A 112,500-nucleotide genomic window follows, 5' to 3' on the forward strand; every position below is an offset into this window, starting at 1 on the left:
CCGAGGCGGTCGAATAGGTACCGGCCCCGGCTCTCCCGGTCGCTCCTAGCCCGAGTTAAGGCATTTTATGTGAGCTGCAGTGGAGGGGGTCCTCCACTGGGGGCGCCACCACTTTTGCATCCGTTCTGGAGCACCAGGAGTCGGTGGTCCCCGGGAATTCCCCGTGAGCAGCCCTGTTGGGGTGGTCATTTGGTCATTTTTGCACATTTGGTCATTTTTTACACGTGGGGGTCCCTGGAGCTCCGGGGCAACGGTTGCGGAGATATGAGCAGAGCAAAAGTGTGACGTGTGACGAGTGACGTGACGGACAGACGGAGGGACAGACGGAGGGACAGACGGCCGGCCGGTGGAGGTTTGGATAGTATAGGAGTGCAAGTAACTGCGACCTACGGTCGCAATAAGGGAATATCAGTGAATAATAATACTTTAAAATTTATATTTTTACAATTATTTTGAATTATTATTTTTCAAAATTTAGATAAAATAATTTATTTTCTTAACATCATTAATTTTCAAGCCTAATATGTGTAATCTTTGAGTACAGTTTGGATATTGCACGTATGTATAGGAAATTCATAGAGAGACAAGAGAGAGAGCTGATCACTTAACATTCCAATCAATCAACTCAATTGTCGCCAGCTGGTCTCTGTGTGAAATCTATTGACTCCAGTGAGCAGTTGGTCAATTCTTTATAAAATCATAACTTTTGACAGGAATGGGCTAGAGACTAACTTTTTTTTCTAAATGCTCAGAATAATGAGCCCAGCAGGGGGCCCCCTCTGCCTAGGGGCTCTACGCAGTTGCGTAGTCTGCGTAGAGCAAATGCCCGCCCCTGGGCGCCCGAGTCGGCGACCTTCGGGGTCACCACAGCTCCAGAAAACACCCACAAAACTCTGAAAAGTGATGACTCATCACTTTTCATCACTAAACCATCGTTGAACCAACTTGATTTGGCCGCTGTGGCGACCCCGAATGTCGCAGACTCGGGCGCCCTAGCTAAATCATTAGAGCATGCCCTGAGCTACATCTGTGCAAAATGTTGCACTTTTAGACTGATTAGCACGAGAAAAAAAAACCCTAAGGCCTCTGACTAACATGAATGCTCACCCATACATGCATCGTTTTCTGAGGCCATTTCTAGCCCAAGGAATGTTTTTTGTGCAAAACAAATGCCTGAAATGGATTCAGCATCATGACAAACCCCTAGTTAGACCCCTCAGATCCTACTTAAATACCCAGAAAAAAAATGTTTTTCTGGGTATTTTCCTCCTGTATAGAAAGTCAAAGGGAGCCTAGCCTCGGAAACCCAGGCATTTTATTTTGGCGAATGGGAGCCCAACTTGATTTGGCCGCTGTGGCTCTAGCTAAATCACTAGAGCAAGCCCTGGGCTACATCTGTGCAAAATCTTGCGCTTTTAAGACAAATTTGCACAAAATTTGCATTTTCTCCCCTTAAATCCCCATACTATCTCTCTCTCCAGACTCTGTGAAGTTGGTAAATGGGACTAGTTCATGTTCAGGCAGAGTGGAGGTGAAGTCTGATCAGTCGTGGGTCTCAGTGTGTGAAGGTGACTTTGACCAGCAGGATGCAGAGGTGGTCTGTAGGGAGCTTGGCTGCGGGGCTCCTTCAGTCCTCCAGGGGGCGCTCTATGGAGACGTGAACGCTCCAATGTGGATAAAAGAGTTCCAGTGTGAAGGCAGTGAGTCTGTTCTCCTGGACTGTAGAACCTCAGACTCTACTAGAAACACCTGCTCACCTGACAAGGCTGTTGGACTCACCTGCTCTGGTAAAATATAAACTCTACTTTTAGTTTGAATTATTATTTTTGTATTGACATTCTTATATATGTTTTATTGCTTGTTTCTGTCTCTGTACAGAGCCTGATGATATCAGGTTGGTGGGAGGGACCAGTAAGTGTACTGGTAGACTGGAGATGAAACACCAGAGAGAGTGGAGACCAGTGGATGTTGAGTCTGACTGGAACCTGAAGTCATCAGCTGTAGTGTGTAGACAGCTGGACTGTGGCTCTGTTGTTTCAACAGTAAGGAGTTATGGTTCTACAGATCAACCTTCATGGGGGATTACAACTTCCTGTGTCGGGACTGAGTCTTTACTGAGGGAGTGTGGAACAAAACAGTCTTGGGATTACCATGACAGACTGGAGGTGATCTGTTCAGGTAGTGTGTGTGTGAGTGTGCGACTGTGCGCACACGTGTGTTTTTGTGTGATTTGTGTGTGACACTGAGGACTCTTGCTTTAGTCTTACCTATATAGAAATCCTACTATTAAAAAGAGAGGCTTCATGGATTCATTACCTCCATTTGTCACAGTCAGACTTTGCTTGTTTTTTCTAGGTCTCTTGTCTAACCCAGCTGTATCTCATGTGTAATCGGTCCTCATGTATATTCATTCGTCTTGTTCCTCAAACCTGAAAAGTTTGGAAATCACTGGTGTAAAATGTCTAAATACATCTGCTCAAGAACTGTACCTTAAAACATACATTTATTCTCTGTTTACTTATCTGATGTAATATGTTTCAGCAAATCACCTCTGTCTGACTCTTGTTACAGATATTCTGTTCAAGCCAGACATCAGGGTTTCTGGGGAGCAGCAGGTGTTAGAGTGTTATGACTTCACCATCACCTGCTCTATCCAGCCACAGTACCCAGGAGGCTCCTTCTACCTCACCGACACTGAATACATCATAACCCAACCCCAGACAGCTGTCAATCACTCTGCCAACTTCACATTTCTTGCTGCAAACCACATCCACCAACGGAACTATACATGTGTTTATCATATTAATATTTTCTCTCATGGATTCTCCTCTGAGAGCAAGCTCCTCTATATCACTGTCAGAGGTAACGTGAGTTTCAGTTTTGGCAACTTGTACAAATACATGAAGAATAGCCTAGTTTTCTTTTTTCACCCGTTCTTCAGCTGTTTACAAAAATAGTTTTAGACAAAGGTATTATGATTGTACCGGTACTTGGATTATACATTTTTATACAATATGCTTTTATGTGGCCACACAACCTCATGTTTATTAAGTATACATGGTTTTCAGGTGGGTGGTGACCCAGCTGAAGTTAGCCACACCCACATATGTTGTTGGTAAAAAAGGGGAGGGGATGTTTTTATGATGTCATTAAAGTGGTGTATTTTGATTGTGCCTTTTGGCTTAGAGGCTTTCAGCTTTCAGGAAGAAACCAGAAATACATAGGGAAGACATATTTGCATATTATAACCACACTTGGGGGTCTATTAGAGTAATGTTAATTCCATAGACAGATACGACACTTTGGCACCACCTCTTTAAAGTCAATATGGAACTCGAATCAAACGGACAAGAGTGAAGAGATGTGAAAGTGGCATCAGAAATGAAGAAAAAGTTAATTAGAAATTAACCTTTTTAAATTGAGAGCTGTTACTTACACAATGTTTGGTTCTTATTCCAAAATATTTCTCTCACAGCCGCACCTGACATGGTCCGAATTATTGTCACAGTGCCGCCGCTGCTACTACTGCTGTGTATGCTGTTATCCAGATGCCTCTATCATCTCATTATGGTATTGTATACATCTGGATGAGATTCAGAAGATTTTTTATTGATTACTCACCCCATGGAGACTTTAATTAATGGATATTGTTTCGTTTTTTGTCATTAATTATCATTTCTAATTATCATTATTGGCTTAGGAATGCAACAAATATCCATTGGGTGAGTAATCAATAGAGAAAACAAAAGTCATTTTGGGGGAGAAGTATACCTTTAAGAGAGACTGATCTGATCCAGTAGGGGTTGCTGTGTTTTTTCAGGGTTCTAGAAGGCAGAATGTAGGAGAGGAGAGCATTGAGATGGAGTATTATGTTAGTGATGCTGAAGCTGGAACCAGTGAAGTTCAGGACACAGAAGAGGATGTCCAAGGAGCTCATCTCACATCCATCACAGTGTTAGTAATCTGAGTTCCCAGAAGCTCTCGCATACAGTATTTCTAATAGTGTATGCACTTTATGAAGCTGTTAAACTGCATTTACATTCTCCATTAACTTATGTCCTTATAAACTATGTAAATTGTCCTCAAATAGCTTAAAAAAGTATAAAACATAATGTGAAAAAAATCACACCAAGTGTGAAGTGAGCGATGCTTGCGAAGCTTGGTCAATGAGCCAAGTGTGGGGCATACGTACATAAGTACATACATACAAACAGACAAAGCCAGGTGTTGGAGGTTAGTACCGCTCAAAGAGTTAGTAATTAGTGAAATTAGTGAAAGGGGAATATATATTTTACCAACATTTGTGTAAACATCTATGTAAACAAACCCAAGCATTGGAGCAAATACCTACTGTATGTATAATATTGGCCTTGAGTAAGGCAGGTGTGGGTCCCCACACCGCACGTTGAGAACCAGTTTGTACAGATCCTTCAAGTAAGGCTTGATTGAAACACAATCAGTGTTAATAGCAGCTCTGTGTCACTAACTGTACGATCATGTTCCTCTGTCAGGTGGTACCGATCCAACATCACACGTGTGGAAGCAGAGTATCTCTTGTTGACTCATGGAGTGGATGGAAGCTTCTTGGTCAGGCCCAGTACGAGTACATCTGGGGTCTTTATTTTATCTGTACGGTGAGTGATAATAATGTGCTACTAATACTGTATGTTATTTCTCTGAATGATGATGATGATGATGATTTTATTGTGTTCTTTATTTTCTACAGTCACAATGGAGCAGTCAGACACTTTAAAATCAGAAGGAGAGGAGAGTACTATGATCTTGAGAGTGGGGAGAGGTTCTTCTCACTGCCTGTCCTGGTGGAGTATTATATGGAGGACCACGGGCAACTTAAAGATACAAATGGAGAGGTTATTGAGATCAAATATCCACTTCATTGTGCGGAAGCCCTGGCTGAACTACGTAAAAACCTTTCACGGTATATATTTTTTAACCTAATTGCAATTCTCTTAAAGGGATTTTATGTCAGTTCATCAGAGTATAATATGCCCATATACAGTAGTATATTTGAGAATAAAGCCGATAATTCCATTTCATTGTCATTCATATCAATGTAACCTATTAAAATATAATTTAAATGAAATGGAATAGAATGATGCCTCACAATGCTATATCCATGCTTACACTGGCATAAATATTACTATCCAGAAAATAATACACAATCTTATATTTCATCATGTGTCATGGCTACAACTCAAAAGTTGCTGGTTTATTTCAATCACTTACTAGATTACACTGAAATGAAAAGTAAAACTGTAATATGACATCCTTTTGAGATTTACTTTTGTCTCTGAGCCAACAAAACAAAGTTGTAATGAATGCACATTTTGAAATATCTTATACTTTTTTAAGTTGTATAAGCTAAATGTTATGCATCAGTATGTGTCCATTTGGTTCCTATCTATCCATCATTTAGCTGAGGACCCCCTCAAGGATCCCTGTAGCTGAGGACCCCCTCAAGGATCCCTGTGGGTCCTTGTATGTGTATGCTTACTTTATGTGCCCATAATAACACATAATATATTGTGACAGGATGTCTTACTAACTGTACCATCATGTTCCTCTGTCAGGTGGTACCGGTCCAACATCAGAGGCGTGGAAGCAGAGTATCTCTTGTTGACTCATGGAGTGGATGGAAGCTTCCTGGTCAGGCCCAGTAAGAGTACATCTGGGGTCTTTATTTTATCTGTACGGTGAGTGTTGATAATGTCACTAGCAATAATTGTTATTTCATGTAGCCTGTCTGACACATAATCTCTAATATGTAATTTCTCTGAATGATTATTATTTTATTGTACTTTTTTACAGCCATAATGGGGCAGTCAGACACATTAAGATCCAGAACACGGGAGAGTACTACGGTATTGAAGGAGGGAAGCCGTTCAACTCACTGCCTGTCCTAGTGGAGTATTATATGGAGAACCACGGACAACTTAAAGATACAAATGGAGAGGTTATTGAGCTCAGATGTCCACTAGATTGTGCGGACACCCTGGGTCAAAGACGTAAAAGCATGTCAAGGTATTAGAAAAAGGGGGGAAAATGCAATATCCTAAAAGGGGTTTTATGTTCTTTGGGTTGTATACAGTATACTATGCCAATATATTATTTGTTTTATTTGATAGGTGGTACCGTTCCAACATCACACGTGTGGAAGCAGAGTATCTCTTGTTGACTCATGGAGTGGATGGAAGTTTCCTGGTCAGGCCCAGTAAGAGTACATCTGGGTTCTTTATTTTATCTGTACGGTGAGTGTGAATGAATTATATCATAGCCTCTGCATATTGTTGTCCATTTATCACATCGAATTTGCTTCTAATATGGCATTTCTCTGAATGATGATGATTATACTATTGTATTTTTAACTTTTTTACAGCCATAATGGAGCAGTCAGTCACATTAAGATCCGTAAAACAGGAGAGTACTTTGATGTCGATGGGGAGAAGTTTGCCACACTGCCTGTCCTGGTGGAGTATTATATGGAGCGTCACAGGCAACTTAAAGATACAAATGGAGAAGTTATTGAGCTCAAATATCCACTCCATAGTGCAGACGCCCTGGGTCAACAACGTAAAAGCTTTTCAAGGTATCACAAATTTTTTTTATTGCAATTTCCTCAAAGGAATTTCGTGTTCATTGGAATATAAACAATGCCTGTATAGTATTAGAAAAAATATATTATTTTATATTGAATACCACATAATTTTATTTGTCATGGGTGCAACTCAGAAGCTGTTGGTTTGTCCCGAAAACATTTCACAAAAGGATAGAGCCTGCACACCGACGTGCAGTAGATACAAACATCTTTATTTGGCTCCTATTCCTCTATCAGGTGGTACCGTTCCAACATCACAGTTGTGGAAGCAGAGTATCTCTTGTTGACTCATGGAGTGGATGGAAGCTTCCTGGTCATGCCCAGTAAGCGTACACCTGGGGTCTTTACTTTATCTGTACGGTGAGTGTAGATAATGTCTCTTTCTGCCAGTAATCATTATTTCAAAGCCGGTGTAGGCCTATGTTGCCAGTCTGTCACTTAAGGCCTTCCCATACTGTCTCCGACCACAGGACTTTTGTCGGAAAGGTCTGGTTCAACTACAACATGACGTCACTTGCAACTTCTGAAAAGCATTACCCCGAATTAGAGTTCGTAAAGCTGCACGTCGGAAAGTCGGAACTCTCCGACAAAAAGTTTGGTGGTCGGAGACAGTATGGACAGCCCTTAAAGGGGCCCACCATTAATTTCACATCTCTTCCACGTCTCTTCCAGCCTAAAAAAAAAAAAAAAAAACATTAACTCTAAGCCTTGCCTTTCATTTCAGTGATTGTCTGAACGGTACTCTTTTGAAATCCTTGTCACAAAGGGTCTCATTTCCTATTGGGCCCCCTCGAGAAGGGGGCGGTACTTTTTGGGAGGCTATATTCTATTGAGACTATATATATATATATAGCCAGAAATACATAGAGGTAAAGTGGTACTAAAATTGGCTTGAATTGGATTGACTCAACATGGTTCTCATCGTATGTGGTACCATGCTAATCTTATCTGTATCGCTCCAATTTTAGCCCATAGACAGTGCCCAGTTGCCAACAAAGGGCATTTTGGTATTGCATCTGAAATGGCTTGGAATTAGAGACAGACAGATCATGAAATTTAAATATCCGAGTGTTTGTTTAGGCTAAAACCTGTATAAAACCGTATTATGGACCAATATTTATATAAAATATATATTTTGAAAAGCATGGTGGGGCCCCTTTAAGGTGCCTTTTCCACCGCGGTTGAACCGGTTTAGTTATTTTCTGCCTACTAATATCGAACAAGTTCAGAGTGTTTCATCTGAAAATTAATTGGTTCAGAAAAGTTGTTTCAGATCGGGAACCAAAAACAAAATGCCGGTTCTGTGAAAGCACAAAGGTTCCAAGAAACTAGAACGGAACCAGTTCTAGAAGAACCAACGTTCTTTTGCTGGAAAAAGGACTTTTAGAACCAGCTTGTCATTATCATTTCTCTGAATGGATGTTTTGTTGCTCTTTTTTTAAGTCTAATTTCTTTTACAGCCATAATGGGGCAGTCAGACACATTAAGATCCAGAACACAGGAGAGTACTACGGTGTTGATGGAGGGGAGCTGTTCAACTCTCTGCCTGACCTGGTGGAGTATTATATGGAGGACTATGGGCAACTTAAAGATACAAATGGAGAGGTCATTGAGCTCGGATGTCCACTAGATTGTGCTGACGCCCTGGCTGAAGAACGTAAAGATTTCTCAAGGTATGATTATATATGATTATTTAATTGCTATTTCCTAAAAGGAGTGGAGTATAAACTATGCCGATATAGTATTTCTTTCTGAGAATAAAGACAATAACATTTTATTGTTATCGATATCAATGTAACCTAAAATGTCATTCGGTTAATTTAAAAGTGATTAATTAAATATAAAGTAGAATGATGCAGACTTTTCACAATCACAATGCTAAACATCCATGATTAGACTGGCAGAAATGTTACTTTCCAGAAAAATTACATAATTACATATTTAATGTCACTTATTTTGTGTCACGGGTACAACTCAAAAGTTTTTGGTTTGTTCCAAAATCTTAGGAACTAGATTGCCCTGAAATGAGAAGTAAAAACCGATGAAAAATCTTCCTTTGAGGTTAGCTTTTGTTTCGACAAAACAAAGTTGCATTGTATGCACATTTTAATTGTGCGAATTAAAAAGTACCTCAAATGAAACATGGTAAGCATTATTGTTATTGCTGAAGGAATCACATTGAATTAATATTGTGGGCTGTGGTGGTATGAGTCATTCATAAAAATAAATCTCTCTGGGCCCCCTGCTCCCCATTTAACTTAGAGTACATTATGGATTACACACCAGTAAGGGTCAATTTTGTTCCTAACTTAGTTTAGCTGAGGACCCCTGGAACCCCCTCAAGGACCCTGTGGGTCCTCACACCACATGTTGAGAACCAGTGTTATAGTGTACTGATCCTTCAAGTGAGGCTCGATTGAGACACCATCAGCGTTAATGTGTCATTAACATGCTGTATGCTTACTGTATGTGCCACTAATAACACGTCCTACTAACTGTAACACGATGTTCCTCTGTCAGGTGGTACCGATCCAAAATCACACGTGTGGAAGCAGAGTATCTCTTGTTGACTCATGGAGTGGATGGAAGCTTCCTGGTCAGGCCCATTAAGAGTAAATCTGAGGTCTTTACCTTATCTGTACGGTGAGTGTTGATAATGTCAATCAGTAATCTTTATTTCAAAGCCTGTTCATGTTGCCTGTCACATATATAATCTGCTACTAATGTGTAATTTCTCAATGGATATTTTGTTTTATTTAATTGTTTACAGGCATAATGGAGCGGTCAGACACATTAAGATCCAGAAAACAGGGGAGTCCTACGATGTTGCTGGGGAGAAGTTCGACTCACTGCCTGTCCTGGTGGAGTATTATATGGAGCATCATGGGCAACTCAAAAGGAAAAATGGAGAAGTTATCGATCTCAAATATCCACTGCATTGTTCCTACCCGCTATAAACGTTGTTGCTTGTTTCTTTTGCTCGAATAGATTGAATTGCATCAGTTTTTCTGATCAATCAAAAAACTCTGGCGATGTTTTGTCATTCAACATGACAGTGCCATAGTTTTGGTACCTATAGAAACATTTCACACCATTCAGACAAAGAACGAGATGATTTAGGTGTTCTCAGACTACTCTTGAGAGATCAGAGGTTATATCATTATGACAATGCAACAGTCCACAGTTTTTGTACAATAAATGTAACATTTTATGTGCCTTGTCGAATGTATCGTTAAAATCAATAGGTGTTATGGCCAGCCGTAATTGTTGTTATTATTTGTATTTGATACTTAGTAGGCTATTGTATTATTTGTATTATTGTATTATGTTGTAGAAAAAAGAAGCTGAGATCCGAGCAGGGCAAGAACAGTTCTTGCCCTGATGAAGACCGTAATATCGAAACATGTTGTTTTTTAGATAAATAAACGTTGTTTTATTTTAATCTCCTCGAGTGCTCGGATTTTTTTTTTCTTCTCCCTTGAGCACCCGGTTGTTCTCTATTTTTCTGTATTATGTTGTGTTTGCGTTTGTAATTCATTCAGAGAGTTGGAGTGCTGTGCAGAATGGGCGTAGGTTTGATTGCCTGATGAGTTTTCATTTGTTCGTCACGGGTGAGTGACAGGCTGACAGCCCACTAGTCTACACGTGGGGAATTGATCAACCCTTGGATTGGTCATTTCCCTCTGTATCCATGGCAACGACAGGTTGGCAGTAGGGATGGGACGATATGAACATTTTATGTCACGATTATTGTGACCAACGAAATTGCGACTTAAGATATATTGCGATAATCAAAATCTCCCCAGCATCCATTATCCTGGGGTGGAGAATTTGCCTAATTTGCCTAATTAGATCTACAAGCTCTGCAAATTAGTCAAACTGTAGATTGTCAATTATTTGGCAAAGAGATTTGGTAGAGATTGAAAAAAAAGACTGTATCAAGTATGTTATTTCCAGGTCTTAAATGGTCTTAAATTTAAATGGTACTGGATATGCAGCTTGGCAAATAAAAGGTGAATCGATCGCAGGACATGACGGAGGAGAGATTCACGATAAACTTTAATCGATACAAGTTTTTTATCACGATAAACGATGATAACGATTATTGTCCCATCCCTATTTGGCAGGCCGCAGCTCATCACTATAAAGATCTGAAACGGACTGCCGTCTGGGAAGTCCTCCTCCTCCCAAACAACCAACTTCTAATCCCAAACAGTGACTGTTTGAATTATTATGAGTTAAAGATCTTTTTAGGGAATCTTCTGTTTGTCTAATTAGTTTGATTTCTGTTAGTTCCAATTCCAATTCTTCGGGTTAGGGTTAGGGTAAATATAATAATTTTTGGTTAATATATGTCCTTATTTGTGCAAAAGCTGTTGTCCTCCTTTGATTATGCTATGATCCTATAGTACAATCGAACAATAGTAACAATAGGGGTTAGAGTTATTTCCATGTTTGTCTTCTAAAGAAAATCTGAAACATGGTCTTCATTTCTGCATTGTCAGATTTCAGTGTTTCAGTAACCAACAGGCTGAACAACAGCACAGGGGCAGAGGTCAAGATCAGGGGTGCTTGGCCTGAAAAACACTCCTGTAATCTATTGTACTTATATATGTACAGCTGCAGTTTCCAAACTTTTTAGCTGGGAAATTAGACATTTGTCTGGGTCCCAAACAAGGAAAATTGCAGATAAGCCCACAATGCTTCGCTTCGCACCCCGTTTGTGAGCTTGTAAATTGGCTATTTTCACAACTTCTTTAAACATTTGTGTTCTAATTAATGGAATTTCTTAGATTTTTCTTTGATTTCTTCATATTACTGAAAAAAATCATTTAATTATTTTTTATTCATGAAATGTTTTTGGGGAATGTTTTTTGAAAATATTTACAATAATTTTAAAATAAAATCTAGGAAAGCAAAAACCCATAAAAATCTGTCTGCGACCCAAATGTGTCCCGACACAATGTTTGGGAACCAGTGATGTAGGCTACAGTATCCTATTCCAACAACCCATTTTCCAGACAAGGTGAGGTGGGGGGGGGGGATCAAAAGGCAATACCGGTAGGTTACATTTCAGGTTGGAATGATATAAGCTTTTTGTTTAATTAATTAGCTTAAGGCGGCGCCTGCTGGCCTACTGGTCCGGGCGCATACCACTTAGGCACTGCCACATAGGCATGGATGCCTGGCGCCGTCGATTCCCGATCCAGCCGACCATTTCCGCATGTACCCCCTCTTTAGTCTCGCGTGGCCAGACTGTTGACTCCCACATTTTGCAAATGCTCCTGTCATACATTCTGGAAGATGGAAGTTCTAATCATGAGTATACAATAAAGCGGATGTGATGCACCCCGCTCCCTTGGTGCATTTAGTGGTAACAAGTCCTAAGCGTTATGTCTTCTTTCAAATTTTTTGCGGGTGTTATTTCATTCCTCTCGTGTTGTTGGTGTTACTTTCATGGTGTTTTAATTTTTTTTCTTAAACTGTATACGCAAAACAAGAATATGCTGCTTGAATGACTCTGTCTATGCTAGTGTGCTTCTGTTGTTTCCAATGGGTCTTGCAGTTCCATGAGAACCACGTCTTGATTGGTCAGCAGCACTCTGGTTTTGGGAGGTGTAGTTCCAGACTCTATAGGCTATAGCATTCAGAGATTGTGGAGTAGTTGTCTGGCTACGCGAGACTATCCGCTCTTAAATGTGGCATTGTGTATGGTGTGTAGCAAACATGAAACATAGCCTATAAATGTTCTTTATTATTAAGTACAGGCAAGTTAGATAGAGACCCAGACTATGAAAAACAAAGTAAAAGAAAATTGCACAAAACTATTTGTTATGTGTAATCATCTAATACATATATTTGTGTGTGTGTGTGTGTGTGTGTGTGTGTGTGTGTGTGTGTGTGTGTGTGTGTGTGTGTGTGTGTGTGTGTGTGTGTGTGTGTGTTTTCTTGGGAAAATGTTACGAAAATTCAATTATTTCTAACAAAATCTTCAATTAGGCCTATAGAAGATATACTACCATATAGGATACTGCAAATGCATTAGGCTTATATGGTCTATTAATATGAATCTTTAAGATAAAAGTCAGTTTCAGTATCCATGCAACTCATGCTCTTATCATCAATCATCCATACAGTGAAGTTACTGAATCTAATTATTTCATTTTCGTTTATATTAGTTGTAATTTCAACTATTCTGAAATACTTTAACAATGAATAAGAAGAATATCAATCCAGTATTAGGCTTATGTCAAACTACAATACCTGCAATCACTCAGCATTCCATCCCAACTCTGTAGCTGTTTCCAATACTCTTCTGCTTGATTAAATGGACTGAGAGTGATGTAAAGAGAGAGAGCAACAATGGCCCAAAATGCTTGATAGTAGAGGATCTGTCTATATGTATGCACTCTATTTAGGAGAGAATATCTCAACTGTTCTTGGCTAATATGACCCCAAGGAACAACATAAGAACTGTGAAAAAAAATCTATCTATCTATATCAGATATATATATCATATATGCCCTGATGAAGACCCAGAGAGGTCGAAACAAGTTGGCTTTTATTATTTGATAATGAAATAAAGTACCCAGTTTTTACGTCCGCTCCCTTCCTTTTTAACTTTTTTAGTGCTCGGATTGCTCCTCTCTTTTCTACATCTATCTATTAATTAACGTGTGTGTGTGTGTGTGTGTGTGTGTGTGTGTGTGTGTGTGTGTGTGTGTGTGTGTGTGTGTGTGTGTGTGTGTGTGTGTTTGTGTCTGTCTGTCTGTCTGTCTGTCTGTCTGTCTGTCTGTCTGTCTGTCTGTCTGTCTGTCAGTCAGTACCGATCATAACTCGGGCACTGCCCAACCAAACAGCCTCAAACATGGCATGTGTATTGTGTAACCCATATGTGTGAAAAGTCTGGTCTGCGTAGGACGCATCAAATCTTCCTGTCTTTGGGAGGTATGGGCACTGGCTTCTCTAATTGGCCAACCCGACCCGCCGGCTTTGTGTACTACAGACATATTTAGAAACAATTTGGTAACATTCGAATATTTCTGTGTTTTCTCTCGCTCTCTCTTTTTTGTTAAGTTGGAGTGGCCAATTATTGTTAACCCAATTTAGTTATTATGCCAATTAAGTTCTCCCCATACATTTCTCTGTTTCCATTGCTATTGTACAAACTTGCTAGTTCATGTTCCTCATTCGCCTGCGAAGATGACCAGGTGACTTCACATGTCTTGTGGATGGCTGATGATGAGGCTGACCCAAGGCCCTAAAGGAAGGACGTAGCACCTCCTACCTATTCCTCCAATTCAACGTTCCCTGTTGATGGGCCTTGTGCAGTGAAAAATATCACACTCCCGACCAACCTCCTCCCTGAGCGTCTTATTTTCTATTTTTTTTTAAGATGTATTTTTGGCATGCTTTATATAGTTAGAGTGAAGAGAGAGAGACAGGAAATAGTGGGTACTGACAGAGAGCAGAGGAAACGGACAACAACCATTTGGCTATTGGTCGCCTGATGATTGTTTTCTCTTGATTTCGATTTCCATGTGTTGTGAAAATAGGAGGGTAATATGATTTGATTTCTTAGTTTTTTTGTTTTCTAGAAACCAAACCAAACACAAGTCATGACCTTAAATCAATTCCTGTGCATCTGTTGAATACATCTATGGATTCAATGAAAACCTTGGTCTGAACCTTGTTTTTTTCCTGATAGTGGTGAAAGCCAATAGCCTAACAAGAACACTAGAATGTCAGCTTTAATTTAATGTACTTAGGGTTATAACTATGATATGAAAGTTTTGTAAAAGTCCATGAGTGAGGGTATTGAAAGACAAGTTAAAGATATGGTTTCTTAGTATTCGTTTGACTTCAACAATGCTTAAAAAAAAGGGGGGGGGGGGAAACATATATACATGTAATATCATTAACAAATTCGCTAATTATCTTCTGCCACTAGAAACAGATCTTACAACCCAGTCAGAGTCATACCAGAGATGAATCGTTCTCTACCTAAGACTGGGATGCTTCGCAGTGTGATACAGATTAATACGTTTGCCACTGCCACTGTGCTAGGGTTGTTCGATGTGGCCTAAAAATAAAATCTCGATTTATTTCTCAGAAAAGTCGATTTTCGATTCCGATTTCGATTTTTTGGTAAAAGAATAATACATTGTGTCAACTATGTTGTTTTCATTTAAAAAATGCAAGGACATGATTTTTTTTAATTATTGTTTTATTTAAAAAAATATATAAATAGCAAAATCTAATGTGGTGAGCCCTGCCCAGTCTGACGTGCGCTGCACGACACGTGCATCAAAGAAATTACACATCAGAGATAAAGTAGTATTATTTTGGTGTCGGACCTTGTTGTCCTGCTTTAGGAGGACCGGGCTGTGCACTTTTTGCCCCGTGCAAGGCTCCAATGAGTAAGAATTACCCTAATTAAAGTGAAAACATTTTACGATTTCTTATTTTTTAAATCGTCCAAAGGAAAAAATCCCGATTTCGATTAAAAATCGATTAATCGGAAAACCCTACACTGTGCTATGTTTTATATACAGATTAATACGTTTTTGAAGCGGTGAAAACCGCTTCCAATGAGTGGCTTTGTGTGTCCCACGCCCATATATGGTCATTTCAGTCCAGAATGAACAGGTTTTTTCAAAAACAAAATGTGTGTAACATGTCCATATTTCAGTCCAGAATGAACAGGTTTTTTTCAAAAACAAAATGTGTGTAACATGTCCATATATGGTAATTTCAGTCCAGAATGAACAGGCTTTTTCGAAAACAAAATGTCTGTCACCTCATGCCCATATATGGTCATTTCAGTCCAGAATGAACAGGTTTTATCTGTCCCGTACGTCCAGAATATCAGTCCAGAATGAATAGGCTTTTTCATAAAGAAAAATGTGTGTCCCATGTCCATATATGGCCATTTCAGTTCAGAATGAACAGGTTTTATCTGTCCTGTACGTCCAGAATATGTGTGTAGTGTCCCTCCCGGTCTGATGATTGGATACTTTGAGGATTGGCCAAGCTTCACATGATAATTCGGCCCTCCAGATAAAATCATTCATTCATTCAGAATATATAAAGAATGTAGAATTCAGAATATATAAATAATGTATAGATCACAGAGTTCATAACTCTAGAACACATAGAATAAAAGTTCACCGCTTCACTTCGAACCGAGGTTTGATTTTTTTTAACTAACCACTGCCACTGTGTTATTTTTTATGTATACAGATTAATACGTTTTTATTTTTATTTTTTTTACGTGGGGAAGAAGGGGGCTGTGATTGGCTGGAGAATAGTGCACTAACTTCATGATAGCATCAAAGTTAAGCTTTTATCAGTTTTGAAGAAATGCTTTTTGCTGTCTAGCTTCTGCATAGACATTGCATTGAGACTTGAAGCTAGTCTCTAGCACTGAAGGTGTATGCATGAATGGGGCATTACAACTCTGTTACCTGGACTCCTGTCTCTTCACTGGGTCCAGCTTCAACAACACTTTTTTGATCTATTTCTTCATACTGGTGATATTCTTCCTCTTCACAGGGTCTGGCAACTTCTTGTATGTCTTCATATAGGTGGTATTCTGTCTCTTCACTTGGTCCAGCTTCCGCATCAGAACCAACACCATCATAATGAACTATCTCAACGTTCTCCCTTCTTACATTATAATGAACCCTTGCAATGATCCCCACTCCTGCATTCTGTCTTCTGATGGCCTGGAGAAACAAAAACACCCAACGTTAAGTCACTGAATCACATCTGGTTTTGTATACATGTAGAATATGTCCCTTTAAGAAGAACTAGGTAATCATAAATATAAGTGTTGCTGTCTAGCAGAAACCAGCAAACTCTAGGTGCCCTTCAGCAGCGAGGTGCCCGACGCCCAGTATGTAGGCCTACTGTGTCACTTACCTTCCGGAGACGATAGAGGGCATAGATTACCAACATCAGCACCAGCACCACTGTCACTATAACTCTGATGATGTTAGATGTCAGACGAGGAACTGTGAGAGAAATATGTTGGAATAGAAAACATCACGTAACATCAACAGTCTTTTTTTATATTATGTCCTTATAACTTTCATGTCTGGTTGAGTTTCATATTGTGAGTTGAAAAGTAATTTGTAAATGAGGTAAATGAGGTTACCTGTGACAGTGAGAGAGAGGATCTCGCTCTCAGAGGAGAAATGACGAGAAAACGCATTGGTGGGATTTATAACAACATTGATGTGATAAGCACAGCTGTAATTCCCTTGGTGGGTGTGGTCTGCTTCAGAAAACAAGAAGTTGGCAGAGTGATTGACAGCTGGCTGGGTGTGGTTGTGTGTTGTAGTGGATCCAGTGAAGGTGAGATGGAAGAAGCCTCCTGCATACTGTGGCTGAATGGAACAGCTAATAATAAAGTTGGAACCTTCCAACACCTGAAGCCCCTGCTGCTGCCCCTCAGAAACCTCATTCATAGTGGGGGATACAGTGATGTTTGGCTTACACAACATATCTGTAACAAGACGGTACAACAGATATTTAGAGTAGTCAATGAGATTGAACCAAAGTTAGAGATCCAACATATTGGAAAGTAGTAACAATATGTCAAATTAAATAAAGAACATCATTGGTCTTCAACGGTGTTCAATGACGGACTACCCCACCAAGAAATCCTTCACAACATAGAAACTCAATGAACATAGTCTGGACATAGAAACAGTCCTGAGACCAGCTGTCCAGAGAGAACAAACTGGGTTCAATAGAAACAGACCTGAGACCAGCTGTCCAGAGACGACAAACTGGGTTCAATAGAAACAGACCTGAGACCAGCTGTCCAGAGAGGACACACTGTGTTCGGGTGATGATGTATAGAGGGTATCTGCACATTTCTAAATTGACAATTTAAGGACTTTTAAGATCCTTTTAATACCTCTAAAATAAAATAAATAGCATTGGCCATATTGTCAAATATTAAAGGCAGAAATTGCAAAAAATAGCAGAACTATATGCTCACAACGCCTCGCAACGCGAGAGCATGTAGATCTGCTATTTTCACAATAGAACGTGTTATACAAAATGTAATGCCTCAAGTCTTACAACTCCAAGGGCTCGTCAGGATGGGGGGTTCCCAGTTAAAATATGATTATTTTGGGGGTCACAGCCTGAAAAGGTTGAGAACCACTGCTCTGACGGGAAAGGACCAGTAAGGATCCCTTAGGGACTGTGATGGCAGGCGTAAGGATCTAGTTTAAATTCATTCTGAAAAAGAAACATCTGCTGTTTCCATGCTGTAGGTTAAGTAGACAAGTAGGTACTTACAGACAGACAGACAGACAGACAGACAGACAGACAGACAGACAGACAGACAGACAGACAGACAGACAGACATACAGTACATACACCACTGTTTGTTTGTGTTACCTGAACAGATCACCTCCAATCTGACAGTGGAATTATGAGACATCTTTGTTACGCAATCCCTCAGTGAAGACTCAGATCCAACGCAGACAGTTGTAATCCACCATACAGGGTGAACAGTAGAACTAAAACTCCTTTGTGTTGAAACATCAGAGCCACAGTCCAGCTGTCTACACACTATAGTTGATGACTTAAGATTCCAGTCAGATTGACCATCCAATGGTCTCCAGTCTCCCTGATGTTTCATCTCCAGTATACCAGTACAGTTACTGCTTCCTCCCACCAACCTGACATCATCAGGCTCTGTAAAGAGGCAAGAGAGTAACAGACCATTTACACCAAACATGTCTTGTGAGCTCAAAGCGTTCAGTTCTGCCTCCATGTTAATGGATGGTGGTGTTCTGTTAACTGATGATGGGGAGCTATTCCCTGCACCTGCTCTGTGTCTAACAACTGGTGAGTCTAAAGCCATCCTTTATGCTTTGGTTGGAATGTTAACATGAATACACAGTAGATACTCAATATATGTCATATCAACACACATAATATAATATCTTTTAACAATATAATCTTTCTTTTTTTATATTGTTAATACACACTGTATGAATATATGCCCTGTTGTAAAAAAAAATTAAGTCAAGATTAAGTTAACATAATTTTCAGAAATTGTATTAATAACCTTTTTGTTTTGAAAATAGTTTGTATATTCCCATGTTTATAAACATAGGCATTAAAGGTGCTCTAAGTTATATTTGTCTTTCCCCTCTATAGACCAAATCCCTTTGCCGACAATTAAAGATCTACAAGCTCACAACGCGTCTTAATTGTCAGCTTGGAAAAAAGTGCAATAGAGATATAGTTTATTGTTGTTATTATCATCATCATCATCATCATCATCATCATCATCATCATCATCATTATTATAATCATTATTTGTATTAATATTATTATTATTACCTGAGCAGGTGAGTCCAACAGTCTTGTTAGGTGAGCTGGTGTTTCTAGTTGAGTCTGAGGTTTTACAGTCCAGGAGAACAGACTCACTGCCTTCACACTGGAACTCTTTGGCCCACATTGAAACAACTTCTTCATAGAGCGCCCCCTGGAGGACTGAAGGAGCCCCACAGCCAAGCTCCCTACAGACCACCTCTGCATCCTGCTGGTCAAAGTCACCATCACACACTGAGACCCATGACTGATCAGACTTCACCTCTAATCTGCCTGAACACAAACTAGTCCCATTCACCAACCTCACCGACTCTGGAGAGAGAGAGAGAGAGAGAGGGAGAGAGAGAGAGAGAGAATGTTCAACATTTATCTTATCAAAGGTAAATTCTTGCAACAGGTACAAGCACGCACGCACGCACGTACACACACACGTACACACAAACGTACGCGTGCGCGCACGCACAATCACACACACACAAACACGCACGCACGCACGCACGCACGCACGCACGCACGCACGCACGCACACACACACACACACACACACACACACACACACACACACACACACACACACACACACGGACTGTACAGATTATTGTCATTGTTGCAGTCATTGTTTTACCAGAACAGACCACCTCCAGCATCTCCCTGGAATTATGAGACGACTTTGCTCCACACTCCCTCAGTGAAGGAGATCTAAAACAGAAAGATGGAATATTCCATACAGGTTGATGTGTAGAACCAGAACTCCTTTGTGTAGAAACAGCAGAGCCACAGTCCAGCTGTCTACACACTACAGATGATGACTTCAGGTTCCAGTCATGAGTAAAACCCACTGGTCTCCACTCGTCCTGGTGTTTCACCTTCAGTATACCACTACAGTTACTGGTTCCTCCCTCAAACCTGACATCACCAGGCTCTGTACAGAGACAACACAAGACAAGAAGAAAATAAAAGTACTATTGCTTCCATTATTAAATGCTTCCATTATTATATAGGAATCCAAATGAAAAGTAAAGTTGGTCTTTTACCTTTTTATCTCTGGCTATAGTGGCTAGCAATGTAATTTTCTTTGTTTCAAAATAGAAAAGAATCGCATTTATCCATCCTATACCACTAGGAGCAGTGAGCAGCCATTCGCTCGGGGAGCAATTAGGGGTTAAGAGTCTTGCCAACTAATAACTTCAATGTCTTCCAATCTTAGCCAATCAAGATGGAATATGAAAAATCGGACAGAAAAATATGTAGTGAAAAAAAAAACATCACAAGGATGCAACTGGGACGTATCATCAGTGATGTAGCCTGGGGTCGACGGGTGTTTCGGGTCTCGCAACATCATACACCCTCGCCCAGGTGACCCAGCCGGGGTTGATCAAGTCCCGACTTACGTCCCAGTAGCTATCCACGATCAGTCCTATTAGGGAAAGACAGGGTCACTCAATGTGCTGCACCGGAACTACTCTGCCGGGATTGGGGGTACTATTCTGGCGCGTGGAAGAACTAGGCTCTATGGGTTGACTCCTGGCCGGGCTCCTCCTACGTCTCACCAGGTCCTCTCCTGCTCTCACCAGGTTCAGAACCTGTGCGTTGCACCAGACCCCAATCCAAACATTCCATTCAGCTGCTGCAGTTGAATGGCCCTCCTAAAGGCCTCACCGTGGATTTGGTGGGCTTCTTCCTCACGGAAGACACAGGCTGGGGCGCTAACCCAACCTGCTCCCGGGTGCCGTCTACATTCCGGCCGTCAACCGACTCTCCGGTGGTCACCAAACTATTCCTGGTTGTAGTTTGGTTTGCTGTCAGAGCTGTTCTAGAATAGACCATTCTATAAACAACTGGGCAGAGACATGGGCAGTCCTTTTATGAGGAGGGGGAGGGACTAGGACAGGTGGGTGGCTTGGTGCTGCCGAGATTTTGTGACTCCCCGAACCAAACCGAAATAAATTCGTTTTGGTCTAAAAGTGGAGTTGGAATCGGCCCTTACTGTACAACTTCTTACATATTCTTTACTCATCCTTATATAATAATACCTAATATGATCATGTCTTTGCGACCGTAGGTCGCATTTACTACCAAAACCTCCACCGGCTGTCCGTGGGTGAGTGAGTCAGTCAGTCAGTCAGTCCGTCACACTTTTGCCCTGCTCATATCTCCACAACCGTTGCCCCCATCCATGCCAAATTTTGCACACACACTCCTTGACTGCCAAACTACAACCTCCAAGGACCCCCGGAGCCCCAGGGACCCCCAGGTCCCTGGGGGACCCCCAGATGTAAAAAATGACCAAATGTGCTCACACGTCACACTTTTTCCCTGCTTATATCTCCGCACCCGTTGACCCGATCCATGCCACACTCCTTGCCTGCCAAACTACAACCTCCAAGGACCCCCGGAGCCCCAGGGACCCCCAGGTCCCTGGGGGACCCCCAGATGTAAAAAATGACCAAATGTGCAAAAATGACCAAATGACCACCCCAACGGGGCTGCTCACGGGGAATTCCCGGGGACCACCGACTCCTGGTGCTCCAGAACGGATGCAAAAGTGGTGGCGCCCCCAGTGGAGGACCCCCTGCCACTGCAGCGCACATAAAATGCCGTAACTCGGGTTAGGAGCGTCCGGGAGAGCCGGGGCCGGTACCTATTCGTCCGCCAAGGCAACGCGGAGACCCCACCCCTCATTTCTCACATGCCCCTATTCTAGCGCCACCTTCAGGCCGATTTTTAAAACACATTTTTGGACACTGCTCCTACAGTTTTTGCCCTAAAATCACGAATATCACTACACAGCATGTCTACACTCATGTCATCAACATGGATCAGGAAGATTTTGGAAAAACAAATTTTTGCCCTATTTGTGGAGATAAGCCACCTACGGTCGCTTATCTCCCGATTAGGGAGTCTTACTGGTGATCTTTATATTATTACCTGAGCAGGTGAGTCCAACAGTCTTGTCAGGTGAGCAGGTGTTTCTAGTTGAGTCTGAGGTTCTACAGTCCAGGAGAACAGACTCGTTGCCTTCACACTGGAACTCTTTGGACCACAGTGAAACGTTCACTTCTTCATAGAGCGCCCCCTGGATGACTGAAGGAGCCCCACAGCCAAGCTCCCTACAGACCACCTCTGCATCCTGCTGGTCAAAGTCACCATCACACACTGAGACCCACGACTGATCAGACTTCACCTCCAATCTGCCTGAACACAAACTAGTTCCATTCACCAACCTCACAGACTCTGGAGAGAGAGAGAGAGAGAGAGACAAAGTGTGTGTGTGTGTGTGTGTGTGTGTGTGTGTGTGTGTGTGTGTGTGTGTGTGTGTGTGTGTGTGTGTGTGTGTGTGTGTGTGTGTGTGCGTGCGTGCGTGCGTGCGTGTGTGTGTGTGTATGTGTGAAATTATGGCAGATATCTGATAAACGATATTTGACAGGCTCATATCTCTTGATACCTATTCCGATACCAATATGCATTACATTATTATATTATAATGCAATATATACGTTATCGGAAACGGTATCGACAGATAATGTCACTGAAAATAATAAGTTGTAAAGCTTTCCCAGAAAACCCTGATTGAATCTTCAGCCTTCATCAATACAAAGGGCTTTTTCAGCTTCACATTCAAATGTGAATATTATAAAACAAAATGTTGGCTAAACCAATCAGTTATTTTGATATCGGTTCGATACCGATAATGCATTTTTATGGCCGATATTGCTGATAGCGATATGATGGCCCGATTAATCGTGCATCTAATTAAAAGTACTTAATGCAAATAGTCAGTCAGTCAGTCAGTCAGTCAGTCAGTCAGTCAGTCACACTCACTGATAGACATAAATGGACAGACAGACAGACAGACAGACAGACAGACAGACAGACAGACAGACAGACAGACAGACAGATGGAACAATTGAATAACAGAATGTACAGATTACTGTTATCGTTGATGTCTTTTTTTTGTGTTACCTGAGCAGAACACCTCGAGGCTCCAATAGGAATTATCAGACGTCTTTGTTCCACACTCCCTAATTGAAGACTCTGATCCCACACAGGAAGATATAATCTTCCATACAGGTTGATGTGTAGAACCAGAACTCCTTTGTGTAGAAACAGCAGAGCCACAGTCCAGCTGTCTACACACTACAGATGATGACTTCAGGTTCCAGTCATGAGTAAAACCCACTGGTCTCCACTCTCCATGGTGTTTCATCTCCAGTCTACCACTACAGTTACTGGTTCCTCCCTCCAACCTGACATCATCAGACTCTTTTCAGAGACAAGGTAGTAAGTAGTAAAACAAAAAAAAGTACTATTACTTTAATTATAAAATAACAATCCTAACACATAGTGAAGATGCAAGATGTAACCTTGTTTGGGAAAGCGTTGTGCAGATATAGTTATTATTATTGCTAATATTACCTGAGCAGGTGAGTCCAACAGTGTTGTCAGGTGAGCAGGTGTTTATAGTTGAGTCTGAGGTTTTACAGTCCAGGAGAACAGACTCGTTGCCTTCACACTGGAACTCTTTGGTCCACATTGAAGCATTCACTTCTTCATAGAGCGCCACCTGGAGGACAGAAGGAGCTCCACAGCCAAGCTCCCTACAGACCACCTCTGCATCCTGCTGGTCAAAGTCACCTTCACACACTGAGACCCACGACTGATTAGACTTCACCTCCAATCTGCCTGAACACACACTAGTCCCATTCACCAACCTCACCGACTCTGGGGAGAGAGAGAAAGAGAGAGAGAGAGAGAGAGAGAGAGAGAGAGAGAGAGAGAGAGAGAGAGAGAGAGAGAGAGAGAGAGAGATAATTTAATTAGAAGAGAAGCTCTTGGTCTATAATCTATAATAATTTGTAACTTTTTAAGCTGTGCTTACCTGTTGTGTTGTGTGTTTGTTCAGCCTGGAGAGCTGAAGAGAAAAATAACAAAATAAATTAGCTTCACTTTAACAGAGAACATGGATCTTCTCTATCAATACATCTGCTTGCAAATGTGTGTGTGTGTGTGTGTGTGTGTGTGTGTGTGTGTGTGTGTGTGTGTGTGTGTGTGTGTGTGCGTGTGCGTGTGCGTGTGCGTGTGCGTGCGCTTGTGCGTGTGCGTGTGCGTGTGCGTGTGTGTGTGTGTGTGTGTGTCAGCTAATCTCTCGTTATATCTTTAATAATGCAGGTATCAGAAACTGTCAAAGGACATTGGAGTAAAGTAACAATAACAGTCACAGTAAAAAGCAATAATTTAATAAAGTATTGAGGTAATTTTTCAGTCTCTACTCACAGCAATCTTTGGGTTCGTCTGACCGGTCACCACAGTCATCTACTGTATCACACTTCCACCACAACGGAATGCACTTGTAGTTCTTACAAGCAAACTGATGGGAGAAACACAGACTTAACTTTAGAATCAGTAATGTATCAAAAGCAGACATGAGACATGTCATACAGCATGACACACGTGAACTGGAGGTGAATCACCTGGCTGGCAGTGCAGCTGGACATGCACTGCTTGTTGTCAGCTCCCAAGTAGAAGTAGGGGGCACAGGAACACTTGTAACCTCCTCCAGGTGAGAGCAGACACAGGTTACTGCAGCCTCCATTGTTGATCTGACACGGATGACCTAACATGTACACAAGTAATGAATATGAGAACCCAGAATACTACTACTATATGTTACAATATTACTTATACTATATTACACTACTACTATGTAATACTACTACCAGTAAGATGCTAAGGGCGAGAAGCAACCTCGCCCTAAAGGGCGAGGTCGCGCACATGGGCGTGTGCATGCATCCGCCTGGGTGACAGCAGACTACTGGGCGAGCACTGGCGCTTTGGCATGGGATCAACTTTCCCTCTGCGTCTTAAAATAAATATTGGCACTTTGGATACAGTGCATTAGTGCGGCCACTTCTTTGTCTTATACAGTGCCAGGCGACTTTTAGAGCAACTTTCTCACTATGGGCTTCCCTGCCAAGCGACTTTGGGCGACTTTTACTTAGAAAAAAAACAAAAAAAACATTTTTTTTCAAAAAAAAAATTTTTTCAAAAAAATTTTTTGGACCCCAAAAAATGTAGTAGGCATGATAGAAATCGCGAAATTGCATGTTTAACCCCCATAGCAACCCCATCTATCAAACATGGCAGCCATCTTTGTTTACATTTTAGGAAAACATAATGGCTATTATCTCAAGAATGCCTGAACGGAATTCCAATCTTTTTTTTTTGTTTGAAAGCTGTGAACAGCCTGCACAAACATGGTGCATGATCTGTGCATGGGTGTGCATGATCTGTGCACTACAAATTACATGGAAGTCTATGGAGAGGGCTGGCACTAATGCCACTCGAGGGCATTTTTAATTGGCATCAACTTTGACCAAAAACAATGCACAGACCTGGTTGGTTTCATGACTAATTTGCATACTGGCCATGACGTCATGGCCCGTACAAGGGCAACGGCCGTATAAGGAGATATGTGTCATGGGACGTGTCACGCCACACGTCTAACCCGGCCAATAAAATCGGACTCTTATGTGGAGCGACCCGACACATCCTACTAGGTGGTACAGTACAGACCCTGAGGTTGTTGGTAGGGGTGGTAGATGTGCATGTCATATGGTCTGTCCAGGTTGCTGATGAGTCTGGTCTTGTTGGTTCCCCGAGTCTTGTGGGCTCTGTAGATGGAGTTGGTCATCCATGGGTCTGTCCAGTAGATGTACTCCTCAAACAGAGTAATACCATAGACGTAGACCTGACTCAGAACTACAGACACACAAAACCAAGTGTCAGAATATTATAAAAGCAGTAATAAGAATATAATATATAGAATATAGAATATAAGAGATAAAATGTTTTAATAATGTTTACAAAAGTAAATCATGTTCTTAATGCTTGCATTGCCTTTTCTTCTGCTACTCATGGACAAAGTCAACAAAAGCTGTTCTTAAACACAGTAAGAGTTCATTTAACTCTGAGAGTGTAAAATGGACCTGTAACAGTGTAATTGCAGAGTGTCTTCTCAAAATGTTGCCCACGAGAAATATGTATTAGTGTGTGATGTTTGTGATTCTATGGACAAAGAATCTGTCGAGATAACGCTACATTTAGACAAAATTGTGTGTGTGTGTGTGTGTGTGTGTGTGTGTGTGTGTGTGTGTGTGTGTGTGTGTGTGTGTGTGTGTGTGTGTGCGTGCGTGCGTGTGTGTGTGTGTGTGTGTGCGTGCGTGCGTGTGTGCATGTGTGTATGTACGTGTAGATATGTGTTACCTGTGTGACGGTTAGTTCCATCCAAGTTGGCTAACTCAATGTGTCTCTCCTTGTAGTCGGTCCAGTAGATGAGATCATTGATGTAGTCTAACGTCAGGCCTCTGGGCCAGGTGATCTTATCCTTCACTATGATGCTCCTGTTGGTGCCGTCCAACCCTATCCTCCCTATGTGGGGGTTGTTGCTGCCAATGTCTGACCAGTACATGTAGCTGTCAGGGAGAGACTACTGTATGTCAGGGTCATTCACTACAAATCACACATACATTACTGTACAGTACAGTGAAAAACAATTAAATACAAATACAATTTTTCAAGGTGAGTTTTATCCTCCAGAAAACAAAGACAATCACAAGGACTTTTTCCGCACTGCTGTGACAACTTACATGATACCATTTAACCCAGTGGGTCCGTGTGTGTGTGCGTGTGTGTGTGTGTGTGTGCGCGTGTGTGTGTGATTACTGTACAACAGGAATAAAGGTCATTTCCCACTGCGGTGTGAAACAATAATAATAAAAAAATATATTTCTCCATTGAAGTGGATGAGAGTGGATGGTAGCGTCCACACCACAACGATAAGGCAGACATAATTGATGTCAACGGATGATGACCATATATATCTGCACATTCATAAAGTTAACATTTAATGACTTATAATACCTTTTTAATACCAAATAAATAAATACATAAATAAATAATATTGTGTAAGAAAGAGGCAAACATTGTGAAAATAGACAATCTACATTCTACAAGCTCACAATGCCTCACACTGCGATGCGTTGTGAGCTTGTAGTTCGGCTCTTTTCACAATAACATCTGCAAGGTACAGAATATGATGCAACGGCATCAGTTTTACTGACAGGTGTTTCAACCACCCTGTGGTTGATACATTCAGTGTGAGGTTCAAGATCACAACACAGTGCTCTTACCCGTAGCGTACATCCACAGCCAAGGAGACTGGCACCTCCAGGCCGGTGTTGACCAGGACTCTTCGGTACGCCCCATTTAGTTTGGACACCTCTATGGTGCCCAAACTACTAAATGTGTCACACCAGTAGAGGTTTCCTCCCACCCAATCAACAGCCAGACCTACTGGTCTACTGAGTGATGAGTGAAGGACCTGTCAATGAGACATACATTCACTCTGGATATACTCACTGTCTTGTCCCGGGTGCCCCCGTCACCCCATATCTTTTCTGAGCAGGAGTCACACCTCTCACACAAACGGACATGCTTTGAAAACCAATAATAGTGAAAATAACTGATCTACAAGCTCAGAATGTGTAGTGATGTGACACGTTGTGAGCTTGTAGATTGTGGTTGATTAATGTACCTTTTAACTTTCTAAAATATAGTGGAGTCATATAATATTGGTCTTTTTTGGAATGTAGTGGAGTGAAAATATCCATATTTTCTGATGTAGTGGAGTATAAAGCATAACGTATCAACAGATGGAAATACTCACAAAGTAAAAGTACTGTACCATGAGATTGTACTTGAAGTAAATATATTTATTTATTTTACACCAATGTCTAACAGTGATATTTAAACATATTTTTTGGTAAGTATAATACTTTTTCAAAAATATAGTTTCGCTTCCCTGTCATTGATCGTCATCTCTGTCATTGTCACACTCACCTGGACGTCACTACCATTGATGTTCATACGACTGATTGTCTTGTTGGGGAGAGCTGAGGTGAACCCTTCTGTCCAGTAGATCATCTGCTGCTGATAGTCAAAGTCCAGAGCCCCCCCGGCCCCTTCATCCAAGTCCTATCACAGCACAGCAGTAGTTTTACTCTCTGACATGAATACATTCCCACATGTCAAAAGACTGCGTAGAAGATTGTATAGGATCATTAGGATGTGTTGTTCTGTTCAATGGTTTTTACCTGTTTGAGCACTGTGACGTTGGAGCCGCTCAAGTTCATTTTCATCAGTTGGTTGTCTATGTTAAAGATGAGGAAGGGCTCAACATCTAGAGAAAACGAGACATCACATTTGACTATAGGTTTGAATAAATGCAATGCTTTATTTGTTTATTTGGGAGGGAGAGAACATATTCATGAACACAGCATTATTTTGAACAGCCAACCAATATGATATATAAAAATGACACACATGATTTCCTGGTTTGATGAATAAAGATAATGGTAAAGTGCTAACTAATTTACAGTATGTGTGCCAAGCTGTTAAAGAGTGATCACAGGTTTGATTATGTAACAGCCAATGTTTCAATTGATGCCTAAATGAAATGAAAGTTGGACATTCCTCAAAGCAGGAGATTCTCATTCAGCTCCCATTGTTTCTTACCAGACGTGGACCTGCAGCTGGTGGGGTCTTCAGGGCTGAGCTGGAAGCCCTCCACACAGAGACAGTGGAAGCTGCCATGTGTGTTGTTGCAGCGCTGGGTGCAGGGATAGGTGCTGCACTCATCTAGGTCCACACACGTCTTCCCATCGTCCTTCAGACGGAAGCCGGGGTGACATCCGCACTGCAAGGAGACATGGAACAGATTAGGTGAAGCTATGTGATGCTGACACTAATGCGTTTTCATTAGTGTCTTTGTGGAATCTAGTGTCAAATGGCTGTGTTGTTTCCATACCTTGAAGCCTATCTTGAGGTCTTTACAGAGCTGGGAGGAGCAGCCGCTCAGCTCGCTGTTCAGACACTCGTTAACAAAGCAATGGAGCTCATCAGAGCCGTCACCACAGTCGTCCTTGTTGTCACACAGCAATGTGTCCTGAACACACTTCCCGTTGTGACACACATAGCATGTCTTCTCAGTTGCAACGGAATCTTATAGAGGAGAAGGGAACAGTGTTGATTTTGACAGCAAATTCTGATTTAGTTTTAGTCATAGTCCTTTGAATAAAATTGGATTTAGTTTTAGTAACATTTCAGTTGTGTGAAATATTTTAGTTTTAGTCTAGTTTTTACATCTACAGTTGATTTTGTCGACTAAACTGTATGTTGGCGGGCCTTGATGGAGTCGTAATGGCTGAATTTACACTTGTGAACACTGCATGTCAGTTTAGTTCACTGCAGGTCAACTAAACTGTGTGTGTGTGTGTGTGTGTGTGTGTGTGTGTGTGTGTGTGTGTGTGTGTGTGTGTGTGCGCGTGCGTGCGTGCGTACGTGCGTGTGTGTGTGTGTCTTACCTGTGTTATTGCAGTGAGGATTCTTGGGAGCCTCATCTGAGTGGTCGCCACAATCAAATTCTCCGTCACACTGCCAGTCCTTGTGGATGCATTGTTTGTTTTGACACATGAACTGGTCGTTGCCACACATGTTTGCTGAGACACAGGAAGCAGTTATTAGGTCAGTAGCCTACATTATCATAGAATTAGACAAAACGGTTCTACTGGTACAGTATCTATAGTAATATGTCTACCGATGTTGCGTGAAGTTCTTTTATTAACATCTGTGTTCATTAATGTGTGATTCAATATCTGACACTGTAATATATAGTAATGTGTTCTCTATTGTATTGAGACTAGAGCCTGCATTTGTCTGCCTGACGTTTCTTCCAGTTAAGGGAAGTTTTACGTTGCCACTTTCAAAATTGCATGCTCAGGGTGGGACCTTCGGGTCTTTGTCCTACATATAAAGTGTCTTGAGACAACTTGTTGTGATTTGACTCTTTAATAAAATTGAATTGAATTGAACTTATATTATGTATGGGGAATGACCCCACCTCGCATAAGATACATACATATTAATTATTAACACATAGCATACAAACACGTCCAATTGTCCATGAGATTTCAAAATAAGGTCCATGAGCATCTGGTATCGGCTCCTATAGACAGCCTTTCCCTCCTTCCTCCCCTCCTACAGAGTGTTCTTTTTTTTTTAGAGAGAAAGTACACATGGGCTTCATGTCGTCTGTTTCTTGGACATCCGATTACTGGTTTGCGGGGAGCGATGGGAGCTTTTAGTCCGGAAGGATCTGCTTTCGCAGGCTCAAGGAGTTCTGTTTCACCCCTTTCCCATGGGCTTCGGCTTTTTTTATTATTATTGTACGTAACATCCAATTTTCAGCATAACCCAGCTGAGTGCTGCCCACAGAAGAAGAGCACAGAGGGGGGAGCAGTTAGGAGTTAAGTGTCTTGCTCAGGGACACTTTGACACATTGCTGAGAGCTGGAATCCTATCTGGGACCTCCGGAGTCCTCACTAACCATTCCGCTATGGCCTCCCCTGCAGGGAGCAAGAGCTCCATTTACGAGGGCGGCATCAAACGGTTTGATTCTGATCACCTTAAAGCTTGCAAAAAAAGTCTTCATTGCTAGAAAGCATAGTGTCAGCGTCCATGTGTGTGTGCATGTTTTTACTTGGGTCTTTGCAGCGAGGATTCTTGGGAGCTTCATCTGAGTGGTCGTGACAGTCAAGCTCTCCGTCACACTCCCACGCTCTCTGGATGAGACAGCGACCGTTGGCACAGCGGAAATGGTTGGAGCCACACGTTAGATACTCTGGAACATCAAGTAAAGGTTGAAGAGTCACAAATGGAGACAAGAGAATGTTCTTTACAGGCCAATATATAGGTTAAAGAATCACGTTTCCCAAACCTTTTAGCTCGCAACCCAAAAGAGAAATCTGGTGCCTTCCCAAGACCAAAATTTAAGAACTGCAAAATTCTTTTGAAATCTTTAAAATCATTTGTAACATTTATAGATATCATTTGAAACAATAAATACAAATAAGGAAAAGTGAAAAAGATACTTTTACTTAAAACCCATAAAAAGGGTCTGTGACCCTAACATTGGTTAACCAACCCATTGATTGGGAAACAGAGGCTGAAGGATAGATAAGACTGCAGGCTGTTCTTTTCAGGCTAATACTGTAGGTTAAATCAATGGTTCTCAATCTGGGGTCTGGGGACCCCGAGGGGTCCTTGAGGGGATTCCAAAGGGCTCCAAGAACATGTTAATATAGCTTCCAAATCAGTTTAACAACCTAAACTTATCAGCTATTTGAAAATAGCAGATCTACAAGCGCACGATGCAACCAAATTAATTCATATACCGTACAGTTTGAGAAGCACCGGGATAAAGAATGGCCCACTCACCACACTCCATGGACTCATCTGAGCCGTCACCACAGTCATTGTCATGGTCACACACAAAGCTCTTGGGGACACAGTGTTTGTTCTGACACATGAACTCTGTGCTGTCACACATGCTGTTGAACACTGAACGACACAGGAAGAAGTTGTTGGGTCAGAACATTATTACTCAATAAGAGCAAAAAGCAACAGTTCTAGATAGTTACAGTACGTATATGTCTACAGAATAGATGGTGTGTGAAGTTCCCTTGTCTGTGTTTATTATTGTATTTTAACCTGTTTTTATCAACATATTTCAACTTTTCCCCCCTTCTTTTTCCTAAATGAATGCCCTATTTAATTCTCAGTGTCACACCAAAGTAGGAGAAATTGGCAAAAGGCCAATAATAATAATACAAATAATAATAATTAGTGGCCAAGGCCACGAAGTGGCAATGCCTTGGCCACTCATTGTTATTGGACTTCATCACTATTATTATTATTATTCCGCCACTTTTTCTCTAGCGGCTAGACCGTGCAGTCGCTTTTTATGAAACTCGGCAGTATGGCAGAGGACTATGCCAAACGGCTAAAACGCGAAGCTCGCAACAATCGGCCAAAGGGTGGCGCTGTAGGAAGCCTTTGAAAAATGCCAACTTTGAACTGGTGTAGCTCATGCCCTGTTTCAGGTACAGCAATGAAACCTGTATACACTTATGCGTCTCCTCATGCCGAACAACTTTTACGCTCTGACTTTTGACCTCTGACCTTTACTTCTCCCACAATTTTGAATTATATGAAAAACAGTCAAAATCTATCTCCTCCTGGGATTTTCGCGTAACGTGCGCGAAACTTTTTTTTACATGAACTTTGGACCAATGCGGTCATCGCACAGCGGCCGGATTTCTTTTAAAGCGAAACATTATTTTTGTAATAATTCACTCAATGTTGCAGTTTTATGCAAATTATTCTTCTGCCTCTAAATCATACATGCAAAGTGACACGTTCATGGCATTTGGCAAATATGTCGAGGGTTAGTCCAAATATCACTGAAAGCAATCTTACTCCAATTGGCCAAAGGGGGGCGCTATACGAAGCGTTTGAAAACTCAAACTTTAAAGGGGCATAAGTCATGCCTCGTTTCGTTTGAAGACATGCAACTTGCTTACACGCGTGCCTTGACTCAAGCTGAAGACATCTGTGTCTTTGTTAAGTAAGCTCCGCCCTTAGATTTTCCGCCATTTGGAGCAGTTTGTAAAACACTTAAACCCGCTTTTATTCCGGAACGTTCGCGTCACGTGCACGGAACTTTTTTTACATGAACTTTGGACCAATATCTAAAGATCTGTCAGATCGGATTTTTTAAAAATGTAAACATGCTTTTTTAATAATTCAATGAATATTGCAAGTTTTATGCAAATTATTCTTCTGCCTCTAAAACATACATGCAAAGTAAAATTTTCATGATGAACTACTGTAGAGGGTTAGTCCAAATATCACTGAAACCAATCTTACCCCAATTGGCCAAAGGGGGGCGCTATATCATTTTGAAAGAAGGCGTCAAGTACATTACATGAAACTTTTTCTTTTTTCCTTTTCTTTTTTTTCAAAAATGACAGGTCCATTAAGTGTGACTGCCGTAGTGTAGTGTTCAGTGCCTGTGCCTGGTACACGGATGGTTGTCGGTTCAAACCCCACATCGGGTTGAGTTGATGTTAACATCCTGGATGCCCATGGCATGTGCATATGTCAAACTCTTTAATGTTGACACGTCTGATCTAACTCCAGATCACGTTCATGTTTAAAATGAGCCCCACAACTACTGTAGATTTACATGAAACTTTTTATTGAGCCCCACAACTACTGTAGATTTACATGAAACTTTTTCTTTTTTCTTTTCTTTTTTTAGAAAAATGACAGGTCCATTATGTGTGACTGCCGTAGTGTAGTGGTCAGTGCCTGTGCCTGGTACACGGATGGTTGTCAGTTCAAACCCCACATCGGGTTGAGTTGATGTTAACATCCTGGATGCCCATGGCATGTGCATATGTCAAACTCTTTAATGTTGACACGTCTCATCTAACTCCAGATCACGTTCATGTTTAAAATGAGCCCCACAACTACTGTAGATTTACATGAAACCTTTTCTTTTTTCTTTTCTTTTTTTAGAAAAATGGCAGGTCCATTATGTGTGACTGCCGTAGTGTAGTGGTCAGTGTAGTGGTCAGTGCCTGTGCCTGGTATACGGATGGTTGTCAGTTCAAACTCCACGTCGGGTTGAGTTGATGTTAACATCCTGGATGCCCATGGCATGTGCATATGTCAAACTCTTTAATGTTGACACGTCTGATCTAACTCCAGATCACGATCTAACTCCAGATCACGTTCATGTTTAAAATGAGCCCTTCTCTATCGTCCGTTTTTTTTCTGTTCTGAGTAAAAGAAAATATGATCACTCGAAAATGTCAGAAATACTCTGATTACATTTACTCAGATTGATTTCACCCCAAGCCTCCAAAATATAAAAAAGAAATCAATAAAATCAAGGCACTCATTCTACATAGACTTTCTTTTTTAAACAAACATGATTAACAGATACTGTGGCTGCCTAGTGTAGTGGTCAGGGCATATGCCTTTCATGCAGAAGGTCGTTGGATCGAATCTCGCCTGGGGTTTATAAAAGCATAAAACCATGACATTTGGTAGGCTTTACAGTTTGGTTCCTTGAACAATGTCTGATATGGAGCCTTCCTAAAAATGTCCCCCAACCCCCCTTGATGCGTATTTGAATATCCGCCATTACTAAATAATGTATAATGCATCATAAATCCTGAAACAAGCATTATAATACAAACTGTCATGTCTACACCTATGTTGTGATTTCCAAGGATTGCAATGATATCATGTACCAGCTCAGTGGCCTAGTGGTTTGAGTGTCGGCCCTAAGACTGGGAGATCCGGGTTCAAACCTGGGTTGCGTCATACCAAAGATTCTAAAAAATGGGACCCAGTGCCTCCCTGCTTGAAACTCAGCATCAAGGGTTGGATTGGGAGTAACTCCCTGCGACATACTAGCAAAATGCTTCAAATCCCGCATGCAGCGTCCGATTGCTGTGAAAGGCCCAAGAACACGTGGCACCCTTTTCACTTTGGCCTATTATAGTAGGCCAAAAAAAAACCTACCTGACCTGCCGGAGTCCTGTTCGGAAGAACACTGCTTCTAGTTTTTCTTTGATATTCTTCTTTGCTTTCCCTTGATGCCTTTTTGCTTTCCTGCTTTTTATGCCTTGGACACTTTATCGCTGCTTGCAGCTATATTTATTATTATTATTGTTGTTAATAATTTATTTTAGCTTTAAAACAGCACTAGGGCCTATGCAGTTTTGGGTATCAGTGGCCACTTTGGACACAAATAGCATGGCAGCTAACTAACGCTATAACAAAAAAAACATTGCATGGATGCACCTGGGACGCATCCTCAGTGATGTAGCCCAAACTCATCAGGGTTTTGGGTCTCGCAACATCATACCCCTCACTTGGGTGACCCGGCCAGGGTTGATCAAGTCCCGACTTACGTCCCAGTAGCTACCCACTGCCATGAAAATCAACCAATCAAAACACTGCACCACACTGTCAAACCCCGACTTCTGAGAAGGGTCGGTCAGTGCGTGCACTGAGCACACCCGGGGCGCAGCGCATTGGATTTTTGAATGACAACGCACTGAGTGCACCGTATGAACAGACGACAAGACAGCACACCAGTGCACTGAGTGCGCAGTTTCGAACGCACCCATGAGCTCATCTAGACCAGACCAGAGTTCTCAAATTCTTCCCAAACCCGACCATACCCGAACATAGCCTATAGGCAACCACACTCGCTATTTGCCTCGGGCCCGCCCAGTTAGGGCCCAGTTAGAGCTGGGCCTTCACTTTCAGGCCCATTGAGAACTCTACGACCCTGACAGATACAGACCTACATGTTCCAGTACCAATACTAACCTCTAAATGCCTTCATAAATGATAATGATTATGCTCATCATCATAACACAAATCAACAATACACTTCTTAAAATACAGTTATAACTTTTTTAAACAAATGTTGTCAGTGTGAGATGTGTCAGCTGCTGTGTGACATAATAACTAAATGTTCATCATGTTTTGTTAGTATAGACCAGTCCTTGATCACCTGAGACTTCTAAAGAATTCACAATGCAAAAGCAAGTCAGAGCCCTAAACCATTTGAGTGATCCAAAAGTGATCAGTTTTATAATCATTTAACACGTATGATTAAAACAGAGTCCTACCTGGGCTCCAGAAGAAGGTGAACAGCATCAATATTTGATATAAATCCATTTCGGTTTCTAGCTAGTTTCTAGTCAGAACAGATAAATGGACATTCAATTACACTTTAGTTGTAAATTGATCTTCACTCAACAAGATGCAGCACTGTTTGGTGCTTCTTTAATGTTGTCACGGCTCTATAGTGTTTTATCATGATCTCTTCATCAGGATGTGGTTTCTCTGAAACTGCTCTTATAGACATTCTGACAAGAAGTGCTTATTGACACGTCTTCTTGTGAACCTGAAATGGAAAAGCCACAGTGAACCCTACTATGATTATTTATGATGAATTTGCATTTTCACACATGCATACAGTACAACCAGGTCTACAGTAGAGTGAGAATACACATTTTCAGCATTAGTCTCTTTAAGCATCTATTCTACAGTAATGTGCACACAAACCACCTTTTATGAAGAATAAAACAACACAACAACAACTGCGGATCAAATGGCTCAGTTGGTAGTGTGTGCCTTTGTATACAAAACATGGCTGTGTAAATGAATGCATGTGCAATATTTAAAGATAGCATGAAACACTTTTTTTAAGTGTCACACTCACAGCCTGTCCAAAGGCCACAGGTTCGATCCCTGTCCCTGACAATGTGTTGAGGTGTTCATGAATGGCATTGTTATCTCCTAGTTGGAATTAGGGAGAGAAAATGGTCATTTTGCGCTAATCAGTCTAAAAGCGCCAAATTTTGACCAGATGTGGGCAGGGCATGCTCTAATGATTTAGCTAGGGCGCCCGAGCCGGCGACCTTCGGGGTCGCCACAGTGGCCAAATCCAGTATGGAAACCACCTATAAACAGTTTTGGCTGTAATGAACCAGATGATCTACAAATGCAAACTTGGTGTCTATTTGTTTTATGACCATTACAAACACTAGAAGTTAAGGCCGCTTCGCGGCCCTCACATCTAGAGTTCGAGCCGCTATATGTGGCCCTCACAGTTACATTGCACTGTGTAGTTGTGTGTATGTGTACATGTAGTGAGTAAGGAGGCCTGTTCGACCTACGGTTCAAGAGTTACAGTCCAAAAACGTGAAGGGCCTGTTTGTATCACAAGGCGTTGTGAGCTTGTAGATCTGCCATTTATGAAAGGAAATGTCCGGGAGACTCGGGACCCCCACTAATTCGAGGTGGTTGTCTGCGTCCACCGGAAGTGGGTGACACCAACATTTTAACATGCACGCACACAGACGAGGAGACAGGAGTAGAAGCTCAGAAGTCTGTCTCTGTCCCTCCCCATGCTTCTGTACTGCTTTAACAAATGGACACCAGTCACTCTTTTGATAATGTTTATCAATTTGTGAAAACATGATGTACAATATTACATTTATATTTTTAGCCCAACACACTCATGCAGAAGATATTGTTTTCAGCTGAGCTGTCACCACATACCTATGTATGTTTTCATTTTTTGGGCAACAAAATAATTGGATATACTTTCAAATAAATACATTAAAAAAATACATGTAAAAAAGGTGAAAGAATCCACAGAGCAGGTGAATTGGTGAAGTGGACAGCTCTACACTGAAACTAATATTGATGTGGGACTACACAACAGCTGAAACCAGGAACACACACATACCGGTACATGTTGCACGCACTCACGAATGCACTCACGAATGCACTCACGAATGCACTCACGAACGCACGAAACACGCGCGTGCACACACAGACACACATCAGGAGACACGGATAGAGCATTGAAGTGAGAGTAATATTAGTATTAGTAAATAACTAAAAAGTTATTTTGGAAAAAAGCATTGAAATGAAAACATGTAAACCACAGGATGTGGTGACAGTCGTGTCTCTGCTGTCTAGCATGTGGGTTTTCCAAATCGTAGCTCAGCTAAAAACATTATCTTCTGATCTAGCATGAGTGTGTTGGGCAAAAAAATAAATAATAATTTAATATGTTTTCACAAATTGACAAACAGTGTCAACAGTGGAACACGCCTATAAAGAGTGACTGTCCATTTGTTAAAGCAGTCCAGGTTTAGTCAGTGTCACTGCAGTGGCTTTCATGTCTCTGTGGTATCATGTGGTCTGTAGGCCAATAATAGCTACACACTTAGGGTTCATATAATGGTCATTTAAAAAAACCTATGTGAAATTAGGTTAAACTGCTTAAACTCGTTGTGATGCTATGTTAATACATGTTGCTGGGACCCCCTGGAAGCCCCTTCAAGGACCCCTGGGTCACACGTGCGCACTGTGTAATTTTATAGAGGTATCTCAGAAACATACCACGAGGATGTCAACTGTTTCCTGTCTGGCAACCAAATGAGTGGTGTGTCTGTCATGAACGAACGGTTCAAATGAACCAGTTCTTTATGGTGAACGAAATTAACCGGGTCACCATCCCAAAAAGATCTGTTCAACCGCTCACAGCGCTCACGCTCTGATGTGACGACTTGCTGTGTTGCCTGTGTTTTGATCAGTACATCAATTGACTAGCAGTGTCTTCCCAGCACACAGAGTGTACGCATCTTTCATTCATGTCAGAAGGCCTGCGAGTGGGTGTTGTTTTTGTTGCCTCTCCTGTAAGCTGCTATTTCTACAAGTAAAGAACGTCTACTCTTTCAAACAACGTGTCTTCTTGAATGAACCAACAAACATAAACGAATACATTGTCATCAGAAATGGACGTCGCTCAACACTGACACTTCAGAGGAATGTTCATCCTTTCCTCTCTCCTCTTACTTTCCTCAATGGGAGGACTAAGATACAAGGAAAGGATGCAAGTTTAGGAAATAGAATGTAATTTAAGGACCTGAGACGCAGCCTGAAGAGAAGCATTTTCAGCCATCTTGCAGTGTGTTTAGTGCAGTGTAGCAGCTTTTGAACTAGGGGGACAGACAGTCAGAAAGACTGTCAGAAAGACAGACAGAGGTGTCATGGTGTGCAGGACAGAAGAGAAGAGTTATTTAACAAGCACACACGCACATGAGGAGACAGGAGTAAAAGCTCAGAAGCAGAAGTCATCCTCCGGAAACCGGAGGTCCAACCCAACCCGGTAACCCACTCTTTAGTCTTGCGTTGCCAGACTGTTGACTCCCACAATTTGCAAATGCTCCCGACATACAGTCTGGGAGACGGAAGTTCTAATCATACGATAACGCGAATGTGACGCGCCCGCTCCCTTGATGCATCAGCGGTAACAAGTACACTGGAAGCGTTATCTTTCGTCTTTCTCTGGTGTTGTTGGTGTTACAGTACTTCCATGATGTTTTCAAATGTTTTCTTTAATTATGTAGCAAACATGAAACATAGCCTATTAAATGTTCTTTATTATTAAGTACAGGCAAGTTAGAGACCCAGACTATGATAAACAAAATAAAAGAAAATTGCACAAAACTATTTGTTTGTTGTGTGAAATCATCAAATAAATATATATTGTTGGGGTGTGTGTGTGTGTGTGTGTGTGTGTGTGTGTGTGTGTGTGTGTGTGTGTGTGTGTGTGTGTGTGTGTGCGCGCGCGTGCGTGCGTGCGTGCGTGCGTGCGTGTGTTTTCTTGGGAAAATGTTAAGAAAATTCAATTATGTCTAACAAAATCTTCCAATAGGCCTATAGAAGATAATACCATATAGGATACTGCAAATTCATTTTAGAATTAGGCTTATATTTTCTATAAATATGAAGCTTTAAGATAAAAGTCAGTTTCAGTGTGCATGCAACACATGCTCTTATCATCAATCATCCATACAGTGAAAGTTACTGACTCTATTATTTCATTGTTGTTTATATTGGTTGTAATTTCAACTATTCTGAAATACTTTAACAATGAATAAGAAGAATATCAATCCAGTATTAAGCCTATGTCAAACTACAATACCCGCAATCACTCTGCATTCCATCCCAACTCTGTAGCTGTTTCCAATAATCTTCTGCTTGATTAAATGGACTCAGAGTGATGTAAAGAGAGAGAGCAACAATGGTCCAAATTGCTTGATTGGATCGCCGTGATTCACGTAGAATTAAAAATTGTTCCAATTAATTAAAGTGGTTCCAATTACATCTATCTATATTAATTCACGAAACTTGCATTGTTCATGAACAAGCTTGATACCACTCTCTTTACACACCTCTTTTCTCACTCAAATTAGTCGGGGACCCACAGGCCCAAAAGCTCAAGGAATAGGGTTGAACCTGTGATGTCTTGCCATACTTTTTATTTCAGTTTTATCTATTAGTTAATAGTTTGGTCATTAAGGTCCACAGAATGAGAGGCCTGCTCTGCCGGAAACATTGCGAAAAAAAAAGTTATGTCCATTTGTATATTCTAGAAAAATATTTAAAAAAGAAAAGAATCTGCTTTAAGTAGCATGTGAGAGGTCAAACTAGGGGTTCCTCGTGATTCTGAATCCATTGCAAGCATTTGTTTTGCATGAAAAACATTCCTTGGACTAAATTTCGGCCCCCCAAAACTGTGAAAAGTGATGAGTTATAAACAAAGTGTGAAAAAAGTGATGACTCATCACTTTTCACAGTTTTGTGGGGCCATTCTTAGCCCAAGGATTGTTTTTTGTGCAAAACAAATGCTTGCAATGGATTCAGAATGATGAAAAACCCCTAGTTTGACCTCTCGCATGCTACTTAAAGTACGGCAAGACATCACAGGTCATCTCACATTTTGGGTGACTGGGTCCCCGGCTATATTCAATCACCACTCCACAGCAATGTGCTCCCTCTTGAGGATTCATGTGCATCTTAAATGATCCAAGATTTCTTGATTACTGCAGATATATTTAGAAACAATTTGGAAACATTTCCGTGTTTTCTCTCGCTCTCTCCTTTTTGTTAATTTGGAGTGGCCAATTATTATTACCCAAATTTAGTTATTATTATGCCAATAGAGGGTATGCACGTCCACTGGGACCCACCCCCCTAATCTAGACTGAGTGGCAAAACATTGAGCAGCATGGAGCATTGGAGTTTGGAAGTGCTAGTTGCAAATCACTCAACGGCCCTGCATACCACCTGTTTCTAATTTGCACATAATGCAGGAGGCAGCAGGATGTTGTGTTGTAGAAAACGAGTGCTTCCAAACTCTGACACTTTGAAAAATAAAAACCTGCACAGAATGTCTTGACAGAAAGTAGCTCATAACATGCCTATGGTGGCTTTTTATGAAACAAAAACTTTGCAGATAGAAAGAGGATAATTCAAGATTTCAGTACAGCCGCAATGTTGGTGAGTTAACTTTGTTTAATACAATCAGATAGGACTTTTCTGTTTGGATGTATGGGCTGTCAATGGCAGAAATGAGTGTTTTGCCACTCAGTAGGCGTGTTCCCACATAACTTCCAGCAACAGTGATGTCATGCGCATAACCTCTATTAAGTTCTCCCCACACGTTTCTCTGTTTCCACTGCTATACTTGCTAGTTGACGTTCGTCATTCGCCTGCGAAGATGACCAGGTGACTTCACATGGCTGATGAGGCCTATCAGATTGTGAGGGCTGAGGAGGCCATAAAGGGAGGACGTATAGCACCTCCATCCTGTTCCTCCAATCAGTGTTGTTTTTGACAGCAAATTTTGATTTAGTTTTAGTCATAGTCTTTTGAATGAAATGTAATTTAGTTTTAGTCATAATTTAGTCACCTGAAAAGTATTAGTTTTAGTCTTATTTTAGTCGACTAAATATCTTAAGATTTTAGGCGACTAAATCTACAGTTGATTTAGTCAACTGAAATGTATTTTGGCAGGCCTTGATGGCATCGTAATTACTGATTTTATACTTGGTTGTGTGCTGAAAATAGCAGATCTACAAGCTCACAACGCGTCGCAGCGCGACACGTTGTGGCTTGTAGGTCTGCTATTTTCAGCATGAGAGCAACAAAACATAAAATGACTCTCTTCTCCACTAGTCCCTCCCTAACGTTTTAGTCTAGTTTTTATTTTGTTGACGAAATTGTCAATATATTTAGTCTTAGTTTTAGTCACCACAGCTTAGTTTTTATTTCGTTTTTATTTAGTCTTTGTCAGTGAAAAAAACGCAGTCGACAAACATTTTTCGTCATAGTTTTAGTCAACGAAATCAACATTTCCTCCAATTCAACTTTCCCTGTTGATGGGTATACCACCCCAGCCTTGTGCAGTGAAAAATATCTCACTACCCGACCAGCTTCCCTCCCGAGCACCTATTTTCATTTTTTTTAAGATGTATTTTTGGCATGCTTTATATAGTTAGACAGAGTAAAGAGAGAGACAGGGAATGTGGGTACTGACAGAGAGCAGAGGAAACGGACATTCGGACAACAACCATTTGGCTATCGGACGCCTGATGATTGTTTTATCTTGATTTTGTTTTCCATGTGTTTTGTGAAAATAGGAGGGTAATATGGGATTTTTAGAAACCAAACCAAAACAAACACAAGTCATGACCTTAAATCAATTCCTGTGCATCTGATGAATACATCTATGGATTCAATGAAAACCTTGGTCTGAACATTGCTTTTTTCCTGATAGTGGTGAAAGCCAATAGCCTAACAAGAACACTAGAATGTCAGCTTTAATTTAATGTATGAAAGTTTTGTAAAAATCCATGAGTGAGCGTATTGAAAGACAATCTAAGTTAAAGATATGTTTTCCTAGTATTCGTTTGACTTCAACAATGCGTGTTGTAAATGTCTGTATTTAGCCTCAAGGTCTTTGTTTCCTTGTATGCTCTTTGCATAAGGTGATCTCCAGTCCCTCTCAAAAGCTGCCTTGATTTGCTCCAGTACCGTCACCTCCATCTCTTTCATGTTTGGCTTTATGTGGATAACCAGCCCAACTCCTGCATTAGTGGCAAAGTCGCTCCCCACCCAATTATGGTTTCCTGTGGGAAAACAAAAGCACGTTTTTAAATATTTATATGAATATTCCCAATGCTAAATTACTTGTAAACAAATAGCATTCACTTACCAATGTACAGAGCATTGTCGGTCACCACGTACTTGTTGTGGTTAAGTCCATATTGATTGTCATCTTTCTGCTCTTTGTGACCAAAAAACCTCTGCAAAAGTGAATTTGTATTTATGTTAAAAAGAACAATTCTTATTTTGTTCTGAACAATCACAAACTAGAATCAGTGCTCTTCCGAGCACAGTTCTCCGTCAGGTCAGGTTTGTTATTGTGGCCTCCTGGCCTCCTATAATAAATTGCCCAATGTGAAAAGGGTGCCATGTCTTCTTCGGCCTTTGATCGGATGCTTCATGCATGATTTATTAGGCATTTTGTGCCAAAAATGTGTTTAGCAAAGGTCGACCTGCTGGTGGCGCATGTCAATCACATGACTGTAGAGATACTGTCCAGTGTCCTACCGATTTGCGTGATCTTTGGACAAAATCTGTACTGTAAAGAATTGTTTTCTAGCCACCTCATGGTGGCGCTAGAACAGGCCCATGTGAAAAATGTGGGGCAGAGATTCTGAATTGGCATCCAGGGAGTTTGGCAGCAACTGGGCCAACGGTACCAGAGATTAGCTGGTAACAGACGGATGCACGGACGCAGATGCACGGACGGACACACAAACAGACATGGTGCAAAACATAGTTTCCCCATGCCTTCGGCCTGGTGGAGACAATAACCAAACTACTGTAGCTACAATATATGTTTGATCTAAAGGGTTAAAAGCCCAAAGGTTTTGTGTAAATCAGAAACTATATTGTCTAAAAAATAAAGCTTTTCACTCACCACTTCCAGTGAACAGTTGGCCAGCTTAATGCACAGAGACTTGAGGGAGGTCACAAAGTTAAGTGTGAGTGGGTGGGTTTGCTTCCAGATGCTTACAAGCAAACGAACCCTGACTCCTCTCAGTACCACAGCTTCTCTGATCGCTTCATCAATGGGGGACCAGTATCTGTAGACAGACCTCAGACACATTACACAGAGTAACTGATAACAGCTGAACGTGAGTGTAAAATGAAAGGCGAATGGACTACTAGACAGCTGACGATGAAACAACAAACTATTCTTAACCACTTTAACCCCAGCATCAATATTCTAGGGGGAATGTTAGCCGATCTACAAGCTCACTACGCGTACCAACCGTTACAATAAGAATAGAAGGTTAAAGTGGTTAAATGTCATGATGTTCTTGTTTGCTGGTTACAAGAGCCCTACCTTGTTACCAAGGTCCCCCGTAGGCTCCTGGTGACTAATGGGAGGTAGTCTGTGACAGATATGTAGACGAATGTCTTTGCACTCTGAATGACTTGATGGATGGCATCCACGTCTCTGGTACGATCTTTAGAGCAGAAGAGGTCAGGAGAGGTCTGCCAAGAAGATGCATCACTCTGAGCATTCAAATGTCATACTTTCATACATACTGTACTTTCAGTGTTTTTTATTTTTTACATTTTCTTTTTCAGGGACAACAAACCATACTTTACGATGCAAATAGGACATTCGTGTTTTTCAGTTTTATTCTCCGTCCATTATATTCTCCAAAATGTTCAAAAACAAGTCGTAAGATTTTGGATAAGGTTGAAAGCAAGTAATGAGGAGGAAAATCTCCATATTCACGTGGGGAGAACAAACAGGATATAAAGACAGACTTTGGGACATAAAACCGCTATTGCTATTGGCACAAAAAAAGAGAGAAAAAGATTGCCTTGATTGCATACTGTATGCTCGAATATATTCACAATATTATTTTATGATTGTCAGCACTTCTTAAGGACTAATATCAAGAAAGACTTCCTGGATTCAGTTTTTCTATTTGTTTTTCTCCATATCCATGTGTCATTGTCAGAGCTGTGGCACATGAGCAGGCGGGGGTTGCCCTCAGCCAATCACAGTATGGCTCCATTACTTCCCAGAGAATGATGAATGTTCCCTATCGTCACTGTTGGGCAGAAACCTTGTATCTCCAAGTTTAAAATTTGTATGTTTTTTCGCAAAGTAAAGCCCTGCTTCATCATACAAGGCCGTCGCACAAAGGTAGTGAAAACAGCCGATCTACAAGCATGTAGATCGTCTGTTTTCACTAGTTTAAATCATTTTTAAAATGATAATGCAACGGTTTTGGACATACAAGGTTTTCACCCGACAACGACGCTATGCAACCGATAAACATCTTGCTGCTGGGAGGGCAGTAAGATTTATTACTGTCAACTTAGAGATTTTCAAAGTCTAGACCTTTTACTCAGCACGACATAAGCACAGTTAATTGCCCGCCTGCGTTTTTATGAAATTGAAGCATCTTTGAAGTCATGAGTTGTGTGCTTTATGAGGAAAACGTCAGAAAACTGATGCCATAAGGAACATGAAGTGAAGTCTCTGGCTTTGGGAACTTTCTGTACAGGTCAATTTGGTTCCATTTGTACACTCTCAGTCAGAGTTACATACACGTAAGGGTCAATTTGGTTCCTAACAATCAATTTGGCTGGTTACCCCTGGAACCCCCTCAACAACCCTTGGGGACCCAACTTTGAGAACCAGTGTTCTAGCTAATAAACACAGACTATAGTAGTTGCATGTCAGTGGTGCTCAAACCTTTTCATGTGAAGGACCCCCAAAATGATATGTATTTGGCCATGCACGGACCCCATCTCAAAGCATTTAGTTCCAGGGATCCCCCAGAAGCAAAATCTGAAAAAAATCTGAATACAAATGCTTAAAAGATACATATATTCAAAGATTTGCGCACATTTGCAAGATTTTTTAAAAATAGCAGATCTACAAGCTCTCAGCGCGGCACCGTGCCGCTTGTATATCTGCTATTTTTCAATAGCTAAAGTATAACATAATTAAGGCCCCTCCACCTTGGGCCCTAGTAACTCAGTGCCACTCAGTCCCCCCCTTGTGACGCCCCTGGTCGGACATGCATTATTAGCATATTATACGGTACATACAGTAACAGGGCCATTCACTCACAGACACATACGCAGTGGCCTGCGTTGCATTGAGTCTCAGCTCCAGGGCCTCCTCTTTGCCATAGAGGGCTGTGACTCTCCTGGACCAGATGGAGGGGATGTAGTCTCTGTCGTGCAGCTGCCAGTAGAATGAGAAGACTCTGTGGAGGTCCAGAGCCAGGCAGCTGCAGTTGAACACCATCACCCCCAGCTCTTTCCTCTGGAGTGAAGAGGACGCAAAGAGCAGTGGTGGAAAAAGTACATACTGCAATGTAGAAATACTCTGTTACACTTACAAGTAAAAGTCCAGAATTCAAAAAGTAAAAGTATGTAAGTTTTGTCTTCAAAATGTACCATTTTACTTTTGTCTCCAAAAGTAAAAGTACAATTATTTTTTTGAAAATTGCAGATCTGCAAGCTCACAAGTTTTGAGCTTGTAGATCGGCTGTTTTCAAACAGCCTAGGTTTAAATATGGCTAAAGTGGTTCATTTATGTTTTATATATCTGCAAAGTAACCAGTTACTAAAGTTTTCAAATAAATGTAGTGGATTAAAAGTACAATATTTGGATGTAGTGGTCTAGTGGATCAAATAATTGGAAATACTCAAATAAAGTATAAATACCTCAAAATTGTACTTTAGTACAGTACTTAAGTAAGTGTACTTAGTTACTTTCCACCACTGGTAAAGAGGTCTGCATGAGCGAGTTCACGTGCATTTGCTGGATGAATGTTGTATGGCAATATGATGGGGAGCAATTTTACAAGCACAATTCTGACAGAATTTCAGGAGCAGGCGAGTAGACGAGACATTAAAACCTCCCCCCTCCCCCCTAGCCATTTGTTTGTGTTTATTACAATTTTGTCCATGACTGAGATTTATTTTTCAGCAGGAACACTATTTAATTTGATTTGTTTACTGTTGACTGGGATTTGTGTCAGATGGGCCTGCCTAGCTCTCTCTCTCTCTCTCTCTCTGTGTGTGTGTGTGTGTGTGTGTGTGTGTGTGTGTGTGTGTGTGTGTGTGTGTGTGTGTGTGTGTGTGTGTGTGTGTGTGTGTGTGCGCGCGTGTGTGTGTGCGCGTGTGTGTGTGCGTGTGTGTGTGTGTGTGTGTGTGTGTGTGTGTGTGTGTGTGTGTGTGTGTGTGTGCGTGTGCGTGCGTGCTTGCGTGCGTGTGCGTGTGTGTGAATATTCCCCTCGTGGCTCCTTTTGTTAATTACACTCAACAGTAAGTCTACCTCACTGAGGCATGAAAAGTGCCAGGTAATCACTTCAAAGTTCAAGCTATGGCTACACTCTCACTTGTCCTACATTCTCCGGTCTATTATAAATTAAATGCCGAATGGAAAGAGGGTCAACCTATTTATTATAACTCTATGGGGTCAACACAAGCCATCTTGTTCCTGGACCAACTGGATTTAATTCTAACAAGACTCAAACTCGGTATATGTGAAGTTTATAAGTAACTAGTCTGCAATGTCTGAAATAGTTTTTGCTGTGTGTATTGATACTCCTTAATACAGCTAGATGATAACATACTATACAGCAGTTCTTCCCAAATGGGGGTATGTGTACCCCTAGGGGTACGCAGGGGTGCTGCAGGGGATAAAGGAGAAAATGGGAATATTGTGTATTTCACTGTTATGGGTAATAAGAAAACATTGACAGTGTTTGTGTACACCTTCTCATCTATAATTTGTTAAACAAAGTACAACCGTTATTGAATAGAAAGCAATGTTTATTTACCATTATACTGTTTTATTTTGAACATATTGGTATTGGAACTGGACTTTTGATGTAAATGTTATAAGCAAAATGCTGTAGTCAGGGGAAGGTACTTATTGGCTTCAGAAATCAGTATCAGCCAAAGACGTTTGAGAACCAGTGACATACAGTATGTGCTTTTAGTTATGACAGTTCAGTTATATGCAGATGGTACCTTGGAGAAGGAGCGCCAATCCATGGTAGCACTGCCAATGTAAAGATGCTTCCGATCCACTATCCAAAATGAGGAATGCAGTCCGCCACTGGTCAGGACAGTCATATTCACAAAACGAACCTCTGCTCCTAAGCGAGAGAGAGAGAGAGAGAGAGAGAGTGTCGCACCAAATTCTGAGCCCTGGGTAAAAGGATTCCCTGCGGGCCCCCCATTAATGTTCTTCATAGGAGGAGGGGGTTTAACCCATTTAGACTGGGAACGCATTACACATTATTTTGTGCTTTAACTATTGAAAAATAGCAGATACAAGCTCACAGCGCGGCACTGAGTGCCGTGCTGCGAGCTTGTAGATCGAGCTTGAAGATTTTTGAATGGTGAACATTTTTGCAAGACTTTGAATATTTTTGTACCCGATTCTATAAATGTCTTCTAAATCCTTCTAAGGTTTTTTTTAAAAACCTATGTTTCTATGTCAGTGGTGCTCAAACGTTTTCATGTCAAGGACCCCCAAAATGATATGTATAATATGTATTTACAAATGTTCGCTTAAAAATACATATATTCAAAGATTTGCATACATTTTCACGTCTTTAAAAAAAATAGTAGACAGACAGGATAGAGGCTGGCGGCCTTCGAGGCATAGGCTTTGACAGGGAAGAACATTCATGCACATTCATGATGTTTGACCTTGGAGATGTTAGCGGTGTGGGAAGATGTTAAAGCTCATGCTGTGGGATGGAGGGATGGGGCAACTCTGCATCCGTTGGCCTTGGGACAAGTCAGATGACTGGAGAACGGAAAAACAACAACTACTGTACATATTGTGCTGGCCTGCATATCGTCATTGTCGGGTGGAAACCTTGTATGTTCAAGAACTTTCGTTTTGTATTTATCATTTTAAAACATTTTAAACTCGCGGTGCGAGGCGTTGTGTTCTTGTAGATCGGCTGTTTTCACTACTATTGTGCGACAGTCTTGTATGATGAAGCGGGGCTTTACATTTGAAACTTGGAGGTGCGAGGTTTCTGCCCGACAGTGACGATACGCTATTAATGACTGCATTATTATGTTAGTGTTTAGTAATCACGGCAACCTTTGGTTCGATCAATAGGCTACAATAGAAGCTGTGACAGGCTGCCCTTCTGAAGTCATGTAAATCTTAATACTCACCATGGTCTGCCAAGGTCCTCAGTTCAGCAGAATTAGTCAGGCTGGTGGCAATCTTGAGTCTAAGCCCACGAGAATTCAGGCTGAGCAGTCTCTGGAACAGGAGTTGGCCCTGAGGAAGAGAGTGATGTCTAGCTGCAGTATAATATTAGTGGGAAGTCACTCCTCCCACCCATCTAAATTCTCTACATTTAAAAAAAAAAAAAATTCTATGTCAGTGGTTCTCAAACTTTTTCATGTCAAGGACCCCCAAAATTATATGTATTTGGCCACGGACCCCAAATATTTAGTCCCAGGGACCCCCAGAAGCAAAATTTGCCTTACAAATGTTCGCTTTATACATATATTCAAAGATTTGCACACATTTTCAGAACTTTTCAAAAAGAGCAGATCAGCAAGATCGCAGCGTGGCAGAGCTTGTAGATCTGCTATTTGTCAATAGCTAAAGTATGAAATAATTACAGGTCTTAAAGGTTAATGCTACTGTATGTTTCTCTACACTTGCAGCGCTCATTCACACTTCATTCCACCATGGTGTCGCTCGCCGAAAAATAACAGATCTTCAACACTATGTGTGGCGATGAGGGCCTTCCAGCGAGCGAGTCCATCATGCCATGATGTATAAATTGGCCTTAAAGGAGTAGTTCACCCCCAAAATGACTTTTTTTCTATTGATTACTCATGCCATGGAGAGTAGAGTTCAATAATATTTTTTGGTTTTTGTCACATTCCTAAGAGTAAATTTACCCCCATTGATTCCGGATCCAGAACGAATGGGGTTAAATTTATTATTATCACATTTTTGTGAATGCGACAAAAAACTAAAAATATTATTGAACTCTAGTCTCCATAGTGTGACTAATCAATAGAAAAAAAGTCATTTTAAGAATCCTTTAAGAAAGTCCAGTCTCTGTTATGAGACACGTGGCTCTGACATCCAGTGTTGTAAACATTTACTTAAGTACTGTACTTACGGTAAGTACAGTTTTGAGGTATTTTTACTTTACTTGAGTATTTCCAATTTCCAATACTTTTATTTCTACTCCACTACATCTCGGATCCAAATATTGTACATTTACTATTTTATACCTACTGTACGCTGTTTAAAAATAGCCGATCTACACCGCGACGCGTTGTGAGCATGTAGATCTGCTTTCAAAACACTTTTGCTACTTTAAGTACATTTTCATGCAAACACTTTCATACTTTTACTCATTTTGAATTCCCGACTTTTACTTGTAAGGGTGCCCGCACACCAAAATACCTATGAGAGTGGAATCCGCGTTCCGCCAATGCATTTCAATGAGAGTGAAGCGGTTTCATGCCAGCAGAGGATTTCTGCAAAAAACGCTCCCATATCATTGAAATGCATTGGCTGAACGCGGATTCCACTCTCATAGGTATTTTGGTGTGAGGGCACCCTAACAGAGTACTTTACATTGCAGTGTTGATACTTTTACCTAAGTAAAGAATGTGAGTACTTTTTCCACCACTGCTGACATCCTACCTGTTTGGCAGTGTTAGGCCATGTTTCCTGGTCCCAGGAGTTGAGGTCCCAGACGGGTGACACCAGCTCGATGGAGTGCTTGACCAGGTCCAACAGCGTGTGGAAGCCCTCGGTGAGAGGGAGGTGGGACCCACCGTCCACAGGGAGGGAGAGGTCATCTGGAATGTTCTCTACGAGGACAATGCTGAGAATATGAAGATATGCTAAAGATTATGAGGTGAAAAGCAAGAGTTCCTTCCATTTGTTTGATCACTGTCTTCATGATAATGATAGTGGGACTGTTAGACAATCCAGTACAACATACTAACGTTATACTGTAAACCTATTTTTATAAGCAAGTCATACCGTAGCTGGTAGTGGCATTCACCACGCATTCACTATTAACTACTCACCCCATGGAGATATGAATTCATGGATATTTTTTTGTTTTTGTCACATTCCTAAGCCAATAACCAGCAGTGGTTCCTATATGGAGACACAAAGAGCCTGCTTTGTTCCCTATGGAGACACAAAGAGTCTCCTCAAATGATTGGCTAAAGCGACAAAAAATTTATAAAACAATCTATTAATTCAAGACTCCATGGGGTGAGTAATCGATAGAGAAAGGGTCATTTTGAGGGTGAACTATCCCTTTAAGTATAACTTAAAGGTGATACACCATGCATTTAAAAAGTATTTATGTCATATTGTTTATGTCCCAAAAACGTTTTTCAAAAGGTTTGAGGCTAAATTACCACTCCTGAATAGAGAGCCTCTCTCATTTTTGAATGGCTCTCAGAGCATTTTCAGCTGCAGTACCACCTTTGGCCTGAACTTTTTTTTTCTTCAAAAACGGTCGTCGCTGACGTCAGCGACGGCAGCAAATCTGGACAGCCTGTTTTGAGAACCCGTGGGATGCTTTTAACCTCTGCCTTCCCAAAACCAGAGAAAGACACAACGGTCAGAAATGGGACTTTGTGAGGATAGAAGGTGCTAGTGGGACCCCAAAAAAAGGTTTTAAAATAGGAAAAGTGAAATTTCATGGTGTATCACCTTTAACTTTCTAGTAATAGAATAGTACGCATGGATGGCGATCAGAGGCGGCCTGCAGGGGGGGCTAGCGGGGCACTCGCCCAGGGCGCCACTTTGAGGGGGCGCATGAAGAAGAAAAAAAAATTGGATTAACTGACTGACTTTCCTCTACAAAACACAGACCTCTATCAGCCAGGATATAGGAACTCTATAGTCTTGTCTCACTGTGCGTGACTGTGAAAGAACCATTTCTCCTGACCAGCCCAAGGTAAGACTAAGACAGTCAGATCATGCTTTTATAAACCCTATTATATTAAGCCCAAAATGGTTCTGCCGCCGTGTAGAACCGAACCGCTTTTAACTTTAAAAAAATTCATAATTCTTTTTTATTAAAAAAGAAAAAAAAAATCCGATAGGGCGGCGCTATACTACCTCGCCTAGGGCGCAATATAGGTACCAACCGCCACTGATGGCGATCAATGTAGTTGCTTGGGTGGATAGACTTCCAACTACAAAAGAAATCTGTAATTATTTCATTGGTTGCTGCCAGGTGATAATTTCCCTCCCTGATTATTTGCAAGAGCTGCAGGTCCAGTTCATCCTACCGACAGTCTGTGCTGCAGTTGTCCTCGGTGATGCCATCCTCCTCATCTCCCCACACATTCACCGCTGAGAAGATCAGCGCCAGCAGCACAGCAAGGCAACACAGCAGGGCAAAGATAGCGATGCACTTCTGTGGGGACTGGAAAGGTGAGTAATGATTAATGTATATGCCTACTTCATATGACGGGCCTACTGTACTTCTTTCTTCGTATGATGTGTCACACTCTCAAAATAGCTGATTTACAAGCTCACAGTAGATATTTTCAGGCAACTATCGTACAACTAGAAAGATGCAATTCTGGGAAATTGCAAGTGTGGTTGCTTATTTATAGACTGGATAGACAAAATGTCATTTGAAGCAATTGACCAATCCCAAACTTTTGGGGTTTACTCTATGAAGTCTCAGTCCTACTCTAAAGTTGGAAGAGAATAATAGTGTGATGCCCTATAGGCCAGTGGTTCTCAACCTGTGGGTCGGGACCCCCAGGGGGGTCCCCAAATTGATTAGCCTAATGTGCAACGTTGTTTTCTCACTCAACAGTAAACAAACCAATATAAACTGTGAGTGTATAGAGGGTACATGACATGTACATTTCTAAAGTGACAATTTAAGGACTTTTTAATACCTCTAAAGTGGCAAATTAAACCACATTTTCAAATATTAGAGGCAGAAATTGTGAAAATAGCCGATCTACATGCTCACAATATAACTGCGTTATACAAAATGTAATGCCACATCTCTTAGTGCTCGTCAGGGTTGGGGCATGTGCCCAGGGGCCCCTGGGCATCAAGGGCCCTCCAAGGTGGTAAAAAAAAAGAAGAAGAAGAAAAAATGTGTTTAATCAGAATGAAATAAATGATGTCCACCACCCCCTGAAACAAATGCTGTGAGAATGCTGCTGAACAGTGTACATTGTGTGTTAACACATCGACTGCCCACCAGGTGGCGCCAGTCATCCCCTCTGAGTGCCCCCATAGCACTTCCATAGAAGAATACGAGGCCCTGTTGCGTCAATGCATGCGTGATGACTTCACTTGGTCACATGAGCGCAGACAGGATGTTATTGTGTAACTTACTGTATGGGCTAGTGTTGATCATAGCTGTTCACTGCCGATCAAAATTTGGACATTTTGCCGCACGCGGCCACAGTTTTAGCCATAAAACAAACATCGGAGATAAAGGGCTTTAAAGATGGGGAAATGCATTGGAGTATACAGAGAAAAACGGCTGCGCGATGCTCTCAGCGTCGACTCGAAGCGACTAGCGGCTAATCTCTCTAGGTCGTCCTCAGACGAGCCTTCCATCGTCGCTTCCAGTCATCCCGGTTCTCCATACATCTGGCCAGCTCGTTGGTGCTTTGTGCTCCTACGTCTTTCTTGAGTACATCCACGTATGTTATTGTGGGACGTCCTCGTGACCGGTGCCCATGTGTTGGTTCCCACAGCACCAGTTTGCTGGCAGGAAGCTCCTGATGTCTTTGGCAGTGTCCTGCTAGTCTCATTCTTCTGGCAGCAATTTTCTCGCTAACCCTTGGTATTCCCTCATACAGGCTCTTGTTGGTAACATGTGCACTCTTGCTGATGTTAACTCATCTAGTGCCTTTCGCGTGATGTCACGCGATAAGTACTAGAGTACGTATAGTGCCGAATGCGTGATGTCGCGCGAAAAGTAATACATTACTGTAACGGCGAGTAAAAATACCTAGTACAATGGCCGACGCTCCGGAGACGAAATCCGCGCTGATTTGTCATCATCACGGCTCCACGAGCACACAATAGTCATCCCATAACATTGAGGTGGACGGCCGATCTCATCTTTAATGTCCATTATCTCAAAACAACACTTTAGAAGCGAAGATGGAGGCAGATGCTCGCTTATAAAACACATGTATAAACGCTCCTATGCAATCCAGCATGGCACCACGTAAACAATGATGGGTTCCGTCGCAGGATCCGATGACGTCAGACCGGAAGTACTTCCGGTCTAGACTTCTGGCCTTCAAAATAAGACAATGGCCGTTAATGGGGCCGGGAGGGGGCACTCTGGACCCCCTAATCCGTTAATGTCCTGGGCTCTGGATGAGTTAAGTACTGCACGCAACATTCTGGTGTAGCACCCATCTAGAGACTTCTGCAGGGTTGGCTTCAGGGTCCAGCATTCACTGCCATAGAGGAGAACAGACTCTACCGTTGCAAAGAAGAAGCTGAGTTTGATTTGTCGGGGGAGGTTGGAGTTCCATACACTGTTCATGCCGTTCAAGGCCCTCCATGCAAGTGCCTTCCTCACTTGAAGATCTTTCTCTGTTGAGTTGACCCATGCGCCCAGGTACTTGAAGTCCTTGACTTCCTTCAACACAGCGCCTCCTGTTGTTGTCAGAGGAGGGTGTTCCGGTAAGTTATATGTGATAACCTCAGTTTTCTTGGCATTTAGCCTAAGGCCAACCTTGGTACACTCTAACTCCACTCTGTTCAGGAGTTCCTGTGCTTGTGTCATGTTGTCGGAGAGCAGGCTGATGTCGTCCGCATAGTCCAGGTCCGTCAGGACTACTTTGGGATGTCGTCTTGACCTCCTTGGTGTTAATGTGAAGCCAAGATCCTGCTCTCGTCCACCGATGGCTTTCCTGAGCGCGTAATCTAGGACAATGATGAAGAGGAAGGGGGCTAGGGTGTCCCCCTGCATTACACCAGCTCGGATGTCAAACTCCTCACTGTTGCCGTCTGGAGTCACCACCTTGGCCCTTGTTCCTGCATACATGGTCTCAATAGCCCGGAGTATGTTAGGAGGGACATCGTAGGCCTCAAGGATCTTCACCATCTTGCCTCTGTGGATCGAATCAAATGCCTTTTTGAAGTCGATAAAGCACAGAACAGCTGTCAGGTTATCCTTTTTCACCTCCTCTATCAATCTCCTTAATGCCAAGATCTGGGCTACGGTAGTTCTCTCCTCTCGAAAACCATTTTGGTTCTCCCTCAGGTGAGGGTCGATGGCACGCCGTATCCTGTTCAGGATCATTCGGTTGAAGACCTTGGCAGTGATACATGTTAGGCTGATGCCTCGGTAGTTGTCTGGCATTGAGAGGTCTCCAGATTTTGGCACCGGGATGATGTTCGATAGAGACCATTTTTCAGGCTGCTTGTTGTGCAGTAGAGCAACGTTGCAAAACTCTAGGATGAGGTCATCGAGATCGCAGTTCTTCAAGACCTCTGGGGGTATGCCATCCGGCCCAGCACTTTTTCCCTCTCTCACTGTGGATTTTGCCCTGGCGAGCTCACTGGCTGTGAAGGGACCATCATCGATATTCAGGCCCTGGAGGAATGCTGGTATATTTTCCTCCTCTTCATCTTCTGCTGATGTGCCCAACAGGCTCTGGAAGTGACTGAACCAGGTCGCCACCCTCTCCTCAGGGCTGTGTCCCTCAACCTGGCCCTCCTTAGCCCTCTTCCGTCCAGTCATCTCATTGATTACCCTCCATGCCTCCCCATACTGTTTTTCACCCTGCGCTGCCTGCACTCTCCGCACCCTCTCCATCAGTTCCTCCCCTTTGATGGTGTCATAGGTGCTGAACAGAAGCTGTTTGGCTTCATTCAGTGACCTACGTCTCTCCACGTTTGGTTCACGCTCAAAGTTGAGTCGCGCTTCCTCCACCCTCCCCCGTGCTGCTACAACCTCCGGATGTCTAGACCGAAGTGAGGTTCTTGCTCTGTTCAGCACGGGCACGCACAATCTGGTTGCCTCCTCATTCGCAGCAACGAATCTCCCATATTTGCTGCTGGGCTCCTCTTCCTTGTCCAGCTGCCGAAAGCGTTTCCTGACCTCCTCCGCATACCTGGTTTGAAGGCCAGGATCGGCTGCAAATGCCTTCCAGTCATGCCGGATCTTGGGGCTTGGTTTGGGGACCCTGAGGCTCAGTCGCACCCTCATGGAAACCACTCGGTGATCAGAGCCCACAGAGCTGAACATGCTGTATGGCTCAGCGTTCAGGATGGAATTCCTCCACTTTTGCCTCACTAGGATATAGTCCAACTGGCGTTGCATACCCGAGGCTCGGTCCTGGAAGGTCCATCTCTTCCCTGTTCTTTTCCTGAACATGGTGTTTGCTGCCAGGAGCTGGTGTTCCATGAGAAGGGCAGTGAGGTATGTCCCGTTGCGGTTGGTAGAGTCGTGGTATGGGAAGGGGGCGTCCTCTGGTCCAATCCGTGCATTGAAGTCACCCAGGATTGCCAGGAAGTTGTGCGCTGGGACGCCTCGGACCGCTGTTGAGAGGTCCTCATAGAACCTTTCCACCTCCTCAGGTGGTGCCACGTTAGTGGGCGAGTACACGACCATGACTGTTGTTACTGGGTTGCTCGAGAACTCTGCGATAAGGATCCTATCGGTGTGATGGTAAACCCGCCGGAGAGCCTTGCGCACTCGAGAACCCAGCATTAGCCCTACGCCCCCTGTTGCAGCCTGGGCCTCGTTTCGCCACGCAGATGCAGTGATGAACGTGCATCTCTCCACTCTGCGGTAAACGATCCGGTCATCTGTGTGCACTCGTCTGTGTTCCTGGATTCCCAGGATCTCCACCCCCCGTTCCTCAGCACAGTGTGCTAGCTCCACCAATCTAGCTTCTTCTCTCACTGTACATGCGTTGAAGGTTCCCATTACGAATGGTCTCCGACAGCGCATGAGTGCATTGGATGTGGTGCTGTGATCGGACAGGACCCTCCCTCGCGGGTTTGGGGACCTGTCGTCATGATGTCCTCCGGGAGGAGGACCAGCACCACCATCCGCTGCGATGCTCCTGCGGACTCCCGCCGCTGGAAGTATAGGATTTGGGATGACTTTGTTCTCCATGGTTGGCTTTACAATGCTGGTTAAGGACTGTGGGGCGCAACTACTCACAGTCCTGGTTTTACTTCAGAGTGTCCTTCTCCTAGGTGGGTTGCCTACCATGGCTATGAGCCCCCCCCCGCCCCCCTGCTATTTACCCATAGCTGGGACAGTGGTTGGCAAGGCGCCAGGGCGTATCCACACACCGGTGGGCCTGCGCACCTCACCTATGGGGCCCACTGCTGCTCCCCGATCCCCTGCAGTTTGGTTTAGTGCCCGCAAGGACACGTATCCGTGTGTGGCCACGAGGAGGCACTGCAGGAGTCTTGGCGGTGGAGAGGCTGTGTACCGGCAGGAGGAGGCTTACGCACTCGGCTCCTCTTTTCACCCCCCGCGAGGAGGGCTAGCCGGTGGCAGTAGCTGAAAGCAGAGAGTAGCAAGCAGGAGCAGCATGCAACATGCACTAACTACAAGCACTTCTACACAGTACTACTGCACTGACGCATCACACACACCCTGTATGCAAGCATACACACACACAAATGGGCTACATCCAGGCGTAGCCCCGACCTAACGGTGAGATATAAAGTTATACTGTAATTACAGTAAACGCGTCCAACGCGTCGTGGGCCTCCAGCGACATCAAATAAATTGTCGCGTAGACACCTCGTGGGCACCCGCTGTGTTAAGTACAATGTACAATATTTTATGAAAGTCAAGTCAACTGATTAAAACTCTGCTGGGCCGCGCTGTGACAACTGCTGCTGCAGATGTTATATTGGACCTACATGCCTACATATGCCTACAAAACATTTTTCGTGCACACGGGGGCCCCTTGGTGCTTCAGTGCCCAGGGGCCCTCTGAGGTGATAATCCAGCCCTGATACTAAATACAGAGACCTTGTAATGAAATAACTACTATGCAGGTAGACATTGACAATGCAATTACTTTAAGGTAATGTACAAGGAGGAAATCATTGGCCATTACATTGTGATGCCTGCCGCCAATACCATTGATTACGTCCAGGATCACAATCAATACAGCAGCAGATCTCCATTCAATGGTAAAAACTCATTTGACAGCCAAACTGCTAAGGAATCCTCCCTGGCGGACCAAAGCACCATCCAGCCAGTAAATGACTGACAAGCCCTACTTTATGCCAAAGAGCAGAGGACAAGTGAAGTGGAACGCTCCCCAGCTCAACACAAATTGATTTGCAGCTTTGCCCCACCAAAATACAAAGTGGAGTGCCGTAATGTATGCTCTGTTTTTTACAGCCCACTGCTTTGCGCTCAGATGGATTTTGTAAACTACATGTCTGTACATGACAATACTCAATACCCTCCCTTGTGTGAGGTTGTGCATGTGTGTTATCAATATACGTTGCAAGTCAGATGTCCAAAAAATAAAGGCATTGTGGGTACGGTTATAATGCAGCACTGATAACTCTCCTAATCTAGCCTGAGGGGCGTCCATTTCTTAGGTTTTAAAAGTGCATGCTGGCGTTTTTGTTTTGCTTACGTTCACAGATTCCTATACCAATGCATTCTCTACGCTGTTTAGCTGTGTGTGTACGGCTGGACTGTGTTGAGCTGTCAACATCACATAGTCTCTTTTATTCTCTTTGCTAGATCATATCTCCACTCAGTGAAAAATGAAACTGAATGAAACTCTGTGAAAAATGAAACCCTGAGCTGTCACATATTCTGGCTGTGAAGCAAAGAAAGACATTAATTGGCACTAAATGTTGAAGAACGTAAGGTTCGGAGGAGGTTCGTCTAGGGTTAGTCTAGTGTCACACCTATTTCCCACTGTCTCAGGTGTTCAAGCTAAAAGCCAGATGCACTTTACACTCTAGGGCTGCAGGATTCATTTTTCATTCATTAAAGTGAAGTTCTATACTGTATACTGACTACTGTATATGGATGATTTTATTTCTTTCCTATTAGCATACCGTACATAGAAGGAACCAGAAAGGTAAGACAGATGAGTTTTGTATGGACTTTGTATGGCCAAACATAAAATATATTATTTTTTACAACAGTTGCAAAATAACTTGTACTTGGACTGCAAATATTTAGCCTATTCACACACACAACCTACAGGTAAACCTGTATGTAAACGGTTCCACGTTTGCATTGTCGTTAGATAATTGAAGAACCTACTGTATAGCTGTGACGTCCCATTTTGAGAAACATTTAAAAAGTTTGTAAAGCAGTTAAGCAGCTCAACACAGTAACATCCATTTGGTCACATTTGCACACTCTGAAACGTAAAGGATTTTCCTATGAATGAGCTAAATGTTGCACCAGAGACGCCTGCTACCTGCACCCAGGTGAAAACTAAATAGCGGGTGTGGTGCAGGAGATGTCTAATGTCTATGAAGTGAAGAGAGTAAAACAGATGAACTTGGTAAACTCACCCTCTGAGGCTCCTGAATGGCTGGCCCCGCCATGAGAGAAGCACTCCTCAAAACCCTCCTTTAAAGCACTGTGACATCCCTCTGTCTGTCTCTCTGTCTGTCAGTCTGTCAGTCTGTCTGTCTGCAAGTCAGTCTGTCTGTCTGTCTGTCTGCCTGCCTGCCTGTCTGTCTCTCCCAGCAACCCTGCCCCTCTATGCTGCTTCCACTCTTCCACTGTCTTCATTCCGCTGCTGTCCTACTATTCCACATGCCGTGGACCCCATTAGTTGTTGAGGCTGCAGCTCCAGGTATGTCCCGCGTTCTGACATGGTCTGTCCCGCCTCGGACTATGTGTGTGTGTGTGTGTGTGTGTGTGTGTGTGTGTGTGTTGTTGGTGCGCTCCTGGCTGGCTCGCCGCTTCTCCCCCCTCTGATAGTGGCAGTGGGATAGATGGATAAGCATCAGCCCCTCCTGCCTAAACATCCAATACAATGCTCCCGTTCGGAGCCCCTGCACCTCCTCCTTCTCCGCCTCCTCCTCCTCCTCCTCCTCTTTCCACTCCTCTTCCTCATTTCTCCATCTCTTCTTCTACCTGCCCTGTGAAAACTCCTCTGTGCAGTGAGCGGAGGAATTGGCTTGGCGTGAAGAGTTAGTCAGAGCCAGGATGGGGACCGACGCTGAGACACTGGCACTATAGGTGATGCAGACTCCCCCTTAGCAGCTGCACAACTCCCAGCAGCGCTGTTACTGTACTGTTACTGTATGTCTGCTAACCGATATACCAGTGTGAATGTGTCACTTTTAGATGTGCATGAAAGCATGTGTGTGTGTGTGTGCATGCATGCACACAAGTGCACACACACACACACACACACACACACACACACACACACACACACACACACACACGCGCACGCACACACACACACACACACACACACACACACACACACAGACAGACACACAGACACACAGACAGACACAAACACACACAGACACAAACACAAACACAAACACACACACACACACACACACACACACACACACACACACACACACACACACACACACACACACACACACACACACACACATGCGTCAGAAGTTAATCAGGAAATAGCTCTATGCAGCTCCCATTAATAGTTCCATTTGATGACATAACTGAACGTCAGCAATATGCTATTACAGTGCGTGTCCTTAATCCCCATTATGTTTGGAACTGGTTAAAGTATAAATACATGCTAAAATCCTCAGTCTCCATCCTCAGTATTAATTTGTGCATTTGTAACTCAGAATGTGTAACCAATTGCATATTCTTGCCTGTATACTGCAGGCAAAGGCACAAAAGGTACCTTAGCTGGGAAGAATCAGACATACTAAAGAGACCAAAACACCTTTCATCCTCCCCTTGTGTGCTTGCAGTAGGTAATTTAGAGCTTATTGTTGCTGTCAGTGACAGGCAGAATCCTTGTACTGTCTCCACACTTCAACTTTTTATGTTTACTGTATGTTGTAAATGAATGCCCTACTTCATCATACAAGAAGAGTGTCACACTAAAAACTAAAGCAGTGAAACCCTTAGCAGATCTATCTTGTAGATCGGCTATTTTCACTAGTTTCTTGTATTTAAAACAGTTATAAAAAAGGAACAGTTTTGGACATACAAGGTTTCAACCCGACAGCAACGATATGCTGCTGCTGAGGGCTGCTGCTCTCTCGTTTTTTAATAGCTCTATTAGAGAGAGAGAGAGAGAGAGAGAGAGAGAGAGAGAGAGAGAGAGAGAGAAAGAGAGATAGAAAGAGAGAGAGAGAGAGAGATCTGAGCATGTCCTTGTCTGTATTTGCGTGTGAGTTTCCTTGCTCTGTAACCATCTGCAAGAGTAAATAGGGACTGGAAAACTCAGCTTTGTTGTATTTCATTAGCAGTGGCAGCGTTACCTCAGATAACCCCCGGAGTCAATAGACAGTTGGCACTGCCTGCCTGTTGGGGCGCATTAGACACTTCACACCTGGGATGTTTTCAGGCAGTCTGCGTTCATTTACTTTCCATGTGTTGAGTGTCTAATGTGCTTCAATTGCACATAATAGTCAAACTAATCCACCCCCGAGGCGATGTCCCATCATGGGCTGTGAAAGAACGCTTATGGAGTGCTCTGTGTGCGTGCGTGCATGCATGCGTGCGTGCGTGCGTGCGTGTGTGCGCATGTGTGTGTGTGTGTGTGTGTGTGTGTGTGTGTGTGTGTGTGTGTGTGTGTGTGTGCAGACTGTGCACAGTGAGTTGAAGGATGGCGGTGGTACAGTAAAATGACACACTGAAGCTCTACATTCTGTCTCTCAGAGAGAGGGACGGTGCAGCAATGCTTGAATACAGCAAAGCCCCAAGAGAGGCGAACGTTGCCAAAGCTGTATGATAAGAAATAATAATACACATGTCCCCGGGCCCTTTGGTTGTAGCTGGGCTATTTGACACGCACATTTTCACAAACCTGAATTTGTCCTCTGCAATTAATCCATCCTAACTATTAGGCATCCTAACTATTTTTTAGGTATTTGTACTTTCCAATACTGTTACTTTTACTCCACTGCATCTTGGATCCAAATATTGCACTTTTACTCTATTTGAAAACTTTAGTTACTACTGACTTTATAGATTAATATGTAAATGGTAACAGCTTGTCCGTATATGTATGTACGGTATCTTTGTCACGCCTGACACTGCAGTTCTATGGATTTGTCGCTCTGACATCATGCTCTGATGTCACTGTGATTTCAGGGGAACCAACAGAATGGGTTTGCCGCTCTGACATCATGCATGCTCTGGCTTCACTGTGATGTCACACTACTAACAGAATCCCTTTTATGCCCATATATGGAGTTCCCTGATGTCATCAATATTAAGGCCATATCTAACAGGACTTCATATGGGAATGAAGTCCCATGATGACCCATGGTACCCATATGGAGATCCATGTACTGTATATGGAGATATGACATCTGACATCTTTATGCCCATACATGGAGATCCCCGTCTGTAGAACCAGCCACACAGATATGGGCTGTCTTGGCCTTCTGTCATGGCCATATAGGGATTCTGTTTGTGTGGTATGTGGCCGATGTGGTCTCCATATATGGGTAACTGGTCCGATATACATCACTGGCCAGATGGCCAAGAATTGTCTTACTAGTTATTACAAAACATATACATTAACCACTTCAGCCCTATTTCGGCCATTTGAAAATAGTCGATCTACAAGCTCACAATGCGTCACGATGAGACGCATTGAGAGCTTGTAGAGCTGCTACTTTCAAAAGATTTTTAAACATTTGAAAACTTGAGATGGGACATTCTGCGCATAATGAGTACATTTACCTTTGTTGCTTTAAGTACGTTTTGCAACCAATACCTTTGTACTTTCACTCAAGTAAATTCTGAATTCTGGACGTTTACTACATTGCAGTATTGATGCTTTTTCTTAAATAAAAAGTGAGAGTACTTTTCTATTAGGAGCAGTGGGTGGCTATTGAACAGCACCCGGGGAGCAGTTGGGGTTTAGTTTCTTGCTCAAGCACACTTTGACACTAAGCCAGGAGAAGCTGAGGATCGAACCAGGATACTTTCTGGTTCCCAGACGGCAGCTTGACCTCCTGAGCCACTGCTGCATGAGCAGCTCGCACACAGATCTCTATTACTTTGTCAAGTTTAGCTAGTGTCAACACTGAGTTCATTGCGCAGTTAGCATGACGGAACTGTTGACGTACAGTAGGCCTACTCCGTTTCTGTCGGTGTGTGTGTGTGTGTGTGTGTGTGTGTGTGTGTGTGTGTGTGTGTGTGTGTGTGTGTGTGGGTGTGGGTGTGTGTGTGTGTGTGTGTGTGTGTGTACGTGCGTGTGTGTTTGTGTCTGTGTTTGTGTCTCTGTCGGTGTCAGTGTTTTTCTTTTCAGATTGTTCAGAATATGCGAGTGGTCCAGAGCTCAAAAAAGGTTGAGAACCACTGGTAATCAAAAACATTAGTACGTGGCCATTTTTCTCTTGTCATGTGAATACAGTAAATTGCTGACTCTTCCTTTGAATTCATCGCTAGATAGACAATTCCCTCGTTTTTGGGCATTTCTTCCTAAGTTCTCTGCAGGAGTCCATTTCTGTCACCATGTCCTCCTTGGGTCCTCCCCCCCTCCTGATTCTCCGTTGGAGAGATCATTATCTCAGTGTACATGGTCCACCGCTCCCTCACAAGAGTCTGATTAAAACTGGCCCTCAGGGGCTACTGCAGTGGCTACAGTCAGACTGCCTAACCGACAGCCTTCAGTACACTATACTGTAGGAGCTGTGTGTGTGCGCGTGTGTTTGCGCGCACGCGAGCGTGTGTGTGTGTGTGTGTGTGTGTGTGTGTGTGTGTGTGTGTGTGTGTGTGTGTGTGTGTGTGTGTGTGTGTGTGTGTGTGTGTGTGTGTGTGTGTGTGTGTGTGTTATGGGGGGAAAGGGAGATTCTCTCACCTGTGAATGAAACTTAATCTATATTATTTCAACCATCCCTGCTTGTTTACTATAATGACTGATTCCTCAAATTCGTTGTTGTATAATTGCAGTAGCCCAGCCCCTGTGGCTCTGTGGTTACATGTGAAGGGTGTTGTTCTGTGGTAGGTGACCCGAACACCCAGTGTTTCACCTTCACACTCAACAGCAGGTTCCCAGGCATGTGTACACAGTCCAGTTGGATGCTGTTTTTATGTTGCTAACCTGCCATGGTGTCATGACCAAGGGTCAGGTTCAGGCACGTGCAGAGAATGTTAGAGCGGCAGGGGCTGAAATCTCTAAAAGGGCCTTTTGGTGAAAATATAGAAAACTAGAAGCAGTGCTCTTCCGAGCACAGGTCTCCACCAGGCCATGCGTCCTGGTGGTGCTACTGTATAATAGGCCAATGTAAAAAGGCTGGAATATGTTCTTCACCTTAGACCTTTCATGGCAATCGGACACTGCATGCATGATTTGAGGCATTGTGTTCCAAAAATGTGTTTTCCTAAAGTCTACCTGCTGGTGGCGCTATAAAAGGCCAACATGAAAAGGGTAGCATTTATTCCTTGACATAGTGGGAACATGTGTGGCAAATTCCACGGTAATCGCAAGCTGCGTTGATGTTTTGAAGCATTTTGTTCAAAAACTGAGCAATCCCGCAAACTTTGGAAGCCAATATTAGCCAATTAGTATGGAATATGAAATATCAGACGGGTCGGACTTGATCACATGACTATAGAGATACTGTGTACCGATTTGCATGATTTTTGGATAAAATCTCAAGGAATAATAGGAAAAATTGTGTTTTACATAAGCCGGCCTCCTGGTGGCGCTATAAAAGGCTGATGTGAAAAATGCAGGGAAAGGGTTTTTTCTTGGCCTCTAGGGAGTGCGCTTACAAAGTTTGAAACTGATCGGTGGAGTTATAGGTAAAACCACGAATCGGCCTGTTATAGCGCCACCATGAGGCTGATTTAAAAAATGTGAAGTGGCATTTCTTCCTCGACCTAGTGGGAACGTGTGTGCGCGATTTCATGATAATTGCACTTTGCGTTTGGGATTTGAGGCATTTTGTTCAAAACGGCTCAATTGACCGATCGGTATGCCCCTCCTAAAGCCGTCCTTGTCCAATGCCAAGTTAGCAACAGGTTACTAACGCAGCTGACTTGGCAAGCTGCCATGGCGGCGCGCATCGGTGTACCGAGTCTGGCTGCTAGATAGAGATGGGATTTATGGTTCTTTGAAGTGAGCCGGATCTCTGACTCTGAGATCCGTTCCTTTCAAAGAGCCATTCAAAAGACTGGCTCATTTTAGTTACTGGTTACTCTGTAGATTTTGATTATGATTGCAAATCACTTCCACCCAAATAGGCCTATACATTTTGGCCATTGGATACATTTCTGGCATTTGAAAATAGGTGATCTACAAGCTCACAATGTGTCACGTTGCGATGCATTGAATGAATTGTGAGCTTGTAGATCGGCTATTTGCAAATGATTTTTCTACATTTACTCATTGGAAAACCTGAAAAACAGGACATTCTGCATAATGAGTACGTTCTAATATTGGTACTTTAAGTACATTTTGATACCAATACTATTTTACTTTTACTCAAGTACATTAATAACATTCCAAACTTGATTGCAGTATTGATATGTTTACCTAAGTAAAGAAATTTAGTACTTTTCCCACCACTGTTCATTAGAAAGGAACGGCTCCCTACTGTGAACCGAATCATATCGTTCATTTCAAAGAGCCGTTCAAAAGACTCGATTCGTTCGCGAACGTCCCACCCACTCGCTCCGTGTCACAAACACTGAACAAAAACAGAACGGATTGCACTGACCTACAAACCCACGGGAATAATTTAGGAGCACTTCATGAGAAAATATAACTGGTAACACTTGTGTACTGTATGTTAATCTGACTTTAGTATAGGCTATTGTTTTCTTCCTGGACGTGCGTTTGTGTCAGGTTTAACATGGGATTTTGACAGCTGGCTTCTCCTCTGCAGTCTGCACGCCGCCATGGCAGCTTGCCAAGGCACCCGCCTTAGTAACCTGTCGCTAACGTGGCATTGGGCAAAGACGGCTTTAGGAGGGGCATAGCGATCGGTCAATCCTACAAACTTTGGAAGCCAATCATAGCCAATCAGGATGGAATATGCAAAATCGGACAGATCCGTGTCGATCACATGACTGTCGAGATACTGCCTACCGATTTGTAAGATTTTTGGACAAAATCTGTAAGAGTAGTGCACAGAAATGTGTTTTGCGAACATCGGCCACTAGGTGGCGCTAGAAAAGGCCCATTTGAAAAATGGGCAGCGACCGGGCCAACGGCGACTGAGATTAGCTGCACACAAACTGCGAGGACACACACACACACGGACGGACGCACGCACGGACGGACGGACGGACACACGGACGGACGGAGGGGAAAACATACTCTCCCCCATGCCTTCGGCTGGTGGAGACAATAACAGACCTCCAAGTTGTGAGCTTGGAGGTCGGCTATTCTACAGTAGGTGCTTGATACCACACTGAACTAAGCATAATCAAGTCAATACTGGAGATATGGCATTCAGCATGGATTTCCACACAGAGAGGGACATTCTTTCAACATAAGATGCTGCACTGAAGTTCAGGAGAGTTTGGACAAGGCAATTCTCTTGAATGCTGCCTTCGGGTATGGCATGGAAAGAGGGCATTTGCATTTCTTTCACCAGAGTAAAAACTGCATCCATGGTCTGGAGAGGGCACTTTTTACTGACGGATAAAAGGGCAGGGGCTCCATCCCCCTTTGATGTCTATGTGTGCACATGCCTGGTCAGGATTTGTGATAATGTGCTGATGAGGGTCCAACCAGGTACAACAACACAGGAGACGGTTCGGCCCTGTGCCAACTGTGAGAGGGCAAAGGATGCTACTACAGACAGACAGGGGGAAATGACCCAGTGGCTGCCTTGTCCACAATGCCTAGTCAATGAGTCTGTCCAGACCAGAGCAGTCCATCTATAGCTGCTGGCCTGTTCCATCATGGTGTCTATCATCACCATTTACTGTAGATGGATTCCGCCGAAATATTTATAGGTCAGTGTTAACATAGGCTACTTCCGACAATCACAAAATACAGAAAATCACTATTGGCTGCATAAAGGGCTTCCTCAAAATTGTCCTCATAGGGCAGAAAACACATTTTAAGCGGAATCAAATACAAAAATGTTGAAATATTAAAATGTGTATATAAAAAAGGGAGGCAGGAAGGTTTGTGTGTGTGTGTGTGTGTGTGTGTGTGTGTGTGTGTGTGTGTGTGTGTGTGTGTGTGTGTGTGTGTGTGTGTGTGTGTGTGTGTGTGTGTGTGTGTGTGCGCACGCGCGTGTGTGTGTGTTGAACAAAGTGACAATCAATTCTCATCGAAGGCAATGGAGCACACTTTGCTAGCAGCAATCCTCCAGTGGCTTGGCTGGCTTGGCTGGCTCGCCACAGGCATGCTAAATGAATTGGTGTCCATTCTGTCCAATGGATGAGGATATTGCCTTTGCCAAGCTTGCAGGACAGCAGCAGAGTCATATGCCATTATTGCTATTAGATATTACTGATTGCAAATGTACAGTATACTCCTTCCCATAGCTCCACTAAGGGCAGTGGTTCTCAAAGTGGGGTCCGGGGCCCCCCAGGGGCCCTTGAGGGAGTTCCAGGGGGTCCTTGACAACAGTTGTTAATATACTGTAGCATCAAAATAGGTTTAAACACTTTAACTCTGTATACATCAGCTATTTGAAAATCCGATCTAGCCTACAAGCTCACAGAATGAAGTGCGGTGAGCTTGTAGATCGGCTATTTAAAAATACATCTTGAAACATTTGGAAAACATTTTGAAACATTTTAAATATTCACAAATCTTGCATTGGGGTCCCTGGCACAACATCTTTTCAGATGGGGCCAAATGCATATAAATCCCAAGAAAAAGTTGAGAACCACTGCACTAGGGAGTCTGAAATGTTGTTTTCCCACATGAGTTACATGAGTACGTGAAGCCAGTGCTACAATTTTCATGTGGTAAAATGTCACTATCAGACTCCGAGGCGAGGCAAGGCATAGTCCCTGACTAAGATGACCGAATACCGCCAAATGCAAATCAAGTGTTCTCAGTCAGATACAAATCCATAATCTCAGCCCTTCTCTTCCACAAGACAAACACGTATTAATAGGGAACTTGAGATGAATTTTTAACTGTCTTGGACACTGTCGCCTTCTGTGTGACGACCCAAAGTCATGTTTTGTCTACTAAACCTAACAGCAGTCATTTGTCATCTGGTCAACATAATGTGTGTGTGCTGTTGCTGTGTGTCTGGGGTGTTTTCAGGACACTCACCTGATCCAGTTTGTCTCTGTGTCGGAGCCAGATGGACGCTGAATAGCCCTGCTGTTGGACAGTGCTGTATGCACTGCTTTCCATCCGGGGATGACAGTGGAGGGGTGCTGGGTGAGTCCCCTCTCGCCCCCTTAACCCCGGACCCCCTGGGGGTCCCATCGATGATGGCTAGCGCTCGGAGACGCACACACAAACGCAAACACAAACACACACACACTTGCAGGCACACAACAGACAGATGCTGTGAAGCACAAACCCATGCCTTTCCCTCTGTCCTGACCCATCTATCACCCCGAGGAAGCCACCATTTGTCTCTGTAGCCTGCAAGCTACAGTGTCCACCCTCTGTCTCTGGCTGGAGCACCAGTGGGCGTCCCACCCACGCACTAGGGAGGGTGGGTGTGCTCCGGGACTTGGCGGGAGGGCTGGACGGAGGGTGGGTGGGGTTCTGGCGGGGGCGTACAGCACATGCAACAGGAGCTGTAGCGGCCGGCGAGGCAGAGAGTGGCAGACAGAGTGGAAGGATAATTTGATTGAAAAAGGTGGGCCCGTATACAGTAGAGAGACTGTCTGGCATGAAGGCATGAGTACACACACACACACATGCGCACACGCGCACACGCGCACACACACACACACACACACACACACACACACACACACACACACACACACACACACACACACACACACACACACACACACACACACACCCACACACACACACACACACACACACACACACACACACAGTACTCTCTCTCTCTCTCTCTCTCTCTCTCTCTCTCTCTCTCTCTCTCTCACTCTCACTCACACAGCCAAATGGATCTAGGTCCATTTTAACATTCTCTTAGGGGAGTGTTAAAATGCATGTTTGTACACGCACGTGCAGACACACACACACACACACACACACACACACACACACACACACATACACGCACGCACACGCCCGCACGCACGCACACACACACACCACACACACACACACACACACACACACACACAATGATCTAATTTCTTCTCATTACATTATTTTGCACTTCATACACCAGTAGGCCTCTGCCATGCACCCTGCTACAGTATGTCTTCCACAGATCTGGGCCACCATTTCCTGTTGCATAGACCATGACACACATAATGTACATATACAGTGCGTATGTATTGTTTATTTTTAAATTGTTGTGTTTTAGTTTTGGTCTTTTTTAGAAGGTTTTTAGACACATGCACGCACATACAGTAGGCACATACGCAAATAAACATACAAACCACATAGTGTAAAACTGAATGCAAATGGGAAGTGGCTGTTGTGAAAGGAATGGATTTTACGCTGATCTCATTTACATTGTAGATTACTCTTCTGTCATTCTGTCAATACCACAGATAGTGGCTCTTTTAACGGCAAAGATTCTCATCTCACGGGAGTTCTGTTGGGCCAGCTTCAATATAAGGGTGCGGCCAAACCGAAGATTAATTCTACCTATGAGGGTGGATTCTGACAATGCTTTTAAATGGGAACGGAGTGGTATTGTGCTGCCATTTGTGGACTTCTGCAAAAAGAAAAAAAAAAAAAACGTTCTATTCCCATTGAAAAGTATTGGCAGAATCCGCTCTAACAGATAGAAGTAACATTTTGTTTGACTGCACCGGGTTTTCAATATATATTTTAGAGCTTTTCTGCCTTTATTTATAGAAATAGTGGAGACGGACAGGAAACAGGGAGAGAGATGGGGAGATACATGCAGTAAAGATCGTCGGGAATGGGACTCGAACTCACAATTAACTGGCTACATTGGAGCCCAGGTGCCCGGGCCGCCAGGCCAGCGGTCTGGGCCCCTATTAGGCCCCCATCACTCAGCCCTCTTGCGGCCTGCAGGAACTCAGCCTAATCAGATAATGTGATCTATAAGCCATTAGACAACATACTATATGAATTCCTCATCCCACCATAGCAACTTTGGTTTCCCAACGTGCTGAGAAAGCCTTTTCTTTCTTCTCCTTTGTATTCTATTTCTCTTCCAGTTCTGTTACTGGCTCCCCAATGGCCACAAGCAGCGATGGTCCATCAATGAGAGAGTATAGAATATGTAAATCCCCCCGGTCCCCAGCACACATTTTACCTTCATACATCTTATTTATTGCAAGGCCGTGAAGGTGCTAAATCATCTCTGGCAGCACAAATTACACCGGATAGTGTAAAGGGCATGCTGTGCTGCATGAGAAATATGTGATATGTATTCTATATTATTTTGGATCTACGTTAGACAACAATAAGTAAATACTTCACTGGAACCCATATCGTCACTGTCAGGCAGAAACCTCGTATCTCCAAGTTTCAAATTTGTATGTTTTTCGCAAAGTAAAGCCCTGCTTCATCATACAAGGCAGTTGCACAAAAGTAGTGAAAACAGCCGATCTACAAGCACACAACGCCTTTGACAAATTTAAATAATTCTTTAAATGAATGATAAATGCAAAACGAACAGTTTTGGAGATAAAAGGTTTCCACCCGACAGCGACGATATTTCCAGCCAGGAGGTGTCCAGTGTCAGCCATCTATGACACAAACATGACTCCATACAATATAGGTTTCAGCCAAATACAATCTCCATTGACTTCCAGTATAAAAGCAAAATTCTAAAGAGTAAAATGCGCTTCGCAATATGTGACTTTTAATTTGATGGAGTTGCCTCATTGGCCTACTGGCAGTGTGCACAAGACATTTGGCACTGGTTTGCAATATTTGCCTTGGATAAACAATCAAACACAGACACTTGTGAAAACATTAGCCTGGTAAACACTATGAAAACATTACGTCCCACTTTGCCTTTGACCTGGCATAGATGCACAGTAAAGATATAAGCCAAGACTACATGAATGAGTAGCAAGGTCAGACTAGATCTCTTTCCATATTTACTTCTCTCTAGTTTACAAACACACTGCTGTAATAAAGAAAATTACACCGTTATTAGGTATTATTAGCCTTTAAATGTAAGCCATTTCGATGGCATAACAAAACCTAGAGGGAATGTGAACTCAATTCAAGAGGCTAAATTGTCACCATTCCGTTGGATACCTCCAACAGAGCAGATGCACTCCAGTGGTCCCACTGAAAGAGCAAAACCCTGACACAGCTCTAAGGATTAAGGAAGTGGAGCAGAATGGCGAATTGAGACACACAATTACTATTACATTGGCTCTGGAAGTGTGGCCTCTAAAACTCAATTTGCCCTGTGTTAACCCCAGCAATGACTGACAGGGACCAGGCTCTGGTGATGGGTGGGGCCAAATGTCCTAATTTATGCTTTGTCGGATGACAGCGTCGTGCACCGAACATAGCCGATCTGCAAGCCCACGATGACACATTGTAGGCTTGTAGATCGGTTACGTATGGTGCATGACGCGATCGTATGACTAAGTATAAATTGGTCTTAAGAGAATAGGGAGGAGAGATGAGTGTCTGTAGCCAGTAGCCCACACTGGTCCCTGAAAGGAGGTGCAATGAGATGGTGGCTGAGAGTTTTTACTGGAATAATGGACTCTGCCAGGAGATAATTGTAAATGTGTTTTATCTAGTTTCTCGCTGTTTCACTTTTTCAAAATCCTATCTGCTATATATACAGTATATAAACAACATGGGATGATAGAATTAAGAGCTGCTGCCAGGGATCAATACCAAAACTACCTGCACACAAATAGATCTCGACTAGGAATATTACATTGCAGAAGAGTGAATATGATAAATTTACTACCACCAAACTGTTGATAAACCTATAACCCACTCCCTGTGATCTAACTATTCAAATAGTATGTATCACGTTCTCACTCTATTGTCATCATCCTTATTGACTTATTGACATCAGTGGATCTCAAACTCTCCTCACTGACAGATATGTCTGAATCACTTTCTTGTCGACTCAAATTCCTTACTTTCTGTAAATACTGTCACTTAATTGGGTGTCTGTGTCTGCCTTTACTGTACTTATTTATATACAGTATTTATTTATTTATTTATGTTATTATTTTTACTGATGTTGTAAACTGAAGGTTTTCAGGCACATATATTTGGCAAAACAGGAAAACGAGAACTGCAGAAGCAAAAATAGAATAATTTCTATGCAAGCTATGCAATTTCTTGCAAGCAGCAAGCTATGAAGTATGAATAAGGCTTAATTTAGCGGTGTGAAGGAAAAGGGGAAAAAAACACAGTTGGTAATTCAGTGAGGAGGGAAGCAATTAAGGGGGAGATGTGAGGATGCAAAAATATGAACTGGCTTGTGCTGTACACTGCAATAGAGACGGAAGCGATTATGAGGTGAACATTCTTTTCTGCTGTCGTTTACAGCCTGACAAAAAAGGAACAGTTAGTTAATCCAACACACAGAACATATAACAATTATCATATAAGTTACTTTCAGCATGTCATGACTTTTTCCAACACATACAGTTTCTGTACATCAAATTCAAACCTTCAAATACACTTTGCCTCTACAGACAGAAAAGCCAGAGTCAGCGACTTCTTAAAGCTGCTTCAACACAGGTCTGAATTATCTACTATTGGCCTGACAGTATAGCTACTACAAATGTATACTGCTACGCATTCAGGGAGGCACAGAGATACAATATTAGTCACACGATTCTTTCTCTCCTTGACCTTGCAACGGTGTCACTGTCACCATAGAACATTCCTCCATCCAACAGGGTTTGGTGGGATGGACTCGAAGAACTTGTTGTTACACATTTAGTTTATTAACACCTTATTTTCTAATCTATCTCCTCTCTAGCAGTGAAGTCTGAACCCCCCTTTATCAGAGCATATGTATGTCTTTATCATTGTGTTAACTTTCCCAAAGTGTCTACAGGAATTGTCTCAAACCATTACTTGGGCCACTGCGACTATCTTGCACCCAGTCTACAAAAAAAGAGTACACTATACAGTTGTACTTAATACTAATATTCAGCAACTATTTATACAGTGTATTACTATACCACGATTGATTTGATCTTATCAAGGCTATACGGCACTTCTCATCGATCCATTATTTGCAGTAAACACACATTGAAATCCTCAATCATTGAAATCTCATCCTAACTCAGTGACCTTGCACATCATATCCGTGTTCCTTGGCTATATGCCCAGACATCCCTATGGGCACTGCTGCTGCCTGTCCAGAGTGCATTGCTCATTAGAGACTCTTTTAGTTTTTAATCAAACATAAGCTATATCGTTTAACCAGAACCTTCCAATACTATTTATTGTCAACCAGTGTTGGGGGTAACTAGTTACAAAATAAATTATTTACTGTAATGTATTGCTTTTAGTAGTAACTAAGTAATATAGATATTACCAAAAATATATTTCTGTACTTTATTACAGAAATAGCCTCCATAGAGAGGGCCAGGAATATGGTGAATACAGTAAAGGGGATAAACAGGAGAGAGACGGATTGTGACATAAACAAAATAAATATATAAATATCATGCATTTTATTGGAAATTTTACATACAATACATAGATATTAAAATGAACAGTTACTGTAACTTAACATCCTTACTAAGAAAAACTTTATACAAAACATTCAAGCATAAACTCTCTGAGACTCGATCGGAAAACAAAGGACAAATTACAGTAGGTGCCGGGCACAAAATGCTATTATATCGATCTGTATATAAGTTGGTTTGGCAGAAATATTTTTACTAGTTAGGATCAGGTTACATTCATATGTAAACATTGGTATGAGGCAAGACATTGGCAGGTCGGGAAAAATGACATTGGTCACGGTTTATTTGACTGTACTTGTAATCTAAGGACTTGGAGGTACCAGCCCCTGTTTATGCTGGCTCAAAAACAATATTAGTTTATTTGTATAATTAGAAAAGGTAGTTGACAAACCAATCAAATCCAGGCAAATGTTTTGAACCCTGTTTTCTTTACAGTTGAGGACATGTTAATAGTTACTGAGGTCTGAGCTGGGGGCTCATCTTGACCTCAGTAGTGAATGATTGCATAATATCGTCGTTGTCGGGTGGAAACCTTGTATGTCCAAAACCGTTTGTTTTGTATTTATAATTTTAAAAATTATTTAAACAAGTGAAAACAGCAGATCTACAAGCACACAACGCCTCGCACTGTGCTTGTAGATCTGCTGTTTTCACTACTTTTGTGCGACAGCCTTGTACGATGAAGCAGGGCTTTACTTTTATACTTGGAGATACGAGGTTTCCACCCGACAACGACGATATATATTTTGTCATGTGCAAATCAACAAAGCCCCCCCCCCCCCCCCAAATCAACTGTTCTCCAAATGGTGCTGGGCACTTGTGACATTATACATCTGGAAGAGGAAAAACCTTTCTGGGGAGCTACATCTTTGTTAGTAGGTTTTACTACCACATATTGTCTACCTTGGATATTCTAGTTGTGCATGCCACCACCTCACAAGAAAAGGGCATGGATAGATTTCTATTTTAAACATTTACGTAAATACATACTGTACATAACTTATTTCCCAGTAAGAGGAAATGTAATATGTCTTTCCTTGAATTGAAAAATGTATATCTGAATCAATTCGATTGGGAAGTGCAAGTGTCACAGGCCAAAAATATATTCAATTTTTCAGAAGTACCACAGTGGACAAGAAATTTGGAAGAAAGCGTTTCAAACACACCTGCCGAAATCATTTATTTTAACACCATGGCACCGATCACGTTATGGTTTACATTTTTGGTTTGTGTCAAGGTGAGTCAGCTTGCTGACGATTGTATTAGTCTGGAAAAGACTTCATACCTTGCAGCACAATGGTAAAACTGACTTTCACTCCAAGAAAAACCCAGTCAGGAATTCTGATATGAACTAAAACATCATGTTTAGAGATTGCATTAGATAAAGTCAATTTGTTTTGGAGTGTGTTAATGATAATGCACCGCGCAATTCAGAAACAAATAGTTTGCTATATATTATTGTCATAGCTCATTCATTACTGAACAAAACTTTTATTTGGTTCAATATCATGACAATGACCACTTGATATAGTGTTGGAATATTTTGAATAAATTACCTGATGGTCTTTTATCGAATCCCAACATGATTCAGCATTAGTCTGATGAAGAGGGCTCGCACTTGACACTATTGCTCGCTCTTAGGATAATATACTGTATGTCACTGTCCATTCTTTACCTCCTTTATAATTCAAAGCTCCCTGTACAGGAAGTGATTTGTTTTTCTTCTGTCAATTACAGTATGGGGGGATATGAGCCCACCTTGATGGATGCCTAGAAGTTGCATGTCGTCATTGTCAGGTGGAAACCTTGTATATCCAAAACCATTTCTTTTGTATTTATCATTTTAAAAATGATTTAAACCAGTGAAAACAGGCGATCTACAAGCACACAACGCCTCGCGGCCCGAGGCGTTGTGTGCTTGTAGATCGCCTGTTTTCACTACTTTTGTGCAACGGTTGTATGGTGAAAGCAGGGCTTTACTCTGCGAAAAAATGTACACATTTGAAACTTGGGAGATACAAGGTTTCTGCCCGACAGTGATGCTGTTTAGCTCCATTCCATCTACCAAATAAAAAACCAAGCCCTGGATCTGCATCCGCTGGCTATACAGTAGGAAAGTTTCCTTTGATCACATTGGTTTGGCGGTTATCTAGTCCTCCCGTCTTATCAATTGTGAGGTCCAGAGCTCTGTTTCTCATTCTGGCCGAGATTGTTGTTGTTCACGTGAGATCCTGGGTCTCTCTCTGTTGTCGCTGAGCGGTCTGCAGCGCCACAGGATCCCACGGAGGTCCCGTCAGCTTTGGGGGCTGACTGAGTGCTGGAGGGAACCTCTGCCTCAGCGGCTGCAGCCTGAGCCCCGGAACTAATCTTCTGCTCAGGCCCCAGAGGGCTGGTCAGGCCAAGGGAGGTCAGGGCATCCAGAGTACCGTCTGGGTCCACCATCACGTCGATGACTGTCAGACGCAGAGGTGGAAAAAGTACTTACATGTTGTACTTAGGTAAAAGTATCAATACTGCACTATAGAGTGTACTCCGTTACAAGTGAAAGTCCAGAATTCAAAATGTACTTGAGTAAAAGTATGAAAGCATTGGCATCAAAATGTATTTAATGTACCAAAAGTAAAAGTTTGAACATTGCAGATCTACAAGCTCACAACGCGTCGCATGCTTACCAAGCAATTGCCTCTCGACTCTCTTAAGGTCTTGAAGGATGCTGGAGATTTCCTGTTGAGAAACATGAACGAATAGCAAGTGGAACTTGAGAGAAGCCTACAGCAGAAGAGATTAACACTCACAACAGCTGATCAATAATAAGAGCAAGCAACATTAACTTCTGTTCCCTTAGTCTTCGTTCCAACAGAGAAACTTTCAGTAATATAAACTGATTCTTTATGCCCACACGGCCTCTGCAGTGAATGATAGCTCTCTTCAGGGGTTACTTGAGGCCAGGCTGAAAGCTAAATGTTGGATTTACAGCCTTGTCCCAGAGAGAAGCCATATTTTTTAGGACCTCATATCTGCACCCGCCACAACAGCCCATAAGTCTTCACCCTCTGAGAACAAACATGCCGTTGCACTCTCCTTAATCCATAAATGAATATGAGTTGGGACAACCGGGACCTAAACTTTGTGCAACAGACAGCACAAAACAAAGAAAAATCCTTGAAAGTGCCACAAGGTCACAATGGTGTCATGTCAGCACTCACTGTGATTAAGTCAATAAATAAGTACGTCTTGACAGAGAGACTAGAGAGGGAGCAGTGAAGGGAGACAAAGAGAGAGAAGAAAGGGGTTGTATGGAGTCTAAAGCCTAATCGATCACAGAGTCACTAAAGGATCTTAAAGCCTGAGTTATACTTAGTTGCGCAGCTACCTGTAAGTATAAATCAGACATTAGCCAAATGATATCAGTAAAGCCGGGGAACTCTCATTTCCAAAGTGAGGAGTGTGTCTCCTTTATTTGTATTTATGTAAAGTTTGAGTGCCAACTTCCTTTCAACACACATTAGATGAATTCAAACTTCCCTAAGGGTCCTACCTCTGACATTTATGACAGAATGCTTTACAGTTGTCAAAAAAAGTGCATATCGTTTAAATAGTTTAAAATGTGGCTTCTATGTTTGACTATGGGGATTGGGGAGTTGGGGACCAATTCAATTGATAACCTTAGTTCATGTTTGGACTTTTCCCCATATTGGAGTTGCTTTCACTTACAGTGTAAGAAGATAACATTCCAACTAGCACAATGGAACTGCATGGGAGGCTACTCTGAAATTGCAAGTTAATTAAACGACCAATTCCTTGATTTATTACCTTGGTAATAGCTAAGCTACAGCAAAGCTACCATTGAGGTAGTCAGACTCGAACGAAAGCTACTTAACAACCTGAACCCTAGCATTCCTGTTCTGAGGTAACATTTGCAGAACATATCTGAGTGAGTGCAATTTTAGCACAGTAAACATATTTACAAAACCCTCTTTTTGCTGCTGTGCTGTGTGGTGTGATGAGCTTTGGTTCAAGCTACCCAGATTTTGATGGGAAAATTAAATACTCAAAAGCTAGTAGATTTGGAAAAGAGTTCAACTATCACACACTACTGGAAATTGTAGTTATGCCATCATTGGTCTCTGCACTGTTGTGCACTTTCTGGAGTTTACCACACAGCATCACTAACAGGCAGCCCTATGAAATGGAAAGGGCACCCTGATGGATAATATAACATTACAATTTAATGTCTAGATTATATAATTTTGAGACACCACTCTCAGAGTTAAATAAAAAAGGGTTTCAGATGAAACCTACTGTATTGGAACATAATGATTTATACATTGTGCTGAGAATGGATGTATTCTTGTCTTACATGGGAGAAAATACCCATCACACCCATAAATATTTTTACTGTGCTAACGTTTTCACCCTATAGCACCTCTCTCTTCTACGATAGCCCCCCCGGATTCCGCAGAGAGAAATCACAAATTCTTCTGCCAAAAAACCCTAATCCTCAGTTTAATTTATCCATTTGTAACTCAAATGTAAGCGGATTAAGAGTGAGGATTTTAATGTGTACATGGAGCTAAATGGCAACTCGAATAACGGTCTGGATTAACCAATCGCAACAGCACCCATTTCCAAAATCATGATGCAACTGTGTTCAGTGGTGGTTATTAAAGGTGCACAGCACACCGGTCCTTGCGAGGTGCCACACTAAATAATAAAGGAGTATAGCCGAGCCGCTCGCTCGTAGCTGCCGATACCAGTTTATTGTAGACACAGAGACAGAAAAATCACCAACGTTTCGGACAAACTAAGCTGCCTTCATCAACTGTGTTCAGATTCATCAAAGCCAGACAAATTGACTCATCGAGTCAAAGAGTGTCTGCCTCCGTCCTCCCCAATCCTACACAATCTGGCTTCATTTGAACTCTTTGTTTAATTAAAAAGTCCTTGCCCTAAACAGATGATGTGAAGTAAATAAAACGTCTTTGTCACCTTGTTTGAGGTGTTCAGTAGTAAGGAGTCATGCTCTGCCTGCAGTTTGCTTTCAATCTCCTCCCATTTTCGTTCTTTATCTTTGAACAGTATTCTGGAAGAAGGAGTATTTTGTTAAATTACATATCTATCTATCAATCAATCAATCAATCAATCAATCAATCAATCAATCAACCAACTTGTCACAACACAATTACAGATAAAAGTGATGTTTATGCAGGCTTTCACGATTGCAGTTCAAGGAGTAACACATGATTGGCAAAAAGAGAAAATAAAATTAGCCTGAAAATAGCAACATATTAAAATCAGAATCTAAATCACATTTATTCAACGTGTATTCAATATACCGGTATGTGCATGTCTGTATCATGTAGTTTAGAAAGTCCTAAATGGATTCCTAAATCACATACTATGTCCATCAGTATAGTGTAAATCAGGCTTTTTGGTTTTGTTCAGAATACATACATTTAAAAGTGATACCTACGGTGCCTGGTAGAATGGAGTTTGTGAAAGTGCATAACATATGGGTTTATGTGTGACAAACAGTGGCTTGTAACTTGACATGTGAATGAAACACATACAGTATATGTCAGGTTGTCCGCTTTACCTTATACAGCCTGTGTTTCTTAAACTAACAATAAGCTGTACAGATTAACATCTAAATGTACTCTTTTCTAGGCAATGCAGGTATGTGATTTAAAGCCAGAATGGGAAGAACACACACACACACACACACACACACACACACACACACGCGCGCACACGCACACGCACACACACACAGTTGTCTTTTTTATTGCCCACTTTCTTTGTCGTATGTCTGTGCCACTCAATGAAAGTAGAAGAGTTTTGGTCCAGTGAGGCACCAGGACGAATGTTCATGTATACATTGGGCATAACATGTCTTTGAATGCAGCGAGATGCTAACCTGATTTTGCTTGCTGTTTTGTCGACAGATTGGCGTATCCTGGCTGACAGTTGAGTGACAGATGTTAGTAGTAAGCTGTCCAGCACCGCCTGGGGGAAATTGTAAATAAAAGAAGAAATAAGCATTAAGTTTACTCACAGTGGTATTCTGTAATAACTGCAACATCCATTTTTGATTAAAATGGCAAAGCGGAGAGAACAATGTGTGATTCAACTCATTACTGGCCAGAGGAGGGCAAATTGATTTTACAGCTTAACGCTTTTTATTTATTTATTTATATGTTTATTTGACAGCGTATGCCTTCTAAATCAGTAGCTCTCAAACTTGTTCGTGCCAAGGAGGACCCCCAAATTGATATATATTTGGCCGCGGACCCCTATCTAAAAATGTTTTGTGCCAGGGACCCTCAGAAGAGAGAAAAATAGCAAATTTACAAGCTCACCGCATGCATGGCACTAAGTGTCGTGCTGTGAGCTTTTATATCTCTGATATTATTGAATATCCAACGGTAAAATCTAAATTGACACAGATAAGTTCCCGGTTATAAAAGATTAATAAACAATATGAATCACCAGTGAGGATTTTGCATCAGACTTGAAAAAACAACCTCGGACTGAATAAAATTACATTGCATTATCAACACAACCATCAACTATTATTCTCTTTTTGTGTGGATGTACTCATCACAAACGTTAAACTCCGCTGATGTTTGCTCAGATGGCCTAAAAATGAACCCACGGGGGCTGTTAGGGGTTAAGTGTCTTGCTAAGGGATCAGGGTCACTTCAACAAGTACTGGACAAGCCGAAGGGTTGAACTGGTGACCTTCCGATTCCCAGATGGCCTCGCAAGCCACTCAGCTAAGGCCGCCCTACTTACACACGAGCTGTATCTGACACATAGGAAGCTTTATTCAATGAAAGTGATTGCTGAGTGCTGACCCAAGCTGCATTCTGTGTTCTATGACATATTTACATATGTTCTGGAAATGCTCTCCACGGTGGCCAGACTGGGAAATGGTTGCCTCTAACCTTCTCTGAGATGTTTGATATTTCACTCATTTCAGTACCTGTGACACTCATTTTAACTACTTGAAACCTAGCATCCCTATGCTGGGGGAACATTTGAAGAGATTAAGCGTAGAGGGGGGGAAAAGAGGGGACCAAGAACAGAACAAACCCCGGTCAACTAAGTAGTAGTTTAGCAAGTAGAGAGATTTGAGTGCTTAAATAATCTCTCCAGCCTTGGCCTAACACTGACTAAAAAACAAAGTGATACTTGCCAGACTTGAAGGCAGCAGAAACATCGATTGCTGTGCCCTGAAAGTCACTCCACCCCCTTTCCTTTCAAACTTAGTAACAAATCCAGATACTGTGTACTTGGAACTATCGACAGCCTGTGTACATGTGGGACAGCTTTTTCTGGGATTTGTCTTTTTCTTTTGTTCCTCTTGTTTTTTTTCTTCTATTTTCTACCATTATTCTTTCTGTTCTCAGTGTTATTATTCATTTTAGGAATCACTTTCTGCGCTTGCATAGATGAATGTTATGAAACAAATGTCAATAAAGGAAAGAATTTATCACAAAATAATTATTTAAGCAGGGCTGAAACAATTATGTCTAGTTATTTTACGCCATTTTCAGATATTCATTATTGACAAACATTGTCATACTGTACTACACAAATACAACAGAAATCATAATTTGCCATTATTATACAACTCCGCATAGAAACAAAACCTTTAGTAAATGTCTACTTGCTTAGTGCTTACAGTTTGGGCATGTGGTGAAATTCATTAGATTTGATCTATGGTTATCGCCCTCTGGTGGCCAGCAGTCGCAAATCTAGTACTACTACTTTACTGACTACACTGTGGGGAATCTCAGACTTAACTGTAATGCCTATTGTCTGTGACAGGTGAACTTCCAGTTCACTTGTTCTGCTTGGCAGAATAGTAGAAAACTAGAAAAGAAAATTTCGAAGAAATTTTAAGTGTGCCTGCAGCTCGCTAAGTGTGTGCAACCTTGTATGTGTTAACATTAGCATCTTTGTTAGCATTAGCATTTGTTAGCATTAGCATGTGTTAGCATTAGCAATATGGTTTCTTGTTTTTAAGAAATAGGCTCCTCCCACAAGTTCCGCAAGGCGATTACGTTGTCCCGTCGCTCCCGAGATCGTTTGTGTTTCGTTTTGAGAGGGTCGTTCCCCCTGAAAAACACGTTTTGGCATGAAACGGTTACGTTTTGCGCGTTTGTGGTGCCCCCTATGGGTTGAAGTGGAAATGCTTTTGGGTATATGTTCAGTATAGCGCCCCCCACTTGTGGTTACAATTTGGTGTTGACTGGATGTTTCGTTTGTGATTTATGGCTACTTCTTACAAAACGGGCTCCTCCCGCTAACTTTGGAACCCTGTTACGGAAGAACGGTATGGACTATCAAAATATCGTTTAAATATGTTTATCGCATGAGTCCATAGATCGTGTGTATCGATTTTTGTGATATTTGGAGAAAATATGTAGGAAAAGGAGCAAAAAGTGTGTTTTGAAGAAAATTCAAAATGGCGGAAAATCTATCCTGACGCAAATGGGCGTGGCCTATATGAGGAAATGCGTCATGACCCAAGGAATCCAGGGAAAAGGGAATTTTAATTTTCCGACCCACGGTTCAAGAGTTACAGGCCGAAAGGTAAAGTGGACTGTTATAGCGCCACCATGAGGCCAACGGACGAAATTATTTTTTATTTAATCCTTGATATCATTATAAATCTCCTCTCCAAGTTTTGAAACTGTAGCCCCTATGGTTTGCGAGAAAAGAAATATTGAATGTGAGTTTTTGCGATTCCCATTATAAGTCAATGGGTAAAATTAATTCACTAATAAATTAATATCAATTAAACGATACAACTTTTCTCTTAGAAAAGTAATAGCACATCATTCCCGGCCGAGCCGCACGTTTTGATGTATATATTGCGGCGGTGGCGTAAATTGTGCGGCAGTTATTAGTGCACCAAATTTGTGGGATCATTATCATTAATTAATTAATTAAGTATGGCGGATTACAATAAGTGTTTTGCCATTGCATGGCAGGCACACTTAATAATGAGAAAAGCTCCCCACAGCCATAAAGACTTTTACAGATAAGACTTAAAAATACCGTAAGTTGGAAACATCTATCTACTGTATCTATTAATTAGTGTGTCTGTCTGTCCCAGGCATAACTCGGGCAGCGTCCGGCCGATGCATGGCGTATATATGTGTCCCAGGCCAGATGATTAACGATTTACTTGTGTTTTTGTCGTTGACAATTACATTTCTGTTTGGCTTTTAGACTTTGAAGTTGCACATGGCAGATATGACACATAACCTGAATATACAAAGAAATTACTGACATATTTGACAACTTTATACTTAAAGCTATACTGTGTAAGTTGCTCAACTAGTGGTCAGTAGCGTCCGCGTCTTTCGGCCGTTTTTCGCCGCGGACCGGGCCTCACACCCCCGCGTCACCCCCGCGTCTGCCTCCACCTCGCCGAGATCTATCTTTAGAGGGGTCCCTGGTTCCTGTGCGTTCAGGCATTCCGGAGAAACGGAGTGTTTCACCCGAGTATAGATAGAGACACACGGGCGCCTACAAATATGGCCGTCCTATTGTGATAGCTAGCGACCCCACTTCAAGATGCGCTGTGATTGGCCGGCAGTGTATAACCCTCGCTGTGATTGGCCGGTAGTGTATGATGACGTAATTTTTGCGCGAAAACCAGACCCCGGTCAGGATCATAGGAAACATATAAAGAGAAGGCTTCAGAAGCTGAAAATAACGGAGTGGGTGTTCTAAAACTTTAGCGATTTAAGAGTTAGGACAATTTTAAGATTTGTTTTATAAAAAAAGTTACATGGTACAACTTTAAAAAAGAACATTGATAGTGGAAATAGCCGATCTACAAGCTCACAACTTAAAAAAAATATATATGAACATTTTTCAACATGGAAACGATTAACACGATTATGTAATAATTGTGACAGCCCCAAGTGACAGACAGTGATTCCATGCTTTCATAGATAGATGATGTTGAACTCACGTCGTCTCTGTTCCAGGTCTGTCGGCGGATGGAGCGGGACGTCTGTCCATTAGAAGCGCAGGGACGAAGCTCCACAGGCCGTCCGTTGGGCTCTGCGGCGCGGCCGCCCGCCTCCAGGTTGTCATCAAACACTTGCTCATCCAACTGTAGGACAGTGTGTGCAATGCTATGTCATTATATACTGTATATGTTCCCTTCTTGTTCCCTGTTAAGAAAAAAAAAGTGAGTGATGCTATTTATGAGTTAATTTCATTAAGCCTCCCGCGAAGTTTGGCCAATGTGACCCTGGGGTGGACAACAAACTTTGGCCGCTTTGTGCAAAGTGTAGGCCAGATGTAGGCCAGATGAAGGTCAAGCGGGACACAAAGCTTAGCCTACATCTGGCCCAGAATGTGACCCTGGGCATACAACAAACTTTAGACAAAGACAGATGTTGGAGCTTAGCTCCCTCCAGGCGCACCGCTCAATTTACAATTTAGTCATTTAGCAGACGCTCTTAATCCAGAGCGACTTAAGCAAGGTAATACATCAATACAATAAGCAAGGTAATACATCAATACACCAACAATAATATATCAAATGCATAGAAATATCAATCTAGAAAAAATAACTAAGGTAGACCAAGCACCTAATCAGTAAAAAAAGTTATATAAAACCTAAATATGCTATCTTCTAGCTTTCATGTATGGTCATTGCGGGTAGGCAAGTGCAGGCTTAGGTGGAGTCTGAAGATGTGAGTCTTCAGGCCACGGCTTTCATGTATGGTAATTGAGGGTAAGCGAGTGTTACACTCAAAAACTACTGGAGCCAACACTCGAGAGATAATTGAAATATAAAGTGCTCTATTCTCTCTATATACATGTAAAGTACTCTGGTGTAGTCTTGTGTTGCCAGGCAATTGGACATCTCAGCCTACTGTACCAATAAACCTGGTGACGTCTAAATTCAATGGAGTTGAACAGTGGCGAAAATGGACGCAAACAAACCTGCAGCTAATGCTTGGTCACCAGACGTAACAAGACCTCTGTTGTGATGTACTGGGTTATCGTTTTCAGGTTTGTGTGGTGCATGTGTTTACAGTACCAGGACTCCAGGGTCGGTGGCAGCAGGGCTCACAGAGTCGATCTCTCCTGCCACATCGTGGATCTCTCTGGCCAGCATGGCCAGGTCTTTGGCTAGGTCCTGGCTAATTCTGACAAACACAACATCAACACAACTCATTCTCAATGGATTCTTTTTGCTTTTGTAATGTAATATTTCCATGAATGTTAAGGCAACCATATATCACAACTTTGCAAGGCCATTGTTAACAGTATCAATAATGCAATGTAAAAGTCCGGAATTCAAAATGTACTTGAGTGAAAGTACAAAGGTATTGTCATCAAAGTATCCTTAAAGTACCAAAAGTGGTAGGTGGATTTTCAGGGCAGCCTTGAAGGGGCCCAGCGAGCTGCATGTCTTAAGGGAAACAGTCAAGGAATTCCACACTTGAGTGGCAGTGTTGTAGAAGGAGAATTTACCCATATTTGTGCTATGTGTTTGTAATATCAGATCGTTTTGTGCGCTCCCTCTGGTGTTGCTGTGGGTATCACTAACGTTTTGGAGGTGTTTAGTCAGATAAGCAGGTACTGTGGGGGTTGATGGCCGAATTGCATTGACTAATTTGAATGTCAATCCCATTTTTGGTTGTTTAACCCTGTCGTCTACATTGAGCCTCCCTAGGCTAGCAAAGTAGAAATGTGGGTCATGGGCCCCAGGTTAAGAAGAAGTCTAAGCAGTTTATTTTGGGAGGTTTGGAGTTTAGTCTTTAATGGCATTTTGGTGTTGGAGTACCAGGAGGTGCAGGCGTAGTCATAGACATAGAGGGACTGAATGAGGGCCCCAGCAAGAGTCACAATGCTCACAACGCCTCCCAACGCAAGGCGTTGTGAGCATGTAGATCTGCTATTTTCACAATAGAACCGTGTTATACAAAATGTAGTGCCTCAACTCTTAGTGCTCGTCAGGGTGGGGGTCCCCAGTTTTTGGGGGTTGCGGCCTGAAAAGGTTGAGAACCACTGGTTTAGAACTCCCCCCACTTCCTTTACCTGGCGATCTCCTCACTATGCGCTGTCCAGTCCCTCATATAATCGTCCTGCTCCCTGGAGTGCTGCCTCAGGGCGCTCAGGCCCCCAGGGCAGGGCGTGGCCGGGGCCGAACCTCCTAGCTGGGCAACCCGAGTGGAGGGGAAGGGCCTATGCATGTGGCCCTGCTTGGACATGTGTCGGTTTGAGCCATACTCATCCTCTGAGGTGGACGCATACTCCACAGGCACACGACGCCACCGAGTGGTGGCTAGAGATAGGAAAAGTATTGTAATTAGGTAATGTATGGACTGGGAATTCTTTACCCACGATTTAATGTTGACTTCAAAGAGATAAGAATCATAAGGGGAAAAGAACAAACTTACTTCTATAATTTTTATCCCACGATTTTGTAACCCATTGTTCACCCAGTGCCAATTGCCTAAACCCTAAACTGTAATCCTGGGCGCTGCTCTCCCTCTGCCAACCTGGGGAGAGCCCCGAATATGAGCTTGTGCTTCCTTCAACGCATGAGGAGTGAGCAGGCCGCTTATTATCATCCTGACAGGGGGGAGTTTCCCCGGTTGGACATAGCGCGTGGAAGGAACACGTTATTCCAACTAGTTCCTTTCCCATCTATCAGGTGCCCCGGCTGGCCAGGGGGATGCATTACAAAGACCAGGATTACTGCATGTTTTTGTGAGAGTATCTACCCTAGGAGACATGCATTTAAAGTGCAAGTTTACTTTTACTTTTCATTTTGGACACTAGCTCACACTGGTGTGTGTGTGTGTGTGTCACGGGCCAGGTCTGTCTAGGGGTGTAACAGTTCATCAAACTAATACATTTAATCGGCAACTGACTTACATGCAGGTGTGACATGCCCATATGCGGCGGTGACTTTACTCTTGTCGGGCAACTTGGAGGCGCTGTTAGCCCGGGCTCTGGGTACCACCGCTGATGTCATACCTGACACTCTCATTCCATGTCTACTAGCATAGTCCCCTGCCACACTCCGAGCTCCCAGACCTCTACTCCTGGTCACAGTGGCTTCCGAATCACTCTGGGCTGATGGCGATCCCAGTCTAGGCCTCCTCGGCTGAGCCAGAGCCTCTATTCTAGACATCCCCCTTCGGGCTATCCCTGTCCTGGATGCAGAGCTGGCGGTGGAGGCCTCAGAAGCTACTGACATTCGATCAAAGTCTGCTGGCTCTGTGTCTGATGAGTCTCCAAGACGCGCTCGCCTGAGCAGGGACGCCCGCGTGGGTCTCGGCTTGGGGCCGGGGCTGGGTTTAGCAGGGGCTGCAGAGGAGCCTGGAGCGATCTTAGCCCGGCTTGATTTGGTGCTGGCTCCCACTGTGGTGCTCCCTGTCGGGGCTCTGGCCTGTGAGCCCCTGGACCCCTGGGTTGGGGCGGGTTGGGAATCTGAGAGCAGTGAGTTTGAGTTGACGTCATCGTCAGTAAGGTCTTGGGAAGTCCACTGTTGGCTGGGCTGCTGCTGGGCAGACATTCTTGCCTTTGTCCTCCTGTCTTGGGTCTCTCGGCTCCCAGTGGGGCCTTTAGCTGAGCTCACTACTGTCCTCTCCTTCTGTTGCGCTGCAAGCGTCCGTCGTCTATGGATTACTTTTCTTCCTCCCTCTGCCTGGCTGAGGGTGCTGGTCGTGTCCACGTCTGACTCTGGTGACATGGAACCCTCGATGGACTGGCTTGGTGGATCGCCTTGGTCTGACACGGTTGTCTCTAGGAAGGCTGCCACCGCCTCGGAGTCTTTCTGCAGGGTGGCACCGTCGATGCTAGCGTCCCTGGAAAGCATTCTGCTGCTTGTGTGCCCGTCAATGCGTGGTATGAGCTCAATGGGCACACTGGAGCTGGGCCTTTCCACTGTAAAACTCTCCTGCCTCAAAAATGGTTTTCCGCTGTTGTCCTTGGCTTTCTCCTCCTCTTTCTTTCTCCTCCGTGCCTCCTCTAGTCTCTTCTCCCCGCTGCTCAGCGGTCGAGGTGGGAGCTTGGTCACTACACCCGTTTGGCCCGGTCTCACTCCTCCACTGTCCTGGGACTTGGCAGGGGAGGAACGCTTGGGACTTCCGCCCTGGCCTCCTGCCCCATGGGCAGGTCTGTTCTTTTCCCTGTTCATCTTCACCTGGCTCTCTTTCTCCTGGAGCTCTGTATCTTGTTTCTCCCCCATGCCAGTGCACAGGCTGGAGCCTGTGGCCCTCCTTCCCATGGCTAGCTCATCGGCAGGTAGCTGTGGCAAGGTCCTTCTCTTGCGATCGGTGTAGCCAGATGAGGCAGAGTAACTGGACTCACTGATCTCAGCTGAAATGGATAGAAGATGAGTCTTAATGTGATTCTCTTAGATCAGGGGGATTCCCAAATTGACTTTTAATAACCCCCATTTCCCCACATTCCAAATGCTTCTGTCCTAGGGACCCTGATATGAAGAGATGTTTTGGTTTATATTAAATTCATAACTGTACAAGAGAAATAGATTCATAGTGCTGACATTGAAACTTAATGGCTCTTTGTGGGTTATGTACATCCACACAAATATTATTGCGACCAAAGGTCGCAGTTTACCATGAGAAATGTCACAGCTTGTCTGCGTGTAGACGCTGCTGTGTGTGTACATGTTTTTACAGTCTATGGGTTGGTTCCCTTGACACATCACTGTGACATCACAAGTGATATCACAGGTGACATCACCTATGTAAAAGTCCATATATGGGTATTCCCCAGAATCCCTTTTATGCCCATATATGAAGATCCCTGATGTCATCGATATATATCACTGGCCAGATGGCCAAGACATGGCCCATATCTGTGTGGCTGGTTCAGATAGGGATCTCCATGTATGGGCATAAAATATATTGTATGTTGTGATGTCATGGGAACCACTCCAACAGAATCCCTTTTAAGCCCATATATGGAGATCCTTGATGTCATCAATATTAAGCCCATATCTAACAAGACTTCATATGGGAATGCCCATATATGGAGGAAGACAGCCCATATCTGTGCGGCTGGTTTAGACAGGGATCTCCATGTATGGACATAATAGGGATGTACTATATACAGTACATGGATCTCCATATATGGGTAACTGGTCCGATATACATCACTGGCCAGATGGCCAAGACTTGGCGCAACCTCACCCTTTAGGGTGAGGTCGCATGTCGCCCTGAAGCGTCTTACTAGTATATTTTAGAAAACAGGTTGATTTTTCACCTCAAATGAAAGCATCAACCAACCTGCATGAATGAGGCATCACCAAAATGAACAACCAAAATATACAGCACATACTTTTCAGAGACCCGAGAGTTGGTCGATTAGCTACAGTATTTCCTTTAAGAGATTATATACTAGGAATACTAGCAGGCCCTGGAGCCCTGGGGGACTGAGTGCATAGGGTTGAAGTGGCTAAAGTCAGCGCTGAGAGCAGAGCCCACAGCAGTGATGTACCTCTGTCTTCGGTCACATAGATGTGGCTCTCTGCCCCTGATCCCTCAGGGTCAGTCCTGATGTGACTGGCGGCTAGCGTGGCCCACTGAGACACCCAGCGTGGACCCCCCACCACCAGCTCTTCAGGCAGGACCTGCAGGGTGCAGCACACATATAGTCCTCAGTGTTCATTTTGATTGATTGATTGATTGATTGATTGATGGATTGATTGATTGATTGATTGAAGAATGTATTGGAAGGTTGCATAGGAAAAAGTACAGTTTCATGACTAAAAGGAGATCCTAGTAAGCTTTTCAGCTTATTTCCACAGGAACCCTCTATGTATCTCATATAACATTGAAAGACAGATGGAAACCATGTGTATCACGTGAACCACATGAATAAAATAGATGATAAACAAGCTCACAACACAACACAACATGTTGTGTTGTGAGCTTGTAGATCGACTAATTTGGCGTAGAGAGAAAAACAATGGGCCAAGTATAGACTCTTGGACGACTCCGGTCAGTGAAGTATCAAGTGATTCATAGTAGATCGGGTGGAAGTATATAATGTTTAAGTGGTTTAAGTCTTGAGAGTGTAAAAATGAACTCATGAACAAAACTATTAGCACTCTTATAAGTGCACTGCTTACACATGATAATCAGTTTGCACTGTGCACCACAAATCAACCCATAGGAAAGCTATTGCCTTATTTGAATTGGTTGCGCGCCGTTTTGCACACCAAAGATATCGACAAGCTCACAACGTGTCATGATGCAATGTGTTGTGAGCTTTCGGCGTATAAGTTAGGCTTATGGGTCAGACGGCACAAAAAGACATGATGCTTATAATGTGTTAGCACCTTACAAGACAAGCGCAAACTTTATCAAAATGTAATCTTGGATTGTTTTCAGTAAGGTAGGTTTTAGTTGAAAAAGGAGAAAGAAAACCTACCCGATTGTATGAACAGAAAGTAGAGTATTTTGGTAATGACTATGGATCCTTCTCTCTATTGAGCATTTTATACCCACCTCTGTCTCCATGCGTCCAGGCTTGCTCTTGTCACCTGTCCCAGACCGCTGAGTGGTGAGCCTGTGTCTGTGGGGGTCCGCACCACCCACTCTAGATACAGGTACAGACTGCTGTTCCTCCACACCAAACACCTGCAATACACCACAAATACCTATATCTACTCATGGATACTGACACACACTTGATGTGATTTTGTCATTTGAAAATATTGTCGTTGTCGGGTGGAAACCTTGTATGTTCAAGACCGTTCCTTCTGTATTTATCATTTTAAAAATGAACTAAACTAGTGAAAATAGCAGATCTACAAGCACACAACGCCTCGTGGTGCGAGGCGTTGTGTGCTTGTAGATCGTCTGTTTTCACTACTTTTGTGCGACAGCGTTGTATGATGAAGCAGGGCTTTACTTGGTGAAAAAACGTACACACTTTGAACTTGGAGATACAAGGTTTCTGCCCGACAGTGACGATATGTATGATCCAGGAGTGTATATGACAAAGTAACAAATGCTTTCTCTAACAACTCAGTTCCCCACCTTGTCAATCATTCGCCTAGCCTCCTCTTCCTCGTGATCTCCGTTCTCCAGCTCAATCGTGTACGTCCCTCTGTCACTGTGGTCGTCTCCGTGGTGGTAGCTGTCATCGCGGCCAGTCTGCTGATAGGGCACTGTGCCTGGACGCCTCTCCCCCGCGTCCCCTCCCGACGCGGCCACCTTGGGAGCCGATGACCTGTGGCGGCGTGCAGGGCTGTCCTCCTCTGCGAAGAGCCCCTCGGGCACGTTGGCACGGCCCTCTCGGATCTTCATCCCCGGACTCCCCCACGGCCCCCGAGAGCGCTCCTCCAGCACAGCGGTCCTGCGCTGTTCACCCAGGGTGTTCTCCGAGTCGCTCTGGGTTCCATCTTCATGTTTGCTGCCTGATGGGTGCAGGGCATGGACAGAAGGAGAGGTTGGGAAAGAGAGGTAGAAGTATGAAGAAGACATGAGGAAAGTATGAACAGTGGAAGAGAGTTCAGAGAGAGTTACTGAAAGAGGGAATGAAGAAATAAGTTTGCACACAGCAGTATCTGTGTACAGCAGTAAATCAGTTTAAACTAGAAGCAGTGCTCTTCCGAGCACAGGTCTCGTGCATTGGGTGGTATTGAATTAGGTGGTTATGAATGAGCGGGGTCAAACGCAATAAAGGTGAGTGGACAAGTTAGCTTCAGAGACAGTGAAGTGTCAAAAAATGTGTTTGTCAAAAAACAGCCTCATGGTGGCGCTATAAAAGGCTGATGTGAAAAATGCAGGGAAAGGGTTTTTCCTTGGCCTCTAGGGAGTGCGCTTACAAAGTTTGAAACTGATCGGTGGAGTTATAGGTAAAACGACAAATCGGCCTGATATAGCGCCACCATGAGGCTGATTTAAAAACATGTAAGTGGCATTTCTTCCTCGGCCTAGTGGGAATGTGTGTGTGCGATTTCATGAAAATCGCACTTTGCGTTTGTGATTTGAGGCATTTTGTTCAAAACGGCTCAATCCTACAAACTTTGGAAGCCAATCTTAGCCAATCAGGATGGAATATGCAAAATCGGACAGATCCATGTTGATCACATGACTGTGGAGATACTGCCTAACGATTTGTAGGGTTTTTGGACAAAATCTGTAAGAGTAGTGTACAGAAATGTGTTTTGCAAACATCGGCCTCATGGTGGCGCTCTAAAAGGCTGATGTGAAAAAAGCAGGGAAAGGGTTTTTCCTTGGCCTCTAGGGAGTGCGCTTACAAAGTTTGAAACTGATTGGTGGAGTTATAGGTAAAACCACAAATCACCCTGTTATAGTGCCAGCATGAGGTTGATTTAAAAAAATTGAAGTGGCATTTCTTCCTCGGCCTAGTGGGAACGTGTGTGCCCGATTTCATGATAATTGCACTTTGCGTTTGGGAGTTGAGGCATTTTGTTCAAAACGGCTCAATCCTACAAACTTTGGAAGCCAATCTTTGCCAATCAGGATGGAATATGCAAAATCGGACAGATCCGTGTCGATCACATGACTGTCGATATACTGCCTACCAATTTGTAGGATTTTTGGACAAAATCTCTAAGAGTAGTGTACAGAAATGTGTTTTGCGAACATCGGCCACTAGGTGGCGCTAGAACAGGCCCATTTGAAAAACGTGGGTCAGAGGTTCTGAATTGGCATCCAGGGAGTGTGTGTGCTCATTTTGGCAGCGACCGGGCCAACGGCGACTGAGATTAGGTGGTCACAAACTGCGAGGACGCACGGACGGACGCACACAAGTACGGACACACGGACAGACGAAGGGGAAAACATACTCTCCCCCATGCCTTCGGCTGGCGGAGACAATAACGTACATTGCAAATGTGAACAAGTAACCAGCAACGTATATCTGAACATCATAACTGACATCCAAATAGGCTGAGTGCTGATAAAGAAATGGAGGAGTGCTATGGGATGAAGTGGAGTTTCACCCCTTAGCATTCCTTCCATATTATGCACATACAGTATACCGGGGTGTCGCACCAAATTCTGGGCCCTGGGTACAAGGATTCACTGTGGGGCCCTCCATGAATGTTGGGTTTTAACCCATTTAGACTGGGAATACATTATTTTGTGCTTTAACTATTGAAAGATTGCAGATATACAAGCTTGTAGATCTGCTATTTTTGAAAAATCATGATTATTTTGGTCAGTGGTGCTCAAACTTTTTCATGTGAAAGACCCCCAAAATGATATGTATTTGGCCACGGACCCCCATCTCAAAATATTTAGTTCCAGGAAGGAACCCCCAGAAGCAAAATTTGAGTTACAAATGTTTGCTTAAAAAATACATATATTCAAAGATTTGCACACATTTTCACGACTTTTCCAATATAGCAGATCTACAAGCTCGCAGCACGGAGCTTGTATATCTGCTATTTTTAATAGCTAAAGTATAAAATAACAAAGGCCCCTCCACCTTGGGCCCTAGTAACCTCCCCCCCTTGTGACGCCCCTGACAGTATATACAGTATATATATATACATACACACACCTTTGAGACTCCTCAGTTGGACGGGCAGGTCACTCTTCACACTTTCCCCGTCGTCTTCAGCGACCGTCTCTTTAAGAGCCAACGGCAGCTCGTTCTGCGCCAACCAGTCGGCGACTTTGACCTCTGCGGCCACCATGGCCGTCTGAAGGGGGCTTAGCTCCTCCCCCACACCCCTCTTGGGGCGTGGCCTGGTCTCTGGTCCCACCTTCGCTGCACGGTCTTTGACGCTCACTTTGCCTGAGGCCCCAGGGTCAAACTCAATGGTGAAGGAGGCGTGGCCATGGGCAGGCTCGGCGGCAGAAGCAGCGCCTGCCTCTGTGTCTCGGGAAGGGGCCTCCCCAATGCCTTTACCCACCATGAGGGCATCTTTGGTGGGGATCTCAAAGTAGCTTCGCTCTTCGCTGGAGGCCCCAAGCAGGCCACTCTTTGGCGCCTCAGCACTCTTCTTGGCATCTTTGCTATCTGTAGATAATATTAATATGATAGTACAGTTTGTACTAGTGTCACAAATACTATTACGGGGCGCTCGCTGGCCTACTGGTCCAGGCGCATACCACTTAGGCATTGATGCCTGTCGGCGTCGCCGGTTCGATTCCCGATCCGGACGACCTTTGCCGCATGTCACTCCCTGTCTCTCCCCCCATTTGCTGTCAGTCTACTGTCCTATCCAATAAAGGCATAAAAGCCCAAAAAACAAATCTTAAAAAAAAGGGGGGAAAAAAATACTATTACAATTTAATTAACTAGTATTTATGAACGTTCACTCAATGATCAAAGCTGCTAATAGCAATACAATGTTGGTGAAATAGAAAAGGCTATTTCAAATATGGGGATAAAAGCATAAGTTCTTATGCTTCACAATTGTATACCTGTCTCCGGTTTGTCTTGCTTCCTGTCTGAGGTCCTTCCATCCTGCCTCCCAGAATGCTGGTCACCAGTGTCTCCATCTCCCCACCAGGCAGGCTGACCATACAGGGGTGTTGGCCGGTGCATTGCTGCTAGATCTCCTGGCAAAAGGTCATGAGAGGCTGGTTTTACACATCAGTTAATTGGAGCAACTCATAGGACCTACATTATAGGACCATACTAACCGCTGTATTCTATGGAAAATAGTCTGCAGTCAAGTTTAACATGCCAGACCACCAAAATGGTCCTTCAAGCCCACCATTACTTTATCTTATATATTATGGACTGCATTTACTGCAACAGGAACTGAGAAACAGACCCTTCATTCGTTTGGTAGCAGAACTATTGATTTGTTCACTCAGCAAAGTCATATAGGTGCTATACCCTAACTACCTCACCTGCCATCTTGTCCTCTCCTTGGCTGGTCTCGGGAGGTTTGGCAGAGGCTCCCTCACATGCTGCTGGTGCTGCTGGCTCAGAGGGCTTGACCTCTGCTACTCGACAGGCGTCTTCATCAGGAACCCTTTTCTGGCTTAGTTGCAGCTGACTGCTGAACTTCTCATGCTGACAGGGGAGGAGGACAAGATGGAAGCAGCAAGGTGGGTTTAGAGTAGCGTAGGCTGAATAGAATGTTGCATACAGTACTGCTAAATAGGTGCTTACTGAATTTCAGGAGTCATTTTTGAGGTAGTACTAGTAACTTGATTCTTCCCATTCAAACACTATGAATAATACAGAGTTCTTCTATTTTCTGGGACAACCAGGGCAGTTTTGTCTGAGAGCATAATCAACGAGCTCGGCAACTCCAGCAGTTTTGTTCGGTTCAGCAGAAAACAGTTGACTGAACTCAATTTATCAGGCACTTTTAATTTGCTGAGGCAAAGGAAAAACAATCGTGTTTGCTGTTGTTTTTTGGTAGGCATATTTTCTTGGTCTTCATGCTAGGGACCGCTAATTCACCACACGTTTCATCATGCTGTCCAACCTTGAGTGCCTCCTCAGGAACATGCAGCTCTCCTCGTACCACGGTGAACAGATTAGTATGTGAAACAGGTTAAGGAAAAGGAACAACAAACTCTTTGCAGGCAATAGAACCTCAAACTGATAGCCTTATCTATTATGTAACAGGAAGGGTACAGTGAGCTTTCAAAGCTATTCAACAGCAGATAAAGTTACGTGTTTGTCTCTGCCCACTAACCTTGTGACTCATGACAGGTCAATAACATGAAGGAACATACAAATATAGAAAAGGATATCATATCCAAACCTCAGCTTGTCATCAATTTTCAATGTGACGTACGTTTGCTCCTGTATTCTGACATCATTGACAAATGTCTGCAAACATAAGTGTAATTCGTTATGACAATATGATGATATTCACCCATATGAAAGAACAGAAAGAAAGTTAACAACAAAAGTAGACAATAATAAATAAATAACTAGAAATACTGTTCCTACGAAACAGTGTGGGCTTGCATGTAACACCAGCATGTATGGGCACAAAGATCTACCCTTTGGCTGCACCTCATTGGCTAAGGGCCATGCCTTTGTACTGTCGAGGAGAACTTGACTAAATTGACGTAATAGGTTACGTCATTTTTTAGGAGAACTTGACTGATAGATTACATAATTTTTGAGGAGAACTTGACTGATAAATTACTTCATTTTTTAGGAGAACATGATAGATAAATAATGAAGCGAGCCCACAATAATAATAATAATAATAATAATGACACATTTAAAAGGTAATACATAACTTAAAGCACAATGGCCGGGTTTCCCAAAGCGCAGTCGTACAAGCCCGTCGTAGGACACTCCGGTACTACGACAAAGCTGTTTCCCAAACGCGCCTCTCTCAAAACAGGCTACGCAATACGCATGCCCTTAGGCTGGCCAGAGCCTTGTATTATAGAGTTCTGTCATGGTTGCCAACAGTAAAAGCGTTTTTACAGATGGACTATAGATTATATCATGCAAATTTGCATATACTAGCCTACATTTCGTATCATTTTGAAAATATTTTACAACAATGAATTATGACAAAGCTCCAGCTGTTATAACTAAACAGATACAGAACACACTCACCCCATTCAAGCTGCCCAGGTCCTTAACTTTATGTTCATCCGGTCCTGGCTCATAGTTGATGACAGCGTGCTGTTTGTCAACACTGCGGGACTAAATTACACCAAATCGAGTCAATCATTCTAATCCATGTTAATCTCCTGTGCTTGGGGTGATAATCTGGACAGATTATGAATGGGAGTTCAGCAGCAGTCCAGGAGAGTTCACGTACCTGTAGCATGAGTTCACAGTCATCCCGGCCCACGAAGATCATCTCCCTTGGGAGGCGGTGGCGCGTCCCCCCTCCACTCACCAGGAACCAGGAAGTCAGACTCATCTCTGCTTCAGCAGCTCAGCCCACCGCTACAGCATCCTGATTAGATCAATAACAGTATTAGGCTGGGCAGTGAGGGATCAGTAGTGGCATAAGTAGTCATTCAGTCAGTCATTCAGTCAGTCAGTCAGTCAGTCAGTCAGTCAGTCAGTCAGTCAGTCAGTCAGTCAGTGTGTGTGTGTGTGTGTGTGTGTGTGTGTGTGTGTGTGTGTGTGTGTGTGTGTGTGTGTGTGTGTGTGCGTGCGTGCGTGCGGCGCGTGTGTGTGGAGGCATGTTGAGGGCCAAACGTTTGGTTTGTAATGGAACTGTTAATGCCATAATAAGAGGCCGCTGCAGATCCTGTGGAATATTGTGTCTGATCGCTTCAATCAAGCGTAGTTTTAAACCATAGATGGGCAACTGGCGGCCCGGGGGCCACATGCGGCCCCCACCTTCACTTAATGCGGCCCGCAGGTTAATACTGGAATACCAACATGACCTGCTTTAATTCCGTCAGTCTATGTTAGTAGCTTAATGACTAGTATAGTAGTATTAAAATGTATATGTAGTTTTTTATGTCAAATGTTTTTGTATTTAAGTTCATAAAGTTAACATGAGTATATAATTAAATGCATTTGAAATTAAATCAAAATGTTACATTTCAGGATTCCAATTCAAAAGATGCAAAAATAGCTGGTTGATTGATTGATTGAAGACTTTATTAGAAGTTTGAATAGGAAAAGGTACAGTTTCATGACGGTACAGTTCACTGGTACAAGGTCTACTAAAAGGAGATCCATGAAAAGACTAAGCTTATTTCCACAGGAAACCATTAAAGTATCTCATATAACATATGAATGACAGACAAATAGAACACAGTACTATGCAGTAGATATCTACAAGGTCGATGCGTTTTGAGCTTGTAGATCTGCTATTTTTGCTTATTTTGTATGAGATACTAAAATGACAAAGTAGGACGTAGCAATATGCAATGTAGCCCTTGGCCCTCTGGAGTGAAGGTGGAAATATAGTGGCCCTCGTCATCATCAAAGTTGCCCTCTCCTGGTTTAAACAAACAGGCACTACTGTTTTGGGCTGACTCTCGGCCTATAAGTCCTGTCTGTCTGTCTGTCGGTCGGTCGGTCGGTCGGTCGGTCGGTCGGTCGGTCGGTCGGTCGGTCGGTCGGTCGGTCGGTCGGTCGGTCGGTCTGTCTGTCTGTCTGTCTGTCTGTCTGTCTGTCTGTCTGTCTGTCTGTCTGTCTGTCTGTCTGTCTGTCTGTCTGTCTGTCTGTCTGTCTGTCTGTCTGTCTGTCTGTCTGTCTGTCTGTCTGTCTGTCTGTCTGTCTGTCTGTCTGTCTGTCTGTCTGTCTGTCTGTCTGTCTGTCTGTCTGTCTGTCTGTCTGTCTGTCTGTCTGTCTGTCTGTCTGTCTGTCTGTCTGTCTGTCTGTCTGTCTGTCTGTCTGTCTGTCTGTCTGTCTGTCTGTCTGTCTGTCTGTCTGTCTGTCTGTCTGTCTGTCTGTCTGTCTGTCTGTCTGTCTGTCTGTCTGTCTGTCTGTCTGTCTGTCTGTCTGTCTGTCTGTCTGTCTGTCTGTCTGTCTGTCTGTCTGTCTGTCTGTCTGTCTGTCTGTCTGTCTGTCTGTCTGTCTGTCTGTCTGTCTTTCTGTATGTGTGCCAGTCCAGACTATAACTCGTCATCAATGATAGAAAATTCATCTACTTTATTTACACAACTAACAACAACATCTGCTATGTAAAAAGATGGTCAGCTCTGACCCTTTTTGGTCAGTGTTTAACTTTAAGGGTCCATTTTTACACTCAGTTAAATTATCACTGTTGCTTTTACTGTGCATTCTCGGTGTAAACAGCGCCAGAATAAAACTCCTTTTATTCCAATGTAAATTGAATAATGCCTTACGGGATTCTGGACATTCCGCTAAACTTGAAAATCGAATTACTCTGCAGTGTGGCCAGGTCAACAGATGCACTGCTTCTCCGCCACTGAAAGGAAAGAGGTCAGAGATGCAGGGGAGGAAATTAACATGATGTGGGATAAATTATGAGGCAGACATCCAGAAAGACACATACTGTGGTCTGTCAGACTTGTAGGGAAGGCCTATTAATGTAATTGCACGCCATGTCTGCCTGGCAGACAGACACACAGACCAGGAGCTACACATAGGCTATTCCTCTCTCAAACACACAGGGGTGTCGCACCAAATTCTGGGTACAGGGATTCACTCACATTTTGTGCTTTAACTATTGAAAAATTGCAGATATACAAGCTCACTGCGAGCTTGTAGATCTGCTATTTTTGAAAAATCTTGAAAATTTGTGCGGAGTCTGAATATTCCAAATCCTTTTACGTTTTTTTTCTTTCTATGTCAGTGGTGCTCAAATATTTTCACGTGAAGGACCCCCAAAATGATATCTATTTGGCCACCGACCCCCATCTCAAAATAATTAGTTCCAGGCACCCCCCAGAAGCAAAATTTGAGTTACAAATGTTTGCACACATTTTCACGACTTTTCAAAAATAGCAGATCTACAAGCTCGCAGCGCGGCACTCGGTCGCGCTGTGAGCTTGTATATCTGCTATTTTTCAATAGCTAGAGTAGGCTATAAAATAATTAAGGCCCCTCCACCTTGGGCCCTAGTAACTCAGTCCCACCCCCCCGGTGACGCCCCTGCACACACACAAACACACAAGCCAGACATAGAGAGAGAACAAGAGGGATGTTTTCGCTATATTCCTTCTGCTTGAATAGACATCCATATGGTGCCCAGGATGCAGCCATGTTGTTTTCACTGTTTTGTATCATGTCTATGCATTCAGAGCATGAACCAGCACTATTACAGCTCTTGTCATTGAGAGCCAGTCCTGCAGCAGCTAGAGCATGTCAATAATAGGCCTTGCTGACTCACGTTCTATAGCTATCGATGAATTAGGGAGATTGAATTATGCACACTGTGTCATATCTGGGGCCCATGCGTGCATGACCACCCCATAGTCCAAATGCATCTTGTCAGTCCTCTCTCTCTCTCTCTCTCCTGGCGATGGGCTGGGTTCATTAACCATTTGCACTGCCTTGCTTAGCCTTTAATGGCCCAGATTCCACGTCTGGTCGCTTGACCACATACTCTGTGTAGATCCCTGGAGAAATGATGAACTGTCATCTGCGATATCTCGCAAGATGACAGTTCATGACAGTTCTCTCTGCATGCAAGCGGCAATAGACGATTCCTATAGCAAGCCAGCCAGTGTGGATTGATGAGCATGTATAGCCTATAATGTTTGGAACCCAGGCCATGCAATGGGCCGACATGAATTATAGGCTACCGTTTAATATCTGTTAAAAATCACATTATGCTTAGGCGAAAGTCAAAATGTTCGTTTTATATATAGGCTAGGCTATACACTGTACATCATAAATAATAATATAACATGAGTGATGAGTCTGTCGTGCCGTGGATGTTGTCGTTCACGGTTCACCGCAAATCATCAATGTCGCCTGGTTCTTTTGGTGCCGTCTCAGTGCGGCCACACGCGCACGTTCCAAATATGGGCTAATTTGTAAGGGTTTCCTCTAATCCTCCAGTGCCATAAGTGGACCAGGACAATAGCACACACACAGCTGATGCTGATACTGTGCAGTTGAGGCTCTTCCATTATGGACGATTGTCGTTGTCGGGCGATCACCGCGCTGCTCATTTTACTGTCTTCATTATGCCCATGCAGTGACAGCACGCGAACAAAGGCATTAGGTGTGGTCCGGTGTAAAATGATAACGATAAGCAGTGCATTTTCACTTACCCGTTATTAAACACGAAGAAGCATCATCCGATAGGCGATATGTAATGGCTTCATGCACGGCGCAGCCCGCTGCCCAGCCCTGGTCCCCAGACGTGACCGTTTCTAACCTCATGATGGCGCTGTGAACGCTCGGAGCTGGCGGTGGCTGTGGCTGCACTCACTCACCTTACGTTACGTAGGCCTACTGTAGGCCTTAGGAGGGATGCTGCGCGCACATATTATGAAAGCTATACCGTATTTTCCCAGTGGTGGAAAAAGTTGCATATTCAATTGTTTTACTTGATTAAGTGGCCAAAAGATATAGGCTAGGGGGCCTGATGTAGCCTAGGCCAGTGTTTCTCAAATGGGGGTACGTGTACCCCTAGGGGTACGCGGAGGTACTGGAGGGGGTAGGCCTACTCGAGAAAATGCCCACAAAAAGAAAAATAGAATGAATATTATTCATAGTTAAATAATTAACTACAATTGAATTAGAAGGAGAAAACAACATTTACTGTTATGTTTAATGATGACACTTGGAGAAACTTGTTGTGAGCCTGACAGTTGCTAACCCAAATTCCATGGTAGGCCTACCAGGCAACTGGGATCCATGTGTTTGAATGTTGTTTGAATGTAAGTGGTAAGTTATTGACATGAAAACTGGACTGAAATGTCATGGCCAAAGTGTTGAAAATAAATCGGTTCAGGAGGAACCATTTGAAACTCACTCCCTTTATAATTGTTTGTGATGTTATGCGGTATTCTTGAAAAGGGGGGGTTATCATAGGTAGCATCATAAGCCACTGTTTTTAATCGCAGTTTTATAAGGAAAATGTTGTTGGGTAAAGGGGGTACTTGGATTCAAAAAACAGGGAAAGGGGGTACCCAAGCCAAAAAAGATTGAGAAACACTGGCCTAGGCTAGGCCTGTATCTATAAAGTAAGTTTTATAAAACAATCAAAATCTGCAAAGTAGACTAACTAGTAGGTCTAACTAAGTTGTAAAATAAATGCAGAATAGTAAAAGTACAATATTTGGATCCGAGATATGGAGTAGAAGTAGCCTATGGAAATTAGGCCTAGTACTCAAAAGTACAAATAGGGCTACCTCAAAATTGTACAATAAATCTATACTTACTTTACACCACTGCATTTCTCTCGTGTAAATAGTGTCTTACTAGTGGCCTATTCTATTCCATGATGTTGATATAGTCTATTTGGCAATGAATTGGGAACTGTCTATTTTAACTACAATAAATAAAGCTTTATATCGGGTTGTTCATTATTATTTTAAGTGTGATTGTTGTTTATGTGGATGGTAATGTCAACATAGGCTATACATAAAGTTACGCAACAGCAGCCAGATGGTTATCATGGACATGAACTTGACTTCTGGATGCGAGAAAATAGCTACCGCTTGTGTTGTTTTACTATGAACCACTAGATGGCGCCATCATACTTTATGATAAGTGGAGAGTAAAACAAGAAACGATATGGAATATACCCATGGAAAAGTAGTTGATCCATCAAACCAGCGAATAAACATTAAAGCTTAACGGTGTCAATTCTCACCCCAAAATGTAAAATAGGCCTCCAATTGAATTCATAACAACTGAATTTATAATAATAAACAATGTAACCTGTTCACTATAACAAATGTGTAGGCCTATTTGAACTTGAAAACTTTGTGTTAACTTTGTCACTATGGCTATTTGAGAGCTCCTTAGAGTTATTTTGACAAACTGTGTCTATTTCCCGAATAGCTAAACATTTAGCTATAGGCTAATGTTCATATAATGTTCAAAATATAGATTATTCATATTGATATAACCAACTAGGTCCAACGAAGTAAAGTTATAGGTTATCGCATGATAGGCCTAAACAGACCTATAATGTGTGTAAGTTTGTTCAGTTCAGTTTGTTCAGTAACATGCAGAAATCTTCCTGTCAAGCGTTTTAGAAAACAGAAAAATGCATCTTCAGGTCGGGATATCAATCAGGAGAGACACCATTATGTAGAATAAAGGATAAACAAGTTAATTGGAGGTGATCACAAAGAAATGAGCAGATCAAATTGAAATTGGAATTTGGCTGGAATTCTTTTTATCAAAGAGCTAGAGAGACAGAGGGTGTTGGGGGTGTTGGGGAGGGAGACCCCTGTTACTGACAAATACACAAATTACTATCAGAATAGAGGTTTAACCTAATAAATAAATAAATAAGAAAGAAAGAAAAAAGACCAATATAATTGACATTTACCCTTCTGTTAATGTTGCATGCTTGTTAGGCCTATTGGGTTTTGGGGATTGTTGAGATTTGTGATTATTGTTATGTCATCACAGTTAAATGAGCCTAGCCTGCTAGGTTACTATTCAGTGCTGTTTGTTGTGACCCAGGCATTATCCTCACACAGCAGACGAAGTTGCAACTTGCAATTAGCTATTATAGTGCTGTCAACCCATGTTCATCCCCATCTAAATATGTTTCAAATAGATTCGTTTTTATCGTTTTTATTTTATTTTGCTTTTCGCTGAAATCCGACAAAATAGGCCCATTTCCACTGTTCCTCTGGATTATAGTGACTCAGTTGTATCATGGCCTTTTTATTGAATTGCAGGCTTGCAGCCAGGTGAAGTGTTTTTTGATTAGATCTTTTATCTGACTATCTGCATACGATTTAGTAGCGTGCTGCAGTTACCACCAGATTAATTGTACAGCCTTAAATGTTTTTATGATATGTCCTTGAATCTAATATGGTTATTTCATGCGCACTGTTATTGATGATATCTTATGCAAAGTACTGTGTTCTATCAGTCTGTCTTTCAATATGAGATACCTGTGTAAATAAGCTAGGATCTCCTTTTAGCTGACCTTGTACCAGTATACTGTCATGAAACTGTACTTTTTCCTATATGCAACCTTCTAATAAATTCTTCAATCAATCAATCAATCAATCAATCAATCAATCAATCAATCAATCAATCAATCAATCAATCAATCAATCTGTATTTGACCAGTAGGCTATGAAGGATTTAGAGGCCTCAATCTCTATACAAAGATAGGCTATACAATAGGCCTACTGTTGGAATATATAGGCTATGACTGCACAAAACATATAGCCCATATATTTAGGTCGCTCAAGGCAAAGTAACTAAGTACATTTACTCAAGTATTGTACTTAAAGCATAATTTGATAACAATAAATGTACCCCCATTGATTCCGGATGGGTCCCCATCCGGAATCAATGGGGGTACATTTAATAATTATTTTTTCGTCTTAGGAATGCGACATATACAAAAAAATATTATTGAACTCAAGGTCTCCATGCATGGCATGAGTAATCAATAGAAAATGTAAACATTTTTGGGGTGAACTACTCTTTTTGAGGCGCTTTTTATTGGAGTAGGCTATTTCCAATTTTCAATAATGTTACTTCTGCTTCTCTACATCTGATCTCAGATGCAAATATTATAGCCTAGGCTACTTTTACTCCACTACAATACTAAGAAAACTTTATAGGCTCGCGATGGAAGGCATTGTGCATGAGCTTGAAAATCTACAAATGATTTTTTTTAAATAAATTTGATAACTTGTGAAATGGGACCTACTTTTACTTTTGGTACTTTAAGTACATTTCGATGCCAATACTTTTGTACTTTTAATACTCAAGAAAATGTTGAATTCCGGACTTTTATTGTAGGCTAATTGTACATTGCAGTAGGCTATATTTTACTTTAAGTGAACTGTTTCCACCACTGCAGCATAGCCTGCACGGGGTCAAGCAGTTGCTCTTGTCCACAGACACAGACCTACCTAGGGTAGTAGAAGGCAGGCAGCTACATGAAAGAAAAATGAAAAAAAAAAAAAAAAAAAAAAAAGAGAGAAAAAAAGCGCTCGGACGACTCAAGTCCATTGCGTTTTGCGCTCCCTCTCTCTCTCTCTCTCTCTCTCTCTCTCTCTCTCTCTCTCTCTCTCCGTGGCCCAGCCCCCCTGATCCCCTCTGTCCACTGGCGTCTTCAGGGTCTCTTTCTCTTTTTTTTTCACGTGTAGCCCATAATGACTGTCCATTGGTTTTTATCATCGCCTCTCCCCCCTCCCCCCTCCCTCTCCTCCGCTTCGCCCTGCCCATGTTTTGTATGTCTGTGTCCATCCATCTCCTGACGTTCAAGTTCGCGTAGGAACGTCACGTCCGCACTTGAACTTGCAGCTTCAGGGGGGCTCCTGCCAGACCCCCATCCCTCGCTCTTCGCAAAAAAGTCATGAAGACCTCCGCACAACCTGTGCCGTGCGCGTCGCCACCTCTGTGTGATCTGTAATATCCTTTTTTTTTTTTTTTTTTTTTTTTTTAATGGATGTCTTGTCAGACCCGACGCATCAATGAAGATATTTACTACTTTGGAGTCTACCTTGTAGAAATGGATCTCCCGATATGAACTAAACTGCAAAGCCACCACTGACCGACATGTCTCGCCGCAAGCAAGGCAAACCCCAGCACTTGAGCAAACGGGAGTTTTCGCGTAAGTGGAGATATAATTTGCAGCTTGCCCTAATCTTTACCGATTTAAGAAAAACCACCAGGATTTCCTCGCTATATGAGGGCAACTTCCACAGTGGGGATGTAAACGGACACGACTCGGACGTTCACGTTATACACACCGCTGTCCAATGGAAAGATCAACTAAAAAAATACGAACGACCACAAGGTTACAGGTTATCTAAACCCCCGTCGAGGAATTCGTGGCTGAAAGTTTTGGAATCACATTTTTTAGAGAACCTCCAACATGGGGCTAGGCTTTGCAGAAATTGTATAACCTCAAGGTTTCATTCGCCATTAAAGGGCATGCATATGCTATATGGCGAGAGACCTTTGCCTATAGGCAGGCACGGTGAGGCACCCTGTCGTTGCCATTCGGTGATTTTAAGTTTTCGATGTGGAATAATTCATTGAGCAACGCGGAGACATGTTTCCACCACAAGGAAGGCTGCTTATTCGCCTTTTGCTCCGACGATTTATTAAGATGATTTTGTGCTGACTTGGACGTGGAAAAGTGGTGTTTACATGCCCACTTGTCAGCGTATAGACCTCGTGTGCGGAACCTAGGAAATACAGCGTTTTGAGCCGCACATTCTCTCGCCGTTGCTGTTTAAATGCCCATGCAGTTATGATATGACCACATTTATTATGAGCTACTGTGCTTTTTAACGGAGCATTGGCTTAAGACCTTTGATCCTATTTTGTTCAATAATAGGTGGTCGTCTGTTTACATTCATATTGCAATTTAATGCGGTGCGATGTTTACACATTGTCATTCTCAGGACACAAATAGTCATTATGAAGGCAAGATGGAATAACAGCAGTCTATGAGCAGGGTGTAATTTCGTTATAGTGCACGATAGCCATTCCGCGAGCGTTAGGTAACATTAGGAGCACTAGCCTATGCCTATAGGTCTATCTATGTGCTCGTATACGCGTGCCAAAGAATGTGGAAACCTCTCCAAATCATGGGCCTTTGATCGTTGAGAGAAACGAAGTTTCAGGCAGAAAAAACTGCTAATTAAAATATACATCCCTGCTATTAGCCGTATAGTGTTTTACTCGCATGCTTTCTATTTGCATGTCCGATGGTTGGAAACCAATTACGCTCTCGTAACATATGCCTTCATTTGCAGACAATTTGTCTGACGGCTTGCCAGTAGGGGGCACAATATGATTGTGCTCCCTTCGCTGATGAACTTGAACTTGATCGAGGCTACTTTATCACTTCGTGGCTCGCCTTGACCAGACTCGGTCGTTCATTATGTGACAAATAAGCGATCGTATATTAGATTTCCTCCGCGTAATACCCATTTAATAGATTCCTGTTATGTCAGTGGAAGAGATAAAAATAGGCTTTTCGCGAGAATAAAATGATATAGGCTAATTAAGGCAATATAGCCACAATAAAAGCTGGGGGCTTTCAAAGACATTCGTTTTTATTCCCGGTATATTTACCACCATGCACAGAAAATAAAATAAAAATAGTTAGACTATAAAGATTTTGTCCCATTTTTACTCATATCACTAGGCTATTTGTAAGTCCTTGTATCTAAATGTGTGTAGGCCTATGGCTTAGACCCACTTATATCTGTGTTCACGTATAGCCTATTTATTTTAATTGTAGGCTATAGGCTACATTTTACATATAGGCCTTGAATAATAGGCCATTGCGCGAATAGGCTATTTAACACGCGTGTTAGGCTAATTGACAGTGGGCAGTTACTACACATAGCTAATTAGTAGGCCTAGGCATGCCGATATTGGTCACCTGCTAGTCAATAAGTGCAATGTTTTCTATTTTATTTGAAAATGTATACGACCCAATAGGCTTTTTAAAAGTGTTTTCCAAAAGCCAAAGTTGGTTTTAAAAAGATAATTCTGCTGCGAGTGATAATTGATTAATTAGTCAAACAAAAATAGGCCTATATGACCATGCATGGTTAATTATTTTCACACTATTGAAATGGATATAGGCCTGCTGTAGCCTACCAGTTGGCTAGCTTTTTGGGATGCTCCTCTGTACTGTTGGTGCAGTCAGATGTCTGGGGGGGGGGGGGGAGGGGGGATTAAGGTTTTGAAAGTTATTCTATTCCCTCTTGCCTGCATCAAAATGAGATTATTTGGTTTGAAGAAAAGCCTTCCACATAGCCTCACACTTCTATGTCCAGAGCATAAGCTGTTTAAGATAAGCTCCTGTAAAATAGGGGAGTATTCCCTCATCTTTAATGCAGTCTGAACATACAGGTAGCAGGGCCTATCTTGCATAGTCCCTCACCGCCGTCTCGTTTGACCCGACACGGAATTAAAGGTTGAACAGGCGGCAAGAATTCATCACATCTTATCTCAACATCCCAGTTGGCTCGCCGAATGTCGTTTACCGTGGCTAGATTACTTCTTTTAAATGCTCGCTCCACGGTACTTCAGGGACCTACTCCACATTCGCCCCTCAATGTCTAACCTCGGTTCACGAGATCCCAGCACTTTTAACGAAATGGGGTCCAATCTTCTTGAACTCAAATTAGAATCTATTTTTTGATTCTCAGAGGTGTTAGGTTCATTAAAAAACGAGATTGGCAGCACAATAAAGAGGGTCATGCAACTTAATCGTTTGGCTGCCTGCAAGCTGAACGTGTCAGTCCTTATCGAAACAGTGTGATTCTTTCCTTTCTTTCCTTTCCTTTCTTTCTTTCTTTCTTTCTTTCTTTCTTTCTTTCTTTCTTTCTTTCTTTCTTTGTAGGCTACAACATTTTTTTTTACTAATAGGCTATTATTATGCTATTATGCTAATATTGTTATCACTCATGTTTAACAGGATAGTGATAATAAAGACCAGGTCTATTGAAAATATTACACGTAGCTCATCCCTGTAAATTAATATACATTTAGCGTCCTCAACACAGAAGCAACGTGGGGTCAGCTAGAAGAAAGAAAAGGAAAAGTAATCTTTCAACAGGTTACATCAAATAACCGTTTACAGTGTAGGCCTGCACCTTTGAGGCCAAACCATGTCTCTTTCTACACAGCTTGGCTGCTGTGTTTTCTCTCATATCCTTTTAAACGTGTGACGTCAAATGACTGCATCCTGAATATTGTCTTTCTCCAGTTGGATTTGTACAAAAATAATAAACATGTATTTCAGGTAGATTTCTTTATGATTATACCATTCAGAGCTGTATAGACCTACATTAAGACTGATTATTATAGCCTGCTTTCAAACTATATGCTTAATGCCTGATGTGGAGAAATGTGGCTTAAATATCAGAAGTCCAAAGGGTGGATGGGAGAGATGAAGTATATCGTCACTGTCAGGCAGAAACCTTGTATCTCCACGTTTCAAATTTGTATGCACTGCTTCATCAAACAAGGCCGCCACAGAAAGGTAGTGAAAACAGCAGATCTACAAGCACACAACGCCTCGCGGTGCGAGGCGTTGTGTGCTTGTAGATCGGCTGTTTTCACTAGTTTAAATCATTTTTAAAAAGATAAATGCAAAACGAAGGGTTTTGGACATACAAGGTTTTCACCCGACAACGACGATATCAATACCAATCTGGCTATGGCCATCGTCAGAGAAAAGTTCCTTTTCATTTGATTCTGTTCTTGAGAGATGATATCATCAATACTGACTTGATCCCTTGTCTCCCCTCGCTTCCCGATGCAGCGGAGCCCCTGTCAGGAGGAGTTTTAGCGGAGGGACACTCTCAGGACTCCCAGCGAGCGGGAGGAGAGGAGCAGGGGGAGCTCCCCCTGAAAGGGGACCAGGACCTGCTGACCTGCGGCCAGTGCCACTCCCGCTTCCCCCTGGCCGACATCCTGCTGTTCATCGAACACAAGCGGAGGCAGTGCCACGGGAGCCTCTGCGGGGACAAGCCCTCCTTGGACAGGCCCCCGTCCTCCCCTCTGGGCTCGCCCCTCTCCACCTCCTCCTCCTCGCACATCACGCGGAGCCACCACCCGCAGCACCCGCGGAGGGCCTGTCACCCCGTGGAGGTGGCCGTTCAGGTGTCGCCGCGCAACGAGGATCGTTGCTTATCCTCCACACCCTCGCATGGAATAATCCCCAAGCAGGAGAATATCACAGGTAGATGCAAAATCGCCACCGTCGGGGCAGAAACCTCGTATCTCCAAGTTTCAAGTTTCAGCCCTGCTTCATCATACAAGGCTGTCGCACAAAAGTAGTGAAAACAGCCGATCTACAAGCACACAACCACCGCGAGGCGTTGCGTGCTTGTAGATCTGCTGTTTTCACTAGTTTAGTTCATTTTTAAAACGATAAATACAAAACGAACGGTCTTGGACATACAAGTTTTCCACCCGACAACAACGAAATGACAAAGTTCAAAATGGCTGTCACACACACACACACACACACAAACACACACACACACACACAATAAACAAACACGCTGGGAAGAAACAGGGAAGATGTTTCCCGTGATTTTTGCACTGAATTAATTCGCCCGGTGATTTGAGGTGTAACGTTTATCGTTCCCTTTTTTTTATGTTTTTTAGGAACCCATTTTTAAGGGGGAATGTTTACTCTCTCCGATTGCCATTGTTATAGCCTCCCACTGGACGTATACGTTTCTGATCTGCATATAACCAGAGTGTGAAATGTCTGCTGCCGCATTCAGAGCTGCAAATCTCTCTCACATGAGCCAAGAACCGACATATTCCAGCAGTCCTGGAGAAAAGAAGACAAAAAAAAAAACTAGTGAGAAATTGTGACATTCACACTCAGTGAGGGAGAAAGACTGTAAATGACGTCGCTGTCGGGCAGAAACCTCGTATCTCCAAGTTTTAAATGTGTAAGTTTTTTCGCTAAGTAAAAGCCCTGCTTCACCATACGAGGCTGTCGCACAAGAGTAGTGAAAACAGCAGATCTACAAGCACACAACGCCTCGCGGTGCGAGGCGCTGTGTGCTTGTAGATCGGCTGTTTTCACTAGTTTAAACGATAAATACAAAACGAACGCTTTTCGACATACAAGCTTTCCACCCGACAACGACGGTAAGCGAGTGAGAAAGAGCCTGAGAGGACGGGCGAACGAGAGACAGGGTTCTTTGGTTCATCACTGCATCACAGATGTGTACAGATCGTCTGGCCTCCACATTCCCTCTCATGTGGTGGTGACAGATGTATCTCTATCCCTCTGTGGCTTCTCACACAGCTATATCTCTCTGCGCCCTCAAATACGTGCCTGCGAAGTCTCACTTCGACACTGAAATTAAAAAGCAAGTTACGGGGGAATGTAATTACGTTAAACTGTCAAGGAAGAGGCATTTATTTGAGGAACCCCTGCAGCCACTAATTGTCAGTGTTTCTCTTGATTCGCTTAATTAAGAACTTCTTAAAGGTGGTTGGTCGGCTGGTTGGTTTGTTGGTTGTCCGCGGCTAAAATGAGGCTGGAGTGAAAACGCCATCCGCTGTTCAAACAAGCATGTGCCTCTTATGAGTGGCTCTTCTGCAGAGCTTACTGAAATCTCAGTTTTGTGAATGGTATTGCATTTCCTCGAGAACGTTTTCTCAGGTTTGATTAATATGTTTATACTCGATTGTTGTCTTGGCACTTAGGGTGAAATAATGATTTCACTTTCATTTAAATGTCATTGGCAGTATTCCAGCGCTATGCTGTTTCGCGTATGGTCTTCGCAGATAGCATCCAAATAATCTACATAATCTGGTTTTGACAGCCTATGTGTTGAGAGTGACCACTCTGTGTGTTCATTAGTATGCAATTCAACATCTGCTGTTTGTGAACGTATATGCGGTCACTCTTGATTCTCTCACCCACACATATTGTACGCACAGATACATACACAAGTTCTTCTCTTTCTCTCTCGGTCGCTCTCACTCTCTCTCTCTGTCTCTTTCTCTCTCTCTCTCTCTCTGACACACACACACGCACGCGGACACACACGCACACCACACACACGGACACACGGACACACACACACACACACACACACACACACACACACACACACACACACACACACACACACACACACACACACACACACACACACACACACACACGCTCGTGTCGGACATGCCTCTTGGCCTTGTCAGCTGTTCGACCATGCTTTTCTTCGCTCATTTAGATCATCATGCAGCGGAGTTCACATGATATCATAGGGTCACTAGCATCATGCACTGTGCCTTTATTTATAGGCCTAATGGCTCTGGACATTGTGTAGAGTCAGAGGCTGTGCTTCGTGTATTAATGAAGAGACAACACGAACATGGGGAGGTGGAGCCGTGTTACAAATGTATCCTTAGTCGTACAACGGTATTGTTTCGGGGGCCAAAAATAGCAGACTGCGACACGTTGTGAGCTTGTAGATCGGCTGTGTCACAGTGGGACACCATCGTACAGCGGAGTATGAATTAGAAGTGGAAGAGAACTCTAATTGCTTAATTTATTTGGTGCGTACTTCTTATTCAGATTGACTGTACAGGTGAGAGAGAGAGAGAGAGAGAGCAGAGATGAAAATACTCTATTGGAGTCGGACAGATAGACTGGCAGTTTAGCAGAAAAATAACTACCTCTCCCTTAGGGATGGGACGATATGAACATTTCATATCACGATCGTAAATATCGCGATTTACGATATTATCGCGATAATCAAAATCCATCATCCTGGGGCGGAACATAGGCCAAAAACAATGCGTCGCAACACGTTGTGAGCTTGTAGGTCGGCTATGTTTTGGCAAAGACATTTGATAGAGAGTGAAAAAAGACTGTATCAAGTATGTATATTATAAGTGCCTTTTACCAATTATAGAGGGTTTAAGTGGTACCAGATATGCAGCTCGGCAAATAAAAGGTGAATTGATCCCAGTGCGTGACGGTGGACAATATCACGATGAATGAAATCTCTACGATACGATTTTATCGCGATAAACGATAATATCGCGTATCGTCCCATTCCTACTCTCCCTCCTCCAATGCTTATGAATGTAATGTATGGCAGATTGATGGATCCACACTGGCAGTGCCAGCGCACCACCACCCCATGCCCCATATGCTAGCTGCCATGTTTCCCCCTGGCTCAGTAAGAGGCTGACACTGAGATGAGGCGTCCCAATCCAAACGCTTCCCTTCCCAGCTCCCATCATGCATCAACTCCATACTGGGCCTGCCTATACTGTACTTACACTTTACAGTAACCCTCAGTGTTCATTTAAATACAGATGGATCAAATAGACCCCAATTGTATTTAGCACTAAAGATTTGACAGTGTACAAACCTTGTAGAACATAATGACACTTTACGGTGCCATGCCATGGCATTGGTCCGAAAATCTCATTGTTCCTACATCCCATTAGTCAGAATCTGGTGATGTTAACATGGTGAAAAATACTATGGCTTAACCTAAACCTAACCCTAACCTCAGTAAAACTATGCCTAAACCTAAACCAAAACCCTAACCCTAACCTCAGTAAAACTATGCCTAAACCTAACCCTAAAACCTAACCATAACTAAATTCGGACTGAGATGTAGGACTAATGAGATTTCTGGACTTATGGGCAGTCCCCTACCTTAAAATATTTACAGTAGTGTCTTCTACCATACTCACACACGCACACACGCACGCACGCACGCACACACGCCCGCACACACACACACAAGTAAACACCTTCAAGTAAACACAGGCCCGACTCCACCTCTGCTGCGCCGTGGCGGCTGTGACCGGGGCTGCGATTGATGGAGAATTGGAGATCAGATCTGTATTGACCAACAGCAGGATCCGGAGCTTGGAAAGGGATATAGAGAGCCTCACTCATTCCTGCTGTGCTTAAGCTGCTCGGTGAAGCAGCGATGGGCTTGGGACTGGGGACAGCTGAGTTTGGAGCTGGAGGTTGGTGCTGTGTCTCAGTGTGTCTAGTAGGGACAGTGAGCAGGGGTGTCACAGGGGGGGGGGAGTGGGACCTGGTGGTAATTATTTGATACTTTAGCTATTGAAAAATAGCAGATATACAAGCTCACAGTGCGGCACCGAGTGTTGCGCTGCGAACTT

The 112,500-nt window shown here is 42.8% G+C and overlaps 3 protein-coding genes across 3 annotated transcripts in view; 1 reads left to right on the forward strand and 2 right to left on the reverse strand.

Moving 5' to 3' along the window:
• Nucleotides 1-42,229: 42,229 nt before the first annotated feature.
• On the reverse strand, nt 42,230-58,973 carry pld5 (phospholipase D family member 5; the record flags this gene model as incomplete). Its single annotated transcript, XM_080722539.1, has 10 exons — nt 42,230-42,459; nt 42,546-42,636; nt 43,317-43,482; nt 43,746-43,897; nt 45,501-45,698; nt 47,417-47,544; nt 48,587-48,695; nt 50,091-50,274; nt 51,707-51,843; nt 58,941-58,973. The coding sequence occupies 10 exons, from the start codon at nt 58,971-58,973 to the stop codon at nt 42,230-42,232; spliced, it is 1,428 nt and encodes a 475-aa protein (XP_080578665.1).
• A 16,501-nt stretch (nt 58,974-75,474) lies between these two features.
• On the reverse strand, nt 75,475-96,172 carry cep170ab (centrosomal protein 170Ab; the record flags this gene model as incomplete). Its single annotated transcript, XM_080722540.1, has 18 exons — nt 75,475-75,761; nt 75,981-76,032; nt 78,298-78,391; nt 79,226-79,314; nt 83,303-83,446; nt 84,386-84,494; nt 85,390-85,636; nt 86,233-87,681; nt 88,825-88,957; nt 89,838-89,969; nt 90,372-90,747; nt 92,865-93,321; nt 93,738-93,875; nt 94,173-94,338; nt 94,760-94,818; nt 95,013-95,109; nt 95,860-95,949; nt 96,068-96,172. 18 exons carry the CDS (start codon nt 96,170-96,172, stop codon nt 75,475-75,477), a joined length of 4,224 nt encoding a protein of 1,407 aa, XP_080578666.1.
• An 8,228-nt stretch (nt 96,173-104,400) lies between these two features.
• Nucleotides 104,401-112,500, forward strand: part of LOC308281829 (B-cell lymphoma/leukemia 11A-like) — a gene marked incomplete at both ends in the record, with an annotated part of 55,850 nt that continues 47,750 nt past the window's right edge. Inside the window, 2 exons of the mRNA XM_080722151.1 lie at nt 104,401-104,455; nt 108,137-108,556. Of these exons, the coding sequence (XP_080578277.1) occupies nt 104,401-104,455; nt 108,137-108,556 (475 nt within the window). The remainder of the gene's footprint in view (nt 104,456-108,136; nt 108,557-112,500) is intronic.

The sequence above is a fragment of the Nannobrachium achirus genome (genome assembly GCF_963921795.1).
Source record: "Nannobrachium achirus genome assembly, chromosome: 3".
Lineage (NCBI taxonomy): Eukaryota > Metazoa > Chordata > Actinopteri > Myctophiformes > Myctophidae > Nannobrachium > Nannobrachium achirus.